General features: G+C 36.8%; 1 protein-coding gene across 1 annotated transcript; it reads left to right on the forward strand.

The window, feature by feature from the left end:
* Window positions 1-46,876: 46,876 nt before the first annotated feature.
* On the forward strand, window positions 46,877-106,215 carry LOC309810735 (guanine nucleotide-binding protein G(t) subunit alpha-3-like; the record flags this gene model as incomplete). Its single annotated transcript, XM_082632965.1, is given in 11 exon segments — window positions 46,877-47,104; window positions 70,640-70,682; window positions 72,365-72,489; window positions 90,360-90,516; window positions 94,942-95,070; window positions 103,815-103,861; window positions 103,864-103,880; window positions 103,884-103,943; window positions 104,135-104,288; window positions 106,032-106,178; window positions 106,181-106,215. Coding segments are annotated over 11 exon segments (1,032 nt in total). The 5' UTR covers window positions 46,877-46,986.
* Between the last annotated feature and the right edge of the window lie 37,964 nt (window positions 106,216-144,179).

Below are 144,179 nucleotides of genomic sequence, written 5' to 3' on the forward strand. Positions count from 1 at the left end.
TTAGAATAAAAGTAAAAACCTTTTTGTGTTATTTGAAATATAGTTAACTTACAGTGTAATATTAGTTTCAGGTGTATAACATAGAGATTAAATATTTTTATAGATTATACTCCATAAAAATTAGTATAAAATGTTGGCTACACTCCCTGGGCTGTACATTACATGCTTATATTTTATTTATTTTATACCTAGTAGTTTGTAACTCTTAATCCTCTTCACCTATCTTACCCCTCCCCTGCCTCCCCACTAGTAACCACTAGTTTGTTCTCTGTATCTGTGAGTCTGTTTTGTTTTATTATATTCATTTTTTGTTTTATATTTTAGATTCCACATATATGTTAAAGTATTCAGTATTTGTCTTTTTCTGTCTGACTTATTTCACTGAACATAATATCCCCCAGATCCATCCATGTTGTTGCAAATGGCAAAATTTCATTCTTTTTATGGCTGAGTAATATTCCATTGTGTATATATACCACATCTTCTTTATCCACTCATCTAATGGACACTTAGGTAGCTTCTATATCTTGGCTATTATAAATAATTCCACTATGAACACTTGAATGCATATATCTTTTTCAATTAGTGGTTTTTTTTAAAATTTATTTTACTTTTTTTTTTTGGCTGCATTTGGTCTTCATTGCTGTGTGAGGGCTTTCTCTAGTGGTGGCAAGTAGGGGCTACTCTTCGTTGTGGTGTGCAGGCTTCTCATTGCGGTGGCTTCTTGTGTTGCGGTGCACGGGCTCTAGGTGCGTGGGCTTCAGTAGTTGTGGCACGTGGGCTCAGTAGTTATGGCTCATGGTCTCTAGAGCACAGGCTCAGTAGTCGTGGTGCATGGGCTTAGTTGCTCTGCGGCATGTGGGATCTTCCCAGACCAGGGCATGAACCTGTGTCCCCTGCATTGGCAGGTGGATTCTTAATCACTGTGCCACCAGGGAAGCCCTCAATTAGTGTTTTCATTTTCTTCAAATATAACCCAGGAGTGGAATTGCTGGATCATATGGTAGTTCTATTTTTAATTTTTTGAGGAACCTCCAAACTGATTTTGATAGTGGCTGTACCAATTTACATTTCCATCAGCAAAGTACTAGAGTTCCCTTTTCTCCACATCCTTACCAACACTTGCTATTTCTTGTCTTTTTAACAATAGCTATTCTGACAGGCATGATCTCATTGTGGTTTCAATTTGCATTACCCTGATTAGTGATATTGAGCATTTTTTCATGTGCCTGTTGACCATCTGTATGTCTTCTTTGGAAAAAAGCCTATTCATGTCCTCTATCCAATTTTTAATCAAGTTGGTTTTATTTCTTTTTTTGATATTGAATTGTATGAGTTCTTTATATATTTTGGATATTAACCCTTTATTAGACATATCACTTGTAAATATCTCCTCCCATTCAGTAGGTTGCCTTTTTGTTTGGTTGATAGTTTCCTTCTCTTTGCAAAGCTTTTACATTTAATTAGGTCCCGTTTGTTTATTTTTGTGTTGTTTTGATCCAAAGAAATATTGCTAAGACCTTTGTCAAGGAAAATACTGCCTATGTTTTCTTCTAGGAGTGTTATGGTTTCTGGTCTTACATTTAGGTCTTTTATCCATTTTAAGTTGATTTTTTTATATGGTATGAGAAAATGTTCTTTTTCACATGTAGCTGTCCAGTTTTCCCATCACCACTTATTGAAGAGACTGTCTTTTCCCCATTGTAAATTCTTGCCTCGTTTGTTGTAGATTAAGTGACCATAAGTGCATGGCTATATTTTGGGGCTCTCTATTCTGTTCATTGATCTACATGTCTGTTTTTTGTGCCAGTCCCATGCTGTTTTGATTACTATGACTTTGTAGTATAGTCTGAAGTCAGGGAGTGTGATACCTCCAGCTTTGTTCATTTTCCTCAGGATTGCTTTGGCTATTCAAGGTCTTTTGTGGTTCCATACAAATTTTAGGATTATTCATTCTAGTTCTGTGAAAAATGTCATAGGTATTTTGACAGGGATTGCATTAAATCTGTTTTGGGTAGTATGGATTTTATCAATATTAATTCTTCCAATCCATGAACATGGATATCTTTCTATTTATTTGTTCAATTTCCTTCAACAATCTTCAGTTTTCTTTATCAATACCTTATAGTTTTCAGATTATAGGTCTTTCATCTCCTCTTTTCATCTCCTAAATTTATTCTTAGACACTTTGTTTTTTTTATGTGGTTGTAAATAGGATTGTTTTATTTTTATGATAGTTTGTTTTTAGTGTGTAGAAATGCAACAGATTTCTGTATATTAATCTTGTATTCTGCAACTTTACTGAATTCGTTTATTCTAATAGTTTTTTCAGGGGGAGTCTTCAGGGTTTTCTATGCAGTATCATGTCATCTGCAAAGAGTGGCAATTTTATTTCTTCCTTTCTAATTTGGTTGCCTTTTATTTCTCTATCTTGTCATATTGCTGTGGCTAGGACTTCCAATTCTATGTTAAATAGAAATTGTGATAGTGAGCATCCTTGTCTGGTTCCTGATCTCACGATGTGAGATCCTTTTTATGTTTGTTGAACTTGGTTTGCTAATATTTTGTTGATGATTTTTGTATCTATGTTCATCAGTGATATTAGCCTGTAACTTTCCTTTTTTGTAATGTCTTTGTCAGGTTTTGGTATCATTTAATGCTGACCTGGTAAAGTGAGTTTTTAAGTGTTCCCTCCTCTTCAATTTTTTGGAATAGTTTTAGAAGGATAATTATTAGTTCTTCTTTATATGTTTGGTAGAATTCCCCTGTGAAACCATCTAGCCCTGAACTCCCAACAAAAAGTTTGGAGATTTTTGATTACTGATTCCATTTCAATACTAGTAATTAGTCTTCAGATGATCTATTTCTTCTTGACTCAGTCTTGGAAGACTGTATGTTTCTAGGAATTTATCCATTTCTTTCAGGTTGTCTAATTTGTCAGCATATAACTGTTAGTGGTATAGTCTTATGATTGTTTATATTTCTGTGATATTGTTTGTAACTTCTTTTTTTAAATTAGTTTTGCTAGAGGTTTAACAATTTTGTTTATCTTTTCAGAAAACCAGCTCTTAGTTTCATTAATTTTTTTTTTTTTGGTCTCTTTTATTTATTTCTGCTCTGATCTTCCTTTTACTGACTTTGGGGTTTGTTTGTTCTTATTTTTGTAACTCCTTTACAAGGAAAAGTAGGTTGAGATTTTTCTTATTTTTTGAGGTAGGCTGGTATCTCTCTTAGAAATGCTTTTTCTGCATCCCATAGATTTTGGAAGTTTGTGTTTTTATTTTCATTTGTCTCAAGGTATTTTCTCATTTGCTCTTTGATTTCTTCATTGACCCATTTGTATTTTAGTAGCAAATATTTAGTCTCCACATGTTCGTATGTCTCCCAATTTTCTTCCTGTAATTGATTTCTAGTTTCATACTGTTGTGGTCAAAAAAAGATGCCTGATATAATTTCAGTCTTCTTAAATTTACTGAAACTTGTTTTGTGGCCTAGCATGAGATCTATCTGGGAGAACGTTCAATAAGAGCTTGAAAAGAATGTACATTCTGCTGATTCTGGATGGAATGTCCTGTAGAAATATTTTAAGTTCATCTAGTTTAACATATCATTAAGTTCACATTTTCTTTATTGATTTTCTGTCCGAATGATCTATCTATTGACAGAAGTGGGTTTTAAAGTCATCTATTACAGGCTTCCCTGGTGGCGCAGTGGTTGAGAGTCTGCCTGCCGATGCAGCAGACATGGGTTCGTGCCCCGGTCTGGGAAGATCCCACATGCCACGGAGTGGCTGGGCCCGTGACCCATGGCCACTGAGCCTGTGCGTCCAGAGCCTGTGCTCTGCAACGGGAGAGGCCACAACAGTGAAAGGCCCACGTACCACAAAAAAATAAATAAATAAAATAAATAAATAAAGTCACCTATTACTATTGTATTACTGTCAATTTCTCACTTTATATCTGTTAATATTTATTTTATATATTTAGGTGCTCTTATATCAGGTGCATATGTGTTTATGAATGTTATATCCTCTACATGGAGTGACCCCCTTTATTATTAAATAATGCCCTTCTTTGTCTTTTATTATAGACTTTGGTTTAAATTCTACTTTTTTGATATGAGTATTGCTACAGTCACTTTCTTTTAGTTTTCACTTCCATGGAATATCTTTTTCCATTCTCTCTCTTTCAGTCTTTGTCTTTAGCTCCTAAGTGAGTCTCTTGTGAGCAGCATATAGACCAGTCTTCTTTTCTTACCCAGTCAGCCACACTATGTCTCTTGATTGGGGCATTTAGTCTTGACATTTAAAGTGATTATTGATAGTCAGGTACTTACTGCCATTTTGTTACTTGTTTTGTAGGTGTTTTTGTAGTTCTTCTCTGATCTTTTTTTTCCTTCATCCTTTAGGCTCATTTAGTCTCTCATTATGGTTTGACGATTTTCTTTAGTGTTATGTTTGGGTTCCTTTCTTTTTAATTTTTGTGTATCTCTTGTAGGTTTTGGATTTGTAGTACCATGAAGTTCATATATGCTTACTTATAACTGTACCTATGTGTTTTAAACTGATAGTCATGTTAGTTCAAACACATTCTAAAAGATCTACATTTTTTACTCACCTCTCCCCCACGTTTTGTATGTTCGATGCCATATTTTTACATCTTCATGTCTGTCCCTGAAGTGTTTATTGTAGTTATAGTTGACTTTATATTTTTTGTCTTTTATCCTCCATACTAGCTTATTTAAGTGATTGATCCACTGTCTTTACTATATATTTGCTATATATTGTACATTACTAAATATCTTCTCACTTCCTACTAGACTCCAATCGATGCATTCTTTTTTTTTTTAAACTTTTGCCTTGCAGTGTTATTGAGAGGATCAAAGGAGTTCATATAAGTGCTAAGCAGTTTCTGATACGTAGTAGGTATTTAGTAAATGTTATTTATTTATTTTTTAAACAGTTACTTCTTTTTATAAAAATTAATTAATTAATTAATTTTATTTTTGGCTGTGTTGGGTCTTCGTTTCTGTGCGAGGGCTCTCTCCAGTTGTGGCAAGTGGGGGCCACTCTTCATCGTGGTGCACGGGCCTCTCACAATCGTGGCCTCTCTTGTCGCAGAGCACAGGCTCCAGACGTGCAGGCTCAGTAGCTGTGGCTCACGGGCTTAGTTGCTCCACAGCATGTGGGATCCTCCCAGACCAGGGCCCGAACCCGTGTCCCCCGCATTAGCAGGCAGACTCTCAGCCACTGCGCCACCAGGGAAGCCCTGATGCATTCTTTACAGTCTTGTTTACAGAAGAGTGATTCTGCTAGTTCAGGTTATTCTCAGTGAGAGTTGCTTAGTATTTAGTTGTAGTTTTGATACGTTCACAGGAGGATGTGAGCTCAGAGTCTTCCTAGTCTACCATCTTGACTCTATCCCCTCTTAAAATAAAAATATTGTAAGTCCCTATTATTTTTCAGGCACTATTCTGAAAAAAGCTGCTAGAAAAAGCTGTACATCAGCAAAGGAGGCAGGCAAAACCTCTCCTCTACCCTTCTATGGAAGGAAAGAAGAGGAAGAGAAAGAAAGAGAGAGAGAGAGATGGAGAGACAGAGGGGTGGAGATAAAGAGAAGTAAAATATAAATAAATATATATTCATAAATAATTCATGTGATACCACAAAATGATAAGCTATGAAGAAAATAAGTTAGGGTAAAGGGAACAGAGTGTCTGGGTCTGAACAACAAGCATGGCTCTTTTCAAAGTCCTCTCTGAGGTGATGCATTGGAGCAAAGAAGTAAATGGGAAGTAGATCAGCCATAGAAAGATCTGGGAGACCATTCTAAGCAGAGGATACCACAAGTGCAATGGCCAAAAGATGGAAAGGGTTTGACAGAGAAGCACCAGAGCCAGTATTGTGGAAATGGAGTAAAGGAGTGAGAGCGATTAAAAGAAGATGAGATGGGAGGAAGTCACGTCAGATTAGGAAAGGTTTATAGGTCATGATAGGAGTTTTGATTTGATTCTATGTATGTTGGGAAACCCTTTCAAAATAGTGGAATGTAGGGGAAAGAGTGGAAGCAAGGGAACCAGTTAGGAGACTGGGACAGGAGGCTAGAGTTACAGGGGTGACCCAAGAGAGGGTGGTATTGGTGTAGTTGTTAAGAAAAGACTAGATAAATATGTATTAGAAGTAAAACATACTTGCTAATGAATTGGTTAGATGTTGAATATGGAGGAACAGGAAAAATCATGGTGAATCCTGGATGTTTGCCTTTGAAGGGCTAACAAACTCAGCACTGGAGAACAAGTAAGCATTCCTGAAGACCATAATAGTCTGCCAGATTTATTTGGTCAAGTTATGCATATGTTCCCCAAATACACAACTAAGTATTACCCAACTACATTAACTAAAATGGGCATTACTGAGCCTAAATTTCAATAAGAATTAAGATAAAAGGTTTATAAGTTCTTTCCTTTTAATTGCTAACCTTGAAAGAAGGTGATCATTAATGAAGGGTGGCAGAATGTTCTATGATATCTATCAAATTTCATTGCTCATGTGCAATCATGAACATATTGGGGATACAAACAGAAAGGCAGTATGTGTAGATTATGTTTTATTGAAACAGATTAAGCCAGCATAAGAGAAAATCAATATAAGTATAAAATGTTCAAGTTGGAAGGAACTTAGAAATCATCTTATTCATCGACTTTATTTTCCAGATGGGAAATCAAGTATCAGAAATATTAGGTAACTCAAAGTAATTTTGCACAAATTTCTCTGTCTTCCCTATTTACATGAAAGTACATATCATTTAGCCTTCTTCTATCTCCCTCTTGATTTCTTAATACATATGATTTTTAAACTCAAGAAGCTGTCTAATCTTACAATATGACAAACTAAGCTCATGTTGTTTACCTCCTTTCCTCCAAAACTCCACTCAAATAATAGTAAACACATAATAAATGTATAAACTAATAAAATGAATGTGAGGAGAACTTTGAGTACAGGAGATTCCAACACATCTGGAAAAGGCTAAAGGGATAAAAAAAAAATCACTGAAAGGTGATAAAAAAACAAGGAAGTCATGCCCTAAAATACAAACAGAAATGGTTGCAGAGGAGCAGCCAAACTGGTTTTTGTGAATTAGATCTTTGTCTCATCAATAGAAAATATTTAAGATTGATGATTCAAAAAACAGGGATATAACTAAAGTATTTAGAAATTTGGAGGTATTAAGAATAGATGGGATGGCAAGGAATGTGGGCAGACTCTAGGAGCTAAGAGTGGTTCTGGCTGATAGCAAGCAAGGAAATAGGACTTCGGCCTACCATAGCAAGAAGGTGAATTTTGTCTGATCCAAGAATGAATTGGCTTTTCCCCATATCTCACACGCAAGAACTCAGTTTGGCTTATACCTTGATTTTAGCCTTGTGATGCTCTGAGGAAAGAACCCAGCCAGGCCATGCTAGATTTCTGACCTACAGAACTGAATTGGTTCAAGATGGCAGAGTAGAAGGACATGCTGTCACTCCCTCTTGTGAGAGCACTGGAATCACAATTAACTGTTGAACAATCATCAACATGAAGACCCTGGAACTCATCAAAAAAGATACCCCACCTCCAAAGACAAAGGAGAAGCCACAATGAGATGGTAGGAGGGGTGAAATCACAAAAAAACCAAATCCCATAACTGCTAGGTGGGTGACTCACAAACTGGAGAACACTTATACCACAGAAGTCCACACACTGGAGTGAAGGTTCTGAACCCCATGTCAGGCTTCGCAACCTGGGAGTCTGGTAACAGCAGGAGGAATTCCTAGAGAATCAGACTTTGAAGGCTAGCGGGATTTGATTGCAGGACTTCAACAGGACTTGGGGAAACAAAAACTCCACTCTTGGAGGGCATAAACTAAGTAGTGTGTGCACTGGGACCCAGGGGAAGGAGCAGTGACTGCATAGGAGACTGAACCAGACCTACCTACTACTGCTGCAGGGTCTCCTGTGGAGGCAGGGGGTGGCTGTAGCACACAATGGGGATGGGGACACTGGCAGCGGAGGTTCTGGGAGGTACTCCTTGGTGTGAGCCCTCCCAGAGACTCTCATTAGCCTCACCAAAGAGCCCAGGTAGGCTACAGTGTTGGGTTGCCTCAGGCCAAACAACCAACAGGGAGGGAACCCAGTCCCACCCATGAGCAGAGAAGCAGATTAAAGTTTTACTGAGCTCTGCCCACCAGGGCAACAGTCAGCTCTATCCACCACCAGTCCCATCCAGCAGGAAACTTACACAAGCCTATTAGATAGCCTCATCCAAAAGAGGGCAGACAGCAGAGCAAGAAGAACTACAATCCTGCAGTTTGTGGAACAAAAACCACATTCACAGAAAGAGAGACAATATGGAAAGGTAGAGGGCTATGTACCAGATGAAAGAACAAAATAAAACCCAGGAAAAACAACTAAATGAAGTGGAGATAGGCAACCTTCCAGAAAAAGAATTCAGAATAATGATAGTGAAGATGATCCAGGACTTCAGAAAAAGAATGGAGGCAAAGATCAAGAAGATGCAAGAAATGTTTAACAAAGACCTAGAAGAATTAAAGAACAAACAAACAGAGATGAACAATGCAATAACTGAAATGAAAAATACACTAGAAGGAATCAATGACAGAATAACTGAGGCAGAAGAACCGATAAGTGACCTGGAAGACAGAATGGTGGAATTCACTGCTGTGGAACAGCATAAAGAAAAAAGAATGAAAAGAAATGAAGACAGCCTAGGAGATCACTTGGACAACATTAAACTCAACAACATGCACATTATAGGGGTCCCAGAAGGAGAAGAGAGAGAGAAAGGACCCAAGAAAATAATTGAAGAGGTTATAGTCGAAAATTTCCCTAACATGGGAAATGAAATAGTCACCCAAGTCCAGGAAGCACAGAGAGTCCCATACAGGATAAACCCAAGGAGGAACACGCCGAGACACATAGAAATCAAATTGGCAAAAATTAAAGACAAAAATTATTGAAAGCAGCAAAGGGAAAATGACAAATAACATAGAGGGGAACTCCCATAAAGTTAACAGCTGATTTGTCAGCAGAAACTCTACAAGCCAGAAGGGAGTGGCACAATATATTTAAAGTGATCAAAGGGAAGAACCTACAACCAAGATTACTCTACCCAGCAAGGATCTCATTCATATTCGTTGGAGAAACCAAAAGCTTTACAGACAAGCAAAAGCTAAGAGAATTCAGCATCACCAAACCAGCTCTACAACAAATGCTAAAGGAATTCTCTAACTGGGAAACACAATAGAAGAAAAGTACCAACAAAAACAAACCGAGAACAATTAGGAAAATGGTAATAGGAACATACACATCGATAATTACCTCAAACTAGAATGGATTAAATGCTCCAACAAAAAGACGGAGGCTTGCTGAATGGATACAAAAACAAGACCCATATATATGCTGTGTCAAGAGACTCACTTCAGACCTAGGGACACATACAGACTGAAAGTTGAGGTGATGGAAAAAGATATTCCATGCAAATTGAAAATCAAAAGAAAGCTGGAGTAGCAATACTCATATCAGATAAAATAGACTTTAAAATAAAGAATGTTATAAGAGACAAGGAAGGACACTACAAAATGATCAAGGGATCAATCCAAGAAGACATAACAATTATAAATATATATGCATCCAACATAGAAGCACCTCAATACATAAAGAAACTGCTAACAGCTATAAATGAGGAAATTGACAGTAACACAAAAATAGTGGGGGACTTTAACACCTCACTTACACCAATGGACAGATTATCCAAACAGAAAATTAATAAGGAAACACAAGCTTTAAATGACACAACAGACCACATAGGTTTAACTGATATTTATAGGACATTCCATCCAAAAACAGCAGATTACACATTCTTCTCAAGTGTGCATGGAACATTCTCCAGGATAGATCACATCTTGGGTCAAAAATCAAGGCTTGGTGAATTTAAGAAAATTGAAATCATATCAAGCATCTTTTCTGACCACAATGCTATGAGATTAGAAATGAATTACAGGGAAAAAAATGTAAAACACACACAAAAAAGGAGGCTAAACAATACATTACTAAATAACCAAGAGATCACTGAAGAAATCAGAGAGGAAATCTAAAAATACCTAGAGACAAATGACAATGAAAACATGACAATCCCAAACCTATAGGATGAAGCAAAAGCAGTTATAAGAGGCAAGTTTATAGCAATATGATCCTACCCCAAGAAAGAAGAAAAACCTCAAATAAACAATCTCACCTTATACCTAAAGGAACTAGAGAAAGAAGAACAAACAAAACCCAAAGTTAGCAGAGGTAAAGAAGTCATAAAGATCAGAGCAGAAATAAATGAAATAGAAACAAAGGAAACAATAGCAAAGGTCAATAAAACTAAAAGCTGGTTCTTTGAGAAGATAAAAAAAATTGATAAACCATTAGCCAGACTCATCAAGAAAAAGAGGGAGAGGACTGAAATCAATAAAATTAGAAATGAAAAACAAGAAGTTACAACAGATACCACAGAAATACAAAGTATCCTGAGAGACTACAACAAGCGTCTCTATGACAATAAAATGTACAACCTGGAAGAAATGGACAAATTCTTAGAAAAGTATACCCTTCCAAGACTGAACCATGAAGAAATAGAAAATATGAACAGATAAATCACAAGTAATGAAATTGACACTGTGATTTAAAAACTTCCAACAAACAGAAGTCCAGGACCAGCTTGCTTCACAGGTGAATTCTCTCCAACATTAGAGAAGAGCTAACACCCATCCTTCTCAAATTCTTCTCAAAAAATGCAGGGGAAGGAACACTCCCAACCTCATTCTATGAGGCCACCATCACCCTGATACCAAAACCAGACAAAGATACTCCAAAAAAAGAAAATAAGAGACCAATATCACTGATGAATATAGATACAAATATCCTCAACGAAATACTAGCAAACAAAATCCAACAACACGTTAAAAGGATGATACACCATAGGGGCCTCCCTGGTGGCGCAGTGGTTGAGAGTCCGCCTGCCAATGCAGGGGATACGGGTTCGTGCCCCGGTCTGGGAGGATCCCATATGCCGCGGAGCGGCTGGGCCCGTGAGCCATGGCCGCTGGGCCTGCGCGTCCGGAGCCTGTGCTCCGCAACGGGAGAGACCACAACAGTGAGAGGCCCGCGTACGGAAAAAAAAAAAAAAAAAAAAAAAGGATGATACACCATGATCAAGTGGGATTTATCCCAGGGATGCCAGGATTCTTCAATATATGCAAATCAATCAACATGATACACCATATTAACAAATTGAAGAATAAAAACCATAAGATCATCTCAATAGATGCAGAAAAAGCTTTTGACAAAAATCAACACCCATTTATGACAAAAACTCTCTAGAAAGTGGGCATAGAGGGAGCCTACCTCAACATAATAAAGACCATATACAACAAAACCCGCAGCAAACATCACTCTCAATGGTGAAAAACTGAAAGCATTTCCTCTAAGATCAGGAACAAGACAAGGATGGCCACTCTCACCACTATTATTCAACATAGTTTTGGAAGTCCTAGCCATGGCAATCGGAGAAGAAAAAGAAATAAAAGGAATCCAAATTGGAAAAGAATAAGAAAAACGGTCACTGTTTGCAGACAACATGATACTATACATAGATAATGCTAAAGAGGCCACCAGAAAACTATTAGATCTAATCAATGAATTTGGTAAAGTTGCAGGATCCAACATTAATGCACAGAAATCTCTTGCATTCCTATACACTAATGATGAAAAATCTTAAAGAGAAATTAAGCAAACACTTCCATTTACCATTGCCACAAACAGAATAAAATACCTAGGAATAAACTTATCTAGGGACACAAAAGACCCGAATGCAGAAAGCCATAAGACACTGATGAAAGAAATTAAAAATGATACAAACAGATTGAGAGATATACCATGTTCTTGGATTGGAGGAATCCATATTGTGAAAATGACCATACTACTCAAAGCAATCTACAGATTCAATGCAATCCCTATCAAATTACCAATGGCATTTTTCACAGAACTAGGACAAAGAATTTTAAAGTTTTTATGGAGACATAAAAGACCCCAAATGGCCAAAGCAGTCTTGGGGGGGGGGGGCGGAAATGCAGTTGGAGGAATCAGGTTCTCTGACTTCAGACTATACCACAAAGCTACAGTAATCAAGACAATATGGTACTTGCACAAAAACAGAAATATAGATCAATGGAACATGATAGAAAGCCCAGAGAGAAAGCCACACACCTATGGTCAACTAATCTATGACAAAGGTGGTAAGGATATACAAAGAGAGTCTCTTCAATAAGTGGTGCTGGGTAAACTGGACAGCTACATGTAAAAGAATGAAATTAGAACACTCTCTAACACCATACACAAAAGTAATACTCAAAATGGATTAGGGACATAAAAATGTAAGGCCAGACACTATAAAACTCTTAGAGGAAAATATAGGAAGAACACTCTTTGACATATATCACAGCAAGATCTTTTTTTAATCCACTCCAAGAGTAATGGAAATCAAAACAAAAATAAACAAATGGGACCTAGTGAAACTTAAAAGCTTTTGCAAAGCAAAGGAAACTACAAAGAAGACAAAAAAGCAACCCTCAGAATGGGAGAAAATATTTGCAAACGAATCAATGGACAAAGGATTAATCTCCAAAATATGTAAACAGCTCATGCAGCTCAATATTAAAAAAACAAACAACCCAATCCAAAAACGGGCAGAAGACCTAAATAGACATTTCTCCAAAGAAGACATACAGATGGCCAAGAAGCACATGAAAAACTGCTCAACATCACTAATTATTAGAGAAATGCAAATCAAAACTACAATGAGGTATCACCTCACACCAGTTAGAATGGGCATCATCAGAAAATCTACAAACAACAAATGCTGGAGAGGGTTTGGAGAAAAAGGAACCCTCTTGCACTGTGGGTGGGAATGTAAACTGATACAGCCACTATGGAGAACAGTATGGAGGTTCCTTAAAAAACTAAAAATAGAATTACCATATGACTCAGCAATCCCACTACTGGACATATACCCAGAGAAAACCATAATTCAAAAAGACACATGCACCCCAATGTTCATTGCAGCCCTATTTACAATATCCAGGTCATGGAAGCAACCTCAATGCCCATCGACACATGAATGGATAAAGAAGTTGTGGTACATATATACAATGAAATATTACTCAGCCATGAGAAGGAATGAAATTGGGTCATTTGTAGAGACATGGATGAATCTAGAGACTATCCTACAGAGTGAAATAAGTCAGAAAGAGAAAAACAAATATCGTATATTAACACATATATGTGGAACCTAGGAAAATGGTACAGATGAACTGGTTTGCAGGGCAGAAATTGAGACACAGATGTAGAGAACAAATGTATGGACACCAAGGGGGAAAAGTGGCAGGGGAGGTGGTGTGATGAACTGGGAGATTGGGATTGACATATATACACTAATATGTATAAAATGGGTAACTATTAAAAACCTGCTGTATAAAAAAATAAATAAAATAAAATTCAAAAATTCAAAAAAAAAGAATAGATGATATTACATGCCAAACATTATTCTAAAATACTTCAATGTATTACAACTTATAAAGTTGATACTTCCATCTTTATTTTCCAGAGGCACTGAAGGTTAATAAGCCAAAGCTCATCCAGCTAGTAAGTGGTGAAGCAAGGATTTGAACCCAGACTCTACACTTTTAGCCACAACATTATGCTCACTGCACATACAATTGTGGAGGAACTGCAATGAAAACTAAAACTAGAAATAGTTTAAAGAGGTCATTTCAGAGAAATGGGACTGGGGCTAGGCAGAAATGGGACATAGATTGCACTTTTTCTTTTTAGAGGTTGTATATCTTTAAACATTTGCAAATACTACTTAAAAGTAAAGAAACAAATTTTTTTTTTTTTTTTTTTTTTTTTTTTTTGCTCTGTGCGGGCCTCTCACTGTCGTGGCCTCTCCCATTGCAGAGCACAGGCTCCAGACGCGCAGGCTCAGCGTCCATGGCTCACAGGCCCAGCCGCTCTGCGGCATGTGGGATCCTCCTGCACCGGGGCACGTACCCGTGTCCCCTGCATCAGCATGCAGACTCTCAACCACTGTGCCACTAGGGAAGCCCAAGAAACAAAATTTTTTAAAAAAGAAGTAAAACCAAGGGTTCTAAAAGCATTAAATGGTATTGAGTAATGTGAATATATTCAGATTGCCCTAACATAGAGCACATGAAGAGTTTTCTCTGTTTTTCAGTTTCCATGCTAGGATCCTAAGGATCAACAAAAACAACAACAACTTCATATATCAAGAGACTTATATTTTCAAACTTCAAATAGTTCTATGGCCACCCCTGTAATATTTAAAAGTGTACAAGGACCTACTGTATATAGCACAGGGAAGTCTACTCAATACTATATAAGAGCCTATATGGGAGAAGAATCTAAAAAAGAGTGGATATACATATATGTATAACAGATACACTTTGCTGTACACCTGAAACTAACACAACATTTTAAATCAACTATAACACCAATAAAATTTTTTTAAATAAATGAATAAAAGTGTACAAGGAAGAAAAAGCCTAAGCCTAAAGAGCTATAACTTAATAATACAGAGTCGATATAATCCAAACCCTCCATAAGAGTTATTTATTTTTCCCATGTGAACTTAGATTCTAAGAGTGAAATTTGGAAAAAAGTCCATTACATAAGATAACCATCACCAGGAACTGATGATCTTACTGTGTGAAGGCCACAGAGTCTTAGAAAGAGAGACCATAATTATTTAAAAATAAGAATAATTAGTTAATTGAGATGTATATTATTTTCTTAGGTCCTAGGCCGTCATCTCAATATATATCTCATGAGCATGAGTAAAGCAGGAAAATACAATCAAAATAGAGCTTTGAAAGAGATGGTTTAAGACAAAGAGAAACTTAATTGACTTTAACAAGTTTTCAACCCAATAGAGCAAAAATCAGCTGTGGAGTTTATTAAAAGTTCAGATGGCTGGACCAGTGATTGCAAATTCTGTTTACTTGGGTAAATGTGCAGCAGAGATACTGGAAAAAACAAAAAACAAACAAAAAAACACAACATGTCCACAGTCAGATGCTAAAAGCCCTGAGCTAGTTAATAGAATATCTATGTTTAGGATAGATTACTTCCATTTGAAATAATCTTGTGACTCAGCTGGAAACAATCTATCCTAAACATAGAAAAAATGGATTATACAGCCAAAAATAGTTAAGGATAATTGGGGCCGGGAATTCTCTTTATTTTTGTTATTCCCATCAATTCCAAGGGAAATAAAGCACCAAAGAGGACAAATGGAATACGCATTAACGAGTGTCTTCAGAATATTTCCTCAAACAAAACAAAAATATGTGGTTATTAACCTGGTCCTTCTCTACTGTCATACATTACAGCCATATTTTTCAAAAACCATATGGATGACAATGGAATACCTTGGACTTAACAAAGTGGCTCCATTTACAGCTGCAATGTGGATGTGTTATTTTTACTGGAACACGTCAACGCAACCTACGGCACTTAGTATGTATCTATTGATCTCACAAATATATTTTTTCCATCCCCATCAATAAAGAGAATTTTAAAAATCAGTCTGCCTTTACATGGTAATGGCAGCAATAAGCATTTACAGTCATGGTCCTAGGCTTTGTTAAAGTGCTTGCTCTCTGTCGTAATACAGTACATGGGATTCTTCACATTCTGCACAATGTCACTCTGGTTCTATATATAGAGAGAAAATGACATACAAATTGGAACTGGTGAATATAAAGCCCAAGTACTCTGGATGGCCTTGTTAGACACTTTTGAACTAGAGGGTGGAAGATAAACCTACCAAGATTCATGGGCCAGATCATCAGAGAGGGTCTTAGGAGCCTAATGATTTTTAGGATATCCCCTTAAAGGAAAAGAGCAGCTTATTATACCTTGTATATGCTACCTCTAAGAAAGAAGTACATAGTTTGGTTAGTCTATTTGGATTTCGGAAGCAGCATATATGACATTTGAGAATACTGCTCCAACGAATTTATCAGGTGACTTAGAAGGCTGCCAGCGTTGAGTAGAGTCCAGGACATGAGAGAGCTCTGGAGAATGTCCAGGCTAAGAGCTGAGGAACCTGCAGAGAGGTTCACAGACTAAAGACTTATCCAGAGGTCACACCTATGATTCCAAACCAATAAAAAGAGTAGAGATAAAAATAATTCTGATTTCATAATTTATATAATACTATTATGTTCTATATATCAATAGTATTCTGGTTTGTGCTTATATAGATGTAGGTAATGAATACCACTATGAATCAGATTCCTGCTTTATTCAAAAAGAGCATGTAATAATATAGTTTACCGTGAATACATTCACAATTAACTAGCTTCACTGGTGCACTTTACCACTTTAGACTATCATATTAAAAATAAGAGAGTGATATAACTGGAATAGCATTTTCTTTATTTTGTGCATGTATATGAGACTGCATACAGAAGTGAAAACATTTTTAAACATTTTGTGAGAAGTGAATTATACTTAATTCAGTAAAAAAAAAGAGTCAGTAAAAACATAGTTGTTGTCCATCTGATCTTTTAGACATCTTTATAAATGTACACATACCGCTTAAGAGCATTGTCTCTGAAGTCAAATATATGTGGGTTTATACTTTGCACTACCACTAACTATTCGATATTTTATTCATATTCATTTTCCTAACAGTACAATCAATGTTTGTAGAAATTTTATAGTTTATGGAACTACGTTATTCTTAAACAGAACACTTCAGTGCCTAGCACTGTGTCTAGAACGTAATAAAAGTTTAACACATGTTAGCTATAATTATCATTACTATTATTATCTTGCATATATATACACAAACACATTTTATATATGATCTTATATTTGTATATATATGACATATATACATATATATGAACTCTCGTAGTCTAAAATATATGCATACAAACACACACACACACACACACACACACACACTCAATAGGAGAGATTCTTTTAGCATAATGTGGGATGGTCATTTAAATTCTCCACTTGTATTCATTTAATAAACAATTGCTGTCCTAAGGCTAGGAATAAACCAGACCTGGTCTCCATCTAAAGGAGCCTACCTTCTATTTCAGAACAAGGAAGAAGCATAACTATACCTATAAGCATCCTCATGATTTCATCTTTTATTGTATGTACTTTTACTTTTCCTCTTCCAAAGGATACTCGGAATGCATACAAAACATACATGCCCCAGTTTGCGATTAGTTACTAAGAATCAATCACTACTTTATGCTTAGCTCCAGAGTTCCTGCATCTAATACACCAACACTGTGTCACCTGGAATGACTGCTCCACACAGTTTCAGATGCATACCTGAGCCAAAGAGTCGAATCGTCTCAATATCTCCATTATCTCTTTACATCCAGTTAGAACGACACTTATTAGGAAATAAAAATTGAAAACCTTTTCATATTACAACCACCAGGTAACATAAATAACAGGCCAAGCACTACCTCCAAGTCCACCAAGTGCCACATTCAAAGGAACACACTCCAAAAACTCAAATCATTTAAAGCAATGCATATCTATAACTGCATCTCCCAAAACATCAAAGGTAGATCCAATCCATAATTCCCAGCACTGAGGTGCCATTCCTTAATAATTCATTCCCCTTCCTGTTTTTGTGCTTAAACCCTTCTTTCCCACACCAAAATTAGCCTTGAATTCCAGACTACATAGACCCTTCTTCAATTATTTATCTTATATTATACATTTACCAGTTATTTAGGGAAGTAACTTGGAACAAGCCAAAGCCCCATGAGGACTAGATAGATGCTTAACAGTTCATTCTAAAGAGACACATATTTTCTTAAGGTTCCCATAATTTTCTTGGAAATCAAACATGGTCATTTGATAACCAAAGAAGATGCTCCACATAAAACTCCTGACTGATTCTAGAAACATTTCTTTTTCACTGAAGGTTTTCCAACTATTACCATATTTATGCATTTATTATTAGTAGTATTTATTTGATGATGATAATAATTATATAAATAATTCTAATATTAGCATCTATGGCCTTTTAAATGTGATAAATTCATATGACTAGTTCGTAAATTTATATGACTAGGTCACCAGAGTTCAACTAAGAATCAGAATTAAGGGATACTATACGTTATGAAAATCAAATGTTCGCATTACTTTTGTATTATCTAAGTACTCTGTAAATTTTGAGAAATTGACATGCAAATTTAAGCCCTTATTCATCCAGGAACTTACTTCTCTGTGAACTCTTTTCTTTCATAAAAATTTAAATCAGAAGTTACATAAGACCACTGTAAAGCAATTATGCTCCAATAAAGATATTAAAAAAAAAAGTTACATAAGGTATTCTGTTAATAGTCAACTCTCAGAGGAAAAAAGAAAAAATGGTAATAGCTCCTCAGCCTTTCTTGACCAGAGTTTTCACAATATGGTTTTAAGTTCAATATTTGGACTACATTTATCTGGGGGTTTCCATCTGTAAAACTAGAATTCACTCAACAAATATCACTCATTGTGTGCCAGGCACTGTTCATGAACTAGAGGACAACTAAGTTTTTACTTAACATTTTCTATATATTAGTTTATTTAATCTATACAGCAAATTTTGCGGCAGATATTCTTATCTTTGTTTTTACAGCTGAGAAAAATAATTTTCAGCAAGATTGAGGAATCTTTCACAAATATATAGCTAATATATGGCATAGGTGAGATTTAGCCCTAAATTATATCTGACTTCTAAGTTCTTTCCAGCTACACAAAATGTTTTCACAGAAGAAAGGAATATTAACAAAAACCACATTGCTAAAAATAACAATTCAGTGTGTCTAAGATGGTAAATGAGAACAACATGTAAATAAAAATACAGGCATTTAGACATTGAAGGTACTTATTACTTTTACACAATAGGAAAAAGGAATGTTTGAGGAAGCAACATAAATCAAAATCAGTATGTTTGTGTCTGGTAGGACAAGATTATGCTTTTCACATGGGAAAAATACTAGAGTGATCATAATTTAAACAAGTTTATTCTCCCTCTAATTTCACAGTAGCAGGGATCCAGGAGACTTCTATCTTATTACTGTTTGGTTGTGGCTTCTGGTCTCATGAAACGAACAATAAATCTTTCAGAATTCCTGCTGAAGCTTCAGCCAAGGCCCCTGCCTTCCATCTATCGGGGTGGAGGGGTGGAAGAGGAGCATACATTTGTTCCTTAATGACATTTCTTGGAAACTAAACTTAGCATTTCATTTACTTCCTACTGTCCAGAATTTTGTCACATTTCAACACCTGTTTGCAAGAGAAGCTGGAAAATGTATTCTTTACTCTAGACAACCAGGTCATAGTTAAAAATAGGAAGGAAATTGATTGTGGAAGGAGAGGAAAATGGACATGACATCCAGAGTTTCTGCTTCAGTATCCAAACCAAACTCATTATCATTCTCCGTGGCTAGTTTTTCCTATCGTCATTCTTAATAGCAGCATCCCTTTTTCCTTCATTAAGACTCAAAATCTCGTTGTAAATGAATTTTAGGGAGGTAAGGTAGAAAAGTGAGAGCTTGTAGAATCAAACTATAGGACTGGACTTGCAAGATAGTCTTCTACTTGCAAGTTCTCTTTATCCATAAAAGTGTTCTAATTTCTTTCTGCCTCAATTTCTTCTTTTTAAAAATAGGAAAACCAATGGCATGTGACTTTGAGAATCACAAACATATAATTTAAGATATTTAGCATTGTGCTTGACACAGAGTTAGTTTTCATTAAATATCAGCTTATTATTATTCCCTTCTTAATTTTGCCTCTTCTTTCCCTTCATGATCCACACCAAGTCAGTTGCCACATCCTTGAAAGTTAACTAAAATTGTATTAGCAAATGTGCTCCTTGTCCTTCACCATGTCCTGCACTCAGTTTTCTTTCATTAGCACTCACATAGCTCTCATACCTAGCCCTCTAAACTGACCTCCATGCTTCCATTCTTTCTTCCCTGAAAGCCATTCAACCCAACATGCTAGAAATTCTTTCCAAATAGTACCTCTGAAGAAAAAAAAATCTGTTATCTACAGAAAAAGTTCAAAACATCTTACATAAAATAATACAGATGAGAACATGCAGCATAGGGATTTACACAAAAGAAGTTATATCCCTTCTCTCCCCAGCATCCCATTACACATGTTCTTGAGCTTGATGTTCATATGATCCAAATGCAAGTTATATGATAACCTTGGTTTCTCTTTTGTCCCTTTATCCTCTTATGTCTTCTTCTTAAGCAATCCCTGAGTGACTTTACTCCAGTGCCTTTCTTTATAAAGTTTCTTTTAATTAAAATGTCTACCCTGGCTTTTCCACCATCAAAATCTAATTTTTTGAAGCAAATATGGTAAAAGTTAATAATAGTTGAATCTAAGGGATTGGGTATGTAGGTTTCACTATACTGTCCTTTCTGACTTCCATAATTTTGAAATTTTGATAATAAATGGTAAAAAAAAATTTTTAATCTAATTTGTTCCTCAAGGGTAAAACAACTCCTCAAGCTGGAAATATTCTCTTTTCTTTTCTTTTCTTCTTTATATGGCAGATGGGATGTGGCTCTCATACTATCACTTAATTTTCAGTTTGTATTGTAGCAGCTGGTATATGTATTCTGATTTCTGCTCTAGGTTGTAAGCTCCATGTGGGCTTAGTGCACACCTCACTCATCTATGCATACAATATAAACAACTCAAAAAAAGAACACTCAGGAGTGTTGAACTAATATCTTAGTTCATAATGCTATAAAAATATCATAGACTGGGTGGTTTAAACAACAATTATTTCTCACAGTTTTGGATGCTGGAAGTCAAGATCAGCATGGTCAGGTTCTTGGTGAGGCCTCTCTTCCTGGTTTATAGACAGCTCCCTTCTTGCAAGGAAAACAAGCTCTGGTCCCTCCATCTTCTTTTAAGGGTATTAATCCCATCACAGGGACTCTGCCCTCATGATCTCATCTAAACCTAATTACCTCCCCAAGGTCCCATCACTAAATACCAACACATTGGGAATTAATGCTTCTACATATTGAATTTTGGTAGGACACATTCAGTCCATAGCACCTAATGTCTCTCATACTTTAATTGAATTAAAAAGAGAGATATGTATCTAGTACATATATTTGGTGAGTAGAACTGGCTTCATAAAAAATTAGTGAAGAAAAATAAAACAAATAAACAGCAAAAGCAACAATAAAACATTATACATAAATATTTTCAACATGATAAACTAGTGAAAAATTTGGAAAAGAAAATTAAAATTCCCCATAAATTATTGACAATTTTTTAGATGATCAAAAAAATTCTGATGATTAGGATCATTCCCTATTAGATCATTTTTTACATCCAAAAAGTATCTATTAAGACTTGAACCTGAGTTTCAGTCAAGTGAAATCAACATTTATTTATCCCCACCCTCCATAGCCACACATATTACATGGTCAAACTTGTGCATATCATAGGATTCTGAGTCATAAGAGGAAAATTAAAGGTCATAACATTTGGTAAATTAAGCAGAAAATGTTTTTTAGAGATGTGGAAATTGGCTAAACAGAAGAGATACTGACTCATCAAAAAAGGAATGAATTACTAAGTATATAAGAATATATTCAGTCTCATAAATAAATGTTATCATTGATGAGCACCTGGAAGTTGTTAGAACTTTCCAGTTTCTCAGCATTCATGATAAGTATTCCTAAGTTAGTTCTCAAATATCTTACTTCACACTAAATGTTTAGTCATTCTCAACAGATAATTTTGACTCCTTCAGTTATTCGCAAGTTAGACATGCTGTGACAGCTACCTTCATTCAAGGATTTGTGGCCCAGAGATAGTAAAAGCAAGAAAAACAGAAACCTTACTATATCTTCTGGATGTCTTATAAATTATAAATGTAAGTTCTATGTCCTGATAAATTACTTAGCCAGATTTAAAGCATGCAACTATTCAAAGTAACCATTTTAGAGTAGTATCTTGAGAAATATCATTATAAGTAGTCCTAATTTCCACAGCAACTCTGCAGGAGAAATTCTAATTGATTTATTCTTGCTGGAAAAACTTATAATCAGGAAAGGTTACCTCTGGGTCATTAGGATGAAGGCTAACACTGAGAGATAGGAACAGTGACGGAAGCTCTGCCTATACCACTGACTGAAAGGCAGGAAGTTGCAGGATGACTTTTCCTCTTGACTTTTATCCCAGTAATTACATGCTTATAATACATTAATTAAAGAGGCACAGGGGTCTCTTGACCTAGATAAGCAGGTATATGTATACTAGCAAAGATGAAAATAAAATCTCAAAGTAGTCCCCCCCCCCAATTTCTTCCTGACTTATGGATTCTTGCCTAAAACATCTATTTATTTCCATCTGGTTTTGCTTTTACAAAGAACATGTGATACATCAAAAAGGGAAATGAAATTATTTTCTGTCAGACTTTTTTTTATGGAGAGATAAGCTTTCCTTCCTCACAGCAATCACGCTGTTTGGTTCTAGCATCATATTCACCAAAAAATGCATTTCTTCAATACAAATTCACACAGTCACTTAAAAGAGCCTACCTTAATCCTTTAAGAGTCATTTGAGGTATTCCTAGTCACCATTAAAAACTTCAAACTAAAATTAAGAAAGTCTTTGTGACTAATTGAGACAAATGTGCTATGCCTACCGATTACTGAGAAGCTGCAGGGGAAAAACTTTCTGGTTTTCACTAGGAAAGATTGGATGGTTTTACTTTAAACTAGAGTAACTTTCCTCCTCTTAGCATGGAGATGAAAGATGGAATCAGAGGGAGAATGGGTAGGAGAGCCAGAAAGCAACAAACCTAAGACAAAAGTAGGACTTGAAAAAAGGAGTAGCATCCAGTAAACACAAAATGGAATGAAAGACCCCATGTGTAGAGCAGAATTCAGGCAAGTGTTTCTCCCATAAACATGATAAGCATCTCTATAACTTCGCACGTGTGCTAAGGCTCAGTTCTCCCTCATATTTATATTCCATACACTGGGAACTCCACGTGGTGTGGGAAGTACTGAAGCAACTTCAGGAGAGGCAGCTTACAAACTTGGGCTTTGGAGTTCGAGATTTTGGCTTCTATACTTCGTAAAATTGGGCCAGTTACTTAAACTCTTAAGCTTCAATTTTCTCAACATTTAAATATTAACCTTATGGGACAATTCTATTAGGTAACATGTAAATATAAACATTATATTTTATAGGTATTATATTAAATAATACTTAACACATATAGATATTCCCATGTGGCCAGCATTATTCTAAGTGCTTTCATTTACCAGCTCTTCACAACAGCACAAAGAGGTAAACACCATTACTACCCGCTGTTATACATGAGAAAATGCTAATAAATTAGGGATAACATGTGCAAATTTCTTGCCCCCATGTTTCATACACAAATGGAGCTCGATAAACAAAAATCATTGCTACTTAAAATATCACCAACGTATTTTATATTGTGGGGAAAAAAACAGTTTCTTAAATGATGAAGTTTTGTAATTGCTGAAACTATCAAGAAAGAGAATGTAACCCATAACAAAAATATTTGATAGAAAGGAAATATCTCAACAAATAATTAAGGAAAACTATAATGATATCTACCTGAGGAGTTAATGAATTAGAAGTCAATATAAATTTGTCAAGTCTTCCTTAAAAGAGAGAGAGAGAAAGAGAGACTCAGTTATTCAATAAAATAGTATAATCATTGTGGAAAGGTAAAACTTTAGATTTAGAATATTTTTCCCCTCTAAGGTTTAAGACTGAGAATTTTGGTTTTTAATTCTGAAGTCAATAAAATGTCAAATCATTAAGTGTGAACACTACAGGGAATAAATATCTATCTAGGCAATTCCATTTCACATATGACCAGGATGAAGCAGTTGATATGTAATGCTTTTTGGTTTTCCTTTTATAAAAACAAAAATGGGTAAAATTCTTAGATCTATGGATTTTCACAAGCACTTGTTTCTTTCTTCTCCCATGAAGCAGGAGAAATAGCTCAGAAAAAGCAGTGGGTTTTTAATCATTCTCTCTATTTCCCCTTTAACTTTTACATCTTGATAATTGTTCATAAAATATTTTGCAAAACAAGTCCCAGTTTTTTTGACAGCTACATAGTGCTGCATCAATTCTAAGTTGTCTTCTCATAATTGTTTTTTCTTTCTCAGGTGAAATGTCAAATAGTTCTTTAACACAAGATATCTTGCTCCAAAATTGAGCTGTAAGTCCTGTGAACAGTTTTGGATTGCTATTTGGCCCTTTGGCTCCAATCTTAGAAACAGTTGGCCTCCACCTGGTAAAAATACTTGCCAAACTGCTCTTTGGAGTCAACCTGATTGGAAATTCGCATGTTAAGGCAGCCATCTGGAACCTGATTATAATTGGGGAAATGGAGGAGGATATCACTCCCATTGTACAATGGAGACAAAAAGTGTTTATTTCCTCTCATGCTGACTTAATTTTAAAGGGAAAGGTTAAGGTGGAGAATATGAAAAACAGAACTTTGTTCCCATATGTTCTCATTGCCTTCTCATGTAAATTTGAAGGCACTGTGAACTGGCAGCTCCTAAGACTGCCAATAGCAGGAACTGAAACAATCTAAAATTATATGTTAATGGGAAAAGTCTCTGGGGATGTTCAAAAATGTTCTTTTGTTTGTTTTCTTTTGTCTCATTAAGTAAATGTTGTAAATCATAGGTCAAAGTTTCTGGAATGATTCCAAAAGCCAACTCCCTTTTACACTGAGCACAAATACCGAGAGAATTATAGAAAAATAAGAGGAATTCACTATGAAAGAGAAAAACACTCATAGTATAACAATAAATTAGTTAAACAAAAGACAAAACCACTAATTAAGATACTCAATCCAACTATGATAAGGATTAGATAATAAAAAACAACAGATGAGAAATTAATGAAAAAATACTTACGACATGTGCCATTTTGAGGGAGAGCAAGAAAGAGAGCAAGAGCTAGAGAAAGAGAGAGAGACAGAGACAACTAAGACCCCCAGTCAGTCCTTGCCTATGGAGAAAATCCCTAGCCTTCAATCATAAATGCAACTTTGACTTGCCATCAATTTGATGAAGCCATTCCAAAAACTACTCCCCAATCCCAGGAGAACTAATAAACCCACCCATGGCAGTCCTACTGCATGGCTGGTATAGTTGTATTTCATATTTATGTCATTATGCCTTGTACTATAGGAAAGTGTACACATGCCATTCAACTATGGATATCACAAATATTCATTGATCACATTCTATTTACCAGAGAAATTTCCCAAGGTCTTGGTAGATGCTGGTGAATGGTCCTGCCACTGGGGATTTTACTGGCTACTGAGGGAGACAGACAATAAACAAACAGTTAAGTAAATCTGTGAAGAACTGGTCAGAAATGTATTAATTTGACAAACTAGTGCAGCATTCTACATAGAGAGAGCAGACGGCAAAGACGTGTGACTGAGAGTGAAGAGGGTAGTACAGAGCTGGTGAAGAGTTGGTGATGGACACCACACCAAAGCTACGACCTGATTCAGGGGGACTTGAATGCCAGGCTGAGGAGTTTAGGCTTGATTTTCTAGTCCAGAATCTCAATTGGTAGGGACTCAGAAATGTACATTTTAACAAGCTTCCAGGACGATTCTTGCTAAATCATCCAGCCTAATCAGATAAATAACCTTTCTGCCATTATCAGAGATCATTAACATAGCTGTTATATTATTTTTCCAATACTATATACAATTATTATCTTTTCATAGTCTTAGAATGATACATTATTGAATTTATGTCAGTGATTTTTCAATTGAAACACAAAATTGCTATCTCTATAGGTGAAAAATGTTCAAATATCAGGTAGTTACATATAATTCCACCTATTTATTAAAATTTCAAGAGTATTTAAGAAAATAATATCAAATATTTCAGGGCTTATATATCTTGGACCTTATTATTAACACAGAAGCTTTATCACAAACCCTTCAAAAATTATCTTAATGAATCAATGTATTCAGTACACATTCATGTATCCCACAAATACTAGTTGAGTGCCTAATATCGACAGGCATTGTTTTTGACCGTAGAGACACCACAATGAAACAGATAAAAATCTTTGTTCTCAACGAGTTTATATTAATAACATGAATAACTTTTTTAATGGCTTCAAGCAGAAAAACCTGTATTGTAACTTTGTGTTGGCCCTGAACTGGCTGAATTACTTTGAGAAAAATATCCAGGGCTCTATTTCATGACATAAAAACTTTTTATTATATAATCTCTACATATCACCCACCATGAAATTCCAAGTTTCTGTTTTCACCCAGATTTCATAAACTCCCATACTTTTCTCAGATTTTTATGTCAATAATTTCTTAATATTCTACTTTATAATACTCTGTATTTGCATTATGCTTACTCTCTTTGAGTTCCATTTGGTTTACTACTTCCTTTTCACTTTCTTTTTTATTTTTTGTACCTCTGACAGGTATATTTTCACTCCTTTAATTTCTTTTTATTATCACAGAGTCATAGAACTGGTATGAGACAGCAGGCAAAATAAAGCATTTGGCCCAATTGTCATTAAGGATAACAGGTTCTTGACATTACCTTTTTGAAAAGCCTTATAGGAAAAGATAAAGAACCACAAGAAAGCAGACTATATTCCCTCTGAGGAATACCTCCTTGACCTGAGCAAATTGTGTTTTCCTTGGGCTTAGTGTTTCCAAAATACAAAGAAAAGGAGAGAAAACAAGAAAAAAAACAACTATATTGGTTTCAAATATTTACAAAGGCACACTAGTTTTACATATTTTTTTGTTTTCATCTTAAATTTGAGGCCTTTAAAATAACAAGTATAGCAGGCTACAAACCAAAACAGTGTTAAGAATTATTTTTTAAAAGGCAAAATATAATGAAGAATAAGCTAATTACAATGACCGTCCTCTTAAAATAACTTGAAAGAATAGAGGAAGGGCAAGGAAGGTAGTAAAGTATCTGTATTAATAAATATGATTATTCACTGCTTTTCTTTCATTTACACAGACATTTAGTCAGTACAGCAGTCAGAAAATCAATACATAAGTTTTAAGGGTCTTCTATGCCCCAGGGACTCTAAGGGAGACAAAAATAAAAGGATAAATAAAACATGTTCCCTGCTTAGAAAGATCTTCCATGTAGGTTCCCGATTTCCATAGTTTGTCCTCCAGGAAACTGAGGAGGAAGCAGTAAACTTTCAGGGTCTATGGGGAGACAGGAGGAGGTGGGGCAGGTGAGGTTCAAATAAGGATCACAGATCCTCAGGACAACATAATAAGTTTTCAAAAATTTTAAGTCCCCAAATTTTCTACTCCATACATTTTTCTAGGTGGGACTTTAACACGAATAACTTTGTGCATGGAAACGGTTTCTCCTGAGTGCAGAAAAGGCTGAATGAGCCGCTACATTCTGTGTGTGCCTTGAAATTCCTTTTGGCTGGTTGTCAAGATGAGTCAATAGGTAGAAAGCCTCAAAATCAGGCTCTACGCAAATTGCAGATGTAATCAAGGAAGTAAATTCTTTTAGAGATTCTTATCAATCCATTGATGCCCCGTATCCTCCTCTATACTTACACTGCCTCCAAGGGAGTACACCTTTCCTAAGCAAGATTGTGGGAATAATTATAATGGAATTCGGTGACTTCCACTACCACTTATCTTTCAACTTAATTAGAGAAAAAAAAAATCTCTGGAAGATTTTGAAATAAGTGAATAAAATGAGGATTAAGAAATATATGCATCTGAGGCTTCCCTGGTGGCACAGTGGTTGAGAATCTGCCTGCTAATGCAGGGGACACGGGTTTGAGCCCTGGTCTGGGAGGATCCCACATGCCGCAGAGCAACTAGGACCATGAGCCACAACTACTGAGCCTGCTCGTCTGGAGCCTGTGCTCCGCAACAAGAGAGGCCACGATAGTGAGAGGCCCACACACCGCGATGAAGAGTGGCCCCCGCTTGCCACAACTAGAGAAAGCCCTCGCACAGAAACAAAGAACCAACACAGCAAAAATAAATTAATTAATAAACTCCTACCCCCAACATCTTCTTAAAAAAAAAAAAGAAATATATGCATCCTCCTTAACAGAAGAAAAGATGTATTCGTAAGTCACAGAAGGATAGTTTTCCTTGACCCTTTCTGATGTTGCCTTGATTAATAATTCTTATGGAAGATGGTGGAGGAGGAGGACATGCGCTCACTCCCTCTTGCAAGAGCAGCATAATCACAACAAACTCCTGAACAATCATTGACATGAAGACACTGGAACTCACCAAAAGAGATACCCCATATACAAAGAAAAAGCAGAAGCCACAGTGAGATGGTAGGAGGGGCACAATCACAATAAAATCAAATGCCATAACTGCTGGGTGGGTGACTCACAAACTGGAGAACACTTATACCACCAAAGTCCGCAAACTGGAGTGAAGGTTCTGAGCACCACAGCAGGCTTCCCAACCTGGGGGTCTGGCAATGGGAGGAGGAATTCCCAGAGAATCAGATTTTGAAGGCTAGTGGGATTTGACTGCAGAACTTAGACAGGACTGGGGGAAGCAGAGACTCCACCCTTGGAGGGCACACACAAAGCAGTGTGCACATCGGGACCCAGGGTAAGGAGCAGTGACCGCATAGGAGACTGAACCAGACCTACATGCTAGTGTTGGAGGGTATCCTGCAGAGACAGAGGGTGGCTGTGGGACAAGGACACTGGCAGCAGAAGTTCTGAGAAATACCCCTTGATGTGAGCCCTCCCAGAGTCCACCATTAGTCCCACCAAAGAACCTGTAGCTACCAGTGCTGGGTGACCTCAGGCCAAACAACCAACAGGGAGGGAACAGCCCCACCGATCAGCAGACAAGCAGATCAAAGCTTTACTAAGCTCTGTCCACCAGAGCAACAGCCAGCTCTATCCACCAACAGTCCCTCCCATCAGGAAACTTGCACAAGCCTCTTAGATAGCCTCATCCACCAGAGGGCAGACTGCAGAAGCAAGAACTACAATCCTGCAGCCTGTGGAATGAAAACCACATTCACAGAATGATAGACAAAATGAAAAGGTAGAGGATTTTGTATCAGATGAAGAAACAAGATAAAACCCCAGAAAAACAACAAAATGAAGTGGAGATAGACAACCTTACAAAAAAAGAATTCAGAATAATGATAGTGAAGATGATCCAGGACCTAAGAAAAAGAATGGAAGCAAAGGTCGAGAAGATGCAAGAAATGTTTAACAAAGACCTAGAAAAATTAAAGAACAAACACCTAGAAGAATTAAAGAACAAACAAACAGATGAACAATACAATAACTGAAAGGAAAAATACACTAGAAAGGATCAATAGCAGAATAACAGAGGCAGAAGAATGTGGTTAAGTGACCTGGAAGACAGAATGATGGAATTCACTGCCATGGAATAGAATAAAGAACAAAGAATGACAAGAAATGAAGACAGCCTAAGAGGCCTCTGGGACAACATTAAACACAACAACATTCACATTATAAGGGTTCCAGAATGAGAAGAGAGAGAGAAAGGACCTGAGAAAATACCTGAAGTGATAATAGTCAAAAACTTCCCTAACATGGGAAAGGAAATAGCCACCCAAGTCCAGGAAGCGCAGAGCCCATACAGGATAAACCCAAGGAGAAACACAGTAATCAAATTGGCAAAAATTAAACACAAAGAAAAGTTACTGAAAGCAGCAAGGGAGAAATGACAAATAATATACAAGGGAACTCCCATAAGGTTAACAGCTGATTTCTCAGCAGAAACTCTACAAGTCAGAAGGGAGTGGCATGATATACTTGAAATGATGAAAGGGAAGAACCCAGCAAGGATCTCATTCAGATTCGATGGAGAAATCAAAAGCTTTACAGACAAGCAAAAGCAAAGAGAATTCAGCACCACCAAACCAGCTCTACAACAAATGCTAAAGGAACTTCTCTAAGTGGGAAACACAAGAGAAGAAAACACCAACAAAAACCCAAACAAGTAAGAAACTGGTAATAGGAACATACATATCAATAATTACCCTAAATGTGAATGGATTAAATGCTCCAAACCAAAAGACACAGGCTCGATGAATGGTTACAAAAACAAGACCAGTACATATGAAGAGATCCACTTCAGACCTAGGGACACATACAGACTGAAAGTGAGGGGATGGAAAAAGATATTCCATGCAAATGGAAATCAAGAGAAACCTGGAGTAACAATACTCATATCAGATAAAATAGACTTTAAAATAAAGACTATTACAAGAGACAAAGAAGGACACTACAAAATGATAAAGGGATCAATCCAAGAATAAGATATAACAATTGTAAATATTTATGCACCCAACATAGGAGTGCCTCAATACATAAGGCAAATGCTAACAGCCATAAAAGGAGAAATCGACAGTAATGCAATCATAGTAGGAGACTTTAACACACCACTCTCACCAATGGACACATCATCCATAATGAAAATAAATAAGGAAACAAAGCTTTAAATGATACATTAAACAAGATGGACTTAACTGATATTTACAGGACATTCCATCAAGAAACAACAGAATACACTTTCTTCTCAAGTGCTCATGGAACATTCTCCAGGATAGATCACATCTTGGGTCACAAATCAAGCCATAGTAAATTTAAGAAAACTGAAATCATATCAAGTATCTTTTCCAACCACAATGCTATGAGACTACATATCAATTACAGGAAAAAAACCTGTAAAAAATACAAACACATGGAGGCTAAACAATACACGACTAAATAACCAAGAGATCACTGAAGAAATCAAAGAGGAAATCGGAAAACACCTAGAAACAAATGACAATGAAAACAAGAGGACCCAAAACCTATGGGATGCGGCAAAAGCAGTTCTAAGAGGGAAGTTTATAGCAATACAATCCTACCTCAAGAAACAACAAACATCTCAAATAAACAACCTAATCTTAAACCTAAACCAATTAGAGAAGGAAGAACAAAAAAACCCCAAAGTTAACGGAAGGAAAGAAATCATAAAGATCAGATCAGAAATAAATGAAAAAGAAATGAAGGAAACGATAGCAAAGACCAATAAAACTAAAAGCTGGTTCTCTGAGAAGATAAACAAAATTGATAAAATATTAGCCAGACTCATCAAGAAAAAAAGGGAGAAGACTCAAATCAACAGAATTAGAAATGAAAAACGTGAAGTAACAACTGACACTGCAGAAATGCAAAGGATCATGAGAGATTACTACAATCAACTATATGCCAACAAAATGGACCACCTGGAAGAAATGGACAAATTCTTAGAAAAGCACAACCTTCTGAGACTGAACCAGGAAGAAATGGAAAATATAAATAGACCAATCACAAGTACCAATCACAAGAAATTGAGACTGTGATTAGAAAACTTCCAACAAACAAAAGCCCAGGAACAGATGGCTTCACAGGCAAATTCTATCAAACATTATAGAAGAGCTAACACCTATCCTTCTCAAACTCTACCAAAATATAGCAGAGGGAGGAACACTCCCAAACTCATTCTATGAGGCCACCATCACCCTGATACCAAAAGCAGACAAATATACTATGAAAAAAGAAAATTACACACCAACATCTCTGATGAATATAGATGCAAAAATCCTCAACAAAATACTAGCAAACAGAATCCAACAGCACATTAAAAGGATCATACACCATGATCAAGTGGGGTTTATCCCAGGAATGCAAGGATTCTTCAATACATGCAAATCAATCAATGTGATAAAACATATTAACAAACTGAAGGAGAAAAACCATATGATAATCTCCATAGATGCAGAAAAAGCTTCTGACAAAATTTAACACCCATTTATGGTAAAAACTCTCCAGAAAATAGGCATAGAGGGAACCTACCTCAACATAATAAAGGCCATATATGACAAACCCACAGCCAACATCGTTCTCAATGGTGAAAAACTGGAACCATTTCCTCTAAGATCAGGAACAAGATAAGGTTGTCTATTCTTGCCACTATTATTCAACATAATTTTGAAAGATTTATCCACAGAAGTCAGAGACGTAAAAGAAATAAAAGGAATCCAAATCGGAAAAGAAAAAGTAAAGCTGTCACTGTTTGCAGATGACCTGATACTATACTTAGAGAATCCTAAAGATGCTACCAGAAAACTACCAGAGCTATCAATGAATTTGGTAAAGTAGCAGGATACAAAAGTAATGCACAGAAATTTCTTGCATTCCTATACACTAATGATGAAATATCTGAAAGAGAAATTAATGAAACACTCCCATTTCAACAAAAAGAATAAAATACCTAGGAATAAAACTACCTCAGGAGACAAAAGACCTGTATGCAGAAAAGTATAAGACACTGATGAAAGAAATTAAAGATGATACAAACAGATGGGGAGATATAGCATGTCTGGGATTGGAAGAAGCAACATTGTGAAAATGACTGCAATACCCAAAGCAATCTACAGATTCAATGCAATACCTATCAAACCACCTATGGCATTTTTCACAGAACTAGAACAAAAAAATTCACAATTTGTATGGAAATACAAAAGACCCCAAATAGCCAAAGCAATCTTGAGAAAGAAAAACAGAGCTGGTGCAATCAGGCTCCTGGACTTCAGACTATACTACAAAGCTACAGTAATCAACACAGTATGGTACTGACACAAAAACAGAAATATAGATCAATGGAACAGGATAGAAATCCCAGAGAGAAACTCACACACATATGGTCACCTTATCATTGATAAAGGAATCAAGAACATACAGTGGAGAAAAGACAACCTCTTCAATAAGTGGTGCTGGGAAAACTGGACAGCTACATGTAGAAGAATGAAATTAGAACACTCCCTAACACCATACACACAAATAAACTCAAAATGTATTAAAGACATAAATGTAAGGGCAGACACTACACTATCCTCTTAGAGGATAACATAGGCAGAACACTCTATGACATAAATCACAGCAAGATGCTTTTTGACCCACCTCCTAGAGAAATGGAAATAAAAACAAAAATAAACAAATGGGACCTAATGAAATTAAAAGCTTTTGCACAGCAAAGGAAACCATAAACAAGTTGAAATGACAACCCTCAGAATGGGAGAAAATACTTTCAAATGAAGCAACTGACAAAGGATTAATCTCCAAATTTACAAGCATCTTATGCAGCTCAATGTTAGAAGCACAAACAACTCAATCCAAAAATGGGCAGAACACCTCAACAGACATTTCTCCAAAGAAGATATACAGATTGCCAACAAACACATGAAAGGATGCTCAACATCACTAATCATTAGAGAAATGCAAATCAAAACTACATTGAGGGGCCTCCCTGGTGGCGCAGTGGTTGAGAGTCCGCCTGCCGATGCAGGGGATACGGGTTCGTGCCCCGGTCTGGGAGGATCCCATATGCCGCGGAGCGGCTGGGCCCGTGAGCCATGGCCGCTGAGCCTGCGCGTCCGGAGCCTGTGCTCCGCAACGGGAGAGGCCACAACAGTGAGAGGCCCGCGTACAGCAAAAAAAAAAAAAAAAAAAAAAAAAAAAAAAAACTACATTGAGGTGTCACCTCATAGCAGTCAGAACGGCTATCATCAAAACATCTAGAAACAATACATGCTAGAGAGGGTGTGGAGAAAAGGGAACCCTCTTGCACTGTTGGTGGAAATGTAAATTGATACAGCCACTATGGAGAATAGTATGGAGGTTCCTTAGAAAACTAAAAATAGAATTACCATACGACCCAGCAATCCCACTACTGGGCATATACCGTGAGAAAACTATAATTCAAATAGAGACATGTACTACAATGTTCATTGCAGCTCTACTTGCAATAGCCAGGACATGGAAGCAAACTTAGTGTCCACTGACTGATGAATGGATAGAGAAATGTAGCACATATATACAATGGAATATTACTCAGCCATGAAAAGAAATGAAATTGAGTTATTTGTAGTGAGGTAGATGGACCTAGAGACTGTCATACAGAGTGAAGGAAGTCAGAAAGAGAAAAACAAATACCGTATGTTAACACATATATATGGAATCTAAAAAAAAATGGTTTTTGAAGAACGTGGGGACAGCACAGGAATAAAGACGCAGCCGTAGAGAATGGACTTGAGGACATGGGGAGGCATAGGGGAAGCTGGGACGAAGTGAGAGAGTGGCATGGACATATATACACTACCAAATGTAAAACAGATAGCTAGTGGGAAGCAGCCGCATAGCACAGGGAGATCAGCTCGGTGCTTTGTGACCATCTAGAGGGGTGGGATATGGAGGATGGAAGGGAGATGCAAGAGGGAGGAGATATTGGGATATATGTATATGTATAGCTGATTCACTTTGTTATAAAGCAGAAACTAACACACCATTGTAAAGCAATTATACTCCAATAAAGATGTTAAAAAAAAAAAACCTCACAAGGTGGTGTCATCCCAGTCTTAGATTTCTTTCCCATACTTCTAAAATAACCTTCATTTTCAAAATAAAATAATTGTGTCTCTCTTGAGTACTAATCATGTATTTTCAAATGTCTATTATATGTTGCCTAAAGGAGACCCGCTGTTATAGCAAATCAGGCAAATAAAATGTTAGTCCTCTTATTTTCTCTTTCAAATACGTTGTTTTTTTCAGCTATCTTGTTCTTACTTTCTATTTCAAACCCTGTTTATTGATGCTATCATAATCTCAATTCAGAATTTAAACTGCCTTAGTACCCTGTCATATTATAATCACACAGCAAATTCAATGGTATCACTATTCTTATTTTACAGATTAACTAACTGAGGTTCATGGAGATTGGGTAAATGATTAAATTGACAGAAAGAGTGAAGGCAGGTTTTTTTTTTTTTTTTTTTTTTTTTTTTGCGGTATGCGGGCCTCTCACTGTTGTGGCCTCCCCCGTTGCGGAGCACAGGCTCCGGATGCGCAGGCCCAGCGGCCATGGCTCACGGGCCCAGCCGCTCCGCGGCATATGGGATCCTCCCAGACCGGGGCACGAACCCGTATCCCCTGCATTGGCAGGCGGACTCTCAACCACTGCGCCACCAGGGAGGCCCGAAGGCAGGTTTTTGAGCCCAACTCTCTGACTCCAAAAAAAGGTATTCCTTTCACTGCATCGAGCTTTCATTTTATGCTCCTCTTTTCATCAAGCATCTATTAGCTTTTTCTAGATACTAGTTCCTATGTTTGTACATTATTTTAAAATTATTTTTCCACATTTAATACACTAATTCTCATCCTTATTTTCTAATGTTTTAATTACTGTAAGAGACTCCTGACTTGATCATCTATTTTTATTCCCTTTCTTCCAAGCCAGCTGACATGGTACTGGTGGGTTTACATTCTTAAGACGTCAATTCTACTTGGTTATTCCCTTACTCAAAAATATTTATTGGCTCCTTCCAATCTTTATAGTAAACTTTCTACCTTGGAATACAATTCCCTTCACCATCTTGTTTCAATCTATTTTTCTAAGTATATCTCCCATTTTTCCCAAATACACACAGTCCTTGAGCCAAACTGATCTGTTCATGGCAACTCACCACGCTGTCTCTTAAACCTACCTGTGTCTATAGGGATTCCTGCCTCTGGTTCTCAGGACATGCAATTTTCTTCATCTGGAAAAGCTATAAATGCTACTCTGTACTGAATTCCTATGATCCTCCAGGAACCATGCTTGGAGTTTTACAGATATTATTTCTAATCTTCAACAGAATACTGTAAACAAAAAACAAACAACCCAAATGAAAAATGGGCAGAAGATCTAAACAGACATTTCTCCAAAGAAGAAATACAGATGGCCAATAGGCACATGAAAAAGATGTTCAACATCACTAATTATTAGAGAAATGCAAATCAAAAGTACAATAAGGTACCACCTCACACTGGTCAGAACGGCCATCATGAAAAATTCTACAAATAACAAATGCTGGAGAGTGTGTGGAGAAAAGGCAACTCTCCTACACTGTTGGTGGGAATATAAGTTGATGCAGCCACTGTGGAAAACAGTGTGGAGGTTCTTCAGAAAAGTAAAAGAATTATCATATTATCCAGCAATCCTACTCTTGGACATACATCCAGACAAAACTATAACTTAAAAAGATGCACGCACTCCTAAGTTCATAGCAGCACTATTCACAATAGCCCAAACATGGAAACAACCTAAATGTCCACTGACAGATGAATGGGTAAAGAAGATGTGGTATATATGTATACAGTGGAATACTACTCAGCCATAAAAAGAATAAAATAATGCCATTTGCAGCAACAGGGATGCAACTAGAGATAATCACACTAAGTGAAGTAAGTCAGAAGGAGAAAGACAAATACCATATGATATATCACTTACATGTGGAATCTAAAATATGACACAAATGAACCTACCCATGAAACAGAAACAGACTCACGGACCTAGAGAACAGACTGGCGGTTGCCAAGGGGGAGGGGGTTGGGAGAGGAATGGAGTGGGAATTTGGGGTTAGCAGATATAAGCTTTTACATATAGAATGGATAAACAGCAAGGTCCTACTGTACAGCACAGAGAACTATATTCAGTATCCTATGATAAATCATAATGGAAAGAATATTTTTAAAAAGAATGTATATTTATGTATAACTGAATCACTTCACTATACAGCAGAAATTAACACAATATTGTAAATCAACTATACTTCAATAAAAAAATTAAAACTGAAAAAAACAACAACACTAAGCCTCTCAGTCCTTAACTACTAAGGAATTTATACAAGATGACACAATTACTAAGAAAATGGCATGTCTGCCTACAAATCACATGTCCTTTCAGTATTCTACAGTGTTCTGAATGCCTTTTTTATCTTAAATTTTATCTATAATTAAAAGTAGAGCTAAAATCATAACTTCTTCATATCACATTTCTTATATATAAAAGCATGTAAAAACTTTAGAGGTCTCTCCTCTGAACTCCTTAAATCTTGTGTGTGTGTATGTGTGTGTGTGTGTACAATTCTTTTGACATTAACTACAAACCTCATGTACCATAGTTCTCTTTTCATGGTTAGCTGTAGTGTTGCCCTAACTATATTTTATATTCTTAAAGAGTATCATTTTTCATTGTGACTACAGTTCGGAACTTCAGTAGAAATATAAGTAGGGCTGAATAGGCAGAGAAATCACTTGACGATTTGCCAGGGAAAGGATAATTCAATGAAGCCGTGAAATTATTCTTTAGCTAGCACAATGAAGGGCTAGATAAATGCACAGTCATTGAAACAGGTTCATTTCTCTTCCTGCTCGCATCAGGCAGCCAGTAATGTCTCTCGTTAACCCATACGTGGGTAGAATATAGAAATGACAACAAACAAGAGTGAAAATACAGAGACAGGGGTTAGCGTTTTTGTGACAGCTTTCAGGCTTTCACGTGCTCCACGTAGTACGGGAAAAGGAGGAAATAACCAGATTAGGATTCACGTAGCGTGAGTCATAGAAAGGGGGTCAAAGTTGGTACATACAGTGAAGTTCTGCAATGGCTGGGTGAGGTCTGAATCTTAAAGCAGCATTCACAGCAAGGGTTTGCACGGGGTGAGTTGAATGGATTTTGCAGAAGGAAGTACCCCAGGAAATCTTAGAGTCCATATGCAGGCCGAACATGTAATATCGAAAAGCCACTTGCAGTTATTTAAATAAAAATGATTAAAATTAAATAAAATATAAAACTTAGTTCCTTAGTTGTACTAGCCACACTTCAAGTGTTCACTAGCCACACGCAGCTAGGGGATGCTGAACTGGTCTGTGCAGATACGGAACATTTCCTTTCACTGCAGATGAGTTCTGACTAAAGTACCAATAACATATAGTATTTCAGATTTTTGTTTCCAAAGCCTACAGCGTGTCACTTAGTATGAGTAATAAGTTGGATAATTTAAATAAATTGCAATAAGTTCAATTAGTATTATAAAAGTGGTGCCAGTAAAATTTTCTATTTTTCACAGAATATTACTTTCAAGTTAGGACGGAGTTGAAAGTACTCGATGCAGTTGCGTTTGAATTCGGCATTAACATATTTTTTAAGTTGAGAAAGGGCTACGTGGCAACAGGAATAGCCCAAGGTTAATGATGAAAGGCATGAAGTTTCACAAAATGTGTGGGAAATAGTACTTGATTCTTTTTGATTAGGATTTAGAATAAACATAGGAAAGAAATGTAAAATTTAGGAGAAAAGTGGATTGAGATCAACTAGTGTAGGCTTAAAAGTTTGTCTTAAATTTAAACAATAGATGTGTCATAAGAGACATTTGCTGCTTGGGAATATAAATCTTCCAGCCCCATGACGCCAGATTGAATAAGCGTGTCATTAAAAGAAAAGAGGAAGTAAGATTCTTTAAGGGACTGCTCCAATAATCTGGCAGAGAGAGGGAACTATGTGTCTGGATAAGGGAGTTGGCAAAGGAAGTGGAAAGGGAGAAAAGGATTTGAAAGCGCTTTTGAGTGCTATCGAACTACATTAAACATAGGAAGAAAGGAAGAATCAGAAATGGCTCAGATTTCAAGTGTGAGGGATGAAGAGAATGATGCTGCTGCTCAAGGGAATGGGGGAGGGTTCATCAAGAACTACGGTGAGTTCACTTTCAAACACTTTCACTCTGAAGTGCTGTAGGACTAGCCACAAACTGAAATGGGGGTGGTCTATGTGGAGGTAAACATTTGGGGTAAACAACTTCATCTCGTGATGGTGGAACCCTAAAGAGGAAACGAGGTTGCCTGGAGAAGGAACAGGGGATTTAAAAGACAGAAACATGAAAAAACCTGGCTTTAGAAATGAGTAAGAGAGAAAGAATTTAGTGAAGACAAGGTGTGAAGGCAGAAAAGGAGAATAGCCCTAGCATGAAAGCCCTACTGAGAGAGGCTTCAGAGGAATGAGTGGTTAGCAATCTCCAGATTTGCAAAGAACTCAAGGACAACTCCTAAAAGGAAAAGGATTGGATGATCTCCCTTCTCAAGTACAAGTTTGAAGAATCATTCCAGTTACAGACTCCCCAAAGGATCAGTTGAAGCCGTTGTTACAACTGCATATAGTTCACCCTTTCCTACTGTCGAGTTCTGCCTCCCTCCGTCCATACAGGTATATCTGCCAAAGGTGTTCTCCACCCCTCTTCTTCATGCAAATCTGCCTCAGAGTCTGTTTCCAGGAAACTTAATCTGAGAGAGTTGGTACCAGGAGTGGTCCCTTAGAAGCAGACTGTAAATGGGATATTGGAACTAGATTACCCACCACCCACTCTCAACCTTCAGCCAGCTGGGCAATTAGGGCCCCATTACTGGTGGTAGGTTTATGACTGATAGCCCCCGGCTTGCAATAGCAGTTAAGTTTTTTTTAAATTTCACTGGTAGTAATCTGAGATTGGAGATCAGTGAGAGACGATATATAAGTAAGAAAAATCTCAGTGTTTGAAAGAGTTAGGGCAAGTAGAAATTATAAGGACGGTAGCATCATGGCTGTGGCTGGGAGCTATTAATTCACTGAAAAATGACAATGGAAGGCCAAGGGTGATTAATCAGAAACTTAATGCAAAGTCCAAAAGTCAGAGGATCTCCTGTAGAGATGAAGGTGGAAAAAGTAATGATCAGGCATAGGACTTAATTATAAAGATAGGAGAGTCCAACAGAAGATAGAATTTTCAACCTTGGCAAGACTGTAACATCAAAGTCAAGGTCTTCATGGAAAGGAATGGGACCTAGATAATTAGAATAGGGACGCCTGAGTTGATGCATCAAAAAATCTTGAATCCTTAGATTCTACTTGGACCTTCTGAGCTGGCAAAAGTGTTACACAATTCCCTTTTAAAGATAACACCCCCTCTTGCATGAAGACAATGCAGAGTCCTTTGTCTTATAAGGTAATATTCAATCTAATGAGGATCTATATCCACTGCTTCAGGAGACCAGGTTAATAACTATAATCTACTTATGACATAACCTGACCAGGGAAGTTCTGGACCTGCTACCAGAAGAAAGAGCCCACAAACCAAAAGAGCTCCAGAAACTAACCAACATGTATTTGCAGGAGCTAGATGAGTGTATATGTATATTTATATACATACTTATATATATTTGGATTTTAAGGGTACTAGATCAAAGGAAGGTGGAACATAAAGTTGGATAAAGGCCCTTTCCTATGATACAGGATGCCAACCCCCTAGGAAACAGTACCAACATATTTTCTAGGATGACTCTTAGAAGCCTAGATAAAAGTGTTGTCCCAGGGCAAATGGTAGAGGAAGGCAACAAAAGGCTCAGAGAAGTTGGCTTCCTAGACTGGAAAAATAATCAGACTTTAGGAAATGATCAAACAGATTTCCATGTATTAAAATAGTAAGGAATGCACTGGTGTGGGGAGGAATTTCAGCATTATTGAGATGGTTCTCTATAGGCAGGGGTTGATGACAGAAAATGCAATTACAGACCTCTGTTTCCTCAAAGCAATGGGAATTTTAAGACCCCAAAATAATAGAAACCAGGTACCAGCATTTAATTATGAGCACCAAAGCAGGTGTAATATTATAAAGAGAGTAAAGTTCAGAGTGACAGCCAGCAGAGCCTGATATGCAGAGACCTATGGAAATAGTTAATAGAACAGAGTGTTCTTAAGACCAAAATAAGTGAACAGGTCATATGAGTACTGATGAATTTAAACAACCCCGAGTCAAGGATAATTATTAGAGGAATAATGTCAAAAAATGTCTTGATCCCTTATCCTGTTTCCAGAACTGAGCTATTTCTCAGAGCCAGATCCCAGATACTGAAAGATCCTCATGAAGGAGAAATCTTCAACACCATGACAAATGTATAGAATGAAGATTCACTAAACATATCCTAGGAGGTCTGATTGGACTTTGATACGTGGGGACCAGCAGTAGCATTGTGGCCCTCATATTAGAGTGGAGACATATGGGAACCAGGTAATAAGTGTATCCTGGACCACATCAATGTCACAGTGGGCCCAGTGGATTCACAGACCCAGCCAGTAGTTATTTCTCAATTCCCTGAATGTATAATTGGAATGAGTATATATCGCAGTTGGAATGAATATACATGGCAGACTCCCCATTTTGCTTTTTCTGGCTTGTACAGTAAGAGTTAGCATAGTGAGGAGCATCAGATGGGAGCCTCTGTTACTGTCCCACCCAGTCCCCCGCTGTCATGGTCCTTAAATGGAGTGGAGTGCACCAGTCTTTGTGCTCCACTTCAGTAAAAATCTGAAGGACCATCTCAGCTTTGAAGCTCCCCAGAGGGCTGGCTAAGTTCCCTGTTGCAACTCCACTGCACTCCAATTTCTCCCTTTGCCAATATTGCTTCCCTCACTCACTTACATGGAGTATTCCAAAGAACACTTTCCAGTAAACTTTCTGCATGCCTTTTTCATATAAAAGGCAGTTTTTATGGAACTTGACCTAAAACAATTACCTTTTCAGGTTGGTCTTTCTTGGATGTATTACATAAAATTCAAATCGCTCATCCTTACCACTACCCCCATACTCCTTATGTCCATTCTCTGTTTTCTTTTTTAAACAGTTGTCACCATCTATAATTCTATATCCTTGAAATATTTAGTGTGTTTATTGTCTGTGTGAACACCCCTATGCACTCACACACTAGAATTGGAGCTCTGTGAGAGGAGGCATCTGATTCGTTTACTGCTGAATCTCCCTATGCCTGGTACGTAACAATGGTTAAATATATCAATTGTTGAATAAATGGATCCCTGCCATTCTAGAGGTAATATTTCACATTTGCAATCATTTGGGAAGGAGAATTGTACATTTCCAAGATGGAGCAAAGAGCTGTCAAATAGCATATATCTACTGATCACTCACTATTGACTAATTAGTTCAATAAACAAGATTTTCTTCTATGTACTCTCAGTTTGGAGCTTACAAACAGAAGAGAGGTACAAGAGGGCATGGTCACTGCAAAATACTCTGCCTAGTTAATGAGGATGGACAAACTGATCAGCAACAGATTCCTCTTAGGGATTTGAAAAGTAAAGAATCACCTCATGGGGGATAGTAGATGTGAAGCATATTGGAGAATATACAGATTAGGTTCTCTCTTAAAGGATGATTATATGAGAAAAAGTCATCCATGGAAGATCAAGATATTCTTAGTGGGAAAAAAAGCATGAGTGAAAGCTAAGTTGGGACACCTTATTAGCAAGGAGATAAAAGCCCAGATCTAATAGAGAATGTGTTATGAGAAGTCATGGGAAGTACATTTGGAGAGTTGGGTGGTGCTGACTCTATCACTGAGTGCATGGTGGTAGGATTCATATAGGAGACAGTGATAAATAAGAAGTTCTTTTCCAACACGGAAAGTAGTATGATGCAACTTGAGTTTGAGGTCATTTAACATGGCACAAGCAGACAGGTTAGACTGGGATAGGGTAGAGACTAGAATCAGGAAAGCTAAATAAGAGGTGGTTGCAAATCATCAGGACTGAAGTTACTGAGGAGTAAGATTAAGCGAGTATGTAGTGGAAATGTTGCATTAAAGAAATATAAAAGTTTTTTTTTTTAAGAGACAGAATTTGGGACAGGAAGAGGTCCCACAGGAAATAATTATCTACTTTGTCAGTTAGGCTTGTAACATTTTTTATTTCCAATAATCATTGTATATAATTACATCCTAATCCATAAAGAGGAGTATGTAGAAAAATAAAGGTAGAAATCAACTGCAATGAATAAAAATATGTATTTGCACTACCTCTTAAGATATAAGAGCTGCTTAAGGCTGGCACTGTAAACTTATTGCACCATCTGAATGTGCTAACTTGAAACACCAAGTTTTGCCCTATTCTCTCAAGATGGAAAGACTGCTCTCAGGAAGTCCCCAAAGACATGAGATATCTGGAGGAAATACCATGCACAGAGCTCCCAGAAGTGCACATCTGAGTACAATTAGCAAAGAAGAGATAGTTTGCCTCAAATATCATGGGAATACACAAGGATAGAGGTCATTGCTAAGGGAGCCAGGACTCAAACCACCCAGGGACCCAATGCCTGAAGTCAACACCTCCTATTAGATATGGAAACAAAATAAATAATACAGATGGCAACCTGATTTGACAACTTTCAGAAGGAGCTGAGCCACTGAAGCCACTTATTGAAGTCAGCCACATGTCACAATCTCAGGGGAAATCCATCTTGATGACTATTTTAGATCCGGTAATACCGGCAAAAGAGACATCTCTAAAAACGTAGGTTGACATCTCAATACTAAAAGCAAATGGTAAATAATCGCACATTATCTCAAGCTAGATGTTGAAATATAAATGTAAAATGGTGATTATTCAAACTGTTTAAAGGCTAATGTCCCAGTCTGAAGATTCAGAGAACCTGGCCAAAAACAGACAGAGGAAAAATTATGACACCATATAAGTTTGCAGTATTTCAGTGACCTTTAGCGCTGAGGACTCACTCTCTGTATTTTACCTCCTCAATTTTCTTTCTTGCACAGCCTGTTGCCCAAAGAAGATGTTGCCAATCAGGTTTGTGATTTTCTTTTTTAAAGGCAACAATGTTCTTAGAAGTCATTTTTGAATGACTATTTTAAAAGACCATGAGGCTCCAACAGTGTGTTTTGCTTTGTGTGTGTGTTTGGGTTGTGCATGCACATAGGTGTGTATCTATGTGTGTGTATGTGTGTACACAAAGTAATCTGCCTTTTTTAGCTGGTCAATACATAAAACTCTAACATGATATGGTCTTGAATAGCTTTATGTTTCTGTTTTAAAGAACAAAATTTATGGCCACATTTTTCCTTGAACAAAAACATTGAATTTAGTTACCTTTTCCTATTGTCATTGTCTATCAATTTTCCCTCACTATGGAGCAGGGTTTAACAATAGAAAGGAAGTGTGTTGGTGTTATTTTTAAGGCTGAGAAAAAAAAAGGGGTGGGTAAATATTGAGTTAACAGTTGTCATTGTATCAATAGATACTGACATAATTTCTAACTAAAATTGGGCTTTTTTGTTGATTTTTTGAGTCACTCTAAAATTTCTAGGGTGTTGAGATAGACCCACTATGATTTTGAACCTTGGAAAGAAATGCTAAGCATACTGTCACCTCAGCAGAGCACACACAAAAAAGGCCCCGGGTCTCTATCAATTTTTTAAAAAGAAATAATTTTTGAACATTTCCTCTGGTTAGCACTGTGCCAAATACTGTGGAGGACATCCAAGCTAATAATATGCTGTGCTCACTCTAGCAGAATTTACTGTTTTATTGTCATCATTTTCTTGGGTCCAGAAAGCCATAATCCCAAGTGAAGCAACATGGATTAATAGCTGTATTAACCTCAGCTCATTTTTGAAGTTGTGTCCCAGGCACCCAGGGGAGAGGGATGGGAAAGAAGTCTTTCTCTTTTCTCTGGCTTTCTCCAGCCTCCCTCCCTTAAATATAGACACATCCTGAATTTGATGTCGAGATTATTTTAGTCACTGATGAAAAAAATCACATAATAATCTCATAAAGTTGATGACCAAACATTCTGGGTTACACAGAAAAGTGGAAATTCGTAATTTTATACAGTGCAGAAAATGTACAACTCTATTCCTGAAAGAGCTGGTCCGTTTTTGTCAGTAACCCACTTAGGAAGTCCTACTAAAACGCATACCCTTTCAAAGCCAGGGTATGTCCCCACCAAAAAGCTATGAGGTATATTTACCTGAATGCAATTATACAAAGTACCTTATCCATTCATAATTGCTATGGAACATACAAGAGTCTTTTATATTCAAGGTACTTTACATTCAATTTTTATGTAAAAACAAAAGGCAAAAAGATTTTAACGGGGGCTTCCCTGGTGGCACAGTGGTTGAGAATCCGCCTGCCAGTGCAAGGGACACGGGTTCGAGCCCTGGTCCGAGAAGACCCCACATGCCGCAGAGCAACTAAGCCCGTGCACCACAACTACTGAGCCTGTGCTCTAGAGCCCGCGAGTCACAACTACTGAGCCCACGTGCTCCAACTACTGAAGCCCATGCACCTAGAACCCGTGCTCCGCAACAAGAGAAGCCACCACAGTAAGAAGCCCGCGCACTACAACTAGGAGTAGCCCCCACCCACCGCAACTAGAGAAAACCTGCACGCAGCAAGGAAGGCCCAATGCAGCCAAAAATAAATAAATAAAATAAATTTATAAGAAAAATAAATAAAAGATCTTAACGTTTGTGATCTCGTGTTGCGGTTAGCATCGACTCTGTGTTCGTGGGTGAGTATAAATAAAGCAGTCATTGTAAATCTTGTTCCCTTGGGGCGGGCCCTTTGCATTGCAAAAGCAACACCACATGATTTGCATGGACCCTCACATACCTACCTTTCCACATCCTTACACTATCATAAAATGGCTTTGGATGGATGAAATCCAGAAAGTTTTGACTACACTTATGTATTGACAGCCTAATATTTTATGTGACAAAGTAAACAAAGCAGGACTATGTATTGAATTTGACAGCCTATTTTCTTGTTCTATGAATATGCAAAACTCCACCTGTTCAGACTTTGCCCATGGTCCCACAAGAACAGAACCAACATGCTGATGGACTGACTATATTCTAACGTTTCCCAGTTAGGCTGTTCACAAGTCTCAAAATGTGCACTGAGAGATTTGCCTGCTGCCAAAGGTAGCAAACTCTGTTTATAAGGAAAACATCACTTGACTACCTAAGCACTTTATGCTTCATATGACCAAAAAAATTATACAACAGAATCTCTGTCCCCAAGCTTGCAGCTCGTCAAGAAGGACATGGCATCTATTGGGGTAGTCAAAAGGCATGGAACATATTTAGGTGTATTTACTCTTCTTACTTTTCAGGAGAAACCAAATGACCTACTGTTACAAAGAATACTGCTTTTTATTCCCTCAGTACCAAATCAATCAAAGTCCTTCCAGCACAGCAGCTGTTGCTTAATGGCCCCAAAGAGTTAATGTATTGCTTGAATCAAACACATTTCAGTGTCTCCACCAAGCGGATCCTCAATTATGTTGATGGGTTGACTTTCTCACAAGCAGTAAAAGCTCAATTTATAGAAATCGATCCTAAGAGACGAAAATAAATAATTTAAGAGCACTGTGTGTTGAATTCTATGTTTGGCAACACAGCGATGTGTATAGATGTAAGAATTACATGTATTTATATCCATTTGTTAAATAAAAAGCTGTTTTCTAGTTGGCTGACAGATACTAAGTCTCGGTTATTTTGAGTCATAATCTAAGCATAGCAAGGCTATAAATTTGGGTGATTCAATATAAATATTCTGATAGTGGTATTAGAGTGATTATGAAGAATTTCAAGATGTATATCTAAAGACAAGACACAAGCTTGTTCATTAGTAATTATAACTTTAAATCATGTAATAAAGATTGCTTATTAGTGAGAAACATTCTATTTGAACTGTTCATTTCAGGTTGTCTTTAGTGTACAGATTTTGACAACTTTCTACATTATTGTATGCTATTCTTTAAGGAAGAAGAGCAGGTTTGAAGATGTGTCAGAAGTAACCATTTAATCTGAAAGCATAAAGAATTTTCTCTTTAGCTGCCATAGGGTTGTATGGTTTTTACCCTTTGATCAGATGACAGCTCGAAAGCATCTCCTTAGTCAAAGCAGAGTCTTAGAAAATGAGGGAATGGGCAATTGGGTATTTCAGCAGAGCATTGCTTTTACATCCTATGTCCAAACCAGAGCTGTGCTCTACATTTCAAAAAGTTTGAGCAAATAAACTGACAAGTATCAAACACTACAAGATGGGAAGTGGAATTAGTTCAGAGAGCAAGGAGTCAGCCAAAAGATCAAAAGAACTGGAGAAAAAGCTTCAGGAAGATGCTGAGCGAGATGCAAGAACTGTAAAGTTGCTGTTATTAGGTAATATCTTTTTTTTTGCTTTTGCTTTTAAAACCCTGATTTTCTTCAATTGTGATTTATTTACTTTTCTCAAACTTTAATTTCAAGGGTATTACCATATGGGAGATTTATTTTCAAAATGTGTTTGGAACTTGACTTTATGTGCTCTATAAATATTTACTTGTTTGTTTAGCATTTTATTACATGTCTTTTGTTAAGCACAGAGACAAATATTTACTAGATGGTTCAATTTCTCTATGTCAATAATCTTTTATTATTTTTTTAAAAACTTTATATTTTTTAAAAAATGGACATTTATTATGTTATTGTAGCCTAGTCATTTCTTGAATACCAACTTCTTATATGGAAAACAACCCTTTAATTACAAGTTATAAAGATTTATGTCATTTTGTTTGAAAATATGTTGAGTTGTTTGATATCAACACTAATATATTATTTAATTACTTGTACTGTTAAAACCAATTAGTCTCAAGTTATTTGGAGAGTAATGATAAAGTACTTTAAATTATACTAATAATATTATTTAGGCTTCTGAATACTGCCTGTAATATTGTCTGTATGGTTGAAAAATACTCCATTTAAATCCTTTTAGGATATTTAAATATTCATTCAGGTCAGGAGTTACATCTCTTCTGTCTTTTATTCCCTCAAAATTCAGCACAATATTTTACCACAACTATAAACTTAATAAATGTTTAATGAATTGAAAGAATGAAAATAATCTAGATGCCACACATTTTTCTAAAAATTTTTAACATGTCACTAGAAGATAAATATATTTTTGAAATAAAGACCTATGAAAAGAATACAAAACAGCTTTAATTTAATCATAGCTGTATGTTTCTCCTACTCCTAGTTATACACAAAAGGACTTCATTTTACTTCAGAATTGTGAATCTTTCACACAACAAAATGCTATCATTTGTGTGTATGTGTGTGTGTCTGCATGTCCCTTTACTGTGTCTAATTTGCTCCCAGTAGCAAGAGTATCTCAGAAACGAACTACAGCATTCCCAGCACTTGCTCCTCCAAGGAAAGGAAACGTTTTCTCCCTTTATGCCCAAGTCCTGAGGCCTCACACTTGCCCACAGCACTTGCAAGTAACCACCAAGAGAGGTTGATAAGTTGGAAAGATGTAGGGGTCAGCTCTTATGAAACCAGAAAAGAGACCTTCCCTAACACTCCAGAGTATTCTCCGAGGCTTTGATCAAGAGTCAAAGTAATAAGTGGACATAGAGAAAATAAAAGATGAGAGGGAAAACCAAGCATTCCTGCAAATGCATCCTGTGTCCTTCTTATACTAAGAACAGTGGCACAGGAATAGGGATACAAAACATTAAGAATCCCTATATTTGAAGAAAATTTCAAAAGAATAGACATTTTCAATATACCAATTATTTTTAGATTAAAGTGGTGGGCTAGATAAAGAGGAAAGGGTAACATTTTATAAGAAATATAAGAGTAGCCCCCGCTCGCCACAACTAGAGAGAGCCCACGCGCAGCAATGAAGACCCAACACAGCCAAAATTAAATTAAATAAAGAAATACATTTAAAAAAAGAGATATCGAAGAATCTTAGTGGTATTATTACATCTTTCACTTTCCTAAAACAATCACAATTACACAAATTCATTTCCAATGTTACCATACAATAAGCTTGGATTCATCTGGTTCCAACAATATGTCACCAAAGTTTTCTGTCACATCTTATTTACACAAAATGAATCGAATTCTCTTTAGCTTTTCACATTTCAATGTACAAACACTTGACTAAATTTTCCCTTCTGGACTCTATATGAGTTCTATATCTAATGATTAAGTTGTCAAAGTTCAAAACAATAAAGTTTTGTAACAACTCTGCTTCAATTCTCATGTTTTGAATTGAAAGCAAATTCTCTAACCTACAATCTTTATATTCAATTTAGCGTCATTAAGATATCATAAAAGCATTCAGTGGAACTAAACAAAACCTTCCCACCCTCAAATCCCCTAACTAATGAAATCTATCTAATTTCTCCCATCATTGAGACAATGATTCTCACTCATCAGTCTGGTCTGAACAACTGTTTTTAAGTTTATCAGTGAGCAGACATCATGTGGGACTAACCAGGTAAGCGTTGGGAGTAATCAGTCCCTGAGTCTAGCTCTATTTTTATAAAAATTAAAAATCTGAAAAACATTTTCAACAGAATTCATTCTTTATGTTGATCCTCTTGTTATCCAATGAATTTCTAGGTGCTTTAACACAACTTTCCAAATTTAACAGGTGCTGTAAAGTAGATGTACCATTTGGTATTACTGAATACAAGGTTTCACTTAATCTGAAGACCTATCTATATCAAAGTGCACTTTACAACTAAAGGATCGCCTTGCAGACAGATTCCCTTTTATTGTACCTTTCAGACATTCAGTAAAATTATAGAAGAGATGCAAAATCTGTTCCTAGAAGCAGGCTTCTAGGAAACACTGGAGATGACATACATTCCTGGCTCATTTGATGACTGCTATCAAGACAATAATGTCACATACTTCAAAAAAAAAATTAGCCTGTAAAGGTGCCCCAGGAAGAGTGCATTTTAATAAGAAAAACAAATGTTAATGAATAAGCTGTTCTCTTTTGTAAACTTCCTATGTTACATTTTTTTAAATCTTAATTTACAAATGTTTGATTAAACTTGTATTCTGTTCAAAAGAAATACATGTCATTTGATTGTGAAATCAATGTGGATCATGTTTCTGTTTATCCTGTCCCCTTTCTTTATATTTATTATTTCAAATTTCAGTTCAAATTTATTTATTTACCACATTACTTTTTTTTTTATTTTTACAAATTTCTATCACAGAGCTAGTTAGATTTAAAGCTGCGAAGTATAGGGAAAAAATTAGTTTCGTTCTTTCTTCATATCTGAAACCTTGCCTCATTCACTCTACAATTTTTAGTTATGATATTGTAATGAGCTTTTAGCCAGTGATTCCCAACATTGTCATGGACTGTTCATCACTGGTGTTCTATTCCTTTAGTTCTAAAACCATTTATTTTTTTATTTTTTATATGCTATCTTGTAAGCATCACACTATCATTTTTTTAATGGTGCCGTCTGAGTTTTGTCATTTTAAAATATTATTCTAGTCATTTGGCTCTTAGAAACATGAACCTGGATGGAGTCTAAAATTTCTTAATCTACTTTAACTATGTTTATATTTACTTACTAATCAACATCAAATTTTCCAAATTGGTCCACTTATTCAACAAGTGGATGTTTTTTTTGTTTTGTTTTTTTTTTTGTTTTTTTTTGCGGTACGCGGACCTCTCACTGTTCTGGCCTCTCCCATTGTGGAGCACAGGCTCCGTACGCGCAGGCTCAGCAGCCATGGCTCATGGGCCCAGCCGCTCCGCGGCATGTGGGATCTTCCCAGACCGGGGCACGAACCCGTGTCCCCTGCATCGGCAGGCGGACTCTCAACCACTGCGCCACCAGGGAAGCCCAACAACAAGTAGATGTTTTAGAAGATGTTCCATTGTTTTAGTATGACAGTAGGAGAATTATAATAATTCGGACACTATGTAAAAGCCTGTTAGAAATTAATTGATAAAGTAAAACTTGCAAAGCAGAATTAGCTAAATAGGTTTATCCACCTGGAGAGTGGAGAGAATACAATTTAGAATTCTGGTAGAATAGAATGCGTTTTTAAGCCATTTGAGGTAAAATTGATTTGTTAATATTTTCATCAAGTGTTATGCTTTTTTCACTTCTCTGAATGACCTCAGCTAGACACATAACCTCAGAGAAATGATGGGTATCAAAGCATTTGGTGAATTGTAAAAATCCAGACAAACGTGGTTTACTCTTACTGTATAACAGATTCCTAGATCTGAAATAAATTGAATGTCAGTAAATGTATACAGGTTTTCTTCCTCTTATGTACATCAGGAGGAAAGAGGACATAAGATTCATATCAAAGTTGTTATTTTATTGTATTTGTTTAAATAGGTCTTTATTTTTAAAAAGTATTTCTATATATGAGTGGGAGTGGATGCAGAAAACTGGAGGTGTCCCTGAGTCACTGGCTAGAGTATAAATTCAACAAGTGTAAGAAGTTCTGTTTTGAATTTCTATTACACCAATAGAGTCAATGCCTGTCTGTGGATGTGATCACATACACAGATCCCCTGGAATAATTATGCTACACTTAAAACTTGCAAAGCAGAATTAGAAAGAAAAAAAATTCTTTCTCATCACTAGGGATAAGAATCTTGTGAACAACATGTAGAACTTATTTCTGAATAAGGTTTCCATTTTTTTAATTGAAGTCATTCTTTCCTTTCTGTAATATCAATACATTTTTGTTTCAAAATATTTTACAATATTTTATTTTGTTTCTAAAGATATCAATCTTGAGAGTACACAAATATTTTTAATACAAATGTTTAAAATGGCTTTTCAGTAAATGGAGAGAAAACAGGCAGAGAAGGTCTACTTGGAGAATTTCAAATCGTCTCAAAGCAATGAACTATTTGCCCCATAACAATTTGAAAGTTCCAGAGGAAAAGCCAAATATTTGCAGTTGTATTCATTTATAAAGAATGGCAGTTGGCAGCATCTAATAACTTTGTACAATGCCCCTTTTTTCTAATAGGAAAAAAGCACTTAGATGAATGTTTTGCATATATTTGGTTGTTTGTTTTAGATTAATTTATCTCAAATAATCAGGACACATTAACCATAGGCTCGTAAGTCTCTCACATAAAAAATGCAAACCATTCATTAAGGCATTCTATATTTACCCAAATGATGGTATTTGTTAATAAGATTAAATATCCTGTCTTGCTGAGAATAGCTCCCGTTAACTATAATTTAACAGAACCTCTCTAGTTATATCACAGAGCATTTTTATATTCATTTGTTTTATTCAAACCTGAATTATTGACTCAAGAGCAATACTGTACCTTTAAAAACATTCATATAAGCAACATGGGCAGTTAACAAAAATCGTTTACCCCTCCACTGTGTTAGAAAGGAATGAGGGTAGTGAAACATTTGATGGTGTAAAGGCTCCGTGATATATTTTACATAAAATAAAATATACTTCCAGTTAAGATTTAGATTCAAATTCAGAATCCATCTCCTTATCTAAGTTTCCTCCAAATACATCAATGTAGAATTTGCACCTAAGGAGGCAGAATTCAAGGAGAAACAGGGTGAAATTAATCAAGATATGAAATCTCCATTCTGTTTACTAGATTCTGATGCTAATAAAGTAGAACTCGAGGGTTTAATTCCTGCCTCAATATTTTATATTCAAATAGAACAAATTTGCTATTTAGAATTGCTCCTCTTTTAAGATATCTGGAAATTTCACTCTCTGACCAGCATGTGATTCTTTACTATCTCATACTTGTTCACAGTTACTGAATATGTCCTTTAATTTCATATATTTTCCTTCAAAGTCAGCCATTATACCTGTGCTCCTCCTAAAACTCTGAAATATTCTGTCTCCTTATCTTCTACCTTAACTGACATTCACAACCTCAAACCTGGATAATTTCTCAAAGTTCTCCATTTATTATTGTTTTAATACACTGTTCCCAACCGATTTCCTCCAAAGGGATGTTATTTAACATCTTTTCAGCCCTCAGTGCTCATCCTGGTCCCCATGTAAACTTCTAATTTCCTTCATTCCCAGATGTTTTAGAATAAAACGATTTATCATTGTCAGTTTCCTGGCTGACAACTTCCTGGTTTTAACTTTGGCTGGGCTAGTAATTGTTTTACTTATTCCTACTTTTCTACTAAAATATTCCAAAAGGCAGCTCTTTCTACATTTCCAACATCATTTTCTTCTAGAAACTCCTCTCTTCCCACCTCACCCTAGATGACCACCCCTGTGTAAGACAGTCATCACTCATCATCTCCAAACTCATTAACTTTCATTTATTCTCTTCTACTTCAACTAGTTTTAAGGAATTTGTGGTATTCCATTTTCATTTAAGGCTAACTTCAGCCTTTGTGCTACAGATTCTATCCCCTTCAGTATCTTAAGAATTTTGCTTTATGAATTATTTTATCTCTTTGCCATTTTCAAAATTCTTCTCTGCTAGCTCCTTCCCCTTGGCATATAATATTTCTCTCCATTTGCCTAAAAAGCTTTTACTCTTTTCTTTGACTCCCTTTGAATTCACCTTACAGAGTTATCTTTTAAAATGTTATTATATTGAAAGGCTTATAGAAATAGTCTATGGTCAGTGCTTCTATTTCTATAACCTCTACATTCTCTTCAGTTAATTGCAAAATAACTTGTATATCCTTCTCTCTACTAAAAAATGATCTCTCAAGATCCCTGATAACCTGCAAATTCACAAAACTGAGACCCCAATAACTGAATCTCTCTTCTTTTTTAACTCCTGTAACACTGAAATAACTTCTCATTTTTTATATCCCTTTACTCCCCACTTCACTGAAGCTTGCTTCTTTTCTCTCCATTTGTAAGTGGTTTCACTCACCAAAATTTGTCCTTGGGCCTTTGTGTTTTTCAATCTGTACTCTCTCAGGGACCTCATATCAGGACTTAAATATCACTTCTAGAAGAATGACTATGATTTGTCCAATTTCTTGATCCATATTTGCAAATTTCTGTTATTTATCAATAACCTGATTGTACTTTGGGACACGTCAAAATTATTTTCCAAGTTTACCTTGTTTCCAATCATCTTCAAACTTTATTTTTTTAATGAGATCCCTCATTATATTCTTTCCCATTAGATCAACTTGATATTTCAATCTTCTTTAGCTCCTTTCTTTGTAATCATTCTCTATCCATTGTCCAAAGCCTGTTACAAAGTTTAGTTTTAGCTCTTCTCTGATAGAATGGGTCTCACATTTCTCTTTTTTCCACTACTTCTGTTATTGTTTTCAATCTACGAGGAACCCCTATGAAAAAGTATTTTCATTATATAGAGAAGAAAATGAGAACTTATTAAGGTAATTCAATTTCTAAGATGACAAATGAGTTTACAGGAGAACAGAGCCTTTTCTTTCTTTCTATAAACATCTTTATTGGAGTATAATTGCTTTACAATGGTGTGTTAGTTTCTGCTGTATAACAAAATGAATCAGCTATACATATACATATATCCCCATATCCCCTCCCTCTTGCATCTCCCTCCCACCCTCCCTATCCAACCCATCTAGGTGGACACAAAGCACTGAGCTGATCTCCCTATGCAATGCGGCTCCTTCCCATTAGCTATCTATTTTACATTTGGTAGTGTATATATGTCCATGTCCCTCTCTCACTTCATCCCAGCTTACCCGTCCCCCTCCCCATGTCCTCAAGTCCATTCTCTACGTCTGTGTCTTTATTCCTGTCCTTCCCCTGGATTATTAAGAACCTTTTTTTTTTCTAGATTCCATATACATGTGTTAGCATATGGTATTTGTTTTTCTCTTTCTGACTTACTTCACTCTGTATGACAGTCTCTAGGTCCATTCACCTCAATGCAAATAACTCAATTTCATTTCCTTTTATGGCTGAGTAATATTCCATTGTATATATGTTCCACATCTTCTTTATCCATTAATCTGTTGATGGACACTTAGGTTGCTTCCATGTCCTGGTCATCATAAATAGTGCTGCAAAGAACATTTTGGTACATGACTCTTTTTGAATTATGGTTTTCTCAGGGTATATGCCCAGTAGTGGGATTGCTGGGTCGTATGGTAGTCCTATTTTTAGTTTTTTAAGGAACCTCCATACTGTTCTCCATAGTGGCTGTATCAATTTACATTTCCACCAACAGTGCAAGAGGGTTCCCTTTTCTCCACACCCTCTCCACCTTTTTCTTTTTATCTCTGTCAGTTTTAAATTACTCTCTGCATTCTAACTTCTATGAAAACTGAGAGCATGTATGCTTTTGCTCTTCTTGAATTCCAACAGCTTAGCACGGGAAAGCATGCATGCATAATGCATGGAAAAATGACAGAGTCAGAACCTAAAATATTTCTGTATGTTGGTCATGGTGACTAAACCATAGAAACACATTTGGTATTTGAAAATAGAGCTGAAAAAGAGCCATGTATGTCATCTCATAAGGAGTTTGGGTTTTTTTGTTGTTGTTTTTTTGTTAAATTCATATATATGTTCACATATAACCAGAGTTAAGGATAATATTAGATCATTGAAACTGGAAATCTACATTTCTTTTCTTTCCTCTTGTATTCAATTTCCTTTTTTTTTTTTTTTTTCCCCCGGTACGCAGGCCTCTCACTGTTGTGGCCTCTCCCGTTGCGGAGCACAGGCTCCGGACGCACAGGCTCAGCGGCCATGGCTCACGGGCCAAGCCGCTCTGTGGCGTGTGGGATCTTCCCCGACCGGGGCACGAACCCGTGTTCCTTGCATCGGCAGGCAGACTCTCTATCACTGTGCCACAACGGAAGCCCTCTTTCCTTTTTTTTTTTAATGTTTATTTTAAATTAATTTATTTTTTCTTATTAGTCATCCATTTTATACACATCAGTGTACACATGTCAATCCCAAACTCCCAATTCATCACACAACCACCTCCACCCCCTGCCTCTTTCCTCCCGTGGTGTCCATACGTTTGTTCTCTACATCTGTGTCTCAATTCCTGCTCTGCAAAATGGTTCATATGTACCATTTTCTAGGTTCCGCATATATGCATTAATACATGATATTTGTTTTTTGCTTTTTGACTTACTTCACTCTGTATGACAGTCTCTAGGTGCATCCACGTCTCCACAAATGACTCAAGTTCATTACTTTTTATGGCTGAGTAATATTCCACTGTATATATTTACCACATCTTCTTTATCCATTCATCTGTCGATGGGCATTTAGGTTGCTTCTATGAGCTGCTACTGTAAATAGTGCTACAATGAATATTGGGGTGCATGTGTCTTTTTGAATTGTGGTTTTCTCTGGGTATATGCCCAGTAGTGGGATTGCTGGATCATACGGTAGTTCTACTTTTAGTTTTTTATGGAAACTCCATACTGTTCTCCATAGTGGCTGCACCAACTTACATTCCCACCAACAGTGCAAAAGGGTTCCCTTTTCTCCACACCCTCTCCAGCATTTATTGTTTCTAGATTTTTTGATGATGGCCATTCTGACTGGTGTGAGATGATATCTCATTGTAGTTTTGATTTGCATTTCTCTAATGAGTAAAGATGTTGAGCATCCTTTCATGTGTTTGTTGGCAGTCTGTATATCTTCTGTGGAGAAATGTCTATTTAGGTCTTCTGCCCATTTTTGGATTGGGTTGTTTGTTTTTTTAATATTGAGCTGCATGAGCTGTTTATATATTTTGGAGATTAATCCTTTGTCTGATGATTCATTTGCAAATACTTTCCCCCATTCTGAAGGTTGTCTTTTCATCTTGTTTATGGTTTCCTTTGCTGTGCAAAAGGTTTTAAGTTTCATTAGGTCCCATTTGTTTATTTTTATTTTTATTTCCATTACTCTAGGAGCTGGATCAAAAAATACCTTGCTGTCAAAGAGTGTTCTTCCTATGTTTTCCTCTAAGAGTTTTACAGTTCCTGGTCTTACATTTAGGTCTCTAATCCATTTTGAGTTTATTTTTGTGTATGGTGTTAGGGGGTGCTCTAATTTAATTTTTTTACATGTAGCTGTCCAGTTTTCCCAGCAACACTTACTGAAGAGGCTTTCTTTTCTCCACTGTATAGCCTTGCTTCCTTTGTCATAGGTTAGTTGACCATAGGTGCATGGGTTTATCTCTGGGATTTCTATCCTGTTCCATTGCTCTATATTTCTGTTTTTGTTCCGGAACCATATTGTATTGATTACTGTAGCTTTATAGTATAGTCTGTAGTCAGGGAGTCTAATTCCTCCAGCTCCATTTTTTTCCTCCAAGACTGCTTTTGCTATTTGGGGTCTTTTGTGTCTCCACACAAATTTTAAGATTTTTTTGTGCTAGTTCTGTAAAACATGGCATTGGTAATTTGAAAGGGATTGCACTGAATCTGTAGATTGCTTTGGGTAGTATAGTCATTTTCACAATATTGATTCTTCCAATCCAGAACATGGTATATCTCTGCATCTGTTGGTATCTTCTTTGATTTCTTTCATCAGTGTCATATAGTTTTCTGCATACAGGTCTTTTGTCTCGCTAGGTAGGTTTATTCCTAGGCATTTTATTCTTTTTGTTGCAATGGTAAATGGAAGTGTTTCCTTAATTTCTCTTTCAGATTTTTCATCATTAGTGTATAGAAATACAAGAGATTTCTGTGCATTAATTTTGTATCCTGCAACTTTACCAAATTCATTGATTAGCTCTAGTAGTTTTCTGGTGACCTCTTTAGGATTCTCTATGTATAGTATCATGTCATCTGCAAACAGTGACAGTTTTACTTCTTCTTTTCCAATTTAGATTCCTTTTATTTCTTTTTCTTCTCTGATTGCCATGGCTAGGACTTCAAAAACTATGTTGAATAATAGTGGTGAGAGTTGCCATTCTTGTCTTGTTCCTTATCTTAGAGGAAATGCTTTCAGTTTTTCACCATTGAGAATGATGTTTGCTGTGGGTTTGTCATATATGGTCTTTATTATGTTGAGGTAGGTTCCCTCTATGCCCACTTTCTGGAGAGTTTTTATCATAAATGGATGTTGAATTTTGTCAAAAGCTTTTTCTGCATCTATTGAGATGATCACATGGTTTTTATTCTTCAGTTTGTTAATATGGTGTATCACATTGATTGATTTGAGTATATTGAAGAATCCTTGCATCCCTGGGATAAATCCCACTTGATCATGGTGTATGATCAGTTTAATGTGTTGTTGTATTCTGTTTGCTAGTATTTTGTTGAGGATTTTTGCACCTATATTCATCAGTGATATTGGTCTGTTATTTTCTTTTTTTGGAGTATCTTTGTCTGGTTTTGGTATCAGGGTGATGATGGCCTCATAGGAGGAGGTTGGGAGTGTTCCTTCCTGTGCAATTTACTGGAAGAGTTTGAGAAGGTTGGGTGTTAGCTCTTCTCTAAATGTTTGATAGAATTCACCTTTGAAGCCATCTGGACCTGGACTTTTGTTTGTTGGAAGATTTTTAATCACAGTTTCAATTTCATTATTTGTGATTGGTCTGTTCATATTTTCTATTTCTTCCTGATTCAGTCTTAGAAGGTTATACCTTTCTAAGAATTTGTCCATTTCCTCCAGGTTGTCCATTTATTGGCATAGATATGCTTGTAGTAGTCTCTTAGGATACTTTGTATTTCTGTGATGCCTGTTGTAACTTCTCCTTTTCATTTCTCATTTTATTGATTTGAGTCCTCTCCTTCTTTTTCTTCATGAGTCTGGCTAATGGTTTATCAATTTTGTTTATCTTCTCAAAGAACTAGCTTTTAGCTCTATTGTTCTTTGCTATTGTTTTCTTTGTTTCTATTTCATTTATTTCTGTTCTGATCTTTATGATTTCTTGCCTTCTGCTAACTTTGGGTTTTGTTTGTTCTTCTTTCTCTAGTTCCTTTATGTGTAACGTTACATTGTTTGAGATATTTCTTGTTCCTGAGGTAGGCTTGTATAGCTATAAACTTCCCTCTTAGAACTGCTTTTGCTGCATCCCATAGGTTTTGGATCATCGTGTTTTCATTGTCATTTGTCTCTAGGTATTTTTTGATTTCCTCTTTGATTTCTTCAGTGATCTCTTGGTTATTTAGTAATGTATTATTTAGCCTCCATGTGTTTGTGTTTTTTACGGTTTTTTTTTCCCTGTAATTCATTTCTAATTTCATAGTGTTGTGGTCAGAAAAGATGCTTGATCTGATTTCAGTTTTCTTAAATTTACTGGGGCTTGACTTGTGACCCAAGATGTGACCTTCCTGGAGAATGTTCTGTGCGCACTGGAGAAGAAAGTGTAATCTGCTGTTTTTCATGGAATGTCCTATAAATATCAATTAAATCTATCTCGTCTACTGTACTTTTTAAAGCTTGTTTTTCCTTGTTTGGATGATGTGTCCATTGGTGTAAGTGAGGTGTTAAAGTCTCCCACTATTATTGTGTTACTGTTGATTTCCTCTTTTATAGCTGTTAGCAGTTGCCTTATGTATTGAGGTGCTCCTATGTTGGGCGCATATATATCTATAATTGTTATATCTACTTTTTGGATTGATCCCTTGATCATTATGTAGTTTTCTTCCTTGTCTCTTGTAACATTTTTTATTTTAAAGTCTATTTTATCTGATATGAGTATTGCTACTCCAGCTTTCTTTTGATTTCCATTTGCATGGAATATATTTTTCCATCCCCTCACTTTCAGTCTGTATGTGTCCCTAGGTCTGTAGTGGGTCTCTTGTCGACAGCATATATATGGGTCTTGTTTTTGGATCGATTTAGCGAGCCTCTGTCTTTTTGCTGGAACATTTAATCCATTCATGTTTAAGGTAATTAATGATATGTATGTTCCTATTATCATTTTCTTAATTGTTTTGGGTTTGTTTTTGTAGGTTCTTTTCTTCTCTTGTGTTTCCCACTTAGAGAAGTTCCTTTAGTATTTGTTGTAGAGCTGGTTTGGTGGTAGTGCTGAATTCTCTTAGCTTTTGCTTGTCTATAAAGCTTTTGATTTCTCCATCAAATCTGAATGAGATACTTGATGGGTAGAGTAATCTTGGCTGTAGGTTCTTCCCTTTCATCACTTTAAGTATATCATGCCACTCCTGGTTTGTAGAGTTACTGCTAAGAAATCTGCTGTTAACCTTATGGGAGTTCCCTTGTGTGTTATTTGTCGTTTTTCCCTTACTGCTTTCAATAATTTTTCTTTGTCTTTAATTTGTGCCAATTTGATTACTATGTGTCTCGGCATGTTTCTCCTTGGGTTTATCCTGTATGGGACTCGCTGTGCTTCTTTGACTTGGGTGGCTATTTCCTTTCCCATGTTAGGGAAGTTTTCGACTACAATCTCTTCAAATATTTTCTCGGGTCTTTTCTCTCTCTCTTCTCATTCTGGGACCTCTGTAATGAGAATGTTATTGCATTTAATGTTGTCCCAGAAGTCTCTTAGGCTGTCTTCATTTCTTTTCATTCTTTTTTCTTTATTCTGTTCTGCAGCAGTGAATTCCATCATTGTTCCTTCCAGTTCACTTATATGTTCTTCGGCCTCAGTTTTTCTTCTAGTGTATTTTTCATTTCAGTTATTGTATTGTTCATCTCTTTTTGTTCTTTAATTCTTCTAGATCTTTGTTAAACATTTCTTGCATCTTCTCTATCTTTGCCTCCATTCTTTTTCCAAGGTCCTGGATCATCTTCACTATCATTATTCTGAATTCTTTTTCTGGAAGGTTGCCTATCTCCACTTCATTTAGTTGTTTTTCTTGGGTTTTATCTTGTTCCTTCATCTGGTATATTGCCCTCTGTCTTTTCATCTTGTCTATCTTTCTGTTAATGTGGTTTTTGTTCCACAGGCTGCAGGATTGTAGTTCTTCTTGTTTTTGCTGTCTGCCCTCTGGTGGATGACAGGAGTTTCTTTTTTAAGTCAATGAAGATTTTGATAGGTTTTATTAATGTAAATGAGAATAATAATACTTGGATTTTTTGTCAAAGACTATCTTGGCTCTATTATGAGACAAAGATTTCATGAGGGTGGTTAAGGTAGGTAGGCCATTTAGGAAATTGTCACTTCCTTGCAAACACTTGATGAGGTTGTAAATTAAGGCAGAAATTATAAGTTTGAAAGTGAGATTTGAAGGACATTAAGAGACAAAAATCAATAGAACTTAGTGACTTGACTGCCTGTGATTGTTTAATAAGAGGAATGATTAAGAGCAGAATTGGGAATAGTGATTATTTTATTCATCAGTATGTGAAAGAGAGGACAAAGTTTAGGTTAGGGAAGAAATGAAAGGAGTAATAATTTGAGACATTCAAATTTGTAATGTTTCTAGAACAATCAAGTTGAGATATCTATTAAATAGATGAATATATGGGTCTGGAAAGCAGGAGGGAGAAACTCAAGTGAGAGCTGTCAATTTGATATATTCAATCCTCTGTTCTCCCTTTCCCAGATATACAGTGTGTAAAGGCCAAACTTTACACACTGTATAATTAACCAAGGCCTTTTTCTAAAGCATTAATTTATAAAAATGTGTGTGCATAAACGCTCCCACAATTAAGGAACACTTAGATAAATTCTATCAATGCATGTTTCTATCTATCTATCATCGATGTTTCTATTTAAAGCAGGCCTGTGTGGGAAAAAAAATCACAGAATTCTATATTTCAGGGTTTTCTCCCCCTTTTTTAGCCTAAGAAGTATATTAAAAAGATACGAAAGATCACATATCTGTTAAAGTACTTCAAAATCTAAGAAGGCTTATGTAAATAATGTTTTAAATATAATATTATCAGATATTTTTAGAACAACTATAAAATTGAAAGTATTTAAATAAAATTGCATTAGAAAGAAAAGATTACACAGCCACAACATTCTTTCTCACAAATGGAATATGCTTGTTTGGGTGATGACATATTTTATAGTTTCATAATGCTTATCATTACTGTATTACAGAAATAGGTACTTGGACATACTAATAGTAATAGAAATATATCTGACACCATATGACTACTGATGTGATTCATTAAAAAAAGACAATATTACTTACATCATATTTATGCTAAAATATTTACATTGGATCTAACCATCAAATATAGAATATTGGACATTTTATAATAAATTGTCCTAGGCTTTAGAAAAATGCCAATGTCATGAAAACAAAATAACAACAACAATATAACAAGGGAAATATTCTAAATTAAGAGTTTAAATATTATAGCATAATATCCAAAGGAAAAGTGTAAGCGTCGATTGGATCTTGGGGCCAAGTCATATGAAATGCATGAAAAACATATTTTGGAACAATCAGATAAATTTGAATATGGAGTATATATTAGATAACATTTTGGATTTATACATCTCAATCGTGAAAATAGTATTCTGGTTTTCTGGGAAAATGGCCTATTCTTACGAGATGCATTCTGAAGTATTATGGGTGAAGTGTCTGATTGCTTTCAAGAGGTTCAGCAAATCAAAGCATAAATATGTGTATATATATATCTATATACATACACACACATGTGTAAATTTATATATGTACATATATATAAATTTATATATATATATATATGAAACAAGACAAATGACAAAGTGGTAAGGTGAAGGGTATAAAAGGTATAAAATATAGGTTTCTAATGTATTATTTTCTCAAATTTCCATAGGTTTATAAGATTATTAAAATTAAAATTTGGGAAAAATAAGTGCATTTTTTTGGCAAAAGAAAATATACAAACGTATATGTAAATTCATGTACATTTCCTTACAAATGAATTCTATGTGATATCTCATGAGCATATCACTTTAAAATCACATAAACTTTTTAAGGAAATTCTTCTCAATGCATTATTTGATAAGCTTGACAACAAAATTTGGCCAATCTCCTTGACAAACAGAGATCCAAAAACCAAACCAAAATATTCGCAAACTGATTCCAACAATGTATAAAATGTACTTAAAAAAAAAAAAAAGAGCCAGAGGTGGGAAGGGTGTTATCTCAAGAATGCCTTGTTGAAATACTATTAAAAGATTAATATATTCACATTATCAAAGGAGAAAGATCATGCTTATGACAGGAGATACACACATGCGTGCATGTATGCATGCGCACACACAATAAGCTCCTTTTTATCCATTCCAGATAAAAATTTTTATCACACTAGGAATAGAAGGCAATTCCTTAAACAGGATAAATAGTATGTACAAAAACCTGCAGTAATTGTCATATTTAATGGGGAACATTTAGCATCATTAACTACAGACAGTGAACAAGGACTTATGATGATGAATGAGCCTGACAGCTTCCTGCCCTTGACCTTCTCCTCTTCAATGCTCTTATCAGGGATTTGGGTAAAGATAGATAAGGCAACATTTCACACTTGAGTAAGATTCAGAATTTGGAAGGATATAGTGACAGGAAAATCAATATTCCAAGTGATCTCAACTAGCAGAAATGCTTGGCCCAAATGAGCAAAATGGAATTTAACAGATATCTTCAACTGAGGCTCAAAATCAACTATAGTCATGCAGTAAACACATGTAGTATGTGGGAGAATCTGTTTGCTAAGAGGTGATGTGAAAAGAGTAGCAACAAATTAACTGCTACAAGCTCAATACAGGTAAAAAAAAAAAAAAAAGAAAAGTAGTAAAGCTACAAAAAACCCCCAACAAACAAAAAAGAAAAGAAGAAGAAAAGAGACAAACTAATCATGGTCTCTATTAAGAAAAATGTTCTATTTAGAAATAAGTACCAGGATTGAGGGAGTCCTATGTTGCACCCCTATCTTACTACATCAGAATATCAGTGCTCTCAATAAAATCACCTGATATCTATGGCACCATTTTCAGTAGGACAGTGTTTCAAAAGGACATTGGCTCTTGCATGGAGTGTGGTTCAGAGGGTAAGGAATCTAAAACTCATGTTCCATGAGGAAGGGTTAAAAGAGTGGAACATATTATACTTGAAAAGTCTCTTGGAAAAAAGGTGGGGCATGCTTAAAATAATAGAGAATGTTGAGAGCTCACTGTAAGTTAGAGTTTGCACCAGGTACTTTATATGTTAATCTACCCAAACCCTAAGAGGTAGATATTAATAAGTCAATTTTATGAAAGAGGATACTCTCAGAAATTAATTTTGATCAAGACACCCAAAGTCAGCAATGAGTACATGCTCACTTTTATTTAATTCAAAAGCATGAGTTTGCTTATTACATTGTTCTACCCCGTCTAGCCTATTTGAAGGGTTGTAATGTGAAAGAGACAGGTAAGTTTGTTGTTGCTCAATGAGAAAGAGGAATAGTGAGTATAATAAAATCAAGTCACTTCAAAAAGGGTTACCCTAAAAATCTTTTATGCCAACAGTCCACCAACAGATGACAAGCAGACACTGCAAACCCATATGTCTATGAAAGTTCACTTCTTCCATATTAACTTAAAATAAGTGATTTTAAAATAACTTATGTCTTGACATCATTTTGATATTGACATTACCAGTGCCTACCTAAAAAGAAAGCAACAGGGCTTTCCTGGTGGTGCAGTGGTTAAGAATCCACCTGCCAATGCAGGGGACATGGGTTCGAGCCCTGGTCCAGGAAGATCCCACATGCTGTGGAGCAACTAAGCCCATGCACCACAACTACTGAACCTGCGTTCTAGAGCCCGCAAGCCACAACTACTGAGCCCACATGTCACAACTACTGAAGCCCACATGCCTAGAGCCCGTGCTCCGCAACAAGAGAAGCCACTGCAATGAGAAGCCCACGCACCACAACGAAGACTAGTCCCTGCTCACCACAACGAAGACTAGTCCCTGTTCGCCACAACTAGAGAAAGCCCGCGTGCAGCAGTGAAGACCCAACACAGCCAAAAATAAATAAATAAAATATTTTTTTTAAAAAAAGAAAGCAACATTATAGCATTAATATGCGAGTCAGGAGACTTAATCTCTTTGTTTTAAAGTAGGTCTGGGACTTTGGATGAGTATCATAATCTCTACTAGACTCATTTTTCTCATGCATAGAAGGAAGATAAGTGCACAGCTGGTTGATTTCTAACGTTTCATTCTTCTGCACAATTATGTGATTTTAAGACCACCTACAAAAAAGCTTCTGCATGATTGATTATAAGTCACAGTTTATTTTCATTTTGGCTGTTTTAACAAGTTGTATGAAATGAGTGAGCAGGCCTCAAGTGTGTTCAGGTGAAATTCAGTTACAGGTATAAATATCATGTAGCTTTAAAATTTTTTTGGTATTTGCAAATGAAAATGTGGAATAAAATCTCTAATTTATACCTATTAAGAATAAAATAATTTGTATCAAAGTATGAATTAAGTATAAATTTAAATATTTAATTATTTGAAACACTTTCTACTTCTAAGAAATAAATGCATATCTCGTTAAAATTCCCTTGATACCCCTTGACCCCTTACTGATGACCACAAATAGGAAGGAAGAGATTATTTCAGGATGCCCTTGGCCTGTGTAAACACACTATTGTTATGTCTATATTTGGCTCTCTAACACGGTCTAATCTTACAAGAATGGAATGATTATTGTGAACTAAGACATAGAAACATTTTGAGAATGGTACTCAATAATTTATTAACTTTGCAGTGGGGTTCCAAATAATAGATGAGATTTTGGACAGATGGGCTTTTCTTCAGGAATTTTCTGGTTAATGTTGTAGTTGCCTATACTGGACCTTCATATGGAAGACTGAAGTCACCATATAGAGGAAGAAATGATCCAGGTGCCTTTTTTTAAAGTTCTCCAAAAGAAAATATTAATGTTTCATACGGAGTTTCATTGATGAGTACATACTATTTTTCAAAAGTGATTATTTGACACACATCATGAAAGATTAGTTACCAACAATCTTTGGATAATACCATACCCACTAGTGTCAGAAATAATTCTGGAAACTTGCCAGGTCTTAGTGTCATCAGTATGATTACCAACTGGCCATATTTATGGAGTATAAAAGACCATTTTAAATGTATATTAACTCTCTCAGTCTAAAAATCACTTTTTTTCCAAATTTGTAATAAATTTTTGACTAAGTAATACAGAGTTAATATAATGAAATTTGGTTGTGATTATTTAAAAATTTTGTGTGTGTCCAATAGTGGTTCTTAATTGATACTGTATTTGTCCATGATACATATGCTGGTACAATTCTGGAAAATTCTTTACACACTTTTTATATTATTCTCATGGTAGATAACTGAAATTAAATGAAAATTATCTAAATTATTTTTACTTCATTGTAGAAATCATAGATATTATAGCATTATGTAAGGAAATGTAATTGATAGTCAGAAATGAGACATTCTTTTCTCATTCTCACATTTTCTCCAGTGTTTTCCCTAATATTTCCACTCTAGTTGAAGAAAATGCAGTATTAAATACACCTGAATGGACAAGTACCGGAATTCCTATTGGGCCTATTGGTTTTCCTCCCACTTCGCCATAACTCTGAAATTTTCCATACAGCAAAATTGAAAACATATATTTAGAGAAGATATTCTACAAATCTTTCAGCTGTGTAGGATGATGCTACAATATCTAATGTCCACTTCTACTGTTGGAGTTTTTTAAAAAACTACCAGTTTTATAATCTTATTGGCCAACTTTTCTTTCAAAGTGATGCACAGCCTGGAGCAAAATAGCAAATTATATAAAGCCAGCAAACCAAGATACTGTGCAAAGCTCCTTGATTTACTCTTGTCACTGTCACAAACAAATAACGCTCAGCCACTCAAAATAATATAGCCAATTGTCTTCCAAAAACATGAGGTGAGATTTTAATATGATTTTCATTTTAATCTCAAATGTTTCATTCTTGGACATGGCAGCCTCTGTTAAATGAAACAGTTATGCCCAATCTGTGAGTTCCTGTTTGATTACATTAAAAGTCTATGAAAAAAGATTAGCAAATTGCTGAGACTGATTTTGCATTTATCAACTTTGCTGCCGAATTTCACACTGTGTGGTGTGGACCACACTAGCCTAAAACCATGAAGCCAAGTATGCTGGAAGTTTACCCAAGAGGAGGAATCGATAAATCATCACTGGCAATAAAATCTTATTTTCCATAGCTTCACCATTCTGATTCCCTAAATATCCTGTAAGGTGGGCAGCTCTTTCAGATAAGTGCAGAAACTGGACATATTTAAATATGCCTAAGAAAAAAAAATTGCTGTGAAGTATAATTAGATTGAGGGGTCGTTATATCTGTTCATCACAGCTTAAGAAAACATGGAGTCAGGCAGAAATGATTCTATGTGAAGAAACTGATACAAAACACAGGGGACAAAATTTTATTTTTCAAGCATTCAATATGAGTTTAAAGAACGTATTTATCTCATTGAGATTCTACTATTAGGCACTGTTCTAGGTGCTTCAGATATGTAAGTGAACAAAACAGGCTAATTTCCCTGCCCTTGTTGAATTTACCTTGCAGTTTTGGAAGACAGACAGGAAAAGTTAAAAACAACATGTGAATTATTTGTAACTTTGTAGAATGAGGTAAGTACTAGGAAAAAAGTGGGGTAAGGAAAGGAAGATAATGGGTGACAGTGGGGTTAGAAGTTTAAATAGGGTAGTCAGGGTCCTCTGATTCAATATGGATTTTCATATAATTTGAATAAAATTCTGAGATTCAGGGTTACCAGAAGTCATATTATTTTTGCTTTCATAAAGTATACTAGGGGCTTCCCTGGTGGCGCAGTGGTTGAGAATCTGTCTGCCAATGCAGGGGACACGGGTTCGAGCCCTGGTCTGGGAGAATCCCACATGCCGCGGAGCAACTAGGCCCGTGAGCCACAACTACTGAGCCTGCGCATCTGGAGCCTGTGCTCCACAACAAGAGAGGCCGCGATAGTGAGAGGCCCATGCATCACGATGAAGAGTGGCCCCCCCTTGCCACAACTAGAGAAAGCCCTCGCACAGAAACGAAGACCCAACACAGCCAAAAATTAATTAATTAATTAATTAATTAAATAAAGTCATACTAGTTTTGGTAAAACAAGGCAGTTGATTGCCATGCTGGTAAGGGATATGTTTATGTCTGTTAATTAGTTTTCCTGAATTTGGGTTTCTCCTGGAAATTCTTTAAATCGCCTTAGTTGTGCTACTTTGAAATTTGTCCAAAATTAACAAGCATACAGACTTTGAAGATGTCCTGTAACCCAATTTCACAATAATATCTCAAGGCCTTTGCTTCTCTTAAGGATACAGAAATTAGTATAAGACTAAAAATTTACTCATTGGCATGTTATATCAGGTCCTTGGTCAATATCATATTTCAATGATATTCACATATTTCACATATTTCATCGATGAATGGTAATTATAACCTGAGGATACATTTTAAAAGATATGATTTCATATCAATTATAAAACACTGAGTTTTCCTCAATGCTTTAGAGTTTAGTGATTCTATATAAAACTTTTACGAACAAATTTGTATTATCAGGTTTTACGAATTCTTGGTGACTCCCTGATTTTCTCCCATCTATAAAACCAGAACATCCAAACTTCAAGAAATTGCCTGAAATCACTAAAAAGTCTACAAATAACAAATGCTGGAGAGGGTGTGGAGGAAAGGGAGTCCTTCTACACTGTAGGTGTAGTTGGTGCAGCCATGGTGGAAAACAGCATGCAGGTTCCTCGGAAAACTAAAAATAGAGTTACCATATGATCCAGCAATCCCATTCCTGGGCATATGTTCAGACAAAACTCTAATTCCAAAAGATACATGCACCCCTATGTTCATAGCAGCACTGTTCACAGTAGCCAAGACATGGAAACAACCTAACTGTCCATCGACAGATGAATGGATAAAGAAGATGTGGCACATGTATACAATGGATATTACTCAGCCATAAAAGAGAATGAAATAATGCCATTTGCAGCAACATGGATGCAACTAGAGATGACCATACTAAGTGAAGTAAGTCAGAAAGAGAAAGACAAATACCGTACGATATCACTTATGTGTGGAATCTAAAATACGACACAAATGAACCTATCTATGAAACAGAAACAGAATCAGGGACATAGGGAACAGACTGGTGTCTGTCAAGGGGATGGGGGTGGGAGAGGGATGGATTGGGAGTTTGGGATTAGCAGATGCAAACTATTTTATTTAGAATGGATAAACAACAAGGTCCTACCGTATAGCACAGGGAACTATATTCAGTATCCTGTGATAAACCATAATGGAAAAGAATATGTAAAAGGATGTGTATGTGTGTGTGTGTGTGTGTGTGTGTATAAATGAGTCACTTTGTTCTACAAAAATAATTAACACAACACTGTAAATCAACTATACTTCAAAAAAAAAAAAGTTGCCTGAATTTGCTCCTTCCCCACCCACATCCCTTACATGTTTAGGACTCATAGATGAGTAAAAAAATTGAAAGGTTGTTTTCACGGTCTATCCATACCCTACATATTATAGTAGTTTTAATCAAATTCTCTCATCATTTTCACTCTCAAGAGTCATATTCCTTTTTAGTCTCTTTTCATACAGTTGCCATTTTTATTCTATTAATCATTTTGAACATCCTTATATGAATTCTCCTGAGTCCCATTGCATTTATCCTTACAAATCACTTCAAATTAATTTTGGTTTGTTGTCATTTCAGAGTCAATGTTCTTTTTCCACATGGACATTCAGTTGCTCCCACATCATTTGTGTAATACATGTAGGGTGTCTTCAGACTGTTCTGTTTTACAAAACACTGCAATGTTTCTTATGACTTTGATTCTCAAATAACATCACTTTATGTTTTATTTTGTGTTGTAGTTTGCAAACGATTTCATGCGTATTATGTCATCATGGTCTTCTAATAATCTTGAGGTAAGTATTCTCAGTTTATAGATGAGGAAACTAAGAGGTTAAAGGAATTACTGAAGATCTCTCTCACACACGCACACACGTACGTACACACGCACACACACACAAGCACACATACAAGCACAGAGCCAAATCCTCAAATCTAAGTCATCACACTTTATTTCAGTACTTCTTGGTTTTCACTTCCCAAATAAATACGCCTTACAGGTAAAGGAGACTCAAGAAATATGCTCAAAAGGCCTTGAGGCATAGCCTGAAATAATCACTGATCTTTTCATTAAAGGTTCATGTTTTAAATTTTTTAAATCATGTGAATTTTGTATCCTTCTACATGTTTGCCAACTATACCAAAATAAAGATGTACATTGCATATCATCAACTAAATAGATGTCCCAGATAAATGCAACTGGTTCTCTATGACATTACCACCACCCCGCCCCTCCCCCGGGAATGTGTAATCCATTTTGAGACATTCCTATATCACTGTTATCCCATATGCTCTTTAGGTTTGCTTAGTATTATTAACAACTTTCCTATGCTTAAATCAAAGAGAAAGTGCCTGTATAACAAGGTAAACATGATGACAAAAACAAGAGCCCACATCCTTCAATCAAAATAGTCTTTGAACTCTTCTGGAAATAAAAGATTATTGTCTCAGGTTTTTATTTTCCTTGCTGTTTAATCAAATAGGATATAGGAGGAGACATTCTGGGAGAATGAGTGTGATCTAGAGACTATGAAGTTGGGACCATTTTGGGGGAGAGTTGCAAACACAGGAGATAGAAGCATTCCAAATTATGTTCGAATGCAATAGAATTTTTTCCTGATGGTATACACTTCTTGTTTTAGAAAATACTCTCTACCTTGGAGCCAGACCTATATCTGAATCTAATATCAAAACAGAGGGGTTGCTACTATCATTGAAAGTAGACAACTAATAATACCTTTCAAAACTTGCCAGATTACTCTCCTTCTTTACATTGGAGAGGAGTCTGTAAAAGATTTACCCACAAGAAAGTGATAGTCACAGGTTTTAATATCTATATGAACTTGGTGTATCAGTTGATAACACTCCCATCTTTCTGTTGCAGGAGGAGGAGAATCTGGAAAAAGTACCATTGTGAAAGAAATGAAGTAGGTATTTTAAACGTTTAATATTTGATTTCTGTCTGTCCGTGTATTTGTCCATTACTAAAATAAATACTTTTGGAAAATCTGATGGATAGTCTCTAAATCACAGGTAGTGGTAGAGCTGTCACATTTCCTGTGCAAGTATTCCTTCTATACTTTAGCAGAAAGCATAACAGATGAGTAATGTTGTAATTTCCATTTTTCTTTTTCATTTTGCCTCTCAAACTTAATAGCAATTATGTTTCAAATATATTAGTATAGGTATGATTTATGGTCAATATTGTGAACATAAGCCATAAACATTTCAAAATATGTCAGTGATCCATTTGAATTTAGGAGGAAACAATATTTTTAACCTAATTGGCAGTTTGTATACCTGGGAATGAAATGCATATTTAAAGTTTTTACCATCACGGATTTCAATTTATTTTTCATTTATTTTCTCTACATTTTTTTTCTCTTTCTAATAAAATACACAGACCTGAATTTCTTAATAAGGACATAACACAAAAATGCTGTAATTCAAGAATGTGATGTCTAAATGAGTAAAATGGCATTGATAAGGGGAGATGAATACATGAAATTTCATGGCTCTGTCACTGCTGGAGAATTTTAAAGGAACATTATTGATATAGGAGAAGAAGATAATGAAAAATAAGCTCAACTTCATTGATTAGCTCTAGTAGTTTTCTGGTAGCATCTCTAGGATTCTCTATATATAGTATCATGTCATCTGCAAACAGTGACAGCATTACTTCTTCTTTTCCGATTTGGATTCCTTTTATTTCCTTTTCTTCTCTGATTGCTGTGGCTAAAACTTCTAAAACTATGTTGAATAAGAGTGGTGAGAGTGGGCAAGCTTGTCTTGTTCCTTATCTTAGTGGAAATGCTTTCATTTTTTCAAATGGAATATTACTCAGCCATAAAAAGAAACAAAATTGAGCTATTTGTAATGAGGTGGATAGACCTAGAGTCTGTCATACAGAGTGAAGTAAGTCAGAAAGAGAAAGACAAATACAGTATGCTAACACATATATACAGAATTTAAGGAAAAAAATGTCATGAAGAACCTAGGGGTAAGACAGGAATAAAGACAAAGACCTACTAGAGAATGGACTTGAGGATATGGGGAGCAGGAAGGGTAAGCTGTGACAAAGCGAGAGAGAGGCATGGACATATGTACACTACCAAACGTAAGGTAGATAGCTAGTGGGAAGCAGCCGCATAGCACTGGGAGATCAGCTCGGTGCTTTGTGACTGCCTGGAGGGGTGGGATAAGGAGGGTGGGAGGGAGGGAGACACAAGAGGGAAGAGATATGGGAACATATGTTTATGTATAACTGATTCACTTTGTTATAAAGCAGAAACTAACACACCATTGTAAAGCAATTATACTCCAATAAAGATGTAAAAAAAATAAAGTAAAATAAAAAATAATATGTATGAATGATTAAAAAAAAGAAAAGTAAGCTCAAAAATGATTATGTTTGAGGATCTTGTTCTTTGGATGAGGGGATGATCCTAGTTAATGATGAAATTATCTGTTTGTAATCTAAACCAGGTTTTGTTTCTTCTTCCTAGGTAATAATGTAAGTTCCATAACAACCAGTATCTAAGTCCCACTTTTGAAATCTTCTGTCACCTCTATCTGCAACAAATATTTGACTTTTTTCCCGTCTTTGAAGAACAGGACTTCTTGATCATGGTCCCCGATCACACTGCTTTGGGGGCCTCAGCTCCATCCTGCCCCCAGGTCATCTCACATTCTCTTATAACACCACGGCTGTGTTCACTTGTTCTTTTCCTTCAGGTTGTAATCATGCTTGGATCCCTCTTACCCTTCTTACCTCTCTATTCTCTATGGGGTTAAATGCAGTTAAAACAACAACCACAACTATTTAGCTATATAAAAATTAAAACAAAGAAAAAATAGAAAACTAGAAAAATATCTATAATAGATATGATAAATGATGAATATACAGATTAAGAACAACAATAAGCTGCCCAATATATAGAAATAGGATGAGGCTATGAATGAATAGTTCAAAGACAAAATTTCAAATATCTATTAAATATATATATATTTTTAGTTGAACTTCACTAATAAAAAATAAATAAAAATTAAAGCAATAACGAGTTATTTTTCATCTTAGTAAATCAGTGAATAATTTAAAAATAATATTACCCAATAGGGTGAAGTTCTGAGAAGTGAATATTTCTCATGACTACCTGTAAAATTATATGCTACAGAAAAGTTGTAGAAATAATTTTTCTAATATACAAAGTAAGCTGGGAAAATAATTATTGATCTTCCAAATACATTTCTGATCATTTTAATAATGAAATAATTTAAATGTTAAAATGTATAAAAATAAAAGAATGTAAATATGAAAATATGGAAATTTATGTACAAAGATATTTATATCAGTATTATTAAAAATAATTAAATATGGGAAAGAATAAAGTACCTTAAAATAAAACACAACAAATAGATTGTGAAATTATAGGACTATTTACCCTTCAATTAATATTTTACATTCATTACAAGTTATATGTAGGTGAGAAACTCCTAATAAAAGAAAATACTTACGTTAAGTGAAAAATCAAGATACAAGATTGCATAGAAATCTTTATCTTTATCTTATCTATTTATGATCAAATAGATAATTTTTTAAAGTGGGAAAACACATACTGATATTGAAAAAATTTTCTGTCAGTAGTAGGATTTAAAGTAACATTTCACTTTTATTTTGAATATTGCTGAGCTTTTCACATTTTCTACAATGAGAAAATATTACTTCTATTATTAAAAAAAGCATCATTCTCCTCATTCTGCCCCATCCCTCTTTTCTTTTCTCAGCAGAGCCTCCATTAAGAATAGTCAACACGGAAGATGGCGGAAGAGTAAGACGCGGAGGTCACCCTCCTCCCCACAGATACATCAGAAATACATCTACACGTGGAACTGCTCCTACAGAACACCTACTGAATGCTGACAGAAGACCTCAGACACCCCAAAAGGCAAGAAACTCCCCACGTACCTGGGAAGAGCAAAAGAAAAAAGAATAAACAGAGACAAAAGAATAGGGATGGGACCTGTACCAGTGGGAGGGAGCTTTGAAGGAAAAAAGGTTTCCACACACTAGGAAGCCCCTTCGTGGGCGGAGACTGTGGGTGGCGGAGAGGGAAAGCTTTAGAGGCATGGAGGAGAGCACAACAGGGGTGCGGAGGGCAAAGTGGAGAGATTCCCGCACAGAGGATCGGTGCCAACCAGCACTCACCAGCCCAAGAGGCTTGTCTGCCCACCCGCCGGGGCAGGCGGGGCTGGGAGCTCAGGCTCGGGCTTCAGAGGTCAGATCCCAGGGAGAGGACTGGGGTTGGCGGCGTGAACACAGCCTGCAGGGGGCTAGTGCGCCACGGCTGGCCGGAAGGGAGTCCGGGAAAAAGTCTGGAGCTGCCAAAGAGGCAAGAGACTTTTTCCTGTCTCTTTGTTTCCTGGTGCGCAAGGACAGGGGATTAAGAGCACTGCTTAAAGGAGCTCCAGAGATGGGCGCGAGCCGCGGCTATCAGCACGGACCCCAGAGACGGGCATGAGATGCTAAGGCTGCTGCTGCCGCCACCAAGAAGCCTGTGAGTGAGCTCAGGTCACTCTCCACAACTCCCCTCCCAAGAGCCTATGCAGCCTGCCACTGCCAGGGTCCCAGGATTCAGGGCCAACTTCCCCAGGAGAACACACGGAGCGCCTCAGGCTGCTGCAACGTCACACTGGCCTCTGCCGCGGCAGGCTCGCCCCGCATTCTGTACCCCTCCCTCCCCCCAGCCTGAGTGAGCCAGGGCCCCCTAGTCAGCTGCTCCTTTAACCCCCGTCCTGTCTGAGCGAAGAACAGACGCCCTCAGGTGACCTACACACAGAGGCGGAGCCAAATCTAAAGCTGAGCCCCGGGAGCTGCGTGAACAAAGAAGAGAAAGGGACATCTCTCCCAGAAGCCTCAGAAGCAGCGGATTAAAGCTCCACAATCAACTTAATGTACCCTGCATCTGTGGAATACCTGAATAGACAACAAATCATCTCAAATTAAGGAGGTGGATTTTGGGAGCACGATATACTATTTTTACCCCTTTTCCTCTTTTTGTGAGTGTGTATGAGTATGCTCCTGTGTGAGATTTTGTCTGTATAGTTTTGCTTTCACTATTTGTCCTAGGATCTGTCCGTCCATTCTTTTTTCTTTTTTTTTTTACTATAAAAATTTTTTTCATAATAATTATTTTTTATTTTAATAAATTTATTTTATCTTACTTTATTTTATTTTTTCCTCTTTCTTTCTATTTTCTCTACATTTTATTCTGAGCTGTGTGGCTGAAAGGCTCTTGGTGCTCCAGGCAGGAGTCAGTACTGTGCCTCTGAGGTGGGAGAGCCAACTTCAGGACACTGGTCCACAAGAGACCTTCCAGCTCCACATAATATCAAATGGCGAAAATCTCCCAGAGATCTCCATCTCAACACCAACACCCAGCTTCACTCAATGACCAGCAAGCTACAGTGCTGGACACCCTATGCCAAACAACTAGCAGAACAGGAAAACAGACCCATCCATTAGCAGAGAGGCTGCATAAAATCATAATAAGGTCACAGACACCCTAAAACACACCACCAGACGTGGACCTGCCCTCCAGAAAGACAAGAACCACCCTCATCCACCAGAACACAGGCACTAGTCCCCTCCACCAGGACGCCTACACAACCCACTGAATCAACCTTAGCCACTGGGGACAGATACCAAAAACAACGGGAACTACGAACCTGCAGCTTGAGAAAAGGAGACCACAAACACAGTACGATAAGCAAAATGGGAAGACAGAAAAACACACAGCAGATGAAGGAGCAAGCTTAAAAGCCAACAGACCTAACAAATGAAGAGGAAATAGGCAGTCTACCTTAAAAAGAATTCAGAATAATGTTAGTAAAGATGATCCAAAATCTTGGAAATAGAATAGAGAAAATGCAAAAAACATTTAACAAGGACCTAGAAGAACTAAAGATGAAACAAACAATGATGAACAACACAATAAAGGAAATTAAAAATACACTAGAAGGGATCAATAGCAGAATAACTGAGGCAGAAGAACGGATAAGTGACCTGGAGGACAAAACAGTGGAAATAACTACTGCAGAGCAGAATTTTAAAAAAAGAATGAAAGAACTGAGGACACTCTCAGAGACCTCTGGGACAACATTAAACGCACCAATATTCAAGTTTTAGAGGTTCCAGAAGAAGAAGACAAAAAGAAAGGGACTGAGAAAATATTTGAAGAGATTATAGTTGAAAACTTCCCTAATATGGGAAAGGAAATAGTTAATCAAGTACAGGAGGCACAGAGAGTCCCATACAGGATAAATCCAAGGAGAAACATGGCAAGACACATATTAATCAAACTGTCAAAAATTAAATACAAAGAAAACATATTAAAAGCAGCAAGGGAAAAACAACAAATAACACACAAGGGAATCCCCATAAGGTTAAGAGCTGATCTTTCAGCAGAAACTCTGCAAGCCAGAAGGAATTGGCAGGATATATTTAAAGTAATGAAGGAGTAAAACCTACAACCAAGATTACTCTAACCAGCAAGGATCTCATTCAGATTTGATGGAGAAATTAAAGCCTTTACAGACAAACAAAAGGTGAAGTTCAGCAACACCAAACCAGCTTTACAACAAATGCTAAAGGAACTTCTCTAGGCAAGAAACACAAGAGAAAGAAAAGACCTACAATAAAAAACCAAAAACAATTAAGAAAATTGGAATAGGAACATACACTTCGATAATTACCTTAAATGTAAATGGATTAAATGCTTCCAGGAAAAGACACAGACTGGCTGAATGGATACAAAAACAAGACCCATATATATGCTGTCTACAAGACACCCACTTCAGACCTAGGGACACATACAGACTGAAAGTGAGGGGATAGAGAAAGATATTCCATGCAAATGGAAACCAAAAGAAAGCTGAAGTAGCAATTCTCATATCAGACAAAACAGACTTTTAAATAAGGACTGTTACAAGAGACAAAGAAGGACACAACATAATGATCAAGGGATCGAGCCAAAAGAAGATATAACAATTGTAAATATTTATGCACCCAACATAGGAGCACCTCAATACATAAGGAAAATACTGACAGCCATAAAAGGGGAAATCGACAGTAACACACTCATAGTAGGGGACTTTAACACGCCACTTTCACCAATGGACAGATCATCCAAAATGAAAATAAATAAGGAAACACAAGCTTTAAATGATACATTAAACAAGATGGACTTGATTGATATTTATAGGACATACCATCCAAAAACAACAGAATACACAATTTTCTCAAGTGCCCATGGAATATTCTCCAGGATAGACCATATCTTGGGTCACAAATCAAGCCTTGGTAAATGTAAGAAAATTGAAATTGTGTCAAGTATCTTTTCCGATCACAATGCTATGAGACTAGATATGAATTATAGGGAAAGATCCATAAAAAATACAAATGCATGGAGGCTAAACAATACACTACTTAATAACCAAGAGATAACTGAAGAAGTCAAAGAGGAAATTAAAAAAATACCTAGGAATAAATGACAATGAAAACACAATGAACCAAAACCTGTGGGATGCAGCAAAAGCAGTTCTAAGAGGGAAGTTTATAGCAATACAATCCTACCTTAAGAAACAGGAAACATTTCGAATAAACAACCTAACCTTGCACCTAAAGGAATTAGAGAAAGAAGAAGAAAAAAAAAAAAACCCCGAAGTTAGCAGAGGGAACGAAATCATAAAGATCAGATCAGAAATAAATGAAAAAGAAATGAAGGAAATGATAGCAAAGATCAATAAAACTAAAAGCTGGTTCTCTGAGAAGATAAACAAAATTGATAAACCATTAGCCAGACTCATCAAAAAAAAAAAGGGAGAACATTCAAATCACTAGAACTAGAAATGAAAAAGGAGCAATAACAACTGACACTGCAGAAATACAAAGGATCATGAGAGATTACTACAAGCAACTCTATGCCAATAAAATGGACAACCTGGAAGAAATGGACAAATTCTTAGAAATGCACAACCTGCCAAGACTGAACCAGCAAGAAATAGAAAATATGAACAGACCAATCACAAGCACTGAAATTGAAAATGTGATTAAAAATCTTCCAACAAACAAAAGCCCAGGACCAGATGGCTTCACAGGCGAATTCTATCAAACATTTAGAGAAGAGATAACACCTATCCTTTTCAAACTCTTCCAAAATATAGCAGAGGGAGGAACACTCCCAAACTCATTCTACAAGGCCACCATCACCCTGACACCAAAACCAGACAAGGATGTTGCAAAGGCAGAAAACTACAGGCCAATATCACTGATGAACATAGATGCAAAAATCCTCAACAAAATACTAGCAAACAGAATCCAACAGCACATTAAAAGGATCATACACCATGATCAAGTGGGGTTTATTCCAGGAATGCGAGGATTCTTCAGTATACACAAATCAATCAATGTGTTACACCATATTAACAAATTGAAGGAGTAAAACCATATGACCATCTCAATAGATGCAGAAAATTCGTTCGACAATATTAAACATCAATTTATGAAAAAAATCCTGCAGAAAGTAGGCATAGAGGGAACTTTCCTCAACGTAATAAAGGCCATATATTACAAACCCACAGCCAGCATCGTCCTCAATGGTGAAAAACTGAAACCATTTCCACTAAGATCAAGAACAAGACAAGGTTGCCCACTCTCACCGCTCTTATTCAACATAGTTTTGGAAGCTTTAGCCACAGCAATCAGAGAAGAAAAAGAAATAAAAGGAATCCAAATTGGAAAAGAATAAGTAAAGCTGTCATTGTTTGCAGATGACATGGTACTACACATAGAGAATCCTAAAGATGCTACCAGAAAACTACTAGAGTTAATCAATGAATTTGGTAAAGTAGCAGGATACAAAATTAATGCACAGAAATCTCTGGCATTCCTATACACTAACGATGAAAAATCTGAAAGAGAAATTAAGAAAACACTTCCATTTACCATTGCAATGAAAAGAATAAAATATCTAGGAATAAACCTGCCTAAGGAGACAGAAGACCTGTATGTAGCAAATTATAAGACACTGATGAAAGAAATTAAAGATGATACAAATAGATGGAGAGATATACCATGTTCTTGGATTGAAAGAATCAACATTGTGAAAATGACTCTACTACCCAAAGCAATCTACAGATACAACGCAATCCCTATCAAACTACCACTGGCGGGCCTCCCTGGTGGCGCAGTGGTTGAGAGTCCGCCTGCCGATGCAGGGGATGCGGGTTCGTGCCCCGGTCTGGGAGGATCCCATATGCCGCGGAGCAGCTGGGCCCGCGCATCCGGAGCCTGTGCTCCGCAACGGGGGAGGCCACAGCAGTGAGAGGCCCGCATACCGCAAAAAAAAAAAAAAAAACTACCACTGGCATTTTTCACAGAACTAGTTCAAAAAATTTCACAATTTGTATGGAAATACAAATAGCTGAATAGCCAAAGCAATCTTGAGAATGAACAATGGAGCTGGAGGAATCAGGCTCTCTGACTTCAGACTATACTACAAAGCTACAGTAATCAAGACAGTATGGTACTAACACAAAAACAGAAATAGAGATCAATGGAACAGGATAGAAAGCCCAGAGTTAAACCCATCCACATATGCTTACATTATATTTGATAAAGGAGGCAAGAATATACAGTGGAGAAAAGACAGCCTCTTCCATAAGTGGTGCCGGGAAAATGGGACAGGTACATGTAAAAGTATGAAATTAGAACAGTCCCTAACACCATACACAAAAATAAACTCAAAATGGATTAAAGACTTAAATGTAAGGCCAGACATTATCAAACTCTTAGAGGAAAACATAGGAAGAACACTCTTTGACATAAATCACAGTGAGATCCTTTTTGACCCACCTCCTAGAGAAATGGAAATAAAAACAAAAATAAACAAATGGGACCGAATGAAACTTAAAAGCTTTTGCACAGCAAAGAAAACTATAAACAAGACCAAAAGACAACCCTCAGAATGGGAGAAAATATTTGCAGATGAAGCAACTGACAAAAGATTATTCTCCAAAATTTACAAGCAGCTCATGCAGCTCAATAACAAAAAAACACACAACCCAATCCAAAAATGGGCAGAAGACCTAAATAGACATTTCTCCAAAGAAGATATACAGGTTGCCAACAAACTCATGAAAGAATGCTCAACATCATTAATCATTAGAGAAATGCAAATCAAAAGTACAATGAGATATCATCTCACACTGGTCAGAATGGCCATCATCAAAAAATCTAGAAACAATAAATGCTGGAGAGGGTGTGGAGAAAAGGGAACACTCTTGAACTGTTGGTGGGATGTAAATTGATACAGCCACTATGGAGAACAGTATGGAGGTTCCTTAAAAGACTAAAAATAGAATTACCATATGACCCAGCAATCCCACTACTGGGCATAAATCCTGAGAAAACCATAATTCAAAAAGAGTCATGTACCAAAATGTTCATTGCAGCTCTATTTACAAGAGCCAGGACATGGAAGCTACCTAAGTGTCCATCAACAGATGAATGGATAAAGAAGATGTGGCACATATATACAATGGAATATTACTCAGCCATAAAAAGAAATGAAACTGAGTGATTTGTAGCGAGGTGGATTGACCTAGAGTTTGTCATACAGAGTGAAGTAAGTCAGAAAGAGAAAAACAAATACCGTATGCTAACACATATATACGGAATCTAAGAAAAAAAAAGGTCATGAAGAACCTAGGGGTAAGATGGGAATAAATACACAGACCTACTAGAGAATGGACTTGAGGATATGGGGAGGGGGAAGCGTAAGCTGTTACAAAGTGAGAGAGTGGCATGGACATATATACACTACGAAACGTAAAATAGATAGCTAATGGGAAGCAGCCGCATAGTACAGGGAGATCAGCTCAGTGCTGTATGACCACCTAGATGGGTGGGTTAGGGAGGGTCGGACGAAGGGAGATGCAAGAGGGAAGAGATATGGGAACATATGTATATGTATAACTGATTCACTTTGTTATAAAGCAGAAACTAACACACCATTGTAAAGCAATTATACTCCAATAAAAATGTTAAAAAAAAAAAAAAAAACAGTGAGCACTAGCTCTCTTCTTCCACTTTCCATCTGTCGTTCAACCATTTCCATTGCTCTTGCCTCTGGCATGTCACAGAAATTGCCCTTATAAATGTCAGTTATAATTTCCTAATTGCCATTTTTTAGGAATTAATCATGAGTCCTTATTTTAATTCCACTTGACTTCATTGAGCTTTTCCCTCCTAAAACTTTACCCTGGCTTCTAGGATCACTCCCTTTCCCAGTTCACCTCCAAACTCTACTCTCCTCCCCGATTCTTTGACTACATCTTCACTGTTGGTGTCTCTACTGTATCAGATCCTCTTCTCTGCTTACTCTATGCCTCCATCACATGAAAATCGCTTAAGTCCACCGATTTTCACACTGTTCTTCAAGGGGACTGTACCAGAATATTTCTTCCAAACTCAGACACTTTGTCTGAACTAGGGAAGCAGATAATATCTACCTCTATATTCTGTGGATAGGTCTACATCAGAATAAACGACATTAAACTTATCTGTCCATCTGGGCTGTAGTCCCCTACAATGAATCACAGCAACAGCAGCCTCTAAAGAAATAAATCTAGGTGTAGTTATACTGACCCCTCACTCTCTCACCAAGTTATGCTACATCTACGTAAGGTATGTTTCCCAACATGTCACTTAACTCTACTGTCACTGCCTTAGTTCAAAACCTCAGCATTTCTGACCTGGATTAGTAACGGCATCTTGCTGTGTTGTTTCTACTTCCCCCTCTCTTCCTTCCACTGCATTATCCACACTGCCACCAACTGATCTCTGAAAAAATGATTGTATCTCCTTTATAAATTGAATGCTTCACCTATGCTATCAAGATGAAACTCCGAGATGTGGTAAATCAACAGTTCAGAATGCAGCTCTTGCCTATCTCTTCATCCTAACATCCCATAATTTCCCCCTTCCTACTTCCTGTTTCAGAAATGCAGGACTAAAACAGTTCTGTGGACTACCATGCTATGGGTGGCAATACAGCTTAGTGGCTAAGATCACAGGCTCTAAAAGCAAACTGTGTTTGTTGAACAGCTGTACTACACACTAACATTTTAAGTCAGGGATAGTGTCTTAATGTAGCTATGCCTATGTTTCTTACCTGTAAAATGTAGGTGATAATTTTACCTACTTTAAATTAAGGCTTATTGTAAGAAATAAGACATAGAAAGCACTTAAAACAATGTTTGGCACATACTGAAAGCTTGATGATTGTCAGCATCTATTTGGTCACACAGATCCTTCTGCCTAAAATGTTCTTTTTCCTTTTGACTCTGGAAATAACTATTTATCCTTGAAAAAATCAGCTGATCATCACTGCTGCCAGGCAGTCTCCCTGATCCCTTACAACCACTCCCAATAGAGTTGATCAATTTTCTAGTTCATCATACCACCTGCCAGGATTTTTGCTAAACATAATCACACTGTACAAAAACAGGATTTCATGCCCTATCTTCCTGTAATCTACTACTCTCCAATAGAACTTTCTGGGGTGACAAGAACGTTACACCTGTGCTCTCCATATGTGGCTAGTGTGATTGAGGAACTAAACTTTTAATTTTACTTAATTAACATGTCTGGTGGCTACTGTATGGGGCAATGGAGCACTAGTCTGTTTCTAGGGAGGAGGGACTTTTATAATTCATTCATTCTCTTCAGTGCATGAAATATGTTACTGAAAATGCCCAGTAAATGCTTTTTAATTTGAAGAGATCTAGGAATGAACTTCCAGGCAGAGAGCTGTCTCACATCAATTGCAGCCCTTAAAAAGCAATATTGCTTAAGTCCCACTACAGCTGGATTTTGTTAACTGTGCTTTTGTCAATTTGCTTGGTGAAAGATATTTCCTCATCCTATGAGAAGAGTATAGCAGTCAGAATCTGTTCCAGGAAGAAAACCTAAATGCCCCCAAGTTTATTTATAACTGCCATTTAAATTTAATAATTAAAGTAATATTCTAGTTTCAATTTTTGACAGAGAACTGGGATTTCTTTAACGAACTTATTCCTGATCTATCCATAAAGACATTTTACTGTTTTTTTTCTACAGCCTTTAATTGACTATTTTATTCACTTATTTAAGTTATTTAATTGCTTGCTACAGCAGGACAAACATGGCCATTTTTGAAGTAGAAATACAGCCATTATTGGCAATCAAATATTGAAAACAATAAATAATAGGTATACATACTGCCTTTACTCCTTTCACTAAGAAGAGTCCTTGTATTTGAAGGTTCTAATACCTTGGGAGGCATTTGTGTTGTTTTATCCCCCTATGCTGAAGCCTCTATGTGTATGGATGCAACACAAATCCTTAGTAATATGTCATTCAAATGATGCCTAATGAACACACAAGCACTTTTAAAAGCAACAAGAAAAAAATAAACAGAAAGGAACAAGAACATATTATGCAAAAAAGTGATTAGCATACACAAAGACCTTAACTTTCAATAGGTGTGTATTCCAAAACTAGTAGTAAAACTTTGATCTCTGATTGAATGAGTGCAAGGGAAAGAAGAGCTCAGCCAAATTAAATGTCTAGGCATTTCAACTTTAAGAACTCAGTGGCAGGTACACACCATGGAACAGTGACAATGGATTTAACAGAGGGTAATTACCGCCATTAAAGAGAATGCCTTTGTTACTGTTATAAATAGAAAGTAGGCACTCCTATTTTCCAGTGTGTCTTAAGTAATAGGACAAGACGTGAATGTTTTGCTAAATTACTTCATTTCCTCTAGACATCATGTTATAAACACTACAAAAAGTTTCAGAACTCTGTGTGTATCTTTGTCCTCAGAATACTGAAATCTTTCTCTTGAAAAGAAATAACCTTGCTAAGTAAAAAGCTAGTGACTGACCCTTAAGAGACAACCAGTATAATCCCCTTATTTAAAGATGTAAAAAAAAAAAAAAGAAGGGCCAGAGAGGATTAGCAAGTTGACCTGCATTAAATAGCCAGAGTTTAGGGGAAAACCCACTTCTCCTGGCTTCCATTATAGTGCTTTTCCCCTATACAAGGATTTTTGTAAAAATATTTTTAACAATTAGCATTATTTCTTTTATTTTCTTCCTTCTAAGCAATAATAGTTCCTCAGACAGGTTTGCCTTCTGCAATCCTTTGAGGATGATTTAGCAATGTTTGAATTTGCATGTGTAATATTCCATTTATTTGCATCACAACCTTGCCCACTGCTACTTAAATGTATTTTTTGTTTCATGCAGCCCAATGTTTGCAAATTAGTGATGCCAGTCGTCACTAAATACCTGAAATGTGTTGGTTAAGAGTCTTAATGATCTGGCATGCAGGTGGAGTGAAAACAGACTGTACATTGCTACCATTATGCTAACTACAAAATAGAAATAAATGTTATTTATTCAAACCCTACATTAAATGGTGTAAACAGAGTAACTTAAGCAGCACTAAGCAATTGACATAACTTCTTAGGAGTACTTATGTCCTCAAGTATCAAGCATCAGAGTTGTCAGGTACTATATAGCTCACATTTTGATTTCGATTAATGTAGATTATAGCAGTTTTAATCACATTCTTCAGTATTTGATTTTAAGATTAATACACTCTCTACCTGGCTTAAACTGTTTATTCAACAGATAATTGCTAAGTATTTTGCTTATGTGTGGCTTTCAGAGATCTGGTGTCCTATGGCTTTCAATTTAGCTTTCAATTTACTTATACAGTTTATATGTTTCGATTTATTTTATACAGTTTGTACATCATCACACAGATTGCCATTCAAAGAGAGAAAGTATCCTAACTGAAAATATACATGAGCTTTATTAGTCACTGGTTCGGTAAGTCTGGACAAGTTACTTAGGTTTCAGATTTTTCATCCACTCAGTGTTAGTGCTTTCATCATTAAATTACAATGACTATTACAGGAGGAAGCAAAACCATAAGAAACCCACATAAACACAAAGTATTGAAGAACGTAAGCCCCCAGTAAATATTAGGTATTTTTACTTTCCAATAATCGCATTGAATGTAGGCTCATTAACACTTATGTATGGAAGTCTACATATCCAATACCATTTGAAAAAGTTTTTTTTCATTACACTATTATTTATATGGCAGACATCTGACTGGACACTAGGAATATACTGAGGAATCAGCAGTAAATGAGATGGAAATAGTATTTGCCCTCTAGAGAAGAAAGATTGGTGTTGAATAAGTAATTACAAAGCATGAGCTATTTCAAAAGAGCAGCATAGCTAGATATGGAACTAAATCCTCCTCATGTGTAGAGAGAATTACTGAGAAAGGGAAGACTATCACTAATGAGGATGGGGCGGAACTAATAAATTTCCCTTTGGAAATGCTGAGTTTGTAATTCTGTGAGCCATCCACATATATGAACAGTTGAAAATGTGCATTTGAAGTTCAAAGGGGATATTTGGTTAGAGACTTAAGTCTCAGTGTTACTGCCATACCCTTACACTAAGGCATATAACTGACATTAAGGAAGGGGATGGGATGGAAGAGATCAAGTGCTTAGATTGAGAAGAGAAGGGCACTAAGGAGAATGGAGATGTAGGTAACAATGTTGAAAAACTCCAACGTTTTCCGGTCATTTGAGAGGAATAGGAAACTTTGGAGAAAATGATGGAACAGTAAGAGGAAAACCAGGAGAATATGGAATCATGGAATTTGAGTGAAGTGTTCCAAAGCAAGGTGATCTAAATTGAAAGGTCTTAAGAGGTCAAGAAGGTAGTATGTTTCAAAGAATCTAATGGATTTAATAATGTAGAGATTATGGGAGAGGATTCTGAAAAGTTGTGAATGCAGAATCCAAAGAAGTGTGTTCAGAAATGAGTAGATATGAGAACAGAGTTTAAAGAACTATCGCTAAGGAGTATGAGAGAGAGAGAGAATCTGTAGTTGAAGGGGAATACAGCTAAAGGGGGGTCATTCTTGTTTCTTTTGGTTTAATGTTTGATAAACTAATTTCATGAGTATATAACTTTTAAAGAGGGTAAAGTTGAAGAAACAAGAGGGGGAAATAATAAAGGCATTCACTCTCTCTGAATATTCCTATATTCTATTTTAGAGCATCTAAAGCAATCACTAGACCAACATAAAAGAATGCTGAAAATTAACACTTTAATTACACATTTTGGGTGTTGTGACCATCTTTGACATAGCACCCTATGAAGTGAATCCTATAATTTCAACTAAAGAACACTGATTCCTCAAGATGTTCTATGATAAAAGTTCTGTAATCAAATAAGTTTGGGATACATATGTACTATAACAACTTATTGGAAATTTACCAACATTATTTGTAAGCAAAGGCTCTGAAAATCCTATAGTTAAAACGTGGTATTCTGAACCTGACAGTTCTGCAAATTATTAGGCTATGATATCCTTTCCTTCCATTGATATATCAATATTTTTTTCCACAACCTTTTGAAATATGATTCTAGGGTTCAGAATGAGTTCCACAGGGTTCTAGGATCATCTGAGGTCCCTAATATTGATGAAGAAAGTCTGAGTAACTTGTTGAGGAAACATATATTTAACTTTCTATGCAACATAATTCTAGAACTATCCAACATTAAGAAAATGAGCTATTCTAGAACCACCATAATTCCCAAGCTTTTCCAAATACATGATAGGGAAAAAAAATTTCTTTAGGATGCCACTCATACCCACTGTGAATTATTTGAAACTTTTGGAAAATTATTACACATCCCTTAAAATTTCTCTAGAACATGAGGTCTGAGCTAATTAGTATATTCATTTTATTGATTCATCCATTCAACAATATTTCAGGGACATGTACTATGTGTTAGGTTCTGTTCTTGGTTTTAAGGATACAGAAATGAACAAAACAATAAAATCTCTGCCTTCATATGCTTATAGTCTAATATAAAAGATATAAAGAACTGTGTACTATATAGGTAGCAATAAGTGCTATGAAGAAAAATCAAGGAGGTTAAGGGGCTAGAAAGTGATGGAAGAATGAAAAAAAGGGTGGTAGGGAAGGCATTCTCGAGGAGGTGGTATTTGGGAAGAGATGAAGATTTGGGAAGATTTCAATGAAGTAGGAAGTGAGCCACAGGAAACACATGAAGAGATCAGCCATTCTCAAAAGCTCTGAAATGGGGGCTTGGAGAGTTCAAGGAATAGTAAGGAGTCCAGTGTGTCTTGAGGAAAGAGGGACAAAAGTGCAGGGGTAGGGGGGAGGCAGGAAATAAAATTAGAAAGGAAGACGTGGCTAAAACTGTAGAGCCTTGTGAGCCACAGTAAGGAATTGGAAATTTTATTGGAGTTTGATGGGAAATTACTCGAGTTTTTCTTTTTTTTTTTTAATCTGGAAGACAATAGGTAGGAGTTTGATGTTCAATCAATTTGGCTGTTATATAGAAGACTGTTCATAATAGCTGCTAATTTTGGTGTGATGTATTTCAAAAATTCAAATTTCATTGGTGGGCCCAATCCCTTAAACAATATCAATTTGGACTCTTTAATTATCATCAACCCTTTGATAACTGTAGAAGAACTTCAAGAATTGAATTGCAGTATGTCTAATACGATATTATTTATGGTTAAAAAAAATATGTTGCCAGTTTTCTCAACTCAGGCTGCACATTTGATACACCTGGGAGATTTTTAAAACTACCTTTGCAGACCGTGACACCTAGAGATTCAGACTGATTTTGTTTGGGTTGGGGTCCTGGTATCGATATATTTTTTAAAAGTACCCCACACGTTTACAATGTGCAGCCTGGTTTGAAAATCACCACCATCAACTTTACCTCTGCATGCAGTACACTAAAATATAAAAGGTCTTGAAAGACAAAACCAAACTGATAGGATGGCTTGCCCTTGGGGAAGCTAATAATAAATGATGATCAAAGAGGACTTCATGGGCTTCCCTGATGGCGCAGTGGTTGAGAGTCCACCTGCCAATGCAGGGGACACAGGTTCGTGCCCCGGTCCAGGAAGATCCCACATGCCGCGGAGCGGCTGGGCCCGTGAGCCATGGCCGCTGAGCCTGTGCGTCCGGAGCCTGTGCTCCGCAACGGGAGAGGCCACAACAGTGAGAGGCCCGTGTACCGCAAAAAAAAAAAAAAAAAAAAAAAGAGGACTTCATGACATTTAAATGCTCAAGGTGAGACTATATTCTTGATACCTCTACAAATAGAGTATATGTAAATTTAAAATGGTAACTATTTAAAAGAATGAAAGAGTATATAATGGCTTGTTTTGTAAAGCTTACAAGGCATGTGATTTTTTTCCCTTTAGGGACAACACTCTTTGAGCAGCTGTTGCACTGCATCATTTGTCCTAAATGGCACTTTAGTGTGGAAGGAAGCAAATAGGATGATGCCAGCAAAGTGATCGGATCATATTTCACTAATTTGTATTTCCTATCACATCAAACTAATCGGGAAGAAGGATTTTAAAGTTCACCTTTTGTTGATGCAATAAAATAGGATCAAAACCCTTGATTTGGGCCAGTTAAAGTTTGTTGCCTAGTGGTCATCTGATCAGTTTGGTTTGGCAATAAAATGCGATTGTAAAGAAAGATGAAATAAGGTTTTTAGTCTCAACAGAGCCTCTCTTTAACAATGAGAGTTATACCCTTGGTTCTTCATGCAAAGAGCAGATTTTTAGTAAAATGGTGACAGAAGCCTGTCATAGATTTCAAATAATAATAAATTGAATTATATCAGAAAGTCATCAGGTTCTTATTGGACATACTTCACTGGTATCCACCTGATTTTGCAGAAAATACGTTTGGGTTTGACTCTTCAATGCTTATTGTCTTCATTGATTTGGCAAATTTACCTCTAAGTTTTAGATTCATCATTTGTAAGACAGAGAAAATACTGTGTCTATGTGACTACTGTTGTTAGGACTATGTAAAATATTACAAGTGCTAAATGTCATGTGAGTTGTTATAATAATACACACTCAAAAGAGTTTGAGCAAGAAAGAGAATGAGATTTGGAGTCTGACAACCAAGATTTGAGCCCAGATTTCTTCATTTGCTTGGTCTAGCATCATGGTCAATAACTGAATTAGTCTGAAATCCACATTCTTTGTTTTGTTTGTTTGTTTCTTGTGGTACGCGGGCCTCTCACTGTTGTGGCCTCTCCCGTTGCGGAGCACAGGCTCCAGACGCGCAGGCTCAGCGGCCATGGCTCACGGGCCCAGCCGCTCCACAGCATGTGGGATCTTCCCGGACCGGGGCACGAACCCGTGTCCCCTGCATCGGCAAGAGGACTCTCAACCACTGCGCCACCAGGGAAGCCCTGAAATCCACATTGTTAATCAAAAATTTTTTGTCATAAACCAGTTGTTGAGTATTAGTTTAAGTAAACTGTGGACTACATTATTGACTCAAACTTTTATTTCCTTCTGCTCTTGTCACTTCCAAATATCCCATCAGGAGTAACACAATGCTTGCTTTTTCTTTTCTCCTTTTCCTCTTTTTACTTTACTTCCTTCCCATCTCTTTTCCTAATGAAGTCTCAACTCTGCCCTATCGATTTGCCCCAAAGGCACGTAAGTGACAACACCTACAAGGATGTTCAAAAACTGGGTGGATCAAAATGTTTACCATTGCTGGGTTTCCCTGGTGGCACAGTGGTTGAGAATCCACCTGCCAATGCAGGTGCAGGGGACACAGCTTGGAGCCCTGGTCTGGGAAGATCCCACATGTCACAGAGCAACTAAGCCCATGCACCACAACTTCTGAGCCCGTGTGCTGCAACTACTGAAGACTGCTCGCCTAGAGGCTGTGCTCTGCAACAGAAGAAGCCACCGCAATGAGAAGCCCACGCACCGCAACGAAGAGTAGCCCCCACTCGCTGAAACTAGAGAAAGCCCGCTTGCAGCAACGAAGATGCAACGCAGCCAAAAATAAAAATAATTAATTAAATAAAAAAGTTTACCATTGCTAACTTTTATGATTACGAAGAGGTATGTGATGGCAAATAATACTGTGTATCAATACATTTTTAAACTATAATTTTAGGGTACTTAGTTTTAATTTCCTTTTTTACTCTAATTCTTACTTGGTATTTTTGTTTCCTGGAAAATATATGGCCATAATCAAAGGAAGACAATGTGTCTGACTAGATCAGGTTCATTATCCTTTGACACTAGCATTTTGGTTGTCTAGAAGCTCAGTGGACTCACACTAAAATACTGTTATCCCTTTTTACATCACATTTAGAAGTCAGTGATATATACCAAAATATCCTAATTTCTCCATGTAACAGTTCACAGTTTTTGCAATGAAAAACTTTTCTGGACATGAGCCAATCATTATAAGGAACTTGAGTTCTAATGTGTTAACCTAAAAATATAGTGACTAGATGCTCAATGAAATTATTACTGAATGAAATAAGAATCACCAAATTGAAATGCTCTATTGGAAAAAAAAGAATATGTGGTCCCAAATAACAACGTATTTTTATCCTTCTCACAAAAACAATGCTATAAGAAGACCAAAGACAACTTTATGCAATAACAAATACCTTGGAAGATGGCAGCATGATGCCTGAATTGGCTGAGGTAATAAAACGACTGTGGAGAGATCCAGGAATTCAGGCCTGCTTTGAAAGGGCATCTGAATATCAGCTCAAAGACTCAGCAGCTTAGTAAGTGAATGCATTTTGACAGGAACTGTAGCTGAAATATTTACATTTAAGAATTGTAACTCTGTATGCTCTACATTTGTAATCACAAATGATGAAAGTAAATGGCTTTACATTTTATCATACTAAAAAGCAAGTGAAGAGAAAGAAAAAAAAGATCAAGATGCTGTAAATAAGATGCAAAAAAACATAACCACAGGAGCATTTTAAATAACTAATTTTGAACCTATATGTCTGAGAAGATATATATGTTGTAAATATTTTCTCCCAATTAAAAAGATTTAATCCTTACACACTAAGTTCAACATGAACACAGACTGGTAACATGCACACTGAGGTCTTGGGCTATTCACTTCATCTCTATTCAAGTTACCAAAATCATCTTCTAAAATAACCTCATTAATGATACATGCTTTGGCTCCATTGGTTTGATGGGCATGATATAGCATTTTAGAAGAAAGTTATGTATTGATCTGAAAAACATTTGTATATTGTGGGATTCTTTTTGAGTCTCAAGCAAGAGTACATAATTTTCACAACTAACATCAACCAGTTAGCAATGTTTAGCCATAAGGAAATTAGGATGTTGTAACAATGTTTATAATTTCATTATCAAAATGATTTTAAATTTCCATTTTAGTAAGTGGTCCTTGACCTATCCCATGGTTAAATGCTTATAAGCATGTGTGCACATGCGTGTAAATATAATGTAAATACTTATTCTATATTGCTGTCCATGCATATGAATGTGTAAAAGGGTATAAACAGCAGTTCTTCTGAGGCTCCCAACAGAACATGCTAGCAGTACTTTAAAAAACAGCTAAGTAAAAGTTAAACAAATGAAAGATTATTTGAGGACAGAACAGTAAGACTTGCATGATGCTTCAGATTTTTAAGCATAATGAGTAGGAGGATTATGGAGAGAAAACAAACCATACAAATTCTAGGAAAACATAACAACAGTCTTCTGTGATTGCTCATTCGTTTTCATTTTAAATTCCAAAATCCAATGGACATATTGCCCTTGGAGGAAAGTCCTGCTCTTATCTCTCTGATGACCTAGAGAATGGATATCATCCTGTGATTACATCAACAATGTTTTAATACTACGCTATAGTATAAACATTGCTTTTTCAGCCGCATAGCACAGGGAGATCAGCTCGGTGCTTTGTGACCGCCTGGAGGGGTGGGATAGGGAGGGTGGGAGGGAGGGAGACACAAGAGGGAAGAGATATGGGGATATATGTATATGTATAACTGATTCACTTTGTTACAAAGCAGAAACTAACACACCACTGTAAAGCAATTATACTCCAATAAAGATGTAAAAAAAAAAAAACATTGCTTTTTGATATGAATCATTGATAAAGGCAGTCACAATCAGAAACTGAATTATGGAATATTCTCATAAAATGTTGCTTAGCAATGTTCTGGGGAGAGAAGAGAAGGATAGTTCAATACTCGTAATGCATACATTTAGTTTCAGATACACATTACTGGTTAAACGTTTTCCCTTAAAATAATGTAACTTGTATTTGCAATTATATTATCATTATGTTTACCAAATTCTTTGCTCTTTGATAACAAAAAAATTTTACAGATTGTATACCCCAAATGGGCAAATAGAATGACATTTTATTGTTTTTCCTAGACTTTCTAACCTTTAATTTTAGCTTTTTTCTTTGTTTTGACACATAAAATATATTTTATACTGGGACTATCACATTTCAGATTCATATTAAAAGCATTTGTCTGTTCTTCAAGTTTAACAAAGGTACACAATATCTATTTGCATCCATTTTTGTGAACCTCGCCAATAATGTAATGATTTTTAACCACCCACATCAATTTGCAAAGAGCCGTAGAATAACGACAGGAAAAAGAAAGTTTTCATTTAAAATTTAAAAATTTAAATGTTAACTTTCTTTTCCCTTAGGGATTCTTAAAGGGAAGATTAAGCAAAAGCTTGCTAAGAAAAATAGTTGAATGGCCTTTGCTTTCTTCCAAAAATTAACAGCCGATTTTTTTCTTTCAAATACTTAATTACATTCACGTTTTAAAACTAAATACACTATCAGATTGATAACACATCTATTTTATTTCATATGCATTATATAGGGCAGGGGTCTTTCTTTTCCTTCTCCTCTCTTCCTCTCTACCTCCCCTCCTTCTTTTCCTTTCCTTCCTTCCTTCTATTTATTCATCCACCCGTCCATCCATCCATTTTTTTGTGTGAAAGTGAGATATCTGTTATTCTCTCAAACCTAGCAACCCTTTAAGTTGAGGCCAGCAAAGAGGTGAGTCCTAATCAGATAATGTTGTTTGTTGGCAACATAACACCTCTCCCCTAATCAGTACTAGCAAACTGAAAGAAAAGGGTCATGACAGTGGGAAAAATTTTAACTAATACTTCATGGTTTGCTGATTGGACTGTCCAGTGTGTGACTTAAACTCCAGGTTTTAAGATTCAACATGGACTTTACTAGGAGAATACTATTTTTATATGATTAGAAAAAGAATCAGATATTTTTTAAGTGATTTGAGCTATATGTATTCAGGGCCTCTGGTTTAAGTTTTAGACCACAGGCTTGAGCACCCAAATTCTATATTTATTTATTAAAATGAACATCTTAAATGCAAATTTGTCACTCTGCTACTGCTTCTGCTTTGCTTGAGATCACTTATGCATGCAAATAAAAGTACATTAAAATGTGTCCTTACCAAAGCATTCATTTAGCTATCATTAAAATGAATTTAATCTCTATCATGGCAGGTATGTTTTTGTTTGGTTCGGTTTGGTTTGGTTTTTGCTCCTGCATGAGCTGACCAGTAGTGTACTACCACATATGCAGCCTGAGTTAACAGGAAATTCACCAAGGACCTGCCTTCAAAAATCAAAAATACATAAACTAGAACATTTTTCCAATACTTTCTTCTGATATTTCTATCTTGATTTGTCTTTTTTAATAAAATTAAACTTTATTAGAATAAAACATGGTGATAAATTTTCACATTATACATATATGTGTTTCTGAGTGTGATTGTCTATTGGTCCTTGGCCAAAATCCCTTTGAGGCACTTGGCAGTTCTTAGTTTATTTCAGCTTAAAATCAGAAAGTTCCTCCAAGAATAAATTATCTATATTGCTGTTGAATTTATTAAAAAAATAAAATAAAATAGCATTGGCTTTCAAGGCATTGTGTTAGGCGCTAACCCATAACAGCTCTTTAGCTTATTCCCTGAAAACTTCAACTGTTGAGTAATAACTAATATTCAGTTAGATTATACCTCTCAAATTCTGTCTAGATGGATACATGCCCATCATGATCTTTCTATTTAGGTTATATGTATAAACTTGGTTCAGTATAATAGGCAATTTTGTCATAAAAACCTTACCAGGCTATTACTATCTCTATTTAACAATTTTATAGAAATAGCCATATTGCTAAGCTCCTAAAGCCTTAATATCAAAAGTGTATAATAAGTGATTTTCAACTGTTTTTAAAGCAGTGATACAGTTTGTTTTAGTCCAAAGACATGATCTGGTTTGAAGGATGAAGCTAAGAACAGTTTGTTTCCTCTAATCGAACAGACTCTTCTAGAGCACACAGCTTAATCAGATTCACTCCTGCCTCTCACCACCTGTGAGAGATCCTATGGGCAGCAGAAGGACAGTATTTCTCCTGGTAACAGTAGGGTTTTTAAATATGGCCTCCGGTGAAGAGTGAAGGACAGACTGAGGCACTGATGGAAGCGAAGAGGAGGTTGGAGAGGATACAGTGTGGAAATTCAGCTTTCTATCCCCAGGAGTGTGATTCGGGAGTGGGTCAGCAATTTCATGAACTAGTTCCAGCATGAACCAGCAAGAAAGTCAAAAGTTTCTTCTGTTACTGAGCTAACCAGATATAGTCATGGTTCTTAATGAAAACGATTCCGATTCTTAAACTAAACAATCCAGGAGAAACAACACAACCACTATCAAATTATGATATTAAAACCAGTCTCTCTCTTAAACTTTGAAGTGCCTACATACAAACAACAGCCTTTTGAGACTAGTCTAGTGACCATCATTACAAGGTAGCATTTTTGGGGAAGATCTAAGTCCTATAAGGAGAGCTTTCTTCTCAAATGTCTATTCAGATGCCAGTGAATCCATCACATCATCCTTATCAAATACAAGCTAAGGCAGCATTCATCCAGTTGCCTTTAAAAAAAGGTCCCACAGGTCAGCTGTGTGTCACACTCAGTGCTCTGTAACATCCCAGCCGCCATGTTCTTGTAATTCTGGGAGCAGAGTGTGAAAAGCACCAGTGTGGAGTTTAATAATTTTAATGGACTCTAAAGTAAACATTCATTTGTACTCAATACTGATATCTTCTAGTACAAAGTTAAAATTATATATGCTATTTTGTTTGTTTTTCTTATTAGCTACCTGAACGATCTGGACAGAATAGCAGCTCCTGGCTACGTCCCAAATGAGCAAGATGTTCTACATTCTCGAGTGAAAACAACTAGAATCACTGAAACTCAATTCTCCTTTAAAGACTTGCATTTCAGGTATGATCCAATGTCTTTTTGAACTCTCAACAGAAATATGCATCAGACACAATATTTCTTCATGGAGAAGAGCTCTAACCCATGGTCAAGTGCAGTGAGTCCTTGGGCATGCTCACTAGGCCTCAGGTACTTTCAGTACCACTGTCTTTCATTGCCCTCCTGTAGCTCTACATGCCAACCCTCATGCTGAGCCTCATCCTTTCCCTCCAGTAAAAATGCCTCTGTCTTGAGTAGGTGGGAGCTAGATTTTATTTTCCTCATAGTTGAAACTGATATCCTACGTTAAAAAAAAAAAAGGAAATATATTTAAATAACATTTAAACAACAGGTGCCAGGGATCATATTTCCTGTGCCTTCCTACTCTCTCATTTGTTTGAAATATTCTTAATTTGTTTTCTTAGTTTAAAAAAAATGAAAATAATTGAGAATTATTTGAATGTGACGCTATTTACTGGAAAACAAGGCCTATTTAATAAGCATGGTTTGTGTATAAAAATGAGTCCATTATTTTCATTGCTGTTGCATTATCAAGACACTCCTAGAAATGCTATTGTAAAATTACTCATTGACTATACTGAGAAAGAGAAATCCATACCATAGTGTTAGAAAATGTCCCTTGACACTTAAGTACTTCTCCCTATGATTGCGGATGAGGTGGAGTATTCAACATTAAAACCATGTCCTAGATGTCCCCCTTGGTAATGAAAAAACGTCAGTAAAAACATGGTTCAGTCATTCATGTATGCAATAATGGGAATATTTTTAAAAAGTATAAAAAATGAAAAAAAAAGTGACATGACTTGTATCCATTTATGAGGAAAATTTGTATCAGTGGGATCAAAGTTTAATATTTTTTAAGTATTAAAACTACTGACACATAATATCTCATTAGAATAGTTATTACATGGATGGCCAGGATACTTTCAAGTTAATATGGAAGAAAGCCCTTCAAAATTTACCCCGTATTTTCAGGCCCACAAATAGTTAATTTTCTGAAAGATGAACCAATGATCAAACCAGGATAAAGGAACTGCAAAGACTGGGACGGACATCTCTCTTGGCAAATGTAAGCTGTTTGTCTTCGGGCTTGTCATCACTGTGGTATAGTTCCTCTTTAGCAACTACTTTCTCCAGACTCCTGATCTTTGGTCCAGTTTTCAGAGTTTTCCTTTGAGAACCCAAGTCCAATTCCTCCTCTCTGCCCCTCCTAAGCCTGTCCATGCATTTGTGGCACACTCACTTTTCTCTCTTACTCTCCTTTCTCCTCTCCAAATTTCTCACTGAAACACAGACTAGAAGCTGAGTGTAGGCCTTGGGGCTAATCCTACCAAGGTCCCAATCCCAGGTTCTCCATTAATTAGCAGCAGTTTTTGAGGAATAAAGCTGCTTTTTCTTTACTTGCCTCATGAGGTTGTTGTGAAGATTATTTGAAATGAAGTACCAGCACAGAGTTATAACTTGGTGTTCGCTTACCTTACATAAGCAAATGGAATTTTCTGGATCCTAGACTGTCTGGATCATAATAAGCCAATTTTAACACTTAATGCCGCACATTGAACACCCAGAATGACCCAATCCTGGTCATTCTCTACAACATCAACCAATTTAGTATTTTGTCAGAAATAGTCACTAGCATGAATTATCTTTTTAATATATCTGTTCCTTGAACATTCCAAGCCTTAGAGTCTTCACACTTACTGTTCTCCTTGCCTAAAATGCTCTGACCCTGGATCGAGAAATGGAGGCTAAAACAAAGTAAAAGGTTTCCCCAAGATCATACACAGAAGTGCTAGAAATGTGATTAAAATGCATATCTTCCTAACTTCAAATATCACACTTCTTACACTGCTTATCACTGATGGGCTATAAGGTAAATTGGGCTGGAAACTATTCTTTTCCTGTACAGTAAGTGCTTCCTCCAGTGTTGTTGGTCATTCACAATTCCCTTCAAAGAGAAGAGGGAAGGGGGAATAAAATGACAGTCTATTGGGGAGGTGTATCTTTCAGTTGTCAGGGCTCTGTGGTACTTCACCAGTTGTGTTTCTAAAATGAGGCTAGATGCGACAATTGCCAATGAACACACAAAACCTCAGAAAATCACGTTCATTTCCTGAAACATCAAGTTCACTCAGTACCAAGTAGTATCATATTCACACATTTTTTAAAATAATTTTTGAATATTATACAGCATTTGCATTAGGATGCTAGACTTCCATTGGTGTATCATCATTTTTCTGTCCTTTTATAATTCTTTGGTTGATTTTGTAAACCATTTTAAGTTGTATAAGTGATCTATTCTACTTTCATATATCACCGGCCCTTATGAAGGAATGTGAAAGGGCTTGCTAATTCTCTATTACAGTATTGATGCTAAAATGTAAGATGCTTGTGAATTGGATTGTGAAGCTCAGTTAAGACTTATTTTGACATAACATTTTCTATACTATGCAACTATTACCTCTTTCGCACCCACTAAAACAGGTTTTGAGCTCTTTTGTTTTCTTAATAGGTTTTGCTTTCTCTCTGGCTTAAGAGGGTGTGTTATTAAAGGCACTGCCTATGAGGAAGAGAATGTGGAGAATTTCTCTAAAAACAAATATTTAAACAATAAAATTTTGAAAATACTTAAATTTTACTATGAAACATAAAAAACACAGCTATACATACTTTTAAGCAACTATTTTAATCATTTAAACACATTTTTAAATTTAGTCACAGCAATTGAGATATATTAATCCCTTAATAAATTCTCACAGCTAAATCACTTTTTTTCAAGTGCTAAATAAGATTATCCTAAAGCACATAGGCTTTTGCAGTGTAACATTTCATAGTATTTCAAAATAGGAATTGTAAAAAAAAATAAGGTACCTTCCAACTTCGTTTCAGTAAGTGCCCAGGTACTCACATTAGCATTGATTTGTATTCACATAGCATAAATCATCCTAAGACTATTTAAAACTAAAGACTTAATTTACATATTAAATTCAAGAACTGTAGAATTTTAAACAGGAATATCAAAATGAAAAAATTTTCTCTATCAAAGTACTGTATCATCCTCATGTATCACCTAATTTAATGCAAATTTCCTTAGAGCTCTTATCAAACCAGAACTCCAACTGTCAAACTGGTAAAATTCATTCTCTTTACAGAAGTTACTAAGTAAACAGAAAATGCAATGCAAATGTGAGCCCTTTTATTGCTAAAAAATAATTCCGCAGGGCAAAGAACTTACATATTTACAAGGATTTATCAGTTATAGAGAAGTCCTTTCTTCCTAATTGCTTTATGATTAAAAAATAGAACTGAAAGGACATAAAACTATATGGAAGCTAGGGAAAAGAGGTCAGCAACCATTACAACATAGAGCTTTAGATTTTGTACCTGTTACATAACTATTTGCAACAGTGTTTAGTGGATCCATGATATGAAATAAATTATAATTGTTCTGAATTTAAAGTTGAATCATGTGCACTATGTTCATTTCTGTGGGAGTATGAGACAGCTTAGCAGTGAGTCTGGTTGTCTACCCAGCAGCTATATCCCAACTTAGCTTTGTTAGTTTTGTTATTCTCTATTAGATCTCACAGAGCAGTAACTCATGTATAACTATACCTTTGTTTCAGGTATGTTCATGGTTAATGTTACCAAAATTATAAGCTATATAAGATGATGTCTAATTTATTCTCATGATAGAATTTACTTTAATGACTTAAAAAATTATATTATTCAATAATCAGAGAATTATCTAGTGGGCATTTTAAGTTACACACACACATTTAGTAGGAAATATATGATGGTATTAACAATTATGGGAGTCTAGAGACCCAGCTTCCCTTGTGGTTGTAAATCCTTTTGATTCTGTTTTTAATAACAAGCAGTTAAGGGATTTAGAATGACCTCTGTGCATATACGTTTTATCTGCAAGCATCTGCCCTAATCTATTTTCAGAACTGGGTACCAGGGAAAGACTTGGTTAAGCCATTTTGCTGTGGCTGTGTAGTGGTGACACAGATCTACCTGTTGGCCCTGACATATGTAGCCACCTTAGGATTTTATACCTAGACTTATTGTGCTGATCAATTTATAATGCATATAAATGTCGAATCACTGAGCTGTACACCTGAAATAATAAAATTTTATATGTCAACTATACTTCAATAAAAAATAAAAAGTTATACCATTTCTGATATAGTCAAATATGTTGAATAAATCCCATTCAACAGAATAGTTTAAAATAAATTTCTACTCAGATTAGATCCTATTTTTCTGTGGTCAAATATATAAATGATGTCAGAAATTGTTATTTTTCCAAGAGAGTCACATGCTTATAGGATGAGCAAAGACATCTCACAAATAAATTAGCTGCAGTAACATTATTAATTTTTAGCTATCCTAGACTATTCAATGAGTTTGCAAACACTATAAAGGGCATATTATTCCATAATAGTCTATTCTGATATGAAATGTAAATAATCTTGTGTGGCCAAATATTTAACCAACTGTTTAACATAACCTAATAAAACTCAATAACTTTCCCAACTGTTTAAAATGGACTATAAAACTCAACTGTTTAGTCAACTGTTTAATATAAAGCCATAAAACTCTGATGGCTTGCAATATATTAATATCATGGGCAGTTTAACAAATAATTGATGTTCACTTGTCGCTTAAAAGCCTAGCCTGTGAATTTTTAGTTACGTCGTACATTTCAGGCATTTAAATCCATTTTCTTTACTATTTAAGAATCCTTACTTAAATATCAGACTTAAGGAAACATGTATTACATACATACATACATACATAAGTAAACAAATAAATAAAACCTTTCCAAAATGAGAATTCCAAGTTCCATTTAAAGTCTCTAAAGCTCTAGTTATCTTAACTGTCCAGGGAATTAAGGTTATTCAAGCTATATCACATATCCATTCACCTCATTAATTATCCCAGTAGATTTGACCAATCCAGATATTCAGTTAGCAAGTATACAGGTTTTCCTCTGATTTCTATTACTGTTTTTCTCAGAATAGTTATGATGGAGTGTATATTTACATTTCTTCCATGCTCCACTTTGGGCATCTCCACATTTTTTCAGTGGTTATAATGCCTTACACCTCTAAAATCAGCCCCAAATGAAAATTTAGATGAAGAGCTATACATGAAAAGAGAAGTGTAAAGAACAAATTACTACAACAGCAGCAAGACAAAAATGTACCCTTTCTTAGAGCTAACGTAATATCCAGGAGAATCAATATAAAAGCAAAACTCCAGCCACTGGTCTGATTTGGTAATGAGCATTTCAGTTCAATAATAGCAGATGACACTTAGAGAAACGGTCAGTGCTCCCTGGACCTAGAATATGAGAGGATTATTAGCATGCAATCTAAGGTAGACTTTCAGAAGCCATTTTACCAACATGAATAAAACCCGAAGACTGAGTAATCTTTGTCCTCCCTTCCTTGGGAGAGAGCTAAGCATATTTAAACATGTTTATTAGAGGCTGTAAGATGTGTTGAGAGAACAGTGGGCTAAAGGTCATATTACATAACTTATACCCCTTACCAACTGTGTATATTTGACTGAAGAGGAGAATAGCTATCTCTTACACACAGGTGTTACTATCCACAGCAGGCTACAGAGAAGCTGAATTGTCAAACTCAGGAGATAGCCAGATGGTCCATTTAAAGAATGCAACAAAACCACTGGGAAGGGGAAAGTTTTAAAGTTTTGCCCAGTCACCTGTTCGATAACACAAAGAATTACTGTCTGACCTGGGGAAAGAAGACTCCCCAACAAAGATAATTCCAATCTACTTGGTGAGGGTTTGAGAGCTAACAGTAGACACTATGTAGTACTAGTTAGACACCTCTAGTCTAATTAAGTAGACTTAACGAGCTTCACAACAAAGCTTAACAACGTTCACAGCGTCACTATCATACACGAAGAACCTATCACGGCGCCTGGTACACAGCAGCCTCAAGGATCAGTTGAATGAATAAACCTCGGGCAAGTTGTTTAAAGGGCTCACGAAAAAACAGGAATAATAATTGTACCTATCTTATAAGTTTATGGTGAAGTTTAAATCATTGTTGGCTAAAAGTTTAAAAGTCTGAATGCATATTTATTATCCTTGCTTCCAAAAGAATGCTTACTGAATTTTAAAAATTAAATTTGTTGGCTAATTTTTACATAATATAACCTAAAGTCAATACCGTCCCTTTCCTCCACTTTTATCACAAGTCTGAAACTGCAGAGGATTTGGTAATTAGCAGCACTTATAATAGTCTTCATTGTCACTGAATTTAAATTTCCCAACCACACAGCGATTGAATTCCTCAAGGTTGTCTTCAATATTGTAAGCAACTGCTCTTTCAATCTACTATGAAATGGAGTGATTTTGCATTGGTACATATATATTTTTGAGGAATTTTAGTTCTATATATCTGTTCTCCACTTGGTTACGTGAAAGGCACTACAGTGTGCTGTACTTTTGATTATCTTCAGTAAATCAGCTGGTTGACATTTAATACCCCAATATAGTTATTACCTTTGAAATCTCTGTACAGCTAGGATGCTCCCTGGTACTTAATATCTTAGGATTAAGCTATTATGAAAGCCCCATACTTTTTCCTTTGCCTGTGGTCTCTTCCTCATCAAATCTATCTTCTGAACTCAGATCAAAGTGACTTACCATAACAATAAGCAAACAAAAACAAACAAATGTTAATTCCCTACCCCCAAATCTCCTATAGATCCCCATTGACTACAATATAAAAACTAATCTTCTCATGTAATATAAAAGACACAGTAAATCTATTTCTGGCCTAACACCTCAGGCTTCCTCCTGCCTGCTCAAAACTTTTCCTCTTGCTGCCTCTATTCTTTTTACACATCTATCATCTTCTAGCAGTTTCTGATCACTCCATTTCAAATTACAACCCACCCTCTACACTTCCTATCAGACACTGATATCCTAAGTGTATTCACACACCCACACACAAACACACACACACATAAACACCACCATCATCCACTTACAAGGTTCTCAAGACTGAATCATCTCTGGTACCTGAAATGTAATAAATCCTCAATAAATAAATATTTGCTGAATAAATGAATAAGTATCAGGCCATATACCTCAATGTTTTTACCTTAATCTTCCCATTTCCAAAAATATAATTATTTGCCCCAAGCATGCCACGTTCTCTCATTCCTTGATGACTTGTACATGCACTTTATGTAAAACTCCTCCTTCCATTCCATTAACATGGATTCTATTCATTTATTTGCAAGTATTTATTGCATGTCTATTATGTGTCACGCACAGTGCCTGGTACTGGGAATATAGCCATCACTAATATAGATAAGGTCCCTGCCCTCATGAGGCTACTATTACTATTAGGGAGATGATAGCTAATAAACATGTGAAAAAATAAACCACTTATTTACTGATTGTGACAGTTACTATAAAAGAAATAAAGAGAGTGATACAATAGAAAGTAAATGGGCAATGAAAAGAGTTAAGAATTTACATGGACACTCAAGGTGGTTACTTGTGAAGGAGACATTGACATTAAGACCTGAAAGCTGAGAAAGAAGCAGCCTTATGGAAGGAAGAAAGGAACTGTGTCACGTGGAAAGGAGATGGACTACACAAAAGTCCTGAGATAGCAAAAAGTTAGATTTATATTAAAGGAACTGTTACATGGTCCCTCAGGCTGATTTAAATCTTCCTCTGGGCTCACATTTTACCATATATATTAGAATATTACATAATGTTATAATAATGTATTTTTCTCTTTACAAGACAGCAAGCTCTTTGAAGATAGTGACCAGTCCTTTTTTTTTTTTTAAAGTGGGAAAGGCAATTTTAGTAACACTTCAAAATTCAGAAGCCATAAAGGAGAAAAGAACATTTATAAATAAAATTATATAAAAGTATATGGAAAAAACCACATACACAACAGCAAGTGACAACACACAGGGAACACATAGATAAATTGTGAAAACATGGACAAAAAGTTAATTCCCTTATTTTATGTTAGGAAAAGTCCAAGAACCTTACAGAAAGGAGTTCAAATGATGTTGTAAGCTTTTAACACTTATGAGACAAATGCTGTATTTACTCAATCATTAAAGCAATCTCACAATATAGGTACTGTTATTATCATTTATTCATCAGGAACCTAAGGTGCAGAGAGGTTAAGTAACTTGCCCAAGGTTACCCAGCTTATAGGGGACAGAGTGACCATGTCCTTTTATCCTTGTGTCGGTAGGCCTAGCACAGTGTCTAGTATGTAGAACACAAATGATAATTGAATGAATGAATGGAGGTAAGAGGAGATAAGAGAAGAGGGAAGAATCGTTGTATCATATGGTAGCTTCCAATCTTCTTGTGGGCTCTGGATATTTAAGAATACGCATAGACTTTGAACAAAATCCCTAAGACCAATAGATGTCTTACTAAAACTCTAAACTGCTGTAAATTTTCCAGTTGCTCAGTCAGTATGTGAATTATTTTGCTCCAGGCTGCATGAATACCAAAAAAATAAATAAATGTTCTCTTTTTCTCTAGTCCTTGAGCTGCAAATTGGCCAAACAAGTCTTACTTTATAATCAGCAAAAACTGAAAGACTACCTTTTAAACAGATGGGAACATTCAATTATAAGTCCAAACGTTCATCTTAATGTAAATTTTGGAGGATATTTGTATGGTTCTTTATTCTGTTATTTTTGTTTTTTTAAAGAATGTTTGATGTAGGTGGACAGACATCTGAGAGAAAGAAATGGATTCACTACTTGAAGGAGTTACATGAATTATATTTTGTGCTGCACTCAGCGCCTATGACATGGTCTTGGTGGAAGATGAAGAAGTGGTACATCTAAAAGGAAAACACGGTCAAGGTAAAAAATAAGCAGTTGTGCTTTCCAATATGAACACCCCATTTCCCAACTCAGTTAAGACCTTCCAAAGACAGATGTTACTTCTACATCCTTGTTCATAATGCCCACCATTAATATCTTGCAAATAACAATCCAACACATTTTTATCTTTTATACCTAACAGAACAGAATGCATGAAAGCCTTCACCTGTTCAACAGTATCTGTAATCACAAGCACTTTGCAACCACCTCCATAGTCCTGTTTCTCAGTAAAAAAGATCTCTTTCAAGAAAAAGTAACCAAAGTGCATCTTGGTAGCTGCTTTCCAGAGTACACTGGTAAGATACTTTTCTTTTAATTCCATAGTACTAAAATTTTGTATAGAGATACATTTTTTCTATCTGGATTTTGATGTGTAATATTTAGGAGGTTGAGGCTTATGATACTTTTTTGAGTCATGTATATGATCCAACCTGGGAAGAATCTTACAAATAAAGAGGAAACCCTCTCTACACTGCCTGCATTAAAGCAAAGCTCTAATGAATAAAGGGGAGGTGGACAGACCAGGGTTGCTACTCTGTGTAATGTATAATGGCATTGCAAACTACATTATCTTAAACATTATAATAGGAGTGTAAATTATATTCCAAATTGGCATTTTTTTTAATATATTTCCTAATGAAACCTTGTAATGTTGTACTAGACCTCAGTGGCTCTTCAAAGTCAGAATTAAGTTTCCGGAGGAATAGCTTGAATCAATGAGAAGAGTGACATCTATTTTTCCAATTTTCCTAGCTCCTAGAGTTTTAGTACTGACCCTCTTAGCCGATGAATATAAATGTCAGTTTCTCTAAAAGCGTTGTGTTTCTTTTAGAGACTTTTTTTTTTTTTTTTTTGGTAAATAGTTATATGCCCTGTTGTTAATGAAATTGTGTAAGATGGAAATATTTATGATTTAAACACAAATAAAAACCCAATTTCACCAGTTAGATATGTGGGTAGCCCAGATGTGCCAGGGGTGTTGAATTGTGTCAAAGTAGCTGTTTGTGCTCATCTATAATGAGTACTTATATTTTTCTTATTTGTAAACATTATGTTTACATAGTTATCATATGATTGAATATAATCATGCTTCTGTACTGAATGTTACCAATTAAATATATAATCATAATTCAGGGCTGTATGTTTTCTTTTAAGTAACCATCTTTATTTCTTAGAGCAACTTTTAGTTTATGAAAAAAATAAACAGAAAAAAGTTTCTACATACTCCCTCTCTGGCCAGCTCCCACAATTTCCCCTATTATAAACATCTGGAAGGGGTGTGGTACATTTGCTACAATTGATGAACAGATATTGATACATTATTAACTGAAGTCCGTATTTCAGGTTAGGGTTAACTCTGTGTTGCACAGTTCAGTGGGTTATGCCAAAGTCATGTCAATGTACCCACCATTACAGCGTTATTCAAAATACTTTCACTGCCCTAAAAATGCCTGTGTTCCATGTCTTCGCTGCCCTCAACCCTTGAAACCATTCATCTTTTTTACTGTTTCTGTAGTTTTGCCCTTCCCAGAATGTCAAAGAGCTGAAATCATACAGTAAGTACCTTTTTGGCTTTCATTCACACAGTTTTTCGTCTCTCTTAGCTAACCCTCAAGGTCCAGCTCAAATAATACCTCATTATGTAGTCCACTCATCTATAATTTCCATTCTTTTCTTCTTTTAGTTCATATTAATACCCATGCACACATTTACATGCATAATCTTTAACATATATACAGGCTTTTTTACTCACTCACTTTGTTATATAAATATATTAGTGTTTCTACTCTACTGTGAGCTTTCTGACACAGAGGTTACATTTTAGCCACCTGAAGCCCCCAGGGAGGTAAGCATAGTTCCCAGCACAAAGTAGATGTTGTGTAAACCTCTGATAATTAACCATTGCCATTTTGATTTTTCAATCCTGAGAACATCAAATAGCACACAAAGTAAAATCCTAAAACTTATTGATATTACTTATAATTTGATGCTTTTCAAATGCAGTTAAAGTTTACTTCTTTCTTTTTTTTTTTAACAAGGTACAAATACATTTGAAGATGCAAGGGACTACATCAAGAACCAGTTTCTAGACCTGAATTTAAAAAAAGATAAGGAAATTTATTCCCACATGACCTGTGCTACAGATACTCAAAGTGTCAAGTTCGTGTTTGACGCCATTACAGATATAATAAAGAGAATCTGAAAGACTGTGGGCTCTTCTAATCAATCCTTTTTTCTTCTTGCTCATGTACACTTTTCAACATACAAAAGGTGCTGTGTGATGTGTTTAGTTTTAATAGAGATTAACTTGTATAACTAGTGTTGTAAGGTGAAATTTTTCACACAAAAATTTTAATGTATTATCACCTGCATGTGGATGAGTTTTGATTTCTCTGAGATACTGAGGATTGGGGTGTCTTTGATGTCCTCAGTTCTGAAAACTGATACATTTTGGTAACACTATAACTGTACATATCAGTGACACTGAATTTGCTTGGAAGTAAATTCTGCACTGTGGCCTATTTTTAATGACAGAGCAATGGAAGAAAAGCAAGGTATTCCATATTACTTCCACTGGCCAGACTTTGAGAGGCATTAATTTTTGCTGATAATGTAACCACGCCTGTAACTGTAGAAACTATTCAAAGATGATACATGTGGTCCTTTACTGGTGTTTATTTTATTGAATACTCCTATTCAGCCACCAGCAAATGCAATGTTCACTATACATGTATCTGTTGATGGAAATTACATATGCAAAAGAAATGCATCCAATTTTTATTTGCTACTTTTACTTAGAAAAAAATCGTTAATGCTGAATTTACCTTTTGAATTGAGGATTTCAATGATATATTTTTGTACCAATCTGACTGAAAACAGGGGACCACGTGTGGTCAAGAACACAGTGTAAGGCTGCTTAGGCTGAACAAAGTCCTCAATGGAGTACTCGTTTCCTACATTTCATTCCAGAGCAGTATGGAACATTACTGTAATTGATGGTTTGGGGACAATAAATCGAGACCTCAAGAGAAAAAAATAATTCAATGTCTTAGCACTAGCGTGTTTTAGCTTTGTGAATAAGAAGTAGGAAGTAAGAGTGAGTAATTAGGAGACTTTTTTCAAAGAGAAACATTGAACTTCTTGTTAGTAGTGTATTGTGCTGTCTAAACATTACACCGGATGCTAGTGGTCAAAGCCTACTCTTTAAACGCTAATTTGGTGCTTTACAAACAAAATCATTACTTATAAACAGAAAAGATGACTTTTTCTTTTTTAAAGTGTGCACTATTTACAACATATACTTGTTAAGCATGTCTGATATCATTTACCCTCTCCACTTGCAGAAGGTGATATATAGATCAGAATAGGAGATCAGTGCTTAAGATCTATAACTTCTTTGAAAAGAGAGCTAATTAGTTTAGTGTAACTAGATGAGATGAAAGGAACATAAATAAAGCAATTTGCGAATCTGTAGCTCAGGCAGACTTAGGTAGCGCTGTCTCAGTGTCACTACTTCACTGTTCTGTAACACATTGCCATTCTAAACATGCAAGAATGATCACTATTCGATCAGTAACCTTGACTAGAGTGTTTCTGGCTTTATTTTCAAAAACACAAGGGGTTATTAACAAATATAGTCAAATAAAAACGTTACTATAGTATGAACAATTAATTTGAAATTTCTTTGCAAAATGTAAGTTATTAAGGAGCCTAAGATACCAAAGACAAAAAGTGTACGAGAAAATATTTAGTTCAGGTATTCAGTAAACTTTTCTGGCTAAGACCCATTATCTATATGACAACAACCCAACATTTTGCTAGGAGCTAGTCAATGCTTTGAGATCTTAAATTAAGATTAGAAATTCTGTCATTTCATCCATTGCTTTTTGTTCTCCTGCTTTACTTTAATCTGTTTTCCTCTAACAGTGTGAAAAGAATGTACGAGAAAATAATATTTTTTGAAATACTACTATTATAACTTAGATTTTGGCTCTGACTTACCTTTAGGGTTCCTCTTTTAGATAACATAGGTAGAAAGGGTGAGGTCAGAAATGGTCTTTTAAAAATACATAACTCATTTCAATCTTTGCAAAAATTAACAGGCATCAGTATGTATTTATGAGTATTGTTCTCTGAGAACTTTAAACAATGTTAAATTACCAAACTAAAATTAGAGGTCAGTTTGGATTATTTATAAAAAGAAAATCTGTTCAGTTCCTTCCAATCCTAGAACTGAACTTTAAAAAACTTTCTTCACAATCAAAAATAGTTGCTATGCTAAATGACAACTTTAATTAAGAGAAATTTTTAGTTGGAAAATATAAAATAAATATTTCCATTATTTCTTTAATGATTGTACTCCTTAAAAACTGAGTCTATTCCTGATTTTACTTTTTAAATTTTTTAATAAAAAAGGGGGTGGAGTGGATACACAGCATTTTGGGTTAATTAAAGAAAGCAGCAAAATGGGAAATATGGGAAGATACACTTAAGCTGGAAGAAACTCACCCTGAGACCAGAAATGTTAAAGTTGGTTAGAATCAAAGCATCTGTTTCTGGGGGTGGAGTCAAGATGGCGTACTAGGAGGACGCAGAATGTGCGTCTCCTCACAACTAGGGCGTCTGAGGGGATGGGAGAGACCCCCAGTGACTGGATAGGATGTGGGGCGTGGGGAGTGACGGGGGAGGAGAAGTGGAGGTGGCACGGGAGTGGCGCTCCTGAGGGGCAGCTGGGGGAGGGGGAGGGGAAGGGATCCCACTCCCAAAGGGGGATGGTGGGGGGGACCATTGGGAGGGCAGAGGATCAAACGGGAGTGTGGCCAGGTTTCTCCTGCCCACTTGGACCCCCAGGAACCTGTTGAGATCCCAGGCCTGACCCTCTGCCCACCTAGGCCCCCTCCAGCCAGCAGGTCCTGAGGGAGTGGGAGAGAGGGAAGGGGGAGCAAAAGTAAAGGCCGGACCTCCGGGACCAGCACCCCTGAGGGGCAGCTGGGGGAGGGGAGGTGTTCCTACACCCAGCGGGACCCATCCACGGTCAGTGGTCCAGCAGCAGCGATGGGGGAGACAGTGGGGGAGGGGCATGAAGGAACGGAAGGGATCAGGGCCAGTGCTTGCCCTGTCCACATAGGCATCAGGGAGCCTGTTGGGTTCCTGGGCCTAATCCTCTGCCCTCGAGGATTGGAGTAGTGCACAGAACTGAAGCCCCGCCCCTACACCCCCACCCAGGGCCCTACCTCTACACTCAGAGACCCCCTCTGAGACCCCCTCCAACGAGCTGGGCCTAAACCACTCCAACATGCTGGGCCTAAACCCCACCCACACACCCTCATTCAGGGCCCTACCTGCAAACTCCAGAACCCCACACTCCAGAGGCCCTCCTTTCCCCTTCTGTGCAGGTCCTAAGCAGAGGCGCCACCCCACGCTTGCACGTGGCCCCGCTAGGTCCCCGCACTATGCTCAAACATCACACCCCCAACCCGCCTAGGTCCCGCCCCACATTAAACCCGCTCCTGCCTAAGTTACAACATCCCCCCGCCTAAACTCCACCCCCATAGCCAAGGCTTTTTTTTTTCTTTTTTCCTCTTTTAGATTGGGGATCTCTTTTACTTTGTTGATTCATCATTGCTGATTCTTCTATATTTTTATTTTTCCTAACAAATCTTTTATTTTTCTAATTTTATTTTATTCTTTATACTTTGTTAGTGATCTCTCCTTCTGGCTTGCTCTCTCCCCACACTTTTTTTCTTTTCTTTTTTCTGTCGTGGTTTTATTTGACCTTGTTGCAGTTGTTTCAATTATAGTTTTATTTTTCCTAATATATACTTTATCTTTCTAATTTTATTTTGTTTTTTATTCTTTGATACTGTACTACTCCTTCTTCTTTTTTTTTTTTTTTTTTTTTTTTACCATGTCGCAAAGTTTATAGGATCTTGGTTCCCAGGCCGGAGGTCAGGCCCAAGCTCCTGTGGTGGGAACTCTGAGTCCAAACCACTGGACTAACAAAACCTCAGAACCCAGGGAATATCAATCAGAGTGAGGCCTCCCAGAGGTCCTCATCTCAGCACCAAGGACCCAGCTCTATCCAACTGCCTGCAAACTCCAGTGCTGCATATCTCAGGCCAAACAACCAGTAAGACAGAAATACAGCACCACCCACCAAAAAAAAAAAAAAAAAACAATGAAACAAAAAAATTTGTTACAGATGAAGGAGCAAGGTAAAAACCTACAAGACTGAATAAATGAAGATGTGAAGATGAAACAGGCAACCAACCTGAAAAAGAATTCAGAGTAATGACAGTAAAGATGATCCAAAATCTTAGAAAGAGAATGCAGAAAATACAAGAAGCATTTAACAAGGATCTACAAGAACTAAAGAGCAAACAAACAGTGATGAACAACACAATTACTGAAATTAAGAATACTCTGGACGGAATCAGTAACAGAATAACTCAGGCAGAAGAACAGATAAGTGACCTGGAAGATAAAATGTTAGAAATAACTGCCAGGGAGCAGAAAAAAGAAAAAAGAATGAAAAGAATTGAGGACAGTCTCAGAGACCTCTGGGACACATTAAATACACCAATATTCGAATTATAGGTGTCCCAGAAGAAGAAGAGAAAAAGAAAGGGTCTGGGAAAATATTTGAAGAGATTATAGTTGAAAACCTCCCTAACATGGGAAAAGAAATAGTCAATCAAGCCCAGGAAGGACAGAGAGTCCCATAGAGGATAAACCCAAAGAGAAACAAGCTGAGACACATATTAATCAAACTATCAAAAATTAAATACAAAGAAAAAATATTAAAAGCAGCAAGAGAACAGAAACAAATAACATACAAGGGAATCCCATAAGGTTAACAGCTGCTCTTTCAGCAGAAACTCTGCAAGCCAGAAGGGACTGGCAGGACATATTTAAAGTGATGAAAGGGGAAAACTTAAAACCAAGATTACTCTACCCAGCAAGGATCTTATTCAGATTCGTTAGAGAAATTAAAACCTTTACAGACAAGCAAAAGCTAAGAGAATTCAGCACCACCGAACCAGCTTTACAACAAATGCTAAAGGGACTTCTCTAGGCAGGAAACACAAGAGAAGGAAAAGACTTACAACAACAAACCCAAAACAATTAAGAAAATGGTAATAGAAACATACATATCAATAACTACCTTAAATGTAAATGGATTAAATGCTCCAACCAAAAGACACAGACTGGCTGAATGGATACAAAAACAAGACCCATACATATGCTATCTACAAGAGAACCACTTCAGACCTAGGGACACATACAGACTGAAAGTGAGGGGAAGGAAAAAGATATTCCATGCAAATGGAAATCAAAAGAAAGCTGGAGTAGCAATACTCATATCAGATAAAATAGACTTTAAGATAGAGACTATTACAAGAGACAAAGAAGGACACTATATAATGACCAAGGGATCAATCCAAGAAGAAGATATGACAACTGTAAGTATGCACCCAACATAGGAGCACCTCAAAACATAAGGCAAATGCTAACAGCAACAAAAGGGGGAATCAACAGTAACACAATCATAGTAGGGAACTTTAACACCCCACTTTCACCAATGGACAGATCATCCAAAATGAAAACAAATAAGAAAACACAAGCTTTAAATGACACATTAAACAAGATGGACTTAATTGATATTTAGAGGACAGAATACACTTTCTTCGCAAGTGCTCATGGAACATTCTACAGGATAGACCATACCTCGGGTCACAAGTCAAGCCTCAGTAAATTTAACAAAATTGAAATCATATCAAGTATCTTTTCTGACCACAATGCTGTGAGACTAGGTATCAATTACAGGAAAAAAACTGTACAAAATACAAACACATGGAGGCTAAACAATATGCTACTAGATAACCAAGAGATCACTGAATAAATCAAAGAGGAAATCAAAAATAACCTAGAAACAAATGACAATGAAAACATGACAACCCAAAACCTATGGGATGAAGCAAGAGCAGTTCTAACGGGAAGTTTATAGCAATACAATCCTACCACAAGAAACAAGAAACATCTCAAATAAAAAAGCTAACCTTACACCTAAAGCAATTAGAGAAAGAACAAAAAAACCCCAAAGTTAGCAGAAGGAAAGAAATCATAAAGATCAGATAAGAAATAAATGAAAAAGAAATGAAAGAAACAGTAGCAAAGATCAATATAAAACTAAAAACTGGTTCTTTGAGAAGATAAACCAAACTGATAAACCATTAGTCAGACTCATCAAGAAAAAAAGGGAGAAGACTCAAAACAACAGATTAGAAATGAAAAAGGAGAAGTAACAGACACTGCAGAAATACAAAGCATCATGAGAGATTACTACAAGCAACTCTATGCCAATAAAATGGACAACCTGAAAGAAATGGACAAATTCTTAGAAAGGTATAACCTTCCAAGACTGACCCAGGAAGAAATAGAAAATATGAACAGACCAATCACAAATAATGAAATTGAAAGTATGATTAAAAATCTTTCCAACAAAAGTCCAGGAGCAGATGGCTTCACAGGTGAATTCCAACAAACATTTAGAGAAGAGCTAACACCCATCCTTCTCAAACTCTTCCAAAAAATTACAGAGGAAGGAACATTCCCAAACTCATTCTATGAGGTCACCTTCACCCTGATACCAAAACCAGACAACTATACTACAGAAAAAAGAAAATTAGAGACCAGTATCACTGATGAATACAGATGCAAAAATCCTCAACAAAATACTAGCAAACAGAATCCAACAGCACATTAAAAGGAACATATACCATGATCAAGTGGGGTTTATTCCAGGAATGCAAGGATTCTTCAATATATGCAAATCAATCAACGTGATAAACCATATTAACAAACTGAAGGAGAAAAACCATATAATAATCTCAATAGATGCAGAAAAAGCTTTTGACAAAATTCAACACGCATTTATGATAAAAACTCTCCACAAAATAGGCATAGAGGGAACCTACCTCAACATAATAAAGGCCATATATGACAAACCCACAGTCAACATCGTGCTCAATGGTGAAAAACTGAAACCATTTCCTCTAAGGTCAGGAAAAAGACAAGGTTGCCCACTCTCACCCCTATTGTTAAACATAGTTGTGGAAGTTTTAGCCACAGCAATCACAGAAGAAAAAGAAATAAAAGGAATCCAAATCAGAAAAGAATTAAAACTTTCACTGTTTGCAGATGACACGATACTATACAAAGAGAATACTAAAGACGCTACCAGAAAACTACTAGATATAATCAACAAATTTCGTAGATAGCAGGATATAAAAATTAATGCACAGAAATCTTTTGCATTCCTATACACTAATGATGAAAATCTGAAAGAGAAATTAAGGAGACACTCCCATTTACCACTGCAACTAAGAGAATAAAATACCTAGGAATAAACCTACCCAGGAGATAAAAGAGCTGTATGCAGAAAATTATAAGACACTGATGAAAGAAATTAAACATGATACAAGCAGATGGAGAGATATACCATGTTCTTGGATTGGAAGAATCAACATTGTGAAAATGACTACAGCACACAAAGCAATCTACAGATTCAATGCAATCCCTATCAAATTACCAATGACATTTTTCACAGAATTAAAACAAAAATTTCACAATTTGTATGGAAACACAAAAGATCCCAAATAACCAAAGCAAACTTGAGAAAGAAAAACGGAGGTGGAGGAGTCAGGCTCCTGGACTTCAGACTATACTACAAAGCTACAGTAAACCAGACAGTATGGTACTGGCACAAAAACAGAAATATAGATCAGTGGAACAGGATAGAAAGCCCAGAGATAAACCCATGCACATATGGTCACCTTATCTTTGACAAAGGAGGCAAGAGTATACAATGGAGAAAAAACAGCCTCTTCAATAAGTGGTGCTGGGAAAACTGGACAGCTACATGTAAAAGAATGAAATTAAAACACTACCTAAAACCATACACAAAAAAATGGATTAAAAACCTAAATGTTAGGCCAGACACTAAAAACTCTTAGAGGAAAACATTGGTAGAACACTCTGTGACATAAATCACAGCAAGATCCTTTTTGACCCACCTCCTAGAGAAATGGAAATAAAAACAAAAATAAACAAATGGGACCTAATGAAACTTAATAGCTTTTGCACAGCAAAGGAAACCATAAAAAAATGAAAAGACAACCCTCAGAATGGGAGAAAATATTTGCCAATGAAGCAACTGACAAAGGATTAATCTCCAAAATATACAAGCAGCTCATGCAGCTCAATATCAAAAAAACAAACAACCCAATCCAAAAATGGCCAGAAGACCTGAATAGACATTTCTCCAAAGCAGATATACAGATTGCCAACAAACACAGGAAGGATGCTCAACATCACTAATCATTAGAGAAATGCAAATCAAAACTACGATGAGGTATCACCTCACATCGGTCAGAATGGCCATCATCAAAAACTCCAAAAACAATAAATGCTGGAGAGGGTGTGGAGAAAAGGGAACCCTCTTGCCCTGTTGGTGGGAATGTAAATTGTTGCAGTCACTACGGAGAACAGTATGGAGGTTCCTTAAGAAACTAAAAATAGAATTACCATATGACCCAGCAATCCCTGTACTGGGCATATACCCTGAGAATACCATAATTCAAAAAGAATTATGTACCACAGTGTTCATTGCAGCATTATTTACAATAGTCAGGATATGGAAGCAGCTGAAGTGTCCATCAACAGATGAATGGATAAAGAAGATGTGGCACATATATACAATGGAATATACTTAGCCATTGAGTTATTTGTAGTGAGGTGGATCGACCTTGAGTCTGTCATAGAGTGAAGTAAGTCAGAAAGAGAAAAATGAATACTGTATGCTAACACATACATATGGAAACAAACAAAAAAGGTTCTGATGAACTTCGGGGCAGGACAGGAATAAAGACACAGACGTAGAGAATGGACTTGAGGACATGGGGAGGGGAAAGGTAAGCTGTGACAAAGTAAGGGAGTGGCATGGCCATATATACACTACCAAATGTAAAATAGATAGCTAGTGGGAAGCAGCTGCATGGCACAGGGAGATCAGCTAGGTGCTTTGTGACCACCTAGAGGGGTGGGATAAGGAGGGTGGGAGGGAGACTCAAGAGGGAGGGGACATGGGGATATACGTATGCATAGAGCTGATTCACTTTGTTATACAGCAGAAAGTAACACAACAGTGTAAAGCAATTATACTCCAATAAGGATGTTTAAAAAAATCTGTTTCAATTGAAAATTCAACCTTTTTACTATACAGTTAGTGGTGTTCTTTCATAGTATCTCAAGGAAATAGTCTTTGTCATTCAAAGGTCAAATGTGATTATACTGACATTTTCCTTTTCTCTTATTTGAAGCTTCTCTTCCTGAGAATGTTTCACAATCCTGCTTGCCTTAGATTTTTAATCCTCCTAACTCATTATTTTCTAAGGTTTGCCCAATTGTAGACACACTGCACTACCTCAGAGATCTGATGCAGACTTACATCTAATGGGGTCACTAACAACTAGTTCTTGCAGAGTTTTTCCAGAAGCATGAACTGATCAAGTTAAGTGTTTGCATCTTGGGACTAGTGGCTAGAGTTAAATGAAGAAGAGTATTAACTGGGCAATGTCTTTGTGTCAACAAAAAGTTGGCAACTCTATGAAGAAGCTCTATGGAAAGGGGGTTTCAAATTCTGAGGAATCTACAACATACCTTATAGATATCTAATATCCTACTAATTAATAACTTTTATAAACAAATAGTTTTCATGTGTATCACACAAATGGGCAAACGACTTTTTCAGGCTATGAGCCTGTCCTAATACACATTTTCTTGCTTCATCCAATATCCTATTTTAAACACAAAACGTATTTTTAAATACTTGCAGAGAATTAGTCAGGCTTAACATAATCAAACACTATGTATATGAGGAAAAAATAAATCTTTTGTGTTGATTTATGTGTTTTCACTGTGTTACATCAGAATCAGAGGTAGAAGCATTGGTTAATGTGTGTATCTGCTAAAACTAAATTCTTTGTAAAAAACTATAGGAGAAATTGTGAATCCTCTAATTTGGAATAACTTTAAAAATAGGAGAGAGAACCCTCTGCCTGAGATAGAGCCAGGATTCACTGGAGAATATAACCAGCTAAGGCCCTTATTTGAAACATTCGGGTCTTTTCTATATTTTTACAAAGTAGTCTATAGCCGTTGGGGGCACACTTACAACATGTGTTTTTTCCTACACAAATGTTGCAAACATAATGAATTTGGATGATCGATAACGTTAATGAAACAGATAATAAAATCCTATTAAGAATCATAGTTCATTTTGTGCTTCCAGCTCAGTAGAACATGATAATTTTCTGATAATTATAATATGCACAATGGGCCTCCCTGGTGGCGCAGTGGTTGAGAGTCCGCCTGCCGATGCAGGGGATACGGGTTCGTGCCCCGGTCTGGGAGGATCCCATATGCCGCGGAGCGGCTGGGCCCGTGAGCCATGGCCGCTGGGCCTGCGCATCCGGAGCCTGTGCTCCGCAACGGGAGAGGCCACAACAGTGAGAGGCCCGCATACCGCAAAAAAAAAAAAAAAAAAAAAAAAAAATAATATGCACTATCTTAGTCAAATTTGTGAGTAACCACTACTAAAACAGCTCCAAATTTGTTTGATATTATACAGATATTTAGTCTCTGCATGCTTTTATTTTCTGACATTTTCAAACTGTTATTGAAATCCAAGTAACCATTTTGTAAAGTGTGTGTTTTCCATTAATTTGAATTGTGTCTAAAATCTTGATTAGCTTACAGTGAAAGAATAATTTGATGCCTAACGTTTATGTTCTGTGAATAGGTATCAATTAGATGCCTATTAATGTGTATCTTCTCAGTGAACCAGAGTCAAATTCCATTCTGCTATAATATTAGCCATTCCATTATTCTGTTTATTCCAACGTTTTCTGTAACCACCACTCCACCACATCAAGAGGAAAATGAGCGCCGTGACATTTTGCTATTACCAGCACTGCCACTGCCAACACGTCTTTCGCTAGTAATAGTACAATATTTTTTTTTTTTTCGGTACGCGGGCCTCTCACTGTTGTGGCCTCTCCCGTTGCGGAGCACAGGCTCCGGACGCGCAGGCTCAGCGGCCATGGCTCACGGGCCCAGCCGCTCCGCAGCATGTGGGATCTTCCCGGACCAGGGCACGAACCCGCGTTCCCTGCTTCGGCAGGCGGACTCTCAACCACTGCGCCACCAGGAAAGCCCTACAATTGTTTTTTAAGCCATATTTGTCAAACTAGTTAAGAAATAAAGAAAGAAAGAAAAAAGAAATAAAAAGACCCTAATTTACTTCACGGGAACAGTAATAGCCCTTAATTATTATACCTTTCAGATAAAGAAAAATAAAGAATATATGTGACACACAAACAGTGATTATTTGCAGGACATTCATATTTTCTAAATTGGTCAGATTAAAACAAACCTAGCACATATATGTAATGGAAAATCATATTTTTCAATGTATATTATTGTGAGTTTTCTTTTCTGAAAAACAAATGGTCAAACATGAAATATTAGTATAATATCAAAACCAATGGAAACTGTTTCTCTTTTAACATATTAAAAGCCTTACATTGGAGAAAATACTAGATGATTGTACTTATAGTTAGCATATAAAAGTTTAGCACGAAAAGCACCCCATGCAGAATACTGAAGAAAAAGACGATCTATGCTATGATGATCTTATCCAGTTAAAATCTGAATATTTAATTACATTTTAAAAATACTAATGTACAAGTGTACATTTATATACAGCACAAATTAGGTGAGATAGTTTACCAGCACAAGAAACAATTTCATTTCCATTAGAGATACAGTCAAGTTATTCATCATTGTGAGTCCACAAGTGTTTACTCAGCGTCTACTATATCCGAGAAAGAACCACTTCACGTTGTTATTCACATATATGATGTGCTCCCCAATAATGCGTGCATACTCATCTACACTTTTTGAACCAAAAGGTAGAAAATTTTATAAAAAATATACAAACCATATATATTACATCTAAAACAGACACAAATGCATATTCGTTTTTCATAATTCTATACTTTGGTAAATATAAAAAGAAGTACTGCTTCATAATCTAAAGCAATAGCCATAGTGTTTGGCTCTAAAGCAGTAGAGGAAGTATCCGGGCAATTGTATTCTGGACTACCACACATGGAAGGCTTCATTAAACTCAGAGATTCCAGCAGCAAATTACTCGTCAGGTATTTCACTGTGAATCTGCGGCACGAGTCCCCCTGAACTACATTTTCCCCCAAGACAGGTGACATGGTCACTGTAGGAAACCCTGGTCTGTGCTTGAGAACATGCATTTAAATCTCAGTTCTATCACCAATTGTCCCCGTGTGCGACATCGAACACTTAATTTTTTCCAGGTGGCTACTTTTCTTATCTATAGAGGAACAGAGTAAACAATCCCCACAAACCAATCCAGCCTGAGCTTCTGAGTCAGCCACATCTTTGAATACTGATACCAGAGTAAGCTTGTCTTAATTGAGAATTAAAAGAAAATGAAAACAGGAAGAGGAATGATGTGAAAAGGATTTTTAATTAACACTTAAAATGTGACTTAGTAAAACTTGTGACTTCTTTCTCTTTTCAGTGTTCAATTGAGGGCTAGAAGTGTTATTTATTCCTGGGAAGCAGAGTCTAGCACCTAGCATTGCCCCTAGTTAAGGATTCACAAGGAGAACATTTCCTAGTGCAGTCAGGTAGATCATCCCTTGCCATCCAAGGGAGGAAAACTGCACTGATTAATGTAAAATAATTATTAAAGACTAATGTAACAACTTATAAAGTTACCAAACATTGAATTACATACTTGAAATGGATGAACATATAAATTATACCTCAAAACAATAATAATGATAAAGATAAATTTTAAAAATAATATGGCACCCATCCTTCCCAGTAGTATCTCACACATGAAATGGAATTAATAAGTATTTAATAAATTAATAAGCAATAAGGTCACATTCCCCATAATGACCTCTTTGCCTGAAACAGACAAGTTCTAAACTCCAATACTGCTGTCTAGCTAGGTCTGCCCTCCCTGCATGGTTGGTTGCCTAAGAGTAATAAATTAGTTTTACTTCTTTAAAATTCCTAAAAGCTTAGATCATTCTCATGCTAAAATATAGTTTCAGGATAAGTCCTAGTGCTCAGCGCACATGGCCCTGGTCCCTGACTCAGTAGGTCCTTTGCTCTTGCTGTTTTATTGTCAGGACTGCCCCTCTCCCACTCCAGGCTCTACTGGCTCCTACTTATTCTTCAAATTTTAAGTCTGTGTTCACGTCTTGAGACAGGGGTTCCCAGACCTCATAGATACAAGATCACAGGCTACATCCTTTTATAGCTGTTTATAATAAATTTACTCTTTATAACTTACTGACATTTACAATGAAATATTTATGTGTGTGCTTGTTTGATGTGTATTTGTTTCTCCACTTTACTGTTAGTTCCCTGAGGGTGGACCCCATATGTGGGTTTTCCACAGTTGTGTTTGATGCAAATTGGGAACTTAAAGAATATTTGTGAATTCAACCAATACACCAATGATTGTTCACCAGGTTCTCCTGGAAAGTTGCTTTTCTTTTAGCTTCCAGAATGCCATATTTCCCTGATCTTTCTCCTGTCTCTCTTGCTTCTTCTCAAACTCCTCTGATTTTCCTGTAAGTGTTACTTTTACTGAAGATACTTATCTAGACTGTCTTGTCTTCTTACTCCACATATTCTCTATTAGAAATCCGAAGTACTTACACACCTTTATTTTTCTTTAGGCAGCTTCAGTCTCCTGATGCCTGGATGTACATTTTAACTGCCTTTGGGCACATATACAGACTAATAAAATAACATTAAAAAATTAAACTCATGATTTAATAAGTTGAATTAATCTCCAAAAATCTATCCCTCCTCCTGTGATCTCTCAGTTGTTTAGTCCAGACCTCAGGTTTTACCCTCCTTTTCTTTCACCTGTTACCCATCTCAAATTATTCAACAAGGCCTATTGGGCTACGTCCTAAATATTTCTTTAACTATTTGCTTTTTTTCCATCATCACTACCCCTTGTCTACTTCAAGTCTCTCTCTTGCAGAGATTCCTGGCACAGATCCTTAAACTGTCCGCCCACCATCCATTCTTGCCACTTCCCATCTATTTTCCATCCAACTGACAGGATGACCTTTCTGAAATGCAGAACAATTACATTACTTGACTTCAAAGGCAGCCATGGCTCTCCAGTGTCAAAAGTCCACCTGCCACGTTTACATGTTCTCCATGATCTGGTAACTGTTTACCTCTCTAGCCCATCTTTTGCCATTCTTCTATCTAAATCCACTTGCAAACGTGCTCCCTCTTAGAACATTCTTCCTTCTGATTCACTGATTAAATCAACCTTTAGACTTTGATTCTTTTCAGAAACTCTCTCCTCACCTGCCACGTCTTGGTCACCTGTCTGTCCTACTGACCACCCTGCATCTCCTTCTTTGTAAACCTTATCATGATAAGGAAGTCAAGTAAATTCATTTCAGTCCCTGTGAAGACTACAGAAAGCAGACAATCTACTTTAGGATAGGGATAGTTGTGTGTATGCTCTATTACTCTGTGTGTGTGTGTGTGTGTGTGCATGTGTGTGTGTGTTTTAAAGTTTCCAACTCTATCTTAATGTTCCTAGGAGGATAGAAAGAAATAATAAAAATGTCTAAAGAAAATGATGTAACACGAGTAAAAGGACATCATTTGTTTCTACTCAATTCAGACTTGCAAAAAATCTTGAATACATTTGGCAAAATTTCCAATTGGTAAATCTTATACACTAATATTATATTCCAAATAAGGCTACATAAATATGTCAGCAATCTGTTTCCCCAAAGCCATTTACCATATCCTATTAGTATCAATAGGAATAAACAAGCTTCTCAAGAAGAAGTCAAACCCACCACTATTCGAAGAAGTTATAGCTAGTCCAACCCTAAAGACATTTGAAAGAAAGCAACACCAGTCTTGGATTTGCTGCCAGCCTGATGCCTCTGTAAACAGAGACACATCTAAATGTCCTAGAGGTTTGAAATGAGATTTTTGATCCAGAGCAGACATACAAGCCATATGGATTTTTTTGAGGTTTTGGATAATGAACAGCAGCACATCACAAAGGCATGTAATAATTAGTCCATTTGTATATAAAAAAATAAGCCTTAAAATGTGAGCATTTATTTTATCTAATTGTTTGTAAAGGTAGAATTACATCATACAAATCACTATCCTTAGAAGAGCAAAACCCAACAATAAAAGGATTAAGCTTCAGAATCTTTAAACATTTTGCTTCATAACTTTTTTTTATTTTTTACAATAATTAGAAGGTTTAAATTTACTGCTATTTTGATATTCTTTTTTGTTGTTAAGTCTCTTCAAGTCTTTCAAAAGCAACTTTTATCCCGTTAACAGGACAGACTCTGAACTTTCTCTCTACACTACCATATCACCAACAAATCATATTTGCATCAAAGTATCAGTACCTTTTAAAGCTAGTTCCCTCTGTACTACAAATAACCCCTACCTGGAACACTCCAGAAGATAACAAAACATACTTGATCAAAGTTCTATTACAGCTCTTCAAAATGCTTACACTTCAAAACTTGCAATGTAACTTGGAGAATTAGTCAACAGATTAATGACCCTTTAATGTCTATAAATATAAGTAGATAATAGTGGAACTCTTATTTGTATGCTTTCCATAATCTGAATATATTGTTTTCTTTAAAATTTCTCACATTTTAAAATATGTTTAAATAAAAAATACTACCTTCACTGAGATGTATAAGAATATTGGTGATAGATTTCAGTGGGAAGGCAATAAACACAATCTTGATGAGGTAACTGTGATCTTTGATACAGATTTAGGTGTTAGGTAATTTCCATTAACCACATGGGTGTAATACGTGTGTATGTATAACAGGGAAAAATCACAAAGTTTTTAGATTTCTTCTAATAACCTTCCTTAAATGTATAAACCCAACAAAATCCAGCAAATCTCAAATCTTTTTTTTTTTTTGGCTGTAAATTATGGAGCCAAGTTGCTGAATACAATTGCCCTCAACACCTGATGCTTCATGAAGAGCTAACATACCTTTACTAAATATAGTTTTTGTTTCTTTTTATAAATTTATTTATTTTATTTTTGGCTGCATTGGTCTTTGTTGCTGTGCGTGGGCTTTCTCTAGTTGCAGCGAGAGGGGGCTACTATTCATTGCAGTGCACGGGCTGCTCATTGTGGTGGCTTCTCTTGTTGTGGAGCGTGGGCTCTAGGCGCACGGGCTTCAGTAGTTGTGGCACATGGGCTCAGTAGTTGTGGCTCATGGGCTCTAGAGCGCAGGGTCAGTAGTTGTGGTGCACGGGCTTAGTTGCTGCGCAGCATGTGGGATCTTCCCAGGCCAGGGCTTGAACCCGTGTCCCCTGTGTTGGCAGGCATATTCTTAACCACTGCTCCACCAGGGAAGCCCTAAATACAGGTTTTAAAGTGTTTTTTAAATTAATGAAACCTACCAGTCCTTCTTGAACTCAGAAATTTAAGTCCACCAGATGGGGATTAGTAAATATTTCCTACACAATTCATGGGACTATTTTTTGATGACAACATTGGAAAAGCTTAAAGATTCAATGAATTTCTACTGTCCATGGACTAGTCTGTTCTATCTCTCAGTTGTGTTTCAATTCTAAAAATATAACTAGCAACAGTGTCAATTTTTAAAAAGATTTGAAAAGGCAAATTTTCCCTCATGCATAATGACCAGATGAAATTACAACCAGCTTGCAATCTATTAAACTCACACCATGTGAATGGTGAATGCACACAATTTTTCTGATGATCATGTAACAGTGTACAAAATGTGTTGTGATACTTATGTTCTGAAAATAATATTTTCACGTTGAAAGTCTTTTTTCTTTTCTAAGTTAAACCAAGTCTTACTCCATGAGACGCCTACCTTCAAACCCCATCTCAGCAGAGGCCCATCAGACGTCTGTTTATATTACATTTGTGAGCTCTGACAACAAAATGCCCAGCTGAGCCCACAGCATTTTACAAGTATTCTAAACCCAGGAGGTTGGCATATCAAACATCCACATACTAATTGTGACATTAATCTCCAGCCATCAGCTGACTAAGGATGTTAGAGCTGTATTAAAAACGTTTCAGTTCTAAATCACTTCATCAAGTAACCCACAGGGTGCCATATCTTATTACTATACCAACAAGGAGTGGCAAGAAGCAATAGTATAGCTGAGCATGAATTTTGAAGGAAAATGTTCTGTTCTGTTATCTAAGTTGTGTAAGCAGTATATGATAAAACTGTGCAATCTAGAACTCAAAAGGCATTTATTTTTGATCATCTGTCTAAACGGGAGACTTCTTACTAAATAGGATGCTTTCCAACTAGTAGAGGATTTGCTCTTTTCAAACCCTGGTATTTTAAACCATAATGAATAGTTCAACTGTATTATAAACTATCTGTCTTCTGAGGTAGACTATACCCAACATATTTTACCCTTTCCTTAATGTCCCATAACCATTATGATGAACAGTGATTACTATATTGTAATGCAATGATACTCTGAGTTACACTATAGGTATGTGGGTTTCATTTTATTCATTGCCGTAGGGACTCATATATGTGAGAAGATGATATGAGTCACCAGGATAAAAAGTGCTTGTTTAAAGAAAAACATGCAAGAGAAGCTCTCTAGTGTGGACAGAATATAAACAGAGAAGAACAATGCTGCCTAAGGGTTCTTAGTCATCTGGGCTGATATCTTGGTTCTGCCACTGATTAGCTGCACAGCTGGAGTAAGGTCGTTAGCTCCTCAGTATCCACATCCATACAGTGAGGAAAATAACAACAGCTACAGGCCAGATCCCAGGAATAAATGAGATAATATGTGTGGAGTGCTTAGAAGAGTGCCTGATAGATGTTAGAGATGACTGGTTATTAGCAGAGGGGGCAGAAAAGTTAACATGCAGTTGTGAAGTTGTATAGAGAAATATAAAGAGAATTCACGGGGGTTTCCCTGGTGGCGCAGTGGTTGAGAGTCCGCCTGCCGATGCAGGGGACACGGGTTCGTGCCCCGGTCCGGGAAGATCCCACATGCCGCGGAGCGGCTGGGCCCGTGAGCCAAGGCTGCTGAGCCTGCACGTCCGGAGCCTGTGCTCCACAACGGGAGAGGCCACAACAGTGAGAGGCCCGCATACCACAAAAAAAAAACCAAAAACAACAACTATTTTTAATAATTGCATTCATTGTGTTAGGCCTAAGAATTATTTTTATTAATTTACTTACTTGTTCATCTTTCCATCTATTTCCATCTATATGTCCATCCCTACACTCACCTATTCATTTATTTATTCAATTTTTCAACAAACAGCTACCATGCATAGGAAATTTGAAAGTTACTGCAGAATCCTTAAAGTTCAATATGAGGCCTCTGTCACCAAGATACTTTCAAATTAATAGAACAGAATTTCCCACACTGGACAACTTCAGCAAAAGTGAGGGATTAGCTTTGTCAAACACATTTTTGACATACAAGGTGTAAACAAAAAGCACATAGAGTGTCACTCGTCATCCAGCTACACAAGGGTTAAGCTGCAACCCACTGCAGATTTCAGGATGAAGAAAATAGGAGGAAGCACCGTGTGCTTTGGATAAAAGGGCCCCCCAGATAGTTAAGATGCGTATCTCCAGAAGTATTTCAATGACCCTGGATTCTTCCATCTTCCCATACATCACAGAAAAGCACTAAAATTATTAAGCTATCTGTTCTTTGTGATTGGCAGTCATTTTTTTAACCAAGTTGTATGCTTGACTGCATGTATTTCCTAGCCAAAAATTTAATCAGGTATTGGACCCTCTCTTATCTCTTCTGAGCAGTTCATCAGAGCTATCCGAGAGACTGTTTCCCCAGCTATAGTCCTCAGTAAGATCCCTGAATAAAACTGACATTCAAAACACAGCTCTGACATTGTGTGTTTTCCTTTCAGTCGACCAAAGTTAAATTAAGTTAAGCATTTCTTTAACGCTGTGTATCTTTGAGATGGGAGACACAGTATAAGAACTCCTTTTTGGAACCCTTATTTTTGCAGCTAGTGTTTTGGGAAATATTGGGTTATAAATTTACAGCAATAGCATTACTGCACAGACTTTGTGATAGGTTTTTGGGACAAAAGCCTTTTCTACTTACTTCCTGGTTTTCAGTTGTGCTCAGCATATGGTGATGAGGCTACACTTTCAGTTTCAATGAAATAAGGGTGCTATTTGTATTCCTTTAGATCATGCACATGGAAAACAGAATTCAGCACAGTAAAAGGCAGTTTTGATGACTGACAAAGTCCAGGTTGCAGGAGAGGGAGCAATGTCCTGTGCCTGGTGAGGTCATCTTGTGGACAATGGTTTTATGCTAGGAGCCAGCACTGCTTTTTTCTGAATGGAGCTCAGATACTGTTTGGTGCAGCAATTTTCTTTAAAAAACAAAAAGCCCTGGATAAGGAGAAGCCCTGGGAGTTCTCCAGGGACTTGACTTTCATCCTGACTCTCCAAAGTGAATTGAGCACCATCTTTAAGTTATGAAATTGTAATGCTGAAACACAAATCCTACCCTGGCAGAAATCTTAATTGTTCCAAAACTGGAGCCATTAGAATGTCATTAATCTGATTTGTTATCATTGTAAAATGATGAATCAAGATCCTCTCTCTCTTCCCTAGAAAACCACTTGTTCCTTTGCATAAAATCAATAATGAGGTCATTCATCTGAATACAACTCGTCCTTGACACTAATTTTTCACTAAAATACTGTTGAAATAATCTTAACATGGCTTTCTCAACCTAGCTATTTTTTAGATGATTTAGCCCACACAGTTGAACCTAGAAAAATGTTAACAGTTAGGTTGAGACTTCCCAATACACAGTAAAATGTATGAGACATCTTTGTAAATTAGGATAAATTACACATTATTGGGTACAACCATATGCTCAGCATCTAACTTTAACTAGCCCATCTCTGACCCCAAGACACAAGTAACAATTCTTTTATCACACAGGACAAAGATGTTCCTGCCCTTAGCAAAACATTGGTCAGATGAAATCCAAAGTGCACTTATGAGGCAGGAAAAGAAAAAAGCAAAGATTTGTAAGTCTATTGTAAATAAACTTGACTCTGATTTTGGACTTCATCAATATTAACCTACAGATGGAAGAAAGAAAGGGAAGTAGGAAGAATATAGTTTTTCCTTAAGACATGTCTGCATGATGTCATTGGGTTTTCCTTATCACTTTGTCTATTATAAATATAAATATATTACCTGTATTAAATTGATGTTTCACAAACTTTTCTTGCTAACACCAAACTTGATTCTTTAAAAATATAGATTCATGTATTCATATTCTGATTCTGTTGCTTTGAAAAACACCCAAGCATTTGTGATAGTTATGAATAGGCAGTAGGGGAAACATGGCTTAAAACATCAAAAATAAAACACTGATTTGAATTTAGTTTTATTTTCACTTGTATTTTTTTAAATTTAAATGTTAATGAAGCACTTACTATATTCCAACTTAGACATATGAGGGAAGTGTGAGTGGATAAGATTAGTGTCCACTTTCAAATAGGCTATTCTAGTAAGGCAGATAAGCTATGTATCTCAAGAAGAATCATATAACAAAGGTAGGATCTCCAATCTTGCATTTATTAATTCATTTACTTACTCAATAATTTACTTAGTAAATATATATTATCCACCTATTAAAGAATAGGCAGTGTGTCAAATTAGAGAGCTACAATAGTGAGCAAAAACAAGCACAAGTCCTCCCTTCATGGAACTTCTAGTTTAGGAGGGAGAATGCCACTACACAAACTAATAACATTTTAAGTATAAAATGCAGCATATGTTATGAAAGCAGTGAATAAGACCTCATTGGCACATAGCATGCAATTAGTGATCCAGTCAGAGGGGCCGGGAAGTTTTTGCTTACTAAATAAACTTGAACTGAGGATAAGGAAGCAGTGATGAGACGAAGGGAGGAAGAAAACTCTTCCAGGCCACAGTAAGTACATGTGCAAAGGCCCTGGGGTAAGAGAAATCATGTGCATGTAAAAGACTGTGGTGGCTGAAGGTCTAAGAGGAAGGGAGGAAAAGGCTAAAAAGATCAGACTACATAGGATGTTAAGATACATCAAGGATTTTTGTCTTTATTTTAAATACAAGTGTTCAGAAATAGAATGGCATGATAAGATTTGCAATTTGAAAAGGTCACCTTGGCTGTGCTCTGGAAAAATGACTAGAGGAAGGAAGACTAGATTTGTACAGATGAGCGGGCAGCTATTCAAAATGTTCCAAAAGGAGATAATAACAACCTAAACTCGGACAACAGAGATGGAGAATAAAAGGGCAGACACAGTTATAATGTATTCTGGAGGCCAAACCAACAGATCTTGGTGATTAATTCATCACCAACAGATATGGTAGGGGCTAGTGGGTAGGAAAGGGGAGGAAACTTCAGGGATGGTGGTGACTCACTGAGGTAGCGAACAGTAGAAGACCACCAGGTTTGAGGAAGGGAGAGGGAATAGATGAACATGATTTTGAACATGATGAATTTGAGGGGCCCTGAAGATATCCCTGTAGAGTAGGTAATTAGAAATTCTGATCCAGAGGATAGAGGAGAAGTATGGACTAGAGATAGTCATTTGTGAATCATCAAGGAAAAGATAGTAATAGAAACTGTGGGTATGAATGAGATTAAGAATACGGAGTAGCCAGAAAAAAGAGCTTGGGATATAGCCTTCAAGAACTGTAGAAGCTTTTCAGCAAAGAGGAGGAGATTGTAAAGGACACTGAAAAGGAAAGGAAAATAAAAGAAGTAGGATTCAGACCAGGGAGTGTGCAGGAATAAGACAACGTGGGAGAATTTTTCAAAAATGGAAAAAAACAATCAATAGTTTTAAGTATCCATTGCATTTAGGGATGCTGGTGTGACTGATGACATTTTGGCAAAGTGACATTTGGCAAAGTCAGATAGTTATGCATTAGGGAATGCAAGGATAAATGGTGACAATAAGTAATGACAGTCTTTATTTTTTTTTTAGAAGTTTGACCATAAAGAGGAAAGATAAGGCAATGCCGATTTCAAATACAATATTGCCCAGTAAAAACATGTTTACTTTCTTACTCACTCTTTTAATTTCCTTTCACATTTTGTTTCTATTAAATAAACCAGGCACCTTTCTATCACCGAAGCTAGTAATGTTGTTCTAACACACACCCTCTACCAAGACTTCAGTGATCCCATCTCATGCTTCAGCAGGTTGAAACGGTCTCTAGTACTCTGAACTTCTTTCCCCTCTGCCCAGATGAGCACGTGACTTAATTTCATGAGAAGATCCACCCTAGTTCTATTATTTAGCTAATCTAAACTTCAGTAAATAACATAACCTTTTAAAACTTAGTTTGCTCAACTGAAAGGGAAGACTCATCCTTATGTCAAGGTGTCGATGAAAGTGGAATGAGATAGTGAGTCCAAGTTGCTTATTACATTTCCCGATCACTGTAGATATCAATGATTATCAGCTGAATTTGACTCATGTTCATGATGTCTTTTATCTAGTGTTAAAAAGAAGACTATAGGCTCAAAATGGAGTCACTTATGTTAAGCCCCATTTCACCAAACTGGAACTTAACTCAGTTACAGTTTCAGCTTCCCCAGAAATGGAACCTTAAACCAGTCAATCAGAAATCACCTGCCTTGGGCTTCCCTGGTGGCACAGTGGTTGGGAGTCTGCCTGCCGATACAGGGGACACGGGTTCATGCCCCGGTCTGGGAAGATCCCACATGCCGCAGAGCGGCTAGGCCTGTGAGCCATGGCTGCTGAGCCTGCGCGTCCGGAGCCTGTGCTCCGCAACGGGAGAGGCCACAACAGTGAGAGGCCCGCGTACCGAGAAAAAAAAAAAAAAAAAAAGAAATCACCTGGCTAGCACTAGTGAAGTCATCTGCCTGGTACACCCAACCATACCCTAAGGGAAATTAATCTTGCAATAAGCAACCTGCTTTTTTGCCTACTATAACTTCCTTGTTCCTGCTCCTTTCTGCCTGTGAAAGTCTTTCATTTTGTACAGCTTTCTATGTGCTAGATTGAATGCTGCCTGATTCATGAATCACTGAATAAAACTAATAAGATCTTTAAAATTTACTCAGTTGAATTTTATTTTTAACACCAATTTTCACTCAGAAACTACATGTAAAAATGAACAAGAATCTTACAAAATATTGCTGAGAAAATTAACATTTAAATAGCAATTCAGATTAGGTTGAATCATGAAGACATATTCCTCTAAACTTCATAATCATTATCATCACATTACTTTAAATAGACACTTAGGGCTTCCCTGGTGGCGCAGTGGTTGAGAGTCCACCTGCCGATGCAGGGGACATAGGTTCATGCCCCCGTCCAGGAAGATCCCACATGCTGCAGAGTGGCTGGGCCCTTGAGCCATGGCTGTTGAACCTGCTTGTCCGGAGCCTGTGCTCCACAACGGGAGAGGCCACAACAGTGAGAGGCCCGTGTACCACAAAAATAAAATAATAAAATAAAATTTAAAAAATAAAAGATACTTAATGTGCTACTTCATTCCAAGCATTTAAAAAAACCTACAAACTGAAGGTAAGTTAGTTCAAGTAATGTACAACATCCCTATCATTATTTACTGAGAGATTAAAAGGTTGGTTTTTAGAAAATTTTTCTCATAGTGTACTTTATAATCTTTTTAACTTAAGGAGAATTTCTTTATAAATTTATACATGTGAAAAAAATCAACATTTACAACTTACTTTCATGACTTTCCATTTTAATAGTAGGGACGGGCAAACATATTCTACATGTGGGAGTGGAGATATAATTTCCACTCACTCCCTTGAGTTTGTAAATCAAAAAGGAAAAATAAGCATACATATCTGGAGGAGGAGGAGAAGAATGGCAAGGGAGAAAAAAATCTGAGAGCCAAGTTACGGAAGGATGATGGAGAATCATGGATTTAACATGCAGGCATTTGTTTTCCTTCGTGTGAGTAATACATCTTTGACGTATTCGTTTGATGTCTCAGACAAACCTCAACTAGAAGCAGGTGATCTAACAAAGTGCGTAGGAGCAAAAGGAATGTCTCTACACACTCTCATTTATTTTCTGATATAAAATTAGAAAGTTTCTAAGGTGGAAGCAATGATTCCAGAAGAAAAAAATTGACAGCAGCACTATAAAGGCACATTGATTAATAGAACATGACATAAATAAGAAAAGGAGAAAAACTTAGGAGATTGTGCTTCCAGTGAATAAATCACAACTTTCTGCAGGAGAGGCGCCTACATCCAGTGGAACGCTGAGAGGGAACCATAGACACCTGCGGTCTGGGAGTGACAGAAACCCTGTTACCTACTCCCTCCCTCACACTCCCAGACCGCAGCTTTTGAAGGCAACGTGCCAAGTGACTGTAGTCAACTCAGCCTAGTGCTTAGGACTGTAAGAGCTCAAGTTCAAATGAAAGACGCAGCATCTGAGTTCAAACTCCAGCTCTGCTATTTGCTGACTATGTGACTTCAACTCTGAGCTTCAGATTCTCTGTCTTTAACGTGTTCGTCCTTTCATGCTTCTATAGAAGAATACCACAAATTGGGTGGCTTATAAGGAACAGAATTTATTCTTATAGTCCTGGAGGCTGGGACATCCAGGATCAAGGTGCCAGCAAACTTGGTGTCCCATGAGAGCAAATTTCCTAGTTCCTAGAAGCTTGTCTCCTCACTGAGTCCTCACACGTCAGCAGAAGCAGCGCTAATCCCAGTCTTGAGTGCTGCACCCTCATGACCTAATCACCTACCAAACACCTAACCTCCTACTGCCATCACATTGGGGGATCGGATTTCAACATGTGGATTTTAGGCAGACACAAGCATTTAGTCTATAAAGGTGGTGATGATAATGATTTCCTAATTCAATGAGTTGATGTAAGAAGTAAGTAATGTATATAAAGCACATAGCACAGTGCCTAGGGAACATTGAACCAATAAATGCTGGTTGTTACTATTCTGATTGTAGCCTTCTAAGAAACACGGAAGTGATGACCTTGTTAATCAAAAGAAAGTATCCAAGTTGTATCAGAGGCCACCAAGACCTATATCTACTTCAGCTAATTCACAAGGAAAAAGTAATATAAGATTTTTTCAATTGTATCAATATAAAAGCACAATGGACATGACCTAGAGGATTCATACATAAAAACCACATTGAAAAGCCTCTGAAATGACACAAGGTGATGGGTGGAAGACAGAAGGGACTCCATATACATGCAGCATAATGAGAAGTGGTAGGAATTGATATGGGTAATAAGCTGGAGTCAAAGGGATGCTATTAGAGAAAAAGTGAATGAATGTGCTGGCAGAGGACAGTGGCAGGGGAGCAATGGGGATAGTAGGTGAGGATGAACATCCTGAGCAAGTCATCCAGGCAAGAGTCAGGGAAGTCAGGAAGACAAGGTGGAGAGGCCTGGGGTTGACATTAGGAGGAATTCTCTTTTTTTTGTTTTTTCTCATTTTTCTAAAGTTTTTACAGTGTTGCTATTGCTCTTATACTCTAAGTTGTACTTTAAAGTAATTATCTGGACAAGCATGTCTAACATCAATATGGTTTTCAGTGAATGAAAATGGGTAGTTCTTTGGCAACTTTTATTCAACATTTTAAGACATTTCAAATTTATGTGAAAAATAAGGCAATTATCCTTAACATTCATGTAACAGGCTGGAATGTTTCTTTGCTTATTTTTAATATAATTCTGTTTGTCTTCCACTTTACTTGAAACATTAATCTACTGACCTAGGTATTGTGCCTAGTCAATACATTATTTTATATCCCAAAGTTAGCTCAGTGTAGTAGGTGGAAATCTAAGATGGCCTCAAGATTCCTGCCCACTGGTGTACACATCTTGTAAAATCTCCTCCCTTCAAGTGTGAGCAAGACTGTGAGTATGATGGGCTATCACTCCTGTGATTAGATTTTGAGTTAATCAAAAGGGATAGTATACTGGGTGGGCCTGTCCTCATCAGGTGAGCCCTCCTGTGGGCCCCAAAGATGAAGTGAATTACAGTGTTGTGAGGGGACCTATGGGTGTGTCAGGGATCTATGGTCTCTAGGAGCTGACAGCCAGCAAGAAATCAAGGACCTCAGTCACACAGCCATTAGGGACTGAATTCTGCCAAAAACTATCTGAGTTTGCAAGAGAACACCCCAAGCCTTAGATGAGATTGGAATCCTGGCTGATACCTTGATTTCAACCTGGTGAGACACTGAGTAGCAAAGCCATCTCACCAATACCTGGACTCCTGATCCAGAGAAATTTTAAGATAATAAAATTGTATTGTTTCAAGTCACTAATTTTGTTGTTATTTTTAGGAATAAGGAGCTAATACAATGAGGAAAGTCAAAATTTTTTCTGGTCTTAAAAACAAAATTCAAAGGTGTGAAATGTAAAGCAACAAGGTATAATATGTCAAGAATTAGTATCAGCTGTTAATTCAACACAATTTAAAAATAACTCCTAATACAAGTATGGCAAAATGTGCTGGTATAAAGACTAAAAGGCTCTATCTAACAGTTTAGGAGATCTGGTAAGGTGGTTCCATTTCTGCACCAGCTGAAATCTCACTCATGTCATTACAATATTACTTGTATAATAAATTAAATGTTAAGGAATCAGTATTTTTTGAACCACCTGACATTTGACTCACATTTTGAGAAAAAGCAGGAGAATGGCAGAGACTGAATCTGGTGGCCTTGAGTTTGTTGGGATTCAACTAATTGAATTTATGGAGTTCCTACAAACTAGCTTATATTGTAATCACTAGCAATTCTACCTCCTAGCATTTACATTTTAGGCAAATAGCTATGAAACTCTATTATCTGCTAACACTAATACTGACATTTACATCAATGGCTATGCACCACCCCTCCTCACATCTCTTGGCCTTCTCTCTTACTTCAGCCAGTGTTTCAACAGCGTTACTCCAGTGATTCTCTACAGTGCCTAGTCTAGGCCATGCAGCATGCTTTCCCCGACCAGGGCCTCCTCCAATCCTGTGGCATGGGGACACCCTCAGGAGCCCAGTGGGCATTCAGACAAGTGCAACCAGGAAGTCGGGGTACTTAACACACCCACAGGGCTAAGTACCATCAAAGGAGATCAGCGGCTTATTGATAATGCTTTCTGCTTTTGTCCTCTCTAGAGAGAGAGTGCCTCAAAAATCCCAAGGGATGGAGCACCTCGTAACAATCAACTCAAAGGTGCATCCTTGCATTGAGTTTCTCTAGTGCCAGTTCTCACTTCTCCTATCTCTCAACCCTGCTCCCCAGGACAACTTCCCGAATTCATCACCTATAATGAATCCTTTCTTTGAGGCTCTGCTTTCTGAGAAACTCAGTTTAAGACAAACTGTATGTGAAACATATTTAAATTCTTTAATCCGAAGTACATTTGATTTGATTACAGATATTTAAAAACTTAATGATTATGTTTTGAACTCTAAATTACAATTTTGTGGGAGGGTATGTTTGAACAGAAGTAAACAGTCTCAATCAGATTAAAAATGTTTACCATATTAAAAAGAATGCAGGATGTAATTATATTCCTAACAATTGGAAAGTTTCTGAAGTTGTCTATTTTCCCTTTACTTTTAGTAAAAATTTCACAGTTACTAACATGCCTTTCAGTTTGTGACAGGTGCAGGCCAACCAAGGCTTTACGAATCATCCACCTTCTCTAAGTTTGGATGAAGATTCTGATCCCGTTGTTATCTAGGAGACTTTCCCCTATCATATATTGGCATAGCTGATCCTAGTAGAAGATTGCTTTCAATTAATATGATGGGGTCTTCCCTGTGCAAGAGAGGATGAGAGCAATTACAAAACCAGAGAAAAGAAAAATGTAGAAACTGGACACGTAGGATGCACGCAAATGTGACAAATCAGTTTGAAGCAAAGTGACCCTGGCCAGGGTCATGTATAGAGACGTGGGATTCACTGAATATGTACCATTCTAACAGCTTGAGAAATAAGCATATGGTCTGTCTACTGGAACAAAGCAAAAGAAATTAAAGGGTAAAGAAAAAACTAAGCTTTTTTAACAGCTCTAATTGAAAACCTAACAGAGGAGTAGGGGATTACTCTTAAGGAGAACAAATAAATATCCAGTACCCATGAGCCAATTGGAAGCCTCTAGACAAACAGGCCATACTAAAATCCACAATGAAGAATTCTTCATAACATAGAAAGCAGCCATTTGGTTCAATATGAATAATACAAAGGGAGCTTATGGCTGAATACATAGTAAGAGGTTATCAAATGAGAAGAGCTTTATGAACGGCTGACAAACTATAAAATAAATTAGGCTATGGGGAAGTAAGAGTTTTAAAAGGAATAGAGGGCTTCCCTGGTGGCACAGTGGTTGGGAGTCCACCTGCCGATGCAGGGGACATGGGTTCGTGCCCCGGTCCGGGAAGATCCCACATGCCGCAGAGTGGCTGGGCCCGTGAGCCATGGCCGCTGAGCCTGCGCGTCCGGAGCTTGTGCTCCGCAACAGGAGAGGCCACAGCAGTGAGAGGCCCGTGTACTGCTAAAAAAAATTTTTTAAAAAGGAGGAGAGTGATTGTGCTAACCTCTTAAATAGCTCATATTATGTTTTAATTCATGATGTGCTTCTTCAAAGTAGAACAAATCTGAAGTAGTATTACCCAAATAAAAGGCACCCTTGCTCTCAGGATTTTGCTGAGTCTTTACCTGAGCCTTGGAAACTCAAGTAGATCTAAATGCTCCAGAGGCTTTCCTTATATGTCTGTCATTCCTCATAAACCTGTGTTTTTTGAGGGGAAAGCTTTAAAATGACAGATATTTTCACACTGTTGATAATGAAGTTAACTCTGCCTGAGAAAATCTGAGGCTATGTAGTTTGACTAAGAAGTCTGCCAAGAAAGTTCAATACTATTATCATGGTTGAAATTTCCCTGAAAAAACAGAGACAGGGGAGACAGGAAAAGGGGTCGCTAACATTTTAAATTCTCTTCCATTCGCCACCTTGAACCCCACACCTTGTCTGATACACTCCAAGGAAGCTATCTCATGTGGCTATTTAAGGGGAAAAAAAAAATCTTCAGATGATTAAATTAAGGCCAGATCTCCCTTCTCCCTTTCTCTCTTCTTTACTGAGAATCCCTCAAAGGCAGACAGTGCCTTCAAAAATGTAACCCCATATAAATGCCATGTTGTTGCATGTATCAATAGTTCATTCTTTTTATTGCCAAGTGATACTCCATTGTATAAATATACCATAATTTGTTTATCCACCCACATAGTGAAGAACCTTTGAGTTGTTTTTCAAGTCTGGGGCTGTTACAAATAAAGCTGCTGTGAGTGAACATGTACAAGTCTTGCTGTGGACATATGCCTTCAGTTCTCTTGGGTAAATACCTAGAGGTAGAGTGGCTGGATCATATAGTTCAACGTTAAGAAATTGTCAAGCTGCTTTTCCAGCGTGGTTGTACCATTTTACATCCTCATGCCAGTATAAAGAGTTCCAGTTGCTTTACATCCTTGCCAACCCTTGAAAATATTAATCTTATTCACTTTAGCCAAATAAATATGTATCAGTATACCACTGTAGTTTTCATTTACTTTTCCCTGATGAAGAAAGGTTGAACATCTTTTCATAGTTTTATTGATCATTCATATAGTATCTACAATAGTATAATTCCATTAATATAAATTCAAGATCTTGTAAACAAATCTATATTGACCAAAAGTAAATCAATGGTTGCCTGGGGACAGGAATGGAATAACAGATGGATTGCAAGGGTGTAAAAAAACAACTCCTGTTTTCTGTCTACTACTCTATTACTGTTCTCAATACTTCACTTCTGACACCGGATGTGAGTTTTTTGCCACACTAAGCAACTCTCTGGTTCTCTGGACACCAGCTGAGTGTCCTATAACTTAAGTCAATTCTGACAATAACTATCTGAAGATAGCATCAGATTCCACAGGTTAAGGGCTCAGTCCCACAAGACCCCCCCCACTTCAGACACTAATTGAAATTCCCAGGCTGTGGTCTATGCTTCTGACCAACCCAGTATAAACCAGAGGCTCCTGATCCCTTTTTTCTCCAGTTCCATCATTTGCTAGAATGGCTCACGTATCTCAGGAAAACAGTTTACTTATCAGCTTATTATAAAAGGATACAACTCAGGAACAGCCATATGGAAGAGATGCCTAGGGCAAGGGATGTGGGAAGGGGTATGGAGCTTCCATGCCCTCTCCACACATACCATCCTCCCCTCACCTCCACATGTTCACCAACCCAGAATCTCTCTCCATCTCATCCTTTTGGGTTTTTATGAAGGCTTTATTCCATAGTAATAATTAATTGAATCACTGACCACTGGTATTAATGGTCAACCTCCAGGCCCTCTCCTCACCTTGAAGGTAGGGACAGGGTTGAAAGTTTCAACCCTCTGATTACACAGTTGCTTCCCTTGATAACCAGCCCCTATCCTGTAGTTACCTAGAGGCTTTCAAAAAAAAAAATCACTGGGACATAAACTCAGGTGATAAACTCAGGTGATTGGAATGGCTTGTTATGAATAACAAAAGACGTCTTTATAGTTCTTATCAGTTAGTAAATGCCAAGGATTTTAGGAGCTCAGTGTCAGAAACAGGGACAAAGGTCAAATGTTTCTTATTATAAATCACAATATCACAAAGGGGCATAAGGCAACATTTTGAAGTTATGGAAATATCTATTACCTTCACTAAAGTGATAGTGTTACAGGTATATACGAATATCAAAACTAACCAAATTGTTTACTGTAAACATGTGCAGTTGATTGTGTGCAATTAAGCCACAATTAAGCTAGAAAAAATGCAAAGACTTTATTACAAGGTGCAGCCATTATTAAACGTACTTTACAGATTTGTTCTCAATCCCCACGGCAGAACCAACTTCACAGACTAGTTATTAACCTCCGTGGCAGAACCTTGTATTTTGATGCAGGTTGTCCAGAAGGTTAGGAATGGACCACAAGTCAGAGAAGGAAGCCCAGCCCAGCACATGGAAGGGAGAAGAGAATGGAAGGAAACTGGCTACTGCAGCAGGAGGCAGAGGAAAAAGAGGAGGAGGGCTGTTCCAAGGAAAAGACACATGGGAATTAAAAGAGGAGATTTTGGGCTTCCCTGGTGGCACAGTGGTTGAGAGTCCGCCTGCCGATGCAGGGGACACGAGTTCGTGCCCCGGTCCGGGAGGATCCCACGTGCCGCGGAGTGGCTGGGCCCGTGAGCCATGGCCGCTGAGCCTGCGCGTCTGGAGCCTGTGCTCGGCAACGGGAGAGGCCACAGGAGTGAGAGGCCCGCGTACCGCAAAAAAAAAAAAAAAAAAAAAAAAAGTTGCTTTTTCCTTCAGGACAGGGCTCTTTCAGCATTTTTCTGGGTGATATTTACTGTCTGTATATAGACCTCCTCCTACTCCATCCTCACTTGTAGATTTGGGGAATGTCTTCTGAAGTAAACTTAAACAAGAGTAGAAAAGGAAACTCTGGGAAGGCAATCTACTTGTTACTGCTTCTTTTGAGCCATCTTGGTCTCAATTCTTTTTACGATCCATAAACTCATGAGATATCAGTCTATATGGTGGATTCAAACACTTTTATTTGTGGGATCCTGGGAATGAGGTAGGTGGTGTTTGGAAAGATCATGAGATATAGAGTTAGGCCTGTGTTCGAAGCCTAGCTTTACCAGCTATATGACACTGGGTAAAGTACATAATCTATTAAAGCCTCTTTTTTTTTTTCAGCTGTAAAATAATATTACTTAAATGATATAATGTACACAAAGTTCCTGCTAGGTTGCTCAGAAAATTTTAGTTTATTTCCTACAGGTAGCTCTCTGAACACTCAAAAGCTAGAATTAATGTATTTTAAAATTCTGTGGACCTCCCTGCTGGTGCAGTGGTTGGGAATCCACCTGCCTAAGCAGGGGACACAGGTTCGAGCCCTGGTCCGGGAAGATCCCACATGCCACAGAGCAACTAAGCCCGTGTGCCACAACTACTGAGCCTGTGCTCTAGAGCCTGCCAGCCACAACTACTGAGCCCTCCTGCCACAACTACTGAAGCCCGCACGCCTAGAACCCGTGCTCCACAAGAGAAGCCACCACAATAAGCCCGCGAACCGCAACAAAGAGTAGCCCCTGCTCACCACAACTAGAGAAAGCCCGCACACAGCAACAAAGACCCAACACAGCCAAACAAACAAATAAATAATAAAATAAAATTTTGTGTTTATTAAGGTAAATATAAAAGATTGCCTTGAAACATTATATTTCTTTACCTTTAACCAAAAAGCTTACTCACTAGGTGGTTTGAATTTCTCTTCTATTTCTAAAATTCCTGTCTGTCTCCTCAGCAAACAATCACGATCTTTCTTCTGTACATTTAATAATTATACCATGAAACTCAAAAAACAATTTTTTAAAACAAAGCCTCTGATGACATAGCAGATTTGAACCCAATTAATAAAATAGCAAAGGATATGTCATACTTATAACAAAAACCCAACTATTCAAGTGGCCTTCTAAATACAGAAGTAAATTCCATCTTGTAGTAGTATCATGTTCTCTTTCTTACAGGCAGTAACTGATATTACTTTCTTACTCTTACCCCAAAATTTTAGGTGCTGGAAAATCTTAAATGCATCACTTTCCAAGCATTTATTTTGTAAAATTTCTCTTATTATTCTGATTTAAGAATTTATGTTTATGCTCGATATTAAATTAAAAATTTTTTGATCTTGAGATTATTTATAATCAGTTCTTTCTAAGAAGCTTTTTCATGACTCTCAAACAGAATTGACAACACAACTCTTTTAACTAATGAATATATAATATAATAAGGAGCAAAACGCTAATCTATGTATGTCACAAACTGCCTTCTCAAGGTAGGACCTTATTGTTATAGGTTCAGTTTTTCACTACCTTTGTACAGTGGGCTCTTCAAAGGTCTTTCTTTGTCTTACTTGTAATGTTTGCTTGCCAGGACAGTGAATGTCTGTGTGTGTTGCTGTGTGCTGCCCCCTACCGGAGAAGGGCAAAGCTGTGTATTCAGGAATGGGGTATTGCCTCAAGAAGCCTACATATCATTGTTTTCTCACCTCTGATAAAGACAGTGAAAGCAGCTCTTTTGCTCCTTTCTTGTTTGCCCATTTCTGTTCCCCTCTAACTTTAAAAGAACCTAATTATAGGAATGAGGTCACTAAGCAATTGAAACTAACTCCTGACTTACGCTCCCCTGTATGCACACCATGCTTTGCCTAACCTGTTGATTCTTTTCCTAGATAAAAAGAACAATGAAGAATTAAGCAGTTAAAAAATGACTAGCTCTCTACTCCCAACAGCTCCTTTAGCAATCCTGAAGGCAGATCATGTGGGCAGTATAACATCTGAATAAAGAGTCAGCCCATGTGCACTCACTGGAGAATGGTGCAGAACCCAACCTCCTGCCTTGATGATTCACTGAGATTCTCTGCCACCCCAACGCCCATTTTTCCCTTTAAAAACTGTCATGGTTGAGCAGAATCTTTGGAGTTGGCCTCTGGACATGAGTCCACCTTCTCCCAGATTGCTAGCTTTCCTAACTAAAGCAACTTCTTCTTTTTCTACTGACACTTGCCTCTCCAATTACTGGTTTATGAGCAACAAACAGCCAAACCTGGGTTCAGTAACAATAGACATTTAGGAATCAGAACACTTACTTAAGCTTTCATGTTTCATGCCCACTCTAGATTTATATTCCTAGTCATTGAAACAGGCCATGTATCTAGTCAAACACACATCACACTCAAAACGCCAGCAATTGATAGCCTCTTCCAATTTATGGAAAAGATTAAGGCCAACATAATAGATATACTGATATACTTGTTAGAAGCAGAGTTATACAAGCCTGGGTCTAAATCATACCTTCATTGTTCTGTGACCTGATCCTACATGCTAAAACTCAGTTTTATCATCTGTAAATTGTGGTTAATAATGTTACTCCATAACATCGCTGTGAGAATTAAATTCCACGCATAAAGCACCTAACAGAGTTTCTGAGAAAAAATACATGCTTAATAAATGCCAAAGAATGACAATCATTTAATGAGCTACGCATTTTCTGCAACTAAAAAATTTCTCCAAATGCAACTTCCCTCCCCACCTCAACGTCTATCAATTAGAAAGGTGTTTCCTTCTGTCAGAGGTTCCACCCTACACTCCGTATTCTTTGTCTTATGCTCTATCACCTCACTTGCTGCTTTTCTCCATTAACGATTCCCTCTCCTAGAGTTTCTTTTCTTTGTACTGAGTTTTCTTCTCCGATTATAAACATGCTTTCCTACTTTGACCTATAACCTTATCACAGTCTTCCCTTTCAAATCAAAATTACTAGATATTACTCTACATTGGCCACCTCCCTGTTACTCCTTCAACCTTCGTTGTACAAAACTACTTTTCACAACTTACCAAAACTCTTCTCTGAAAGGTCACCAATGTTTGATCTCCTTTTTGCCACATTTAGTATCCAAGTATCCATATCCCTATTCTTGCTCTGCATGAACTATTTGTAGCACTGACACGGTTTCTTCTTCAGTTTCAGAACACAGCTCTGTTTTACTCCCTTCTTCAATTTCGCCAACCCACTGACTGCTGAATTCTGGACATGCCCTTGAATCAGCATTTTGCCTCTTTCCTTTTTGCTCTGTAATGTGAATGACCTTATCTTTATTTTCATATTCTCTTATCACTCATCATTCCTCTGTGAATAAGTCTCAAATCCACCATTCCCAGCAATATTTCATCACACATACCATATAACTCAACAATTCTACTCCTACTTGTACATGCAAGAGAAAACATGCATCCACACAAAAACTGGAATGTATATGGTCACAGCAGCATTATTCATAACAGCCAAAAAGTATAAACAACTCAAATATCCAACAACTGATGAATGGATAAATAAAATATGTTACCACATAATGGTAATATGAAAATAAAATATGAAATCCATACATTGGAGTATTATTTCACAATAAAGAGAACTGAAGTATTGATACATGCAACAATATAGACAAACATTGAAAACGTTACACTAAGTGAAAGAAGTCAGTCACAAAAGGCCACATATCATTCCTTACGTATGACATATTTAGACTCGGCAAATCTATGGAGACAGAATGCACATTAACAGTTGATCAGAGTTAGGGAATGCAAGAGCTAATTAACTGCTAATGAGTCCATAGCTTCTTTTAGGAGAGAATATACTAAAATTAGATCATGGTAATGGCTGCACAATCATGTGAATATTCTAAAAATACCTTAGTGTATTCTTTACATGGGTGACTTGTTTGTTATGTGAATTATGTCTCAATAAAGCTACTGAAGTTAAATACATACACAAGTAAATCACTAATAAGCATCCAAGTGACCTTTTAGAAACCTGTTTTTCCTTAGAATAAAGCATTTTCATTTTGAAAGTGTTTCTGAATTAATCCCATTATCACATCTTCCTGTGTTTTATGTATCTATTTCTTATCTAGTTAATTAGGCAGTCTTTGAACCTAGAGAGAGAATTCTATCTTTATTTACTGTTTTCTAAAAAAGCACAGACTAAGGAAACTAATAGAATACCAGATTCATTCTACTTAATGTTGAAACAGTGCATAATTTTTTTCAATCTACTGTGACAACTCAAAGCCTGTAACCTTGAGTTTTCTTTATTGCTAAATTTTCAGTGCTTCTAATTTGCAAATGGAAAATATGACTTTTTGGATGTCTATGACTACATACATATGAGTATCCATATGTCTTCCAACAAGGTGATGTATCTAGTTGTTGAGAAAAAGATGATACCAAGGACAGATTATTTTTAGCTGTGGATGCCAGTTATTCTGCAGAAAATTTGTCCTCTAAGGAAGCAATGTCAGGGTTGTTTGGGTTTTTTGTTGTTTTTTTTTTTTGCGGTACGCAGGCCCCTCACTGCTGTGGCCTTTCCTGTTGCGGAGCACAGGCTCCGGACATGCAGGCTCAGCGGCCACGGCTCACAGGCCCAGCCGCTCCGCGGCATGTGGGATCCTCCCGGACCAGGACACAAACCCATGTCCCCTGCATCGGTAGGCGGGCTCTCAACCACTGCGCCACCAGGAAGCCCAGGGTTTTTTTGTTTTTTAATGCCATGTATGACCTTGGTTTCACCAACCTTTTTACTCCTGCAATAAAATGAAGGTAAGTGGCAGGAAACTGGGGCCACTTTTTTCAGAGTGAATTATCTGTCAAACACACAGTGAAGCTGATCAACATCAAACTTAGCTTGTTTTTAATATCTTACTATACCCACTGCTCAAGTTAATTCAGCATCACTCAAGATAGAGAGGACAGGTCTGGGGTTTTTTGGATTTTTTTAATGCACATATTACTTTTCATAGGAAAATCCAGAGTACTGTTTTCTGTTACTTGATCCTATTGAACTATTGAATGTGATGAGGATTCACAGATCCTGATTAATCTAATCAGATTAGAACTAAGAATGTTAACTCTGTTTCTTGAAATACACATTCAAAGACTGAAATGCAGAGAGATTCAAAAGGAGAAAGTAAGACAAGCTTAGCAGACAGAGAATAACTTACCTAAAAAAAAAAAAAAAGAAGATTAACAATAAGATGGCAGAGTACAAGGACATGCTCTCACTCCCTCTTGCGAGAACATCAGCATCACAACTAGGTGCTGAACAGTCATCAACAGGAAGACACTGGAACTCACCAAAAAAGATACCCCACATCCAAAGACAAAGGAGAAGCCACAGTGAGATGGTAGGAGGGGCACAATCACAGTAAAATCAAACCCCATAACTGCTGGATGGGTGACTCACAGACTGGAGAACACTTACACCACAGAAGTCCACCCACTGGAGTGAAGGTTCTAAGCCCCACGTCAGGCTTCCCAACCTGGGGGTCCAGCAACTGGAGGAGAAATTCTTAGAGAATCAGATGTTGAAGCCTAGTGGGATTTGATTGCAGGATTTTGACTGGACTGGGGGAAACAGAGACTCCACTCTTGGAGGGCACACAGAAAGTAGTGTGCACATCGGGACCCAGGGGAAGGAGCAGTGAACCCAGGGGAGACTGAACCAGACCCACCTGCCGGTGTTGGAGGATCTTCTGCAGAGGCGGGGAGGGGGGTGGCTGGAGCTCACCATGGGGATGGGGACACTGGCAGCGGAGGTTCTGGGATTTACCTCTTGGCATGAGCCCTCCCAGAGTCTGTCATTAGCCTCACCAAAGAGCCCAGGTAGGCTCCAGTGTTGGGTTGCCTCAGGCCAAACAACCAGCAGGGAAACCAGCCCCATCCATCAGCAAAGAAGCAGATTAAAGTTTTACTGAGGTCTGCCTACCACAGAAACAGTAACCTCTACCCACCACCAGTCCCTCCCAACAGGAAACTTCCACAAGCTTCTTAGACAGCTTCATCCACCAGAGGGCAGACAGCAGAAGCAAGAAGAACTACAATCCTGCAGCCTGTGGAACAAAAACCACATTCACAGAAAGATAGACAAGATGAAAAGGCAGAGGGCTATGTACCAGATGAAGGAACAGGATAAAACCTGTTAAATGAATTAAATTAAGCAAATTAATTAATGAAGTGGAGATGGGCAATTAATGAAGTGGAGATAGGCAACCTTCCAGAAAAAGAATTCAGAATAATGATAGTGAAGATGATCCAGGACCTCGGAAAAAGAATGGCAGTAAAGATCGAGAAGATGCAAGAAAGACCTAGAAGAATTAAAGAACAAACAAACAGAGACAAACAATACAATAACTGAAATGAAAACTACACTAGAAGGAAACAACAGCAGAATAACTGAGGCAGAAGAACGGAAAAGTGACCTGAAAGGCAGAATGGTGGCATTCACTGCTGCAGAACAGAATTAAAAAAAAAAAAATGAAAAGAAATG

This window comes from Mesoplodon mirus (assembly GCF_964341445.2).
Source record: "Mesoplodon mirus genome assembly, chromosome: 9".
Taxonomy (NCBI): Eukaryota; Metazoa; Chordata; class Mammalia; order Artiodactyla; family Ziphiidae; genus Mesoplodon; species Mesoplodon mirus.